This window comes from Pleurodeles waltl, chromosome 9 (genome assembly GCF_031143425.1).
Source record: "Pleurodeles waltl isolate 20211129_DDA chromosome 9, aPleWal1.hap1.20221129, whole genome shotgun sequence".
Taxonomy (NCBI): domain Eukaryota; kingdom Metazoa; phylum Chordata; class Amphibia; order Caudata; family Salamandridae; genus Pleurodeles; species Pleurodeles waltl.
This window is the reverse complement of record NC_090448.1, coordinates 240,222,262-240,366,440: the sequence shown is the minus strand read 5'-3', so window position 1 is coordinate 240,366,440 and position 144,179 is coordinate 240,222,262. Positions and strand designations below refer to the sequence as shown.

The 144,179-nt window shown below is 43.8% G+C and overlaps 1 protein-coding gene across 1 annotated transcript; it reads left to right on the top strand.

Annotated features, from left to right (window-relative positions):
- The first annotated feature begins 45,368 nt into the window (after positions 1–45,368).
- Positions 45,369–141,845, top strand: LOC138259127 (haloacid dehalogenase-like hydrolase domain-containing 5). Its single transcript, XM_069206636.1, has 8 exons — positions 45,369–45,795; positions 64,773–64,982; positions 84,300–84,412; positions 87,047–87,140; positions 120,597–120,630; positions 128,384–128,558; positions 129,376–129,564; positions 137,771–141,845. The coding sequence occupies exons 1-8, from the start codon at positions 45,706–45,708 to the stop codon at positions 138,177–138,179; spliced, it is 1,314 nt and encodes a 437-aa protein (XP_069062737.1). The 5' UTR covers positions 45,369–45,705; the 3' UTR covers positions 138,180–141,845.
- The last annotated feature ends 2,334 nt before the right edge of the window (positions 141,846–144,179 follow it).

Here is a 144,179-nt window from a genome sequence, read left to right as displayed (position 1 = left end):
TTTTTTTCCTCCTCTGTAGCTTTTCCGCTAGTAATTGTGGCCCCTCTTTCCTTGCAGATACTACTGGAAAAGTGGGGGATCCAACTGGATTCTGAATCCGGCAGCTATTCTTTAGCCGGAACCAGGCCGGCCCCAGCAATTCGTCCCGATAATGTCCCATTGCAGTGTGAATACGACTGGACCACAAACGGCGCCAGCGCACACGCAGTGTGTGCATCGCTGCGCCTGCCCACCTTTATGGACAATCACCTGCTTGTGCCAGAGGTGTGTCTGACCGGTAGCTACTGAGCCCGTAAAGCACAGCTCGAACCTATAAAAACAGCATACAGCTTCACAGGTTGTTAAGAAAGAGACATCTACGCGTTTTTCAGGCTATTCTGTGGATCAGCATTTGTATCCCAGGCAGTGGTCGAAGTGTGCTGGTCAGAGGGGCACGACGTGCTCTTACTTTTTTAATTTCACGTTCCCCTTCTTTTTATGAAAAGCCAACCGTCCTGGGACGTAAACTCCGATCGTGAAAATGCTCCAGCTTAAGTTTCATTCCGGGAGTTTCCTGTCCTGTGAGACCGAGGGAGGGCAGGCAGCTTGACAACAAACAGGCCTTCTTGCCAAGGTGCCTCCTCTCCTGAAAGAAATGCAAATGCACACAATGGGTTAATCTGCAAGTGTGAAGGGGGCTTGGAAGCCAGTACTGGTTTAATTGATCCGACCAATCACATGAAGCTTTGTAATGACAAAGATTTATTCTTTTATACTGGTAGTGAAACGGGGTTACCAGCTGAGCCCTGCAGTGTATGCTTTTCAGAGCAGTTACATAAAAATAAGGCCGATATTTATACTTTTTTAGAGCCGCATTTGCGCTGCTTTTTGACGCAAAGGTGGTGCAAAATTACAAAATACAATTGTATTTTATAAGTTTGCGCCGCTTTTGCATCAAAAAATGATGCAAATGCGGCGCTAAAAAAGTATAAATATGGACCTAAATCTCTAGGTACAATCTGGGTATTGCTAAAACCTATATTTTGGAAGCACCATTTTATCTGAAACCTTTTTGCACATTTGGTAGCAGTCTGTCTTATACTGTGTGTACGCAAGTTTAACAAAAAGACATACTCGTTCTCAGTGCTTTCCATCACAGGCTGAGCCCTCGTAGCATTAACAATACACAAGCCACACTTCTCCATTGCACCAACCAACATTTTATTCTGTGGCTATTTGGTTACGCACAGACCTCTCATAGTACTCTTACCACTTATTAACTTAACTTTTTAAAATGTATTTTTCATTTAAGCCATGAGTTATTTTATGTGAAGCTACCTGAAGGAGAATATTAATTTTTTTTTGCCACCCCTTTGACCTCGCCCCACACTCACTGACCCCGCCCCATTGCATGCAGCATCACAGTCCCCATACTTTTGTTAGTGCACTTTAATGGCTGCTCTCGGGTATTCTCATCTGTGAGTATGTAAGCTGTATCTCCCTATGTGTGTTAACATACTCATAATAGCTACATAAGTAGCACACAATCATTTTTTTGTCACTTAATAATACGTTTTTGCCACTAACTAATGGAATCAATTTGATCAATCTTTAAATAGCAAAAGGATGAGCTCAAATCTGCAGGTTTTGAAAACGTACGCTAAAACTTACAGGGTACATGGAGTTGTCCAAAGCAGTTGCATTACTCATTCAGTTTGTTTTTACCACGAATGCAAATTGTGACCTGCAGGTAACACTGGATCTCTTCAACAAGATCATTAACCTTCTGAGTTATCTTAAATAACTGTGGTGTACGCATTATATGCTGTTGTCTGAAGAAGCACATTAACACTGTGTGCTATTTTTTTATTGTGACCAGATATGGCACACATAACTCTCGTGGTTAATGCACCTGCTGGAGAGAGAGATAATCACTATTATAACCCTGCATCTTGCTGGATATACCTTGATCTATACAGGTGCCTTAACTCCAGTGTTGTCAGTGGGCAGATCCCGCTACTGCCCTCACAGTTAACAAAGAAAAAAAAGACTTAATAAGATTAGTCCCTACTGGAATCTCTTTTTGTGCCCTCTTTGGCTCGCCTAGAATAAAACTCTAGAATCCGCCACTCCCACAGCTCTCAAGTTTTGCTGGTCCAGCTATGAGTAACATCCATTCTAGATTTTCTCTTTGCACTGTGAGACTTGCAGTTCTGATTTTATAATAGGATAATAAGGACTACAATTTCCACAATGCACAGCAACATTTGAACTCACATCTGGACTTGGGAAACTTGAGAACACTGTATCATATCCAGTAGTCACTAACAAAAAAATAAAAATCTGAGTCACAGACTTTGAGGTGGTACTTGATTGACCTGATGGGAAAGAAGGAAGTCCAGGATAACAAGCAGGAGCAGGATCAACTGGGGGACCGGGAGGAATAAGACCAAAAAGCCCAGGATCAAGAGGGTCAGGGTCTCGATGACCAAAACCAGGAAGGCCAAAAACAAAAAACAGAACCCAGAGGACAAGGACCAGGGAGCCGGGACAGGGAGAATGAGGTGGACCAGATCAGAGGGACCCGAACCACAGGCCGAAGTACGCTAAGTAGCATCCTTAGGAGGATTACGGCTAAGAGGACCAGGAACAGTAAAAGGAGCAGGACCAGGGTGAGGAAAACCACAATCCAGACAAGATCATGACCACAGGCACTGGGAGGACTAGGACTAGGAGGACTTGCAGGAACAAGACTAGGAGGATTAAGAGGACTAGCAAAACCAAGACTAGGAGGATTAAGAGGTCTAGGGCCAGGACGAGAAGGACTAAGACCACAGGGCCCAAGACCAGAAAGACCTTGAGGAAAGGAGAATAAGGACAATGTACCAGGGTTAGAAGGACCAAAACCAGGAATAGGAGGACCAGAATACAGAAGAACAATTGGACAAGAAAGTGGTGGCCTAGATCAAGAGAAACATGAGGCAAAGAATAAGAGGGCTGAGATCAGGGTGAAGAGGAGCAGAACCAAAAGGGTTAGGTACTGGATCAGAACATTCATTGAGGAAGACCAACATCAAAAGGAACATACATTTTCACTGAAATGACAGACACCTAGACTGAGGCTCACTCTCACTCACACATATCCTTGGCATTCACAGGAGCAGAAGAGGACGTCATTGGTTCTCTTACATCGCACCAAAGCATGGAATGGCCTCCCACAAGACATCAGAGCCTCCTACTCACTTCTTGAGTTTACCAAGATGCTGATGACCTGGCTCTTCAAATTACTCTGAGAGTACACTCACATGTGCACCAGCTCAAGTGCCTGGATACTCTTACTGGTGATTATTGAGCTATACAAATAGACATAACATAACATGACGTAACATAACCAAGAAGACCAGGAGGACTAGGACCTGGATGGTTGAGAATGGAAGGAGCAAGATTGAGGACCAATTGGACCATTTCAGAACCAGGAGGAGGACCCAGGAGTGGAGGATGTGAGAAAGTAGCCTCTTTCTAGCCTTGTTACCCCCACTTTTGGCCTGTTTGTGAGTGTATGTCAGGGTGTTTTCACTGTCTCACTGGGATCCTGCTGGCCAGGGCCCAGTGCTCATAGTGAAAACCCAATGTTTTAATTATGTTTGTTATGTGTCACTGGGACCCTGCTAGTCAGGACCCCAGTGCTCATAGTGTGTGACCTATATGTATGTGTTCCCTGTGTGATGCCTAACTGTCTCACTGAGGCTCTGCTAACCAGAACCTCAGTGGTTATGCTCTCTCTTTACAAATTGTCACTAACAGGCTAGTGACCCATTTCACCAATTCAGATTGGCATACTGGAACACCTTTATAATTCCCTAGTATATGGTACTGAGGTACCCAGGGTATTGGGGTTGCAGGAGATCCCTATGGGCTGCAGCATTTCTTTTGCCACCCATAGGGAGCTCTGACAATTCTTACACAGGCCTGCCACTGCAGCCTGAGTGAAATAACATCCACGTTATTTCACAGCCATTTACCACTGCACTTAAGTAACTTATAAGTCACCTATATGTCTAACCTTTACCTGGTAAAAGTTGGGTGCTAAGTTACTTAGTGTGTGGGCACCCTGGCACTAGCCAAGGTGCCCCCACATTGTTCAGGGCAAATTCCCCAGACTTTGTGAGTGCGGGGACACCATTACACGCGTGCCTATACATATGTCACGACATATGTATAGAGTCACAATGGTAACTCCGAACATGGCCATGTAACATGTCTAAGATCATAGAATTGTCACCCCAATGCCATTCTGGCATTGGGGAGACAATTCCATGATCCCCCGAGTCTCTAGCACAGACCCGGGTCCTGCCAAACTACCTTTCCCGGGGTTTCACTGCAGCTGTTGCTGCTGCCAACCCCTCAGACAGGTTTCTGCCCTCCTGGGTCCAGCCAGGCTTGGCCCAGGAAGGCAGAACAAAGGACTTCCTCAGAGAGAGAGTTTTACACCCTCTCCCTTTGGAAAAAGGTGTCAGTGCTGGGGAGATGTAGCCTCCCCCAGCCTCTGGCTGGAAATGCTTTCATGGGCACAGATGGTGCCCATTTCTGCATAAGCCAGTCTACACCAGTTCAGGGATCCCCCAGCTCTGCTCTGGCGCAAAACTGGAAAAGGAAAGGGGAGTGACCACTCCCCTGACCTGCACCTCCCCTGGGAGGTGCCCAGAGCTCCTCCAGTGTGCTCCAGACCTCTGCCATCTTGGAAACAGAGGTGCTGCTGGCACACTGGACTGCTCTGAGTGGCCAGTGCCAGCAGGTGACGTCAGAGACTCCTTCTGATAGGCTCCTCCAGGTGTTGCTAGCCTATCCTCTCTCCTAGGTAGCCAAACCTCCTTTTCTGGCTATTTAGGGTCTCTGCTTTGGGGAATTCTTCAGATAACGAATGCAAGAGCTCATCAAAGTTCCTCTGCATCTCTCTCTTCACCTTCTGCCAAGGAATCGACCGCTGACTGCTCTGGAAGCCTGCAAAACTGCAACAAAGTAGCAAAGACGACTACTGCGACCTTGTAACGCTGATCCGGCCGCCTTCTCGACTGTTTTCCTGGTGGTGCATGCTGTGGGGGTAGTCTGCCTCCTCTCTGCAATAGAAGCTCCGAAGAAATCTCCAGTGGGTCGACGGAATCTTCCCCCTGCAACCGCAGGCACCAAAAGACTGCATCACCGGTCCTCTGGGTCTCCTCTCAGCACAACGAGCGAGGTCCCTGGAACTCAGCAACTCTGTCCAAGTGACTCCCACAGTCCAGTGACTCTTCAGTCCAAGTTTGGTGGAGGTAAGTCCTTGCCTCCCCACGGTAGACTGCATTGCTGGGTACCGCATGATTTGCAGCTGCTCCGGCTCCTGTCCACTCTTCCAGGATTTCCTTTGTGCACAGCCAAGCCTGGGTCCCCGGCACTCTAACCTGCAGTGCACGACCTCCTGAGTTGTCCTCTGGCGTCGTGGGACCTTCCTTTGTGACTTCGGGTGAGCTCCGGTTCACTCTTCTTTGTAGTGCTTGTTCTGGCACTTCTGCAGGTGCTGCTTGCTTCTGAGTGGGCTCTTTGTCTTGCTGGATGGCACCTCACGCAAGTGGCGACATCCTGGTCCCCCCTGGGCCACAGCAGCATCCAAAAACCCTAACCGCAACCCTTGCAGCTAGCAAGGCTTGTTTGCAGTCTTTCTGCACGGAAACACCTCTGCAAGCTTCTTCACGACGTGGGACATCCATCCTCCAAAGGGGAAGTTCCTAGTCCTCTTCGTTCTTGCAGAATCCACAGCTTCTACCATCCAGTGGCAGCTTCTTTGCACCCGCAGCTGGCATTTCCTGGGCATCTGCCCACTCCCGACTTGATCGTGACTTTTGGACTTGGTCCCCTTGTTCCACAGGTACTCTCGTCTGGAAATCCATCGTTGTTGCACTGCTGGTGTTGGTCTTCCTTGCAGAATTCCCCTATCACGACTTCTGTGCTCTCTGGGGAACTTAGGTGCACTTTGCACCCACTTTTCAGGGTCTTGGGGTGGGCTATTTTTCTAACCCTCACTGTTTTCTTACAGTCCCAGCGACCCTCTACAAGGTCACATAGGTTTGGGGTCCATTCGTGGTTCGCATTCCACTTCTAGAGTATATGGTTTGTGTTGCCCCTATCCCTATGTGCTCTCATTGCAATCTATTGTGACTGTACATTGCTTGCATTGCTTTCTATTGCTATAATTGCATAGTTTTGGTATTATGTACATATATCTTGTGTATATTTGCTATCCTCATACTGAGGGTACTCACTGAGATACGTTTGGCATATTGTCATAAAAATAAAGTACCTTTATTTTTAGTATATCTGTGTATTGTGTTTTCTTATGATATTGTGCATATGACACCAGTTGTATAGTAGGAGCTTTACACGTCTCCTAGTTCAGCCTAAGCTGCTCTGCTAAGCTACCTTTTCTATCAGCCTAAGCTGCTAGATACCTCTTCTACACTAATAAGGGATAACTGGACCTGGTGCAGAGTGTAAGTACCCCTTGGTACCACTACAAACCAGGCCAGCCTCCTACAGAGGAGAAGGGCAAGGTAAAAGAAGACAAGGAGGACCAGCGGGACTAGGAACATGAGAGTTAGGAGGATCAAGTGAATCGGGGCCAAGAGGCTCAAAACCAGGATGACCAAAAGGACCAGGAGAGCGTGGATCAAGGGACCAGGGAGATGAAGACAATGAAGAATCAGGGCCAAGATGGACATGTCAAGGAAGATAAGAATTAAAGGGACTTATGATGTGAGGCCAGCATCAGGAGTAACATCACCAGGAGGATTAGTACGAAAAAAAAGGAGGAGCAAGAGGACCAAGTGCCAGACCAGGGTTCGGAGGGCTGTGAACAAGTCCAGCATCTAGGGGAGGACTATGACTAGGGAACCTAGGACCAGGGCAACAGGAAAGAGGTACCATTGGAACCATTACTAGGAGGGGAAGAAGGACCGAGATCAGGAGAATCAAGAGGACTAGAACCAGGATCAGAAGGACCAAAACCAGAAATACCAAAACAACTAGAAGAATAAATAACAGTGTGGTAGGACCAGAAAAACAAAAACAATAGAACTAGGGCTATGGGAACAGGACAAGGAGGAATATGAAAAGGCCGTGACCAGGGAGGAGCATGAGGAAGAAAGTCAAGAGGAAGATGAAGTGGAAGAGGCATACAGGACCAGAAGGAGGACAAGAATCAGGGAGAGGGACGCCAAGAGGATGATGATAAAGAGGAGGACTATGAGGAGGCATCCACCGTGATTCTAGACTACATTTATGAAGGCATACCTCTTATAAATTATTTTTAGTTACTCCAATAGGCCCAAGTCTTTTTCAGACCACTTAAAGCACTGCTTAACCCCCTCAAACAAATTGCAGTCTATTTGTGACCAAATAAGTTAACTAGAACAGATTTACAATCATAGGTTTCCTAGTTGCCAGTTAGTCTATGGAGAGAGTTGTCAAATACAACACATAGAGGGCCTGATTCCGACCCTGGCGGTAAAAACCGCCAGGGCCGTGGTCCGCGGGAGCACCGCCAACAGGCTGGCGGTGCTCCTTTGGGCATTCTGACCGCGGCGGTACAGCCGCGGCCTGAAACGGAAAGTCGGCGGTGTACCGCCGACTTTCCGCTGCCCAGGGGATGGGGATTCTGACCCCCATACCGCCATGGATGGCGGTATGGGGTGTCGTGGGGCCCCTGGGGGCCCCTGCAGTGCCCATGCCAATGGCATGGGCACTCGTAAGAGAGCCCCACTTTGAATTTCAGTGTCTGCTTTGCAGACACTGAAATTCGCGACGGGTGCTACTGCACCCGTCGCACCCCTTCCACTCCGCCGGCTCCATTCGGAGCCGGCTTCCTCGTGGAAGGGTGTTTCCCGCTGGGCTGGCGGGCGGCCTTTTGGCGGTCGCCCGCCAGCCCAGCGGGAAACCCAGAATAACCGCGGCGGTCTTTTGACCGCGCAGCGGTATTCTGGCATTCCCAGCCAGGCCGGCGGCATCCGCCGCCGGCCGGGGTCAGAATGACCCCCAGAGTGATTGTCATTTGCTTCTCCCCTCATGACATTGCCCTTAATGACTTTGCCCTATTTCTAATTCACCCGATTCATGAGACCCAAGAATACATGTTTTCCAAGTCCCTCACTGCCTGTATTTTGAGGCAGTGTTTCTGAGCCTGCGTGTCTTGCCTCCAACACAGTTCAATTTTTGTGTTGGGAGATACCAGACTAAGGGCCATATTTATACTTTTTGACGCAAAACTGCGCTAACGCAGTTTTGCGTCAAAAAAATTAGCGCCGGCTAACGCCATTCTGAAGCACCATGCGGGCGCCGTATTTATTCAATGACGTTAGCCGGCGTTAGCCGCCGGCGCTGCCTGGTGTGCGTGAAAAAAAATGACGTACACCAGGCAGCGCCGGCGTAGGGGAATATGGTCCTTGGGCGCCCAAAAATGGGGCAAGTCAGGCTGAGGCAAAATTATCGCCTCAACCTGATTTGCGCCATTTTTTTCGACTCCCAACCCCCATTGAAATGACTCCTGTCTTAGCAAAGACAGGAGTCATGCCCCCTTGCCCAATGGCCATGCCCAGGGGACTTCTGTCCCCTGGGCATAGTCATTGGGCATAGTGGCATGTAGGGGGGCACAAATCAGGCCCCCCTATGCCACAAAAAAATAAAATAAAAAAAACTTACCTGAACTTACCTTAATGGATGGGTCCCTCCAGCCTTGGGCGTCCTCCTGGGGTGGGCAAGGGTGACAGGAGGGGTCCCTGGGGGCATGGGAGGACACCTCTGGGCTCCTTCCGAGCCCACAGGTCCCTTAACGCCTGCCCTGACCAGGCGCTAAAAAACGGCGCAAAAGCGGCTGGACGTCATTTTTTTTGAACCGCCCACTCCTGGGCGTGAATTTTGCCCGGGAGTGTAAATACGGCGCACATGCCTCGGAGTCAATTTTTTAGACGGGAACGCCTACCTTGCATATCATTAACGCAAAGTAGGTGTCCACGTTAAAAAATGACGCAAACTCCATGGACTTTGGCGCTAGACACGTCTAACGCCAAAGTATAAATATGGAGTTAGTTTTGCGTCGGAATTGCGTAAAAAAAAACGACGCAATTCCGGCGCAAACAGAGTATAAATATGCCCCTTAGGGTCTTATTTATAATTTAGTGGATGGGATTCTATGTTATAAAAAGGCTCCAAATGATTCAAAACGCTGCAGCACGAGTATAGCTAAGGATGCAGAGAAGGAGTTCTGCACGCTTGGCCTTAGCTGGTTTACATTTGCTACAAATTGAGAAAAGAGTTTAAAGTCTTATGTATTGTTCATAGGCTGAATTACTCAAAGGACACTCATACTCTTCAGCATATCATCACTCCACATGTATCCCCGAGCATTAAGGTCAAATGGTCTCTCTCTTTTGGAGGTTCCCAGAATTAAGAGAGAGAGAGAGAAGGAGGTTGATCATTTGCATACTGCGCATCCAAACTTTGGAACTGTCTCCCAGTCCAGATGAGAGCGAATTGCAATTTTTTAAGTTTTAGGAAACAATTGAAGACAAATCTTTTTGCATAATTCTGACAACAGCTGTTTTCAATTGCTTTATCTGTCAGCACGGGGAAACCCATTGTTAGGTCGCTTTTCACACTTTATAAGATGAAATAACATAACATTCTCTGCCAAAACATGTAATATGGTACTTGTAGTACTATGGACAGGATTTCCACCACATTTATGATGGAATATCCTGTTCACCAAATTCTAAATAATTCTAAATCTGGCCCTAAGTCACCCTGGTGTTCCAAGTGGAATTCATGGCTTTGCAATTGGTTGAGTGAGAGAGGAATGGGAGTCATATGCTTCAGCAAAAGAGTTTAGTGCTTTTACCAGACATTAGGTGTCTTCAAGGAGTTTGAGTGAGGCAGCAAATTGCCTGCTTGGATCAAGATTCCAATTACTATGTCTGATCTTTTGTGTATGCAGTGAAAGGCCCCTCCCTGCGCTGTTCTCTTTTTTTGTTTCTTTTTGTTCAAGTTGTCTCTCTTGTTTACTTCACTTCCTCTCCTGTGTTGAAGTCTCTTGACTGAGTGGTTCTCTCCCACCCTCCACCCCTCAGTGCTCTCTCTCGTCTGTGTGTTTCTCCACGCTGTCCTATGCTCCGTCTTGCTCTCCCACTTGTTCACAGTGTCCTCTTCTAGTGTGCTTCCACTTTGTCTTCTGTGTGCTGCTTTCCCCCTCTTCTACCCGCAATCCCTTGTTACTCTTCTCCGCCAACACCCACAGTGCTTTTCTTTTCAATAAGCACTTTTGTGCTAAAAATACCTTAAATGTTTTTATTTACCAATCCTTGGGTTTCCATCTTGGGCCCTAACAAATAAAGCAAATTACATGAGTGCTATCGCTCCTTTTGTTTATATATTTGTTTTTTGACAGTGCTGCAGAATGTTCCAGTGCTATGCAGCACATCCAAAAGCAGTTAACAAAGACAATAGACCCCAAAGGCTAGGCCTATTGGCTTTGCATCACAATTCAACAACTCCAACATCTTTTACAGATCTCCATGAAATAGTAACACCTTCTCTGAAAAAGCCACTGACCTCATCACCAACACTCATGTATACCTCACAAACGTCAACCTACCAGGTGACCCCTCCACCAAGGAAATGGAGACCTTACCTTGTAACATCCTCAATACCCCCTAGCACAACCATCTAATACCACACATCGTATGCAACACCCTTGTCCACATTTTCTGCCTCATATTGAACACCTACTGCTTCTCCATCTTCAACTGGACTGAACAGATATCTATGCTACACCATTCTTAATCAAAATCCTATCATCTAGCCACCATTGCTAAGCCACGCTTGCCAAGCAGGAGTAGCAATTTTTCAACGTCTTTTCCATCAATTAATTCATACAACTTTCGATCATGCTCACCACCTCCATCAAACTCACTGAAAACAAACAAGCTCTCTTACATGTCCACAAAAATACAACTCAAGCGAATGCCAACTCCACTGAATCCCTGAGAGAACAAACCTTAAACTGCTGCTTTCTGATACAACCAAGAACTTTGCAACAGCATGTGTACCATCTGCAAACAAGAAGAAGAAAAGCACACAACACATTGCAAAAATGAGTAAACTGAACTGAATAATTTCAGGTTAAAATGTATAATGTTCATCTAAACTGCCATAATTAGGTAGTATTCAGTCACCATCATAGAAGACACTAATGAGCGAAATGTGTTCCCCTTCTGGAACAACCCATTAGATACTGACAGTCACCAAACATACGACCATGACCCATGCATACTCCCATGAAACACACCCAGACGTACAATCCTTAAAAACACTCCTAATCACAGACCTCACAACAATCTTCAACAACCTCAAAACCATCACCTACAAAGAAGGCATCCTCCCCTCAACGGTCCTGATACCCACTACTCGAGAAGTACTCCTACCTCTAATCAACAAATTCAGTGTGCTCATCCTACTTGATGTCTCAGCTGCCTTCAACATAGTGGACCACAAGGTACTCACCAACAATCTCAAAACACACTTGAGCTCAAATGTATTTACACTTTGTGCTGGGTTTGTATTAGTTTTGTAAGCTTCAGCCAAATTTCACCCATTCAGAAAAACCTACCTTGACTCCTTGTCCAAGCCTGTATTGTCTTGAAAACATTTTGCATTACATGCAGAGCAGTACTTAAGATCAAACTTGCCCACCCACCCACTAGCCTGCCAGAAATTTAAGACTAGATCTGAACAACTAGAGAAAATATTTGGAGCATGAGTTCAACCATTAGGATGTAGGATTTGTTATTATCTTCCCATTGTAAATAGTGTTAGCCTTTTAGACCTAAATATACCTCTCTTCAAGGATGACCTCTTTCACCGCTAAGCACCACCTACCTCCTGAACCACTCAAATAACTAGAGTCCCTCTCCCAATCTTTTGCTGTACAGAATCTCAAATTAACTTAAATCCCTGTGCCCTTCATCCATTGTCTCTTTGCTCTTCATTCATTGTCCATGTGTGCGATTCTTGGCTGTTGCCCTTATTGTTACCTTTCTGTTGTCCTTCCTTTATATAGTACTGTACTGCTTAGATTTAGATGAGCTTGAGCTAAATGAGTACCTAGGCCAGACAACTTTGATTTTGTGTCTGAAGATTGATGGGATGCAGAAGCTGGAGAGACATAAAGCAGGGCTGGTGAAGTGGACAGGACATGGCTGGTGAGAAAGGAACCTTACAAATGGAGTGATCTTCCCCAAAATCTATTTCACATTATGATCTAGGTGTAGTATGTTTTACCTGTGTGCTTCTGATGCAGAAAATGTCTGCGTGTGAAGTGTGGTAAATTAATTCACTCTAGCTTTGTATGGGTGACTTTTTTAGTGCATCTAAAAAAAAATCCCCGATTAGGTACTATGGCTTTTCCTCTATGGTGGCATCTTATCCCTGATAAGCAAGGTCAGACTAGTAAAGAAAATAGGTCTGGGCAGCAAAATAAATGTGGCCCCTATTTGTGAAATATAAATGCCCCATGTCTGTGAATTGGGGCAGTTTGAACTTGTGAAGTTTTGCAAGGCATGGAAAACTGCATGGATTTAAGCTTGCTGCACTCGATGTTTGTTTTAATATCAGGGAACTATATTCCAAGAAGGAGGGAGTGAGAAGTGATACAGACTTTGCTCACCTTCCCCAACATCTAACCATTTTGACATCTAACATTTTGACATTTAACCATGCTTCATCATAGAGTCCTTGTACATATAACTAGTGTATCTGGATGGCTCAAAGTATATAGCCAAGAGAGTGCTTTGGTTATTGGGTGGGATCCTAGATTTGAAATAGTCTATAGTGTCCTGAGCATTAATTTTATTTTCAAAGGGCACCTTCCCTGGCTACCAAGGTTGAGTCTGTCCAGATACAGCATGTATTTTGGATTTTTTTCTGTCTGAAAATCCTTTTAATACCATAGGGTGATCCCCTTGGGCCTGTTTGAAAAGATAGGCTAAATACAGTAAAGGTTTCTTCCTTTTGTTTTTGTATGGTTAACATCAAGGAAGTCAAAAGTAAAAACCACCCCAGCAGACCATAAAACAGGCCCCCTCACAGCCAAAAGATGGGCCCACACACCGATATTTCAGACCAGTTGTAATGCTTTTAGTGACCCAAACGTCAGCAGAAGGATTCATGATTAACAGCTTAATGTAGAAAATCTGCACTGAAATGTATTTTAAAAGTGCTCATGTTTTCATTTGTGGTGGTAACCATTGTTCCTACCAGATTTAACAATATAGAAATAAGATTTAAATGATGTCAAGGTATATTTCAGATTCTTTATTAATTGCTGGTGTTAAAACGAATTTTGATCTTTAATGTTTGATGTGTGATTTATGAGTTTAGACACGTGCATAAAAATAAATGCACATATTTAGCGTGGTGCCTTAACAAGTTTGCTATTCATAATGAAATGTTTTATAGTTTCTGATGATATATTATTAATGCTGAATTTACAAGTTTGCATATTATGTGTTTCATTAACAAATATACTAATGCATTATATTTCTTGTGTTAGCATATCTAGGCCTGGAGAACAGAATTTTCGAGTTTAAATAGACATGCACATAAATATACATGCACTTTTCTGTCATATTTAACGTGAAGCCTTAAAACGTTTGCAGTTCATAATGTAATGTTTTATTCTTTCTGATGACATATTAATGTTCAATTTACAAGTTTGCATATTACGTGTGTTTCATTAACAAATATATTAATGCATTATATTTCTTGTGTTAACATAAATAGGCCTGCAGAAATAGTATTTGCAGTCATGCAAGAGTGAGGAATCATTGTTCTCTTTAACATGAACTTTTCCTCTAGGTTCTGTTCTCGTGAAATGCTTTGCAAGTAGTAATAGGCTGTTTATTCAATTCCACAGAGACTCATAGTTAAATGACCTTGGCTCTGGAACATTTATGCCTGTGGACATAATGTGATATAAATTGTTTCAATTAATGCAGATTCACATGGGACTGAGATAAGTCCATTGTGCACCCTGAGAATAAACTGGATTGATACAAGTGAAAGTAAATTGTAATTGACTGTTTGGATTTACACGGAAAGAGGAGACATTCCCAGACCAAACCTGAGAAAATATTGGATTGTTGAAACCGGACATTTGATTGAATTTTGATTGAGTGTTGCCTCTTTTGCGTGATGTGTGGCCACTGAACTGACAAATCAGATCTAATTGTGTTCTTTACTATGGGGATGGACTTTGCAAGTTTTAGTCAGTCTTTCCTTGGCTCCTGACCCTGCTGTTCCCTGGCTAGCTTGTGTTCTGCACTTCCCTGATGGTTCTTCTAACAGACTTTGCTGCTGATATGATGCTTTGTTGATGAGGAGTCCTTGAATGCTGACCATAGGAGAGGTATATCTCCCTGCTGATTGTCATTTACTTTGACATGTTTTCCTTTTCCTAGAACAGAAGATAGCTTACTGACACTCACTCTTTTTATTTTTTTAATTAGTAATCTATAGTCGTAGGTATATTTTTCCAAATTATTTTTGTCTTCTTTTGTATTTTGCCCGCATGTGTTAGTCCGTCCCCACACATGCATTCCCTAACTTAGTTAGCTGTAGGGACAACCTGTGTCCAACCCAAATTTAAATAATCTATTTAACTGAGCTTGACTTAAGTTGATACAGTCTGGTTTGAGATATGTTTCCGTGTTACTAATCATTTACCTAATTATATGTATTGTTCTTCTTGGATGCTTAATTTGTTGATGCTAATTAGATTAAACTTGTTTGTTGATTTATCTTTATAATTTGTTTTTATGCACAGTTTTCATGACATTAGCTTTGTGGTTATAAACTAAAGCATTGAATTTTTTCATTGAATGGAGAATCCTTCTGTGGCTACATTGGTCAGCTGTTTAAATTGTTTGGGTGATGTTAAAATACATTTGTGTATGGTTCACCGCACTATTTCAGGGTCAAAAGGTCAGTCGACCTAGATGAAGCGTTTCTTTCCTAGGGAGGATAAAAAATGGGTTAACACTTTAGTAGCAGAGGAATGGTCCTGTCCCATACGAACAGGAACAACATTTTAGGTTAATGTTAGGGAATTAGGATTCACAGTTTGGTAACAGAGTGATGGTTATGTCCCATAAGAGGGGTAACCATATCTTAGTTCAGTATTAGGCATGTTATTGCCCAGTCCAAAATGTGCCCATCCTGTAGTTTGTTTGAGAAGTTGATGAAATTCTAGCGCTGTGCCTACAAGTGTTGTGTTGTGTGAGTATAAATAGGGATTTGCGCATGCAATGTTTTTTGCTTGAAGATTGCGGTGAAGTGTGATGTTGTGAAGTGTTTTGAGGAGTCATCATGCTCATACTGATTGTGACGCTTTGTGCTGAAAAACTGTTAGCGGTTGTTATTGTTGTTGACCGGTCCATCGATAACGCACAAGTATAGGGGACACTTGGTTAACTTAATGCCTGCAGTGAGGTACTGGTTGAGGCACTATTGACAGTGCCTTTAGCTTTCCTTGAGTGTGTGGGAGTTGTTGGCTGGTATTAGGCGAGTCTCAAAAGCCTCGGGACGATCCGTATCAACCAGGGTGAGAATTGCTGGTCATGTTTTACTCATTGTGTAATTGCAAAAGCCACAGTCAGAAGTGTATGCCATACAGCTTTAAAAGCATTTGAGCCCTACCCGTAGTGTGCAGGCAGGTTTTTTATCTTGCTCGCAATATTTTGCCCTTTGTGTATGTGTGAGCGACTGTGTGAGAGACAATTTCGAAGTTACTGCAGCTGCTGAGTGAAGATAGTGTGATGTAATTTGTACCGATCTGCGATAGGTCGGTTAGTGAGAAAGCAGCGCTCATATTGGCTTTTGGTTGAGAACGGATTGCAAAAAGGATTGTGGGATTGAATTTACTTCCTGGTTTCATTGAAATCATTGTCATTATTTGAAATTGTGCAAAAATGAACATTTTCAAGGCCTTAAGAAATGCACTGAGAGAAGATGTGTTTAATCCAGTTAGAGACGGTGAACAGGTAGCACCAGTGGGAACACCAGCTTACAAAGTATCAGAAATGAAAGGAGTTTCAGTATGCATATGGGTTAAACAATGGTGTAAGATCAATGAGAAAGAAGGCTCATTAGGTTTTCATCGTTACAGAACCTTTAATTTGGGAATTTTAGAAACATTGAGGAGAATATTGTGTGAGTTAAAGCCTCCTCCAAGACCCACACAATTTGAAGCCCTTGATATTTGGGAGCTTGGTGCTAGACAGAAAGAAACTGCAACATCTGAGAGTAGAATGAAGAAAGCAGTTAAGACATTAGCAGAAGCTAGATCATATGCTGAACAGAAAATGTGGAGAGCCGAGATATTAGATGAGTGAGAATGTTTCCAGCTATCACAGAGGAAGGTGATGGGAGTACAAACCTTAAAAACAGAAAGAAGCAGCCAGCTAAATCAGAACAAACAGCAGATGAGAATAAAAAGACAGCCACATATGAAAGTGACTCAGAAGATGAATTCATAAATCCGCTTTTGATGAATCGTCCCCAACCGTATCATTCAGTTGAGGAAGCAGTGCAGAATACAGCCCCACATGTGCCAAGTGCTCCAGCTACCCAGACCCCAATTCAGAGAGTTACAAGTGCACTTGCAAATTCAGTGGCACAAGTGCCCCTGGTTTATCCACCAGTTCTGACTGTTAATACAACACAGTATACTACAACCCAAGTTATGAATCAGAGAGGGCCAAGTCCTCATGTGAATCAGATGGTGTCTACACCTAAAATGACTACACCTGTGCAGAATTTTAAATCAGAATCAGATTATGCCTATGTACACACAAGTGCAGACTGTGTCAAGTGTTAGCCTGAGGACAGTCTTTCAGTACTGTTTTAAAAGGTCAAAGTGCCAGAATGACAATTCTGCAGAATCAGAAAAAAATTGACAGGACCTGATGCATTAACAGTTCCTGTGACTATACGTCCAGTTGTTCCATTGTATGCTTCAGTTAACCCTGGAAGTAATGTCCAGTCCATGAATCTTTCAGCAGGGATGTCACCAGTTGCTATGCAGAGATCAGTATATTCAAACAAATTGGAGATGGAGAGAATAGCTTCTTGTGTACCAACTTTGACCTCTAAATGAATTGCAGAACCAATCCAGATGGTAAATCAAGCAGGACCCGTTTTTGATATGAGATGTCATCAGGGAACTCCACTTCCTTACATGCCCACACCAGATCAGATTACGAGTGTACTTTGCAGTACCTCACAAAATATGTCACAGAGAGATAATATTTGTTTTCTAGGTTTTTCAACACAGCAGTTGACTGAGTGGTTAGATAACTTTAGCCCAAAGGAGCAAAATGTGCAACAAATGATAATGTTAGAACAGAAGACACACCAGAAAAGGGCAGAACAGTGAAAGTGTCCAGATTAACATTAGAATTACAGAATTAATTATGGAAACACTTGAGATGGAGTGATTGGAAACATACACAGAAGACAATTGCAATTCATGTGCAAAGATGTTACACAACATGCAGGTCTGGCTTATGAAAAGTTAGCAGAATTAGCTGGGAAATATTAAATGGATTTAGGAAAATCCAAACCCTTAAGAAGAAGTTACAGATTAAAATTCAGTACCAAAGACATAGCAAACGTAAGATCACCCAGAATGAGAATGCACATAGAGGATTTAATTACATACATAAAAAAATCGGGTGCATTAGATTTATAGGCAGGTGGGCAAAGAAAAGAGATCAAAAGAAAGCGAAGAATAATTTGTCTCTGACTAGAGCAGATCAAGATGATGATAATGTAAGAATGTTGCCAATGAGGGAAATTCCAGGAGGAGGTCATCATGTACATGTCCAGTGGAGCAGAAGTTACATATTGTCATTCACAATTGATTACCCGAGATTGAGAGAGAAGCTGGTAGAGTGGCACAAGCAGACAGAAAGGTTTGTGCAGCTTTCAAAATGCCTGTGCAAAGATTTGAATACATTGTTTGACATTGTGGTACCAGTTGATTTGTGGGTTGAGTGCAAGAGGAGTGCTGATTGGCCAGATTGTGAACTGCCGATATCCAGTAGCAGGTGTGCCATCTGAAGAGGTGATGAAAGGGTATTATAAAGTGATTGAATTCCTGAAGAATGTTTCCCCAAAAGATGTTGATTGGCAGAAGATTGACAAGACAGCACAGGAAACAAAGGAGTCAGTTCATGCATATTATCAAAGATTGTTGCAAGCTTCAAACAGCACAGTGGTTCTGAAACCAATGAGCCGAAAGACATGAGTCCTTTTGTGTTTAGGTTTGTGCAAGGATTGAAACCCGGGATCAGCACAATGGTTTAGCAGCATTTGATGTGTTGGCATAACAAGGCCATTGACGAGGTATTACAGTACACAAGGTATTGCAGTGATGAAATTGAGTTGAAGCAAAAAAAGCTGAATGAGAAATTAATGGTGATGAAAAATAATCTGCGCAGGCAGGAAATCGGAGCCCGCAGATGATGGTGAAAGCTAGTGGAATGCAAGGTGTACAACAACAGCTTAGAAACATGCCTCAGCTTAGAGGTAGAAGACGCAGTATTCAGATAGATCGGAGTGGTAATGTGATTGATCTGCAGTCAATGAAGAAAATGCAGCCTGTGAGAAAGTAGCCTCTTTCTAGCCTTTATACCCCCACTTTTGGCCTGTTTGTGAGTGTATGTCAGGGTGTTTTCACTGTCTCACTGGGATCCTGCTAGCCAGGGCCCAGTGCTCATAGTGAAAACCCTATGTTTTCAGTATGCTTGTTATGTGTCACTGGGACCCTGCTAGTCAGGACCCCAGTGCTCATAAGTTTGTGACCTATAGGTATGTGTTCCCTGTGTGATGCCTAACTGTCTCACTGAGGCTCTGCTAACCAGAACCTCAGTGGTTATGCTCTCTCTTTACAAATTGTCACTAACAGGCTAGTGACCAATTTCACCAATTTAAATTGGCACACTGGAACACCCTTATAATTCCCTAGTATATGGTACTGAGGTACCCAGGGTATTGGGGTTCCAGGAGATCCCTATGGGCTGCAGCATTTCTTTTGCCACCCATAGGGAGCCCTGACAATTCTTACACAGGCCTGCCACTGCAGCCTGAGTGAAATAACGTCCACGTTATTTCACAGCCATTTACCACTGCACTTAAGTAACTTATAAGTCACCTATATGTCTAACCTTTACCTGGTAAAGGTAGGGTGCTAAGTTACTTAGTGTGTGGGCACCCTGGCACTAGCCAAGGTGCCCCCACATGGTTCAGGGCTAATTCCCCGGACTTTGTGAGTGCGGGGACACCATTACATGCGTGCACTACATATAGGTCACTACCTATATGTAGCTTCACAATGGTAACTCCGAATATGGCCATGTAACATGTTTATGATCATGGAATTGCCCCCTCTATGCCATCCTGGCATAGTTGGCACAATCCCATGATCCCACAGGTCTGTATCTCAGACCTGGGTAATGCCAAACTACCTTTCCCAGGGTTTCACTGCAGTTGCTGCTGCTGCCAACTCCTCAGACAGGTTTCTGCCCTCCTGGGGTCCAGCCAGGCTTGGCCCAGGAAGGCAGAACAAAGGACTTCCTCAGAGAGAGGGTGTTACACCCTCTCCCTTTGGAAAATGGTGTTAGGGCTGGGGAGGAGTAGCCTCCCCCAGCCTCTGGAAATGCTTTCATGGGCACAGATGGTGCCCATTTCTGCATAAGCCAGTCTACACCGGTTCAGGGACCCCTCAGCCCTGCTCTGGCGTGAAACTGGACAAAGGAAAGGGGAGTGACCACTCCCCTGACCTGCACCTCCCCTGGGAGGTGCCCAGAGCTCCTCCAGTGTGCTCCAGACCTCTGCCATCTTGGAAACAGAGGTGCTGCTGGCACACTGGACTGCTCTGAGTGGCCAGGGCCAGCAGGTGACGTCAGAGACTCCTTCTGATAGGCTCCTTCAGGTGTTGCTAGCCTATCTTCTCTCCTAAGTAGCCAACCCCTCTTTTCTGGCTATTTAGGGTCTCTGCTTTGGGGATTTCCTTAGATAACGAATGCAAGAGCTCATCCGAGTTCCTCTGCATCTCTCTCTTCACCTTCTGCCAAGGAATCGACTGCTGACCGCGCTGGAAGCCTGCAAAACTGCAACAAAGTAGCAAAGATGACTACTGCAACTCTGTAACGCTGATCCTGCCGCCTTCTCGACTGCTTTCCTGGTGGTGCATGCTGTGGGGGTAGTCTGCCTCCTCTCTGCACTAGAAGCTCCGAAGAAATCTCCTGTGGGTCGACGGAATCGTCCCCCTGCAACCGCAGGCACCAAAGAACTGCATCACCGGTACCCTGGGTCTCCTCTCAGCACGACGAGCGAGGTCCCTTGAATCCAGCAACTCTGTCCAAGTGACTCTTCAGTCCAAGTTTGGTGGAGGTAAGTCCTTGCCTCCCCATGCCAGACTGCATTGCTGGGAACCGCGACTTTTGCAGCTACTCCGGCCTCCGTGCACTTCCGGCGGAAATCCTTTGTGCACAGTCCAGCCTGGGTCCACGGCACTCTAACCTGCATTGCACGACCTCCTAAGTTGTCCTCCGGCGGCGTGGGACTCCTTTGTGCAACTTTGGGTGAGCACCGTTTCACTCTACTTCGTAGTGCCTGTTCTGGCACTTCTGCGGGTGCTGCCTGCTTCTGAGAGGGCTCCTTGTCTTGCTCGACGCCCCCTCTGTCCCTAGACGCAATTGGTGACATCCTGGTCCCTCCTGGGCCACAGCAGCATCCAAAAACCCTAACCGCACGATTTGCAGCTAGCAAGGCTTGTTGGCGGTCTTTCTTCAGGAAAATACTTCTGCACGACTCTCCACGGCGTGGGGGATCCATCCTCCAAAGGGGAAGTCTCTAGCCCTTGTCGCTCCTGCAGAACCTTCAGCTTCTACTGTCCAGTAGCAGCTTCTTTGCATCCATAGCTGGCATTTCCTGGGCATCTGCCCATCTCCGACTTGCTTGTGACTTTTGGACTTTGTCCCCTTGTTCCACAGGTACCCTCAACTGGAAATCCATCGTTGTTGCATTGCTGGTTTGTGTCTTTCCTGCAGAATTCCCATATCACGACTTCTATGTCCTTTGGGGAACTTTAGTGCACTTTGCACTCACTTTTCAGGGTCTTGGGGTGGGTTATTTTTCTAACCCTCACTGTTTTCTTACAGTCCCAGCGACCCTCTACAAGGTCACATAGGTTTGGGGTCCATTCGTGGTTCGCATTCCACTTTTGGAGTATATGGTTTGTGTTGCCCCTATCCCTATGTGTCCCCATTGCATCCTATTGTAACTATACATTGTTTGCACTGTTTTCTAATACTATTACTGCATATTTTGGTATTGTGTACATATATCTTGTGTATATTTGCTATCCTCATACTGAGGGTACTCACTGAGATACTTTTGGCATATTGTCATAAAAATAAAGTACCTTTATTTTTAGTATATCTGTGTATTGTGTTTTCTTATGATATTGTGCATATGACACTAGTGGTACTGTAGGAGCTTCACTTGTCTCCTAGTTCAGCCTAAGCTGCTCTGCTAAGCTACCATTATTTATCAGCCTAAGCTGCTAGACACCCTATACACTAATAAGGGATAACTGGGCCTGGTGCAAGGGGTAAGTACCCCTTGGTACTCACTCCAAGCCAGTCCAGCCTCCTACACAGCCATGTCATACTTGTGACAACTTTAGAAACTGGAGACGGGAGTGTCCTTATAATAATGTGAATAATTTGGTGAAGAAGGTGGTGTTGCTCAGACTGTTAGCAGTAATCAAGTTCAAATTCACAGAATCCAAAGACCCAAAATCCAAAATATAGCTGTTCATACAGGATTACAGCATATGCAGGTCCTACAACAGAAGCAGGTTACCCAACAGATACAGAGCCCACAACAAATGCAGATCCCATAACTCCTAATGACAGAGCAGCAAGTGATGGTTCCTCAGCAAAACATTAATCAGAGAGCAAATGCAAATGTAAAGCAGTTGGTTACACAATTTCCTTTGATTGATTTGAGTGATGAGGAGTTTTCAGAAACATTTAATAGTCATAGTTCTGATGATGAGGATTGTATGTTAGGAGCATCCTTAGAGGTAGATTAACATGGTCCCTATGTAAATGCCAGCTTTATGGGACGCGATGTTTCATTTCAGGTCAACACTGGAGCTACACCTTCCATTGTCAGAATCACAGAAGTATCCAATGTGCCCTTGTCAGGAAAAAAATTCAGGTCTAGGAGTGGCAAATTAGCAGTTAACTAACCTAATTTCTAAACCCATCCCAGTCAAAAAAATGGGACATTTGAGGATCAGCACCAATTTGTGGTTTGCGATTCAAGTCCTGTGAGCTTGTTAGGTCTTGATCTATTGTGTAAGCTAAATTGTTCTATTAGCTGCACTCACAATCGGAATAGCCATTCAGACAAACAGTGATGAAGAAATGCCATGCAAAACTGAAAAACTGTACCCTCTCATTTCATTGTTCCTAATGATGAAAGTTAATGATTTGCCCGAGGAGTGGCAAGGGACATTTATGGCAAAACTTTTGGATTTTTCAGGAATGGAGATAGGACTCATTTGAGGAACTGAGTCACTTAAAGTCATAGCTAAGCCAAATGCAGTGTATCTGAGGATACCGCCTTTTAACATGACTCCAGAAGTAATTACTGGAATAACTCTCATAATTGAAAATGTAATTGAACAAGGTGTTCTAAAAGAGATCCTAGGAATCCCATGTAATTCCCCTATTTTAGGATCACGGAAGCCCAATGTAAAATACCATATAGTTCAGAATTTGAGAAAAGTGAATGAGATTGTCGTTCCATGCTTTCCTGTGGTACTGAATCCAGCAGTGATTTTGTTCAGATTCCTTGTGCAGCAGAAATGGTTTACGGTCACTGATCTGTGCCAAGCATTTTTTTTCATTACACTCCATGAGGATAGACAATTTTTATTCGCTTTTAAATTCTGAAGTTATGTTTTTTTAATGGTGTCCTACGCCTCAAGGGTCTATGGAGTACACATCAATTTTTAATCAGATTTTGAAAAAGAATTTGGAGACCCTTAAAATGTCTTTTCATTCAGTTTTGGTGCAGTACATTGATGGTTTGATGGTTGCATCAAACATATGTGAAGCCTGTAGGAGAGATACAATTGCCCCGTTAAACCACTTAGGAGAAAACGGACATAGAGTTTCCCCAGCAAAGTTGCAGTATTGTCAAAATGAGGTAAAAGTTTAGGTCACCATATAGAGAAGGGTGCAAGGAAGGTGAACGAAGAGAGAATTTCAGTAATCATGTAGATAAACCCACCAGTAATGCAGGGATAAGTCAGGATGTTGTTGGGAATGGTTGGCTACTGCCACCAATGGATTCTACATTTTTCCCTTTTGTCCAAGCCTCTACTGAAATCAACACACAAGGATGTGTCTGATCTGGTATCATTTGATGATGCATGCATGAAAGCTTTCTCTGAGCTGAGAGCAAGCCTGTGCCGAACCCCAGCTCTGGAAATGCCTGATTACAACAAACGTTTTCCTTTGTTTTGTTGCAAAAGAGATGGCACATCTTTAAATGAGGAACGGAGCCATGGAAGCAGCACCAGTGAGACAAATCAAAATGTCTTTATGACAGCAATTGATACTTGGGAAGAAGTCAAAAGATTGCAGGAAGAACTCACAGAAGAAAAATGAAGGGGTTGGAGTACAGCAGGTTGTGTTCAAAGAGATGAGGATGATGTTTGGGTTTCCAGTCAGGGAAAAGCAGTGTTGCCCAATGGTTTGTTGTCCCTGATGGCAAGGGATTACCATAGACAAGCACTCGTTGGCAGAGACACAATGATCAGAACTTTCAGACAAACATGATACAACCCCCGATTCAGACTGCTTTCAGAAGCAGTATATCACTGATGTGTAACATGTCAACAAATGAATGTAGGGAAACACACTGTGGTTAACCTGAGTCACATGGGTAGATTAGGAGGTCCTTTCAAGAGAATGCAACTTGATTTCATCAAAATGCCAGTGTGTAATAGATAGAGATATGTTTTGTTTGTGGTGTGTGTATTCTCACATTGGGTCACAGCTTACCCAACTCGCAGGAATGATAGCCTTATAGTTACAAAGCTGCTTTTTAGGGGACTGATACCTCAATTCGGCTTTCCAACTTCTATGGAATCAGACTAAGGAACGCATTTCAATAATGAGATCATAAAATTGTTGTGTGCTGCTTTATAAGCCGAGAATAAATTGCATTGTACTTACAGACCAGAAACTTTAGGATTAGTTGAGCAAATTAATGGAATGCTGAAGTCTCGACTGACAAAAGTGTGTGTATCTACAAAGTTAAAATAGCCGGTTGCATTGCCTCTTGTCCTGATGAGCATGAACAGCACACGCAACAGAAAAACAGGATTGTCCCCTCATGAAATAATTATGGGGCGTGCAGTGAGATTGCCAACTGTCCCTGCAAATGTACTTGTGAACACTACAGATGACTTAGTACTGGACTATTGCAAGGGGACTAGCTGATGTGGTTCGCTCTTTGTCTCTTCAGGTTGAAAAAGCAACTGCTCAACCACCACAAGAACTGTGCCATGACCTGAGTCCTGGAAAGTGGGTTCTGGTGAAGAAGCATGTCAGAAGGTCATGCTTAGAGCCACGCTGGAAAGGGCCATTTCCGGTTGTCTTGATGGCTACAACTGCTGTAAAGTGTGCTGGTCTACCGAACTGGGTTAATGCGAGCCATACATGCAAAATTCAAAGCCCTCTTGATGATACAGTGTCTGTTCCCCTGGAGTCTGATACAGTGAGAAAAGGGGTGCAGTTTAGCCAAACTGTGAGGATTGCACAAGTGGCTATCTCAGAGCATGCAGAGTCTGGTAAAAGTCTGAGCATGTCAAAAGCAATGAAGGTGCAGGAGGGTCAAGTCAGTCAGTTGACTCCTGTTAGCTCAGAAAATGCTGAAGTCCCATTTATGCCTGAGAAAAGAATTGTGGTTGGAGACCAGTGGCCGCTAATACTCCAGACCCAGTGATAAATGTGCATCTTGTTATTGCTGAAGTAACTGAAGAATCAGAGCAAAGTGACAGTGATGTTGAAGGTCATGCAGCAAGGAGGTCAAAAAGAAAAAGAGTGCCCAGTCAAAAATATTCAGCGCCTGAATTGGCTTATTACAAAACTGATGATTGGGAGAAGAAGTGTGTTGCCTTTTGTGCTGACAATTCGAATTCAGCTGACCATTCTGGAACTTAAAATTGCTTTAGAACTGAATTTTGAAATCTCATTGTCACTTGATAAACAGAGACATTGGGGGTGATTCTGACCCCGGCGGTACTAGACCGCCGGGGCCAGGGTCGGCGGGAGCACCGCCAACAGGCTGGCGGTGCCCCGCAGGGCATTCTGACTGCGGCGGTTCAGCCGCGGTCAGAAGAGGAAAACCGGCGGTCTCCCGCCGGTTTTCGTCTGCCCTTCTGAATCCTCCATGGTGGCGCAGCTCGCTGCGCTGCCATGGGGATTCAGACACCCCATACCGGCATCCTGTTCCTGGCGGTTCGCCCGCCAGGAACAGGATGGCGGTATGGGGTGTCGTGGGGCCCCTGGGGGCCCCTGCAGTGCCCATGCCAATGGCATGGGCACTGCAGGGGCCTCCGTAAGCGGGCCCCACTTTGAATTTCACTGTCTGCATTGCAGACAGTGAAATTCGCGACGGGTGCAACTGCACCCGTCGCACCTTCCCACTCCGCCGGCTCAATTCTGAGCCGGCGTCCTCGTGGGAAGGGTTTTTGCACTGGGCTGGCGGGCGGCCTTTTGGCGGTCGCCCGCCAGCCCAGTGCAAAAGCCAAAATACCCTCAGCGGTCTTGCAACCGCGGAGCGGTATTTTGGAGGGGGGAAGTCTGGCGGGCGGCCTCCGCCGCCCGCCAGACTTAAAATGACCCCCATTATTTGCTGGAAGTGCTAATCAGTGATTACCAGATGGTTTATTACTAGAGACACTTGAACTTTTAGTAGTGACATTTGAACATTTGCAAGTAGAAAATAATCTTGATGAACTTTCTAAAAGATCGAGATCTTTGTAAATAAGTGCAACGATTTGATAAGATATAGTTTTGTTTTTTGTTTTTTGCTCACATAAAAAAAGACGCTGTAAACTAATTGAGAGCCACTTTTAAATGTTTTGGTTTTTAATTTTTGTTTTTGAGTTTGATATTTGTGGTCTAGGCAAGCAGTGAAACCTGACCAAGGTAAAAGGAGTAAATGCAGGTATGTGTGTGCATGATTAGCAACAGTATGTGTGGTTGTGAGCATTTTATTGACAGTTGGTTTGAGTCTGCCAGTGAAAGAAGAGGTTGAGAGCACAATTACACCGATGCTAGGAGACTCACATACAGAACAAGATTGCCTGTATGAGGATGAGAGACTGTTTCACATTGATGATTCTAAGGGAGATTTGTCTTCTAATGTATATTGCAGGCTATTGTATAAATACATTGAGACTATGGAGGTGCATGAATGTTATGTTTGTACACAGATCCCTTCATTAGTTCAGAGAGGAATCACTTATCACAGCTTGCCACTAACATATGGAATTTTTTTCAGTCTGTTACTAACATGGTTGTATAACCAGGAGTATTTACCATATGTCTATTCAAACTATGATCTTATGTTTTCTTTTGCGCCTATTAAGCAGCATCTGAGCAGTCTTGCTAAAGCAAAAAACATTGACATTCTGGGAGGTTTCTTTGAACCGACCATGACTTTTCAAACTGCATATGCACAAAACAAAAATGTAACCTGTATTCTTACACCAGAAGGAAAAGAGTTTATTGATCAAGTAGATGGTAGAGGAAAAGCAATGAAAACCAAAAAAGAAAAAGGAGTAGTTTTACAAGATTGGCAAAAAGATGCAGCACACATTACAGGCAGTGAAACACAAGAACACCTAGCATTTAACTACAAGAACATTATGTATCTATAGACCTAAGTTGAAGATAGACACATATTTTGTAGGTACTAGTGAATGTAGACATGTATTTTTATTTAAAAATGTTTGGTCTTGTATATAAAGTGGACAGAATCCCGCCATACCAGGTGTTTATTTTATTTGTGGGAAAAATGCCTATTACAAGCTTCTGAAAGGCCGGTATGTTACTTGTTACCTGGGAGTGGTATTTACGAAAACTTAACATGTGGACAATTTTGACAACCCAGTCTGGAAAAAGATACAGAATTCCAGAGTTAAGAGAGGAGCTATTGCAGCAGAAGTTACAGGTGATATATTTGGTGCCATCACCCCATCAGTTGTTGTGATCTTAAATATATCAAGATCAGAAAGTTGTCAACCATAATAGATAAAATGTCTACTGATTATGCTGGAGATATGCTTTTAATGGATATGGAGATGGTTGATGTGAGATCAATGATTTTACAAAATCATCTTGCGTTAGACATATTATTGACAGAGAAGTGCAGAGTCTGCAAAGATTTGCGTGTGCAACATTGCTGCACGTACATACCTAACAACAGTAAGGAGATAAGGAATTTTGGGGGTCATTCCGACCTCGGCGGTAAAAGGCGCTTACCGCCGGTCAGAAGACCGCCATAACACCGCCGCGGTCGCGGTAAACCGCCACAGTCATTCTGACCTGCAACTGGCAAACCGCCAAAAACCCGACACCAACAAAAGTCCGCCACACCAAAGGTCAGCGGGAAACTGGTGATGACCAAACCTCCACCATCACGCCAACAGAAATACGCCCATACCATTCCGACCCACAAATCCCCGCAGCGGTCTTTCAACCGCGGTATTCCATTGGTGGTACACACCGCCGCGCTCAAAATACACACTCCTTTACAAAACACTACCACATTGGACAAATCAAATCATACACACCTGAGACACATACACACACCACTCCCACACACCCAATTAAATATAAAACACACACCCACATCACCCACAAACCCTTACGACCACAATTGCGAATGAAGGACAGAGAGAGACACCACAGCATAGAGTAGACCATCACACAGAGGCAAATCACAACATCACCCACACAATTTCCACGCACAAAACACCATACACCACCACACTCACCACACTCTACAACACATACACCACCCCTCACCTCATCCACACCACCCCATGGCACCCCAAAGACACCCCAGGTTCTCTGACGCAGAACTCAGGGTCATGGTGGAGGAAATAGTTCGTGTAGAGCCCCAGCTCTTCGGGGCACAGGTGCAGCACACCACCATTGCCAGGAAGATGGAGCTATGGAACAGAATAGTGGACAGGGTCAACGCTGTGGGACAGCATCCACGCAATCGGGGCGACATCAGGAAGCGGTGGAACGACCTACGGGGGAAGGTGCGTTCCATGGTATCAAGGCACAACATCGCGGTACAGCGGACTGGCGGCGGACCCCCACCTACTCCCCCAGAATTCACAGCATGGGAGGAGGAAGTCTTGCACATCCTGCATCCTGAGGGCCTCGCAGGAGTAGGCGGAGGAATGGACTCTGGTAAAGCAAATCTCCACTACTTCATTTCCCCACCCCACCTGCATGCCAAATCATACCCCCACCCTCACCCCCACACCCATCACACCAACTCCTTGCAAATGCCTCACCATCACATCCCACCCATCCCAATACCTAGCCCTGCATGCGTCCCCAAAGCATTGACACCCATCCCCAAAGCATGCCCACTGCACACACCCACCCCCCCCACAAGCCACCGTCACAAAAGCCCCCACAAGGGAATGCCAGCACTGGGGTACACGGCCACCCACCCATTACACGAAATGCCACACACAGAAGCAATAACCATACTCTTATACCCCTGCAGGACCCGAATGCCACCACACCGCCCAGGAGGGTCCAGAGATGTCCATCCCTCCCCCAGAAGAGGCCCCCAGTGACGACAGCAGCTCTGTCTCCCTGGACCCAGATGACCAGCCCGGTCCATCGGGGACCTCGGGACAGTCGGTTCCCCACAGACAGCCACAGGCTACACCTGACCTAACCCCCTCTGGGAACACCAGCACAGCTCCCACCCAGCGGGCCCATGCCTCTGTCTCCAGGACACGTCAATCAGCGGTGTGTCCACCACTACAGGGCACCCAGGTTGACCCACCACCCCAACAACAACAGGGACCTGGGGGCAGTGGTAGTGGGCACACCGTCCAGGGGACAGAGGCCCAGGGAAACAGGGGAACTGGGAGGGCTGCTGTGCGACAGGGGGGGGGACAGGCCCAGGGAACCGACTCTCCAAGAGGCCCTCTCCTCCATCATGGGAGCATACCACCACTCCCAGGAGACGATGGCTACGGTACTGGCCAGGTTCCAGGAGATCCAGGTACTGCAGGAGGAACAGTTCATGGGGTTCAGAGAGGAACTGAGGAACATTAGTTCCGCAATTGGGACCATCGTCGTGGCCCTTAACCAGATAGTCACCACATTGCGGGACCATGTGGCACCACAAAGGGCCCCTGTCACTAGCCTGGACCAGGAACAGCCTACCACCTCCGCCGGCGCTAGTGGACAGGAGGCCCCCACACAACGACAGGCCACCAGAACCCCACCTCCTGCAGAAGAAGAACCACCCCACAAGCGGAACCTGAGATCTCACAAGAAGACAGAGTAGGATGCCAAGACCCCCGCCAGCAAACGATACCCCCTGATGTCATCCCACTGTCCCACATTGTCACCCTGTCCAACCTTGAACTGCCCCTGCTCCATCCTTCCACCGGCATATGGACAATGCACCTGTGAGACTGAGAACTGGACTCTGCCATGGACATTACTCCACCATCACCCATCACCGTTTTACAATCATGTTCCTAAATGTAGCACTTTAATTAAATCACTTATTGCACTTAAAAAATCTGGAGTCTGCTTGTATTTTGAACAAATGTATTAGACATAAAGGTGCAAAAATGTTCAGTTACATTGTGATGACAACATACCACTGTCACACAGCTGTAGTCCATGGGCAAACAAAGCAGAGGTCACGCAGTGGGACCCACAGCTCTGAAAACGGAAGGGAAAGTCACAACTCAGTTAACAGGAACTAGGGGGGAACTCTGACAGTAGAGAGGCAGGAGACTTTAAGTAAATGTACCTGTGTGCTACTGAAAATACTGATGTATCACTGTGTTCCTGTTGTCTGTGTCGTCCCCGTCGTCTTCCTCCTCTTCACTCTCCACAGGCTCCACAGCTGCTACAACACCACCATCTGGACCATCCTCCTGCAGGAAAGGCACCTGGCATCGCAAAGCCAGGTTGTGAAGCATACAGCAGGCCACGATGATATGGCACACCTTCTTTGGTGAGTACATTAGGGATCCACCTGTCATATGCAGGCACCTAAACCTGGCCTTCAGGAGGCCGAAGGTTCTTTCTATAATCCTCCTAGTTCGCCCATGGGCCTCATTGTAGCGTTCCTCTGCCCTTGTCCTGGGATTCCTCACTGGGGTAAGTAGCCACGACAGGTTGGGGTAACCAGAGTCACCTATTAGCCACACACGGTGTCTCTGTAGCTGTTCCATCACATAAGGGATGCTGCTATTTCGCATGATGTACGCGTCATGCACTGACCCAGGGAACTTGGCATTTACATGGGAGATGTACTGGTCTAGCCAAACAGACCACCTGGACATTCATCGAATGATAACTTTTTCTGTTCCTGTACACCTGCTCACTTCCACTGGGGGGAACCAAAGCCACATGGGTCCCATCAATGGCACCAATGATGTTGGGGATATGTCCAAGGGCATAGAAATCACCCTTCACTGTAGCCAAATCGCCCACCTCAGGGAAAACAATGTAGCTCCGCATGTATTTCATCAGGGCAGACAACACTCTGGACAAAACCTTAGAAAACATAGGCTGAGACATCCCAGATGATATGGCCACTGTTGTTTGGAATGATCCACTTGCCAAAAAATGGAGAACCTGCACCAGAGGGGGAATCCCTGTGGGTTGGCGAATGGGGGACATCAGGTCTGGCTCCAGCTGGGCACAGAGTTCCTGTATAGTGGCTCGGTCAAGTCTGTATGTCAGTATGACATGTCTTTCTTCCATTGTCGACAGGTCCACCAGCGGTCTGTACACGGGAGGATTCCTCCATCTCCTCGCAAGTCCCAGCGGACGGTGCCTAGGAAGGACAACATGGAGCACAGAGTCAAGCAACCCACAGGTACGTAACCACAGCTTGCACAGTACACGATTTGCTATGCATTGAATGGCTTGTATGAGTGGCAATGCAAGGCTTAGGCCTGTGTGATGCAGTAGAAATTAAGCCATGTGGGCCCTTGAAATGGCGGCTGCCTGACCTGTGAAGTGTGACAATGGGATGTGAGGTCAATGCGCTGGCGTGGCACACCGTGGCAGTAGGCGGTCGAAGACCGTGGCGCAAAGCAGCATTGGTTAACATTGAACCCTATGGGTCTCAGGAGCCAATGACGATGTGCGCCGGCGGTCGCGGTACGCACCACCGCGGTACGCACCGCCGCGGGCGTGACCGCCATTTTCTAACTGCTTAATCACTCGAGACCTGATCATCCACAGGAGAGGACCTATACTGCAAGTGCTGCTGTGACCTCAGTCTGGAAGATACAATGGCTGCTGCGACTGGGGAAAGGGCCCCTGCCTTCACTTCTGAGGAATGACTGTGTTGCGTGGGGTGGATGTAAGATGGTGGGGAGGGGAGCGAATGAGGAGTGCAACGCACGACAGATGAGAGCATGTGCCACATGGCAAGGTTGGGGAGGGGGGGCCACTCACATCGACCAAGCAGAAAAGTGATGATATTTATTTTTCCACCCTGTACATGTCACATAGGTCAGCGCCCATCAGAAGATCGACATTTGGCGTGCCATCGCCAAGGACGTCCGGGTCCTGGGGGTCCACAACAGACGGGGCACTCACTGCCGCAAGAGGTGGGAGGACATCCGCCGCGGGAGCAGAAAGACCGCCGAGGCTCTGCTGGGGATGGCCTCCCAACCTAGGAGGGGTGCCACACGGCAATTGACCCCCCTGATGTCCCGGATCCTGGCGGTGGCCTACCCCGATTTGGATGGGCGCGTGAGGACATCACAGCAGACACAAGGGGGTGAGAATCAGCACATTCTGCTATATTAGCGCACAGTGGAGGTGTCTGGGTGGGGGAGGAGGGCTGTGGCTATCTCTAGGCCAGGGCGGTTTCTGTAGGCTAGGCCCCTCCGTTTGGCATGGCCCTGTGCCCCCGCACCCCACCTCTGTAGGGTGCTAAGTACAGCTATCCATGGTCCGGGCTCACCTATGTGTGCATTTGTCGTCCATAGATTTGTAGGCCAAGTCACAATAATTGAGTAGTGTACCCCGAGTGCGCGGCGTAGTGCAGGGGGCTTCTGTGTCTGTCCTCTCCGCCAACGGTGCCGCCAATGCATGCACTCAACATGTCTTTCTTTCTTCCCCCCCCTTTTTTTTGGTTTTCCTGTTCATGTGTGCATTAGCATCATCAGGCGGAGGAGAAGTGGCATCGGTGCACAAGGGAGCTGCATCTCACATGGCCCCGGAGGGCCATGCAACCGACTCCGAGTACACCAGTGAGACGGAGGGCGAGTGGAGCTCCACAACGGGGACCCGTGGAGACGTCAGCGACACCGACACGTCCTCGGAAGGGAGCTCCCTTGTGGTGGGGGCAACATCCGTGCCCACCGCAACAACAGGTACAGCCGCCACCCAGCGCACCAGCTCCGCCCTCCCAGCAGCCCCTCAGCTTTCGCCCCGTGCCCGCTCGGCCAGAAAGCCGGGCATCTCCTTCGCCCCTGGCACCTCAGGTCCTGCCCCAGTTACCCCTGCTGCCCTCAGTGCGGAGATCATTGACCTCCTCCAGACGCTCATTGTTGGGCAGTCTACCCTTTTGAATGCCATCCAGGGGGTAGAAAGGGAGGTGCATCGGAGCAATGCATACCTGGATGGCATTCATTCGGGTCAGGCTGCCCATCAGCGATCGTTCAACGCTCTGGCCTCAGCACTGACGGCAGCAATTGTCCCTGTGTCTAGCCTCCCCCCTCCAACTTCCTCAACCCAGTCCCACTCCCCTGTTCCTCTGCCTATCCCAGACACACCTACAGACCAGCCTGCACACACCTCAACACCCAAGGGCAGCTTATCCAGACATAAGCACCACAGATCACACAAGCATTCACCCAAGCAACATCCACATGCAGACATGCCAACAGCCACTGCCTCCTCTGTGTCCCCCTCCTCCTCGTCTCCCTCCTCCCTCCCTGTGACGTCTCCACTCACACCTACATGCACACCACCATCAGCCAGTACGTCCATCACCACCACACCCACCAGAACAGTCCGCACACGTGCAGTCACCACCCCCACTGCCATTTACACGTCCCCTGTGTCCTCTCCCAGTGTGTCTGTCACCCCCTCTTCCAAACCACACAAACGCATGCAGCCACCCACCCAACAGCCATCCACCTCACGACAGCCTCCAGCACAAGCACCTGCACCCAAAGACACCAGACTTCACTCTCCTACAACCACATCCTCTTCCTCCACTCCCATACCATCTACAACTACCCGTCCCTGTCTTTCTAAATTGATTTTCCTTTCCAACCTTGATCTCTTTCCAACAACTGACCCACCCCCTCCATCTCATAAGACTCCAATCAGCACCTCAGCCACCACAAGCCCTGCACCTACTAGGACCATCGTTCAGGGCTATTGGAGTCCACCAGCTCCTAGGGCAGGGACATCGGCCAGCAGCAAGGGGACAGCCAGCCCACCCCCTGGCAAAAAAAACAAAAAAGGGAAAGGCCGGCGCAACAGGCCCGAGACGGCTGCCCCCAAGGACACCACCCTTGCACCGTCACCTGGCCCATCCACAAAGGGAGGCAAGGGCCCCAGAGTTTCTGCCAAGGAGGGCAAGGGCAGCAGGGCGGACAAGTCCGGCAGCAGGCGAGCTGCCCAGGAGGGCCCCACCAGCCCCATTTGGGGTGTGACGGAGGACACCCACGGGCCCAGGACTCCAGCACAGGAGGGCCCCGCAAGCGAAAGGTCGGATGGCGACTGAGCGGGAATTATTGGCCAGATCTGGTTCCCTAGGAACACAAGACATGCACCGCTGAACAGGGCCCCGCCAGAACAGGGCCCCGCCGAGACAAGCACCGCTGAACAGGGCCCCGCCGTGAGAGGCACCGCTGGACAGGGCCCCGCCGTGACGAGCACCGCTGAACAGGGCCCCGCCGAGACAAGCACCGCTGAACAGGGCCCCGCCGAGACAATCACCGCTGAACAGGGCCCCGCGGTGACAGGCACCGCTGAACAGGGTCCGCCGTGAGGAGCACCGCTGAACAGGGCCCCGCCGTGACGAGCACCGCTGAACAGGGCCCCGCGGTGAGAGGCACCACTGAACAGGGCCCCGCCGTGACGAGCCCCGCTGAACAGGGCTCCGCCGAGACAAGCACCGCTGAACAGGGCCCCGCCGAGACAAGCACCGCTGAACAGGGCCCCGCCGTGAGAGGCACCGCTGAACAGGGCCCCGCCGTGAGAGGCACCGCTGAACAGGGCCCCGCCGTGACGAGCACCGCTGAACAGGGCCCCGCCGAGACAAGCACCGCTGAACAGGGCCCTGCAGAGACAAGCACCGCTGAACAGGGCCCCGCCGAGACAAGCACCGCTCTGCTGGGCCCTTCATCTCAAGCACCGCTCAGCTGGGCACCGCCGTCTCTGCACCGCTCCGCTGGGCCCTTCATCTCAAGCACCGCTCCGCTGGGCCCTTCATCTCAAGCACCGCTCCGCTGGGCACCGCCGTCTCTGCACCGCTCCGCTGGGCCCTTCATCTCAAGCACTGCTCCGCTGGGCACCGCCGTCTCTGCACCGCTCCGCTGGGCCCTTCATCTCACGCACCGCTGGCCCATTGGCAGGGCCGGATCGGTGTCGGGCAGGGCTTCACGAAGCACTCTGGCCAACATGCCTCCTCCATAACCAGTGGAGTCTGTAATCCACCTGATGGACTGTGGCTTTGCACTCCCCCGGATGGTACAGTGGGCTATCCACCCACTGTGGAGACTTGGAAAACTGTGGCTTTGCACTCCCCAGGATGGTACAATGGGCAATCCACCCACTGTAGAGACTTGAGAGACTGTGGCTTTGCACTCCCCAGGATGGTACAGTGGGCATGGAGGCCCCTCGTGGATCTGGCGTCGTGGACTCATGTGGCTGAGGTGCCCCCCCTTCCCTTCCCCCTGAGGTGCCTGTGTTTTTATTATCTGATGCCCCTGCAGTGTTCTCTCCAATGGAATCGGGTCTCGTGTGTGGGCTTTGCCCATGTGTTTATGCACATTGGCCCACGAACAATGGAATGTTGCCAATATGTGCCGGACTTTTGGACTATGTATATATTGTTCATGTTGTAATATATTTATTTGATAAATTTCATATTTCACTTAGGTTCAAATATGCTTTAATATACTTCAATTTTAATGAACATTTTATTTTGTCTTTGCATTATTCCAGGGGGTTTGGGGGGTGTCACTCTGACTTGTTGCTCTGCATTGGTGTGTAGGGATTGGGGGGTGAGGGTGGGGGTGGGTGTGTCGCGTGTGTGTGTGCCCGTAACCTTTTCTCCTCCCCCCTCCCCTGTGTCGTAGGTGCAGTACTCACCGTTGTCTTCTGCGCCGGCGTTCGTGCTCCTGGTAGAGGAGCAGGAAGACAATGGCTGGAAGGATGTTTAATTCGGGTTCCATGCTGTCCAGATTCCTCGTGGAGTGTGTATAGGTGAGCGTTTTCCCGTTCGTAGTCTGTTTCCGCCGTGTTTTTATCGGCGGGGCGCCCGCCCCGGAAAAGGTGGCGGATTGGTGGGTCGTGATAGTGTGGGCGGTACATTGTCTGCCGCCTGTCTGTTGGTGGTGACCGCCGCACTGTTTGTTTGTCCCGCCGTGGCGGTCGGAGTGTTAAAGTGGCGGGCTGTGTTGGCGGTTCCCGCCAGGGTCAGAATCCCATTTTTATTACCGCCTGCCTGTTGGTGGGTTGGCCGCCGCTATAACACCGACCGCCAGGGTCAGAATGACCCCCTTTATCTCTAACATCACAAATCTGAAAAAGGACTGACAGCCACTGGGATGCAATAAGTAATGTTTTTTTAACTACTGGAAAGTGGTTTGGAAACTTGGGAAAGGCAGTAGTAAGGATGATCTTGAGACCTGTGTTGATTGTGCCTTGTGTGACTTGGTTGCACTTGGATTATTCAAACTATACAAATTGTGTAAAGAGAAAAGAACTAAGAGTAGACAGAGGAGGGAAGAGATAGAGATGGAGAAGATGATAAGTATTTATTATGCTCATCTAAACAAAATTGAGAATTACAGCAGACCTTAACAGAAAAAGACATCAAACCTTTGAGTTGTCTCATTGAAATGAGAGTGTGTCCTTCTGTGATGATGACATACATTCCTATCAGAGGAGGGACTGTTGGAGCATACATTTTGGTAATCCTTTTAGTGAACCAGAAGTCAGCAGAAGGTTTCATGATTAACCGCTTAATGTAGAAAAGTGCATTGACAATTATTTTGAAAGTGCGCATGTTTTCATTTGTGGTGGTCACCATTGTGCCTACCAGATTTAACAATGTGCTAAAGTCTAAATGATGTCAAAGTAGTAATAATAAATTAAAAGTTTATTGAGCAAAAATCCACAATTAAGATATAAATAACATGAGACAAACTTAACACATAGATAAATAACTTACAGGTTGAGATTAAGAGAGCAAACCAGATGCAAGTGCTGTTCAAGAGCCCAGCACCTACAACTTGTTCCAAACACCACACTTTAAACAACGGTACTTGTGTCACACATCTTAGTTGACAAAAGACAAATTAATACAAAGAGATATACATTCATTCTTTGGCATTATCCCACTTGAATGTGACACCGGCTTTCCAGGAACAACCCTATAACACAACACCCCTTCTTTTCTCAGTTCACAGTGCTCATTACACATGGGCATTTCACTATCCATCCAAGTAATTGCATATCACAAAGGTGAAAAAGAATAAGCCATGAACCCACTGAATAATGGCAAATTGTTTCTGTTGGAGCATTCCCACAGCCAATCCCATTTATCCACCAGGCTCATGACTCCTTAAGACAGTTTCCCCCTGTGGAATTCCAAACACTGACTGTTGTACGGCAAGACTTGTGGGTCAAAATCTTGGTTACACTGTGATTAAGAAACATTGGTTTATGACCCGGAAAATCAATGTCTTATCTATAATGGACCGTGTCAGCTTTATGGAGTCTGTGGACAGCGTGATTATTAGAAATAATTGTGACCAAGGTCCATTGATGCATCACAAGGATATTGAAAAATTCCAGTACATATAATCCAGACTACTTGTGGCCCTTGAAGTTGTTGCACGTTTATGTTCATAAAGTTCCTATGCTTTCCTTCTCACCGAGTAGACTCCCCCCACACCCAGGTTTCACTGTCAGTTGCAAAGCCAAAGGATAATATGCCACTTCTGAAGTTGGTCAAGTAGGACTCTGCCAAAGCAGCCTCAAACTGGGCATCTTCATCCAGATGGGGGTCTCATAAAGTCATCATAGTCAAACTGGTGTCTTCTGTTTAGATGGTCCATAAGATTTCTCCTTTCCATATTGTGTTCTACCCAGGGCATAGATGCTCAAATTGGGCATTCCAATGTAGCTGCTCCGTTACTGTGTTCTCGGTTGAAATGAGCCAGCAATCTTTTTGCTGTCCAAGTTGCATCGCTAGCAAACGGGGCATTCAAACAACTGACTCCTGCTCGGGGAAGGTGTGCATGAGTGAGCTTGTGACAGCTTTGTAGGAGAGCTGTATTCCTCCTGGTATTTCCAGCATGTTGTGTAATGCTGCCTCATTCTGTAATACTTCACCTGCTGCCCACAGCACTTACAGGGGCTGCAGCACTTCCTCATATCTTCATCAATGCTATATGTCAAAGTACATTTTAGACTCTTTATTAATTGTTGGTATTGAAACAAATTTTGTTCTTTTATGTTTAATATGAGATTTATGAGTTTAGATGTGTGCATAAAAATAAATGTACTTCTCTGTCATGTTTAACGTGATGCTTTAACAAGGTTGCTATTGATAATTAAATGTTTTTATCGTTTTATCTTTTCTGATATATTATTAATGCTGAATTTACAAGTTTGCATAATATGTGTTTCATTAACAAATATACTAATGCATAATATTTCTTGTGTTAGCATAAGTGGGCCTGCAGAACAGAACTTGGATTTGCAGTCATGTAAAAGTGATGAATCATTGTTCTCTATAACGTGAAATTTTACTCTAGGTTCTCTTCTCATGAAATGCTTTGCAAGTATTAATAGGCTCTTTGTTCAGTTATACAGAGACTTCTAGTTAAATGACCTTGGTTCCAGAACATTTAGGCCTGTGATATAAATTGTTTCAACTAACAAAGAGTCACATGGGACTGAGACAAGTCCACTGTACACCATGGGAAGAAATTGGATTGATACAAGTAAAAGTAAATCTTAATTGACTGTTTGGATTCACATGGAAAAAAGAGACAATCTCAGACCAAACCTGAAAAAATTCCAGATTGATGCAACCTGACATTTCTATTGCATTTTGATTGGATGATGCCTCTTTTGCCTGATGTGAGGCCACTTACCTGACAAATCAGAACTAATTGTGTGCTTTACTATATGGATGGACTTTGTCAATTTTAATCAGTCTTTCCTTGGCTATTGACCCAGCTGTTTGTCTGTGCAGCTTGTGTTCTGCACTTCCCTGATGGTGCTTCTTCCTAATGGACTTTACTGCTGAACTGATGCTTTGCTGAGGAAGAATCCTTGAATGCTGACCATAGGAGAGGTATATCTCCCTGCTGATTGTCGTTTTCTTTTAAAAAAATTTATTTTAATAGAATATAAGATAGCATGCTGACACTCACTGTTTTTATTGTTTTAGTTAGTAATCTATAGTCCTAGATATATTTTTTCAAATTATTTGTCTTCTTTTGTATTTTGCCCACACATGTTAGTCCATCCCCACACATGCATGTCCTAACTTGGTTAGCTGTATGGACAACCTGTATCCAGCCCAAGTTTGCCTGATCTGTTTAATTGAGCTTGACTAATGTTGATACAGTCTGATTTGAGATATAGTATAGTTCTGTGTTACCAATCATTTCTTTAATGACATTCAATGTCCTTGAATGCTTAATTGTGTTGATGCTAATTACATTAAACTTGTTTCGCCGTTTTGGGCAACCAATGTTGTTGATTTATCTTTATAATGTAGATTTTCCTATTAATTTATGAAGGAAAGTCTTAATTTTATTAAAGACACGGAGGCGAGTATTATGCCATTTCTTTTCTTTTAATTTAAACTTCAGCTGCAGTCAAGAAGGAAAACTACAGAACCCATAAGGTGAAATGACAGTAGCCAATGGGAAACGATGTGTAGTCTTACATAATGCACCAATCACCAACGAGCAGTCCCAATAATACCTATCTTGACTGACAACAGGCCTCTTTTCTTGTGTGAGACTAATAAGTAACAAATAACGGAATAATAGTACAACAAATACATATTGCCATGAGTACGGGTAAAAGTTATTGTAGAACCAGTAGAAGTCCAGAAACAAAATTCAAAAGGATCTGAGGATCTGAAAGATGGGTGTTCCAGAGAGTAGTTGAGGCCAATACTCCTGTAAGGCATCGCTTATATGTGGGATCTCTAAGAAGAGGTCTGCTGCGTCGTTGAAGGTGCTGTTAGGGAGGGAACAAAAAAAGTTTTACGAATTTGTACTCGCCTCCGTGTCTTTAATCAAACTAAGACTTTCCTTCATAAATTACTAGGAAAATCTACATTTTATGACAAGACCGGTAGCTCCTATTATGCTATTTTAAAGCGAATCAATAACATTCAATGAAGCATGTTGTACTGGCTTACAATAAAACACTCTGAATACATTATCATTAGACCAGTCAGCCGATCTGAGAATGTCCTCAAGACGAGAGCCGGCCCAGAAAGCTTTAGAAGCCATAGCTCCTCTAGCTGAGTGGGCACCAAAGGCAGAGGTATCTATACTTGCAAGAGACATCATCCAACGGACCCAACGAGCCAGGGTGGGAGAGGACACAGGATTAAAAGGTTTCCTGAAGGAAATGAGGCGTTGGGACACAGAGGTATTTCTGAAATCGTCTGTCTGTTGTTCATAAACTTTCAAACACTGTCCTACACATAATTTGGTGTGATCAGGGAAAAAAGGGTAGAAAACTGATGAAAGATTAGTTTTAGTACGTCTATACACATTAAAAAGTACACCTGCTGCGGTAAAATGACAAGCAGTAATATCTAGCGCTCTAACATCAGATAATCGTTTGAAAGAAACAAGGCATAATAACATGGTAAGTTTAACAGATAATTGTTTCAAGGAAACCTTGAATTGTCTGGCCAGGAGACAAAAACGTTTAAAACAGCATTTACATCCCACAAAGAACTATATTTAGGTTTAGGAGGATTAGAACATTTTACTCCCTTTAAGAGACGGCAAACCAACGGATGTTCTCCAACCGTTGATGTAAGCGTGAGAAGATGAAATTGCAGATCTGTACAAGTTAATGGTATGAAAGAACTTACCTTTACTGGCTTCTGCCGCCAAAAAATTGACGATAAAAGTTATATCTGTTGCAAAGGAATCAATGTGTTTTCCCACACACCAGCTATGCCAGAGAGACCAAGCTGATCTGTATGCTTTTTTCGTTCCTGGAGCCTGGGGAAGATCGATGAAGTTTGAAGCTTCTGTCGAAATAGTCCCAAGAGATTGGGATTCCCTGATATTTTCCAGGCCGAAAGGGTGAGGAGATTCTCTAGTATCAGACTGTGGGAGAGACCGAGGGGGTTGATCAAGAGATCTTGAAAGGAGGGAATTAGAAAATTAGCATCTATTGAAAGTTCCAGGAGAATGGGGAACGACAACTGGGAATGCCCGAATGGAACTATGAGAACTAACATAGCCTGTTGGCGTCTCACATGTGCTAACAACCTGGAGATCATAGTGAAAGTAGGGAAGGCATAATTGAGGGAGGTTGACCAATCTTGAGAAAAAGCATCGAAGGCTAGTGCTAATGGATCCGGGCGCCAACTGAAGAACTATGGAAGTTGTGAATCGAGATGGGACGCAAAAAGATCTATGTGAAAGGGGACCCATTTCTGATGAATAGTTTTGAAAACCTCGGGGTGGAGCTTACAATCGCTGGCTGTCTCGGAAATGGCGAGAATGCCAATCCACTACTGAATTGAGATTGCCCGGTAAGTACTCTGCTTCGACTGAAATTCTGTTTTGAAGACAAAACTCCCAGAACCCTTTCGCCAATTCCGCTAAAGGTTTGGATTTTGTGCCCCCCAGATGGTTGATGTAAAGAACTGCTGAAATGTTATCCATTCTTAGAAGAACCAAACAACAAACTCTGTCCCTTGCAAGACTTTTGATTGCAAAGGAGCCGGGAAGCATCTGTAAACAGCTGATGTGCAACCTTGACTCCTCTAGTGACCATGTACCTCCAGTCGAGATTGGACCACAACGGGCTCCCCAGCTCAGCAGACTTGTATCTGATTCTAATACAAGATCTGGGGCTGATGCGAAAGTAGTCCTGTCGTTCCAGGCATCTAAATGGTCTATCCACCACTGGAGCTCTGATCGAGATTCCTGGTCTAGTATGATGGTATCCGAATAAGCGAGCCTTTTTTGGAGATGAAGACTTTTTAACCTTTGCAGGGCCCGATAATGTAACGGACCTAGAAAAATGGCTTGGATCGATGAGGAGAGGAGGCCTACTATTCCTGCTTAGGTTCTAAGAGACAGAAGAGAATTGTGTAAAGTAAGAAGGATTTCTGATTTGATGGATTTTATTTTTGCTGACGGAAGGAGAAGAGTGGCTGTAGCGGAATCCACTAGTAAACCTAAAAACTCAATTTTTTTTAACCGGAACTAAGGAAGACTTTTCGTAGTTGATAATAAAACCGAGATCTGAGAGAAGAGCGCAAGCTAGATGGACGTGAGCAAGTAGGGACGTACGATTCTGGTTCATGATAAGGATATCGTACAAGTAAATGATCAGTCTGATCCCTCGAGCTCTGAGAAAGGCTACTACCGCTTTCATTAGTTTTGTGAAACACCATAGGGCGGAAGACAGACCGAAAGGTAGGGAAGAAAAATGAAATGTCTGGTTGAGCCATTGGAATGGAAGAAACTTCAGAGAATCTGGATGCATAGGGACCGTGAAGTACACATCCTGGAGATCTAGCCGCACAATCCAATCTCCTTGAAGTAAAGAATCCCTGAGATGTAGAAAAGTTTCCATCTTGAAGTGGCAATATACAACAAACTGGTTGAACTGTTTTAGATTGATAACGGGGTGGATCTTTTTGTTCTTCTTTTGGACTAGAAAGACTGAGCTGACGAAACCCGAAGGGTCGAGAGAACAAGAGACAATTGCCTGTTTTTGCAGAAGAGATTGAATTTCCAAAGAGATTAAGTTTGTCATTTGAACAGAAAACTGAGGAGGATGAGGGAAGATCAATTGAAAAGGCTCTGAGAAGAGCTCAATAACATATCCCTGAACCGTGCTTATAACCCAAGGATCTGCTGTGAGATCTTGCCATTTTGGAAGGAACAGAGAAAGACGACCCCCTACAAAAGGAAGAGAAGAAAGATGACTTACCGGGTTACGAGGAGAACCTGGAACTGTGATTGCCTTTGTTTCTGAAACCCCTGTTACTTTGAGGGTAAAATTGCAGTCTGTACTCCTACTATGAGTTGTTTTTGTAGGAGCCCCGGGAACCGTGCTTGTTATAGGGACGGACGGCAAAGCGGTTACTGCCTCTGCCGGCCCTGGAGAAAACCTGAGAGGAGAACATCTTTTTTAGTGATTGTTGTGCCTTGTCAAGTGAAGCAAACGTTGCAATGTATTTACTAAGCTCTTTGATGAAAGAGTCGCCAAAGAGTAAACCTTCAGCCTTAATGCCAGGGTCTGAGACGGTGAGGTTTACCAACTTGGGGTCAAGCTTCAACAGGAGTCCCTTCCTGCATTCGTGGGTAATAGCCGAGTTAGCATTCCCTAGTAGACATAAGGCCCGTTGAACCCACAAAGATAAATCAATGGGGTCAACCACAGTATGTTCAAAAGCTTATCTTGGCAAGTGGACCAAGCCTTATCTACCCCCTAGCGAGGGTCTTTACCGAACTTGGTAAAGAAAGTTATCAGGAAAGAATCAACAATAGGCGTTACCGATATTTCTGAAGGTAAAGCTGGACGAGGACACTCAGACTTAAGTTTTGCTCTTAATTGTTTGTCCAAAGGAGTACGTAACCTAGAAGTTACGTATTTCGCCACATGGTCCGCAGGAAACCATTCACTAGAATGCGGATGTTGAATGTCATTTGGGTCAAACATTGGAACCCCTTCTGCATCCGGGACTTTGCATGACTCTGATAACTTGTTTTTCAATTTTGGCTCATTTGGGAGGAAGAGGGGAGAAGAATTCTCCATTGTCTTTTTCGGAATTATCCGAGTCAGTGTGATGGTCATGCATTTCATCATCTGTGTCAAGTATCTTAGAGATAATAATGGGGGAGGAAATGTGTTTGGATTTGGCCACACATTTTTTTGATGGTCTAGATAATATTCCCTCCCTTACGGGAGGTCTTTGAGGAGCCACGTCCTCTGTCCTGTGTGAGGAACTCTCACCACTCAGTAGCGTCATTTTAGAATTTTTTTAAGAGCCAGGACGCTTTCTGCTATCCCCCGCAGACTGGGCCAGCATGGTTTTAGAAACCAACTTGACAACAGAATTCTCCAAATGTTTTGATAATTTTTCCCATGAAGCTGAAACAGCTTGTTCAACTGATAATTGGATGAAATCATTCAAATTATCCTTAATAACCTCTTCCTCCTTCTCATTTAAAACATGGGAAACAGGGGAGCTGTACATTGTGACAGAAAACGATATGCCAGAGGGTTTGCAAGAAACAATGGTGAGGAAGGGGTTAACCTCCTCACAGAAAGTCAAAGTGAAGGCTAGGCTCTGCCTATGGGCGGGGAATCACCAGGGGCAGAGCTGAAGATCTCTGAGGAAATGCAGAGTTCCCAGCAGGAGACTTCAAGCGGATGCAGCGGGAGAAGGCCAAAGGTAAATAAAAGTGACGGCAACTTGAGCAGGACTTGCCGGTATTTGTTTCCCCTCAACAGCCGGTTAAAATGGCGACCGCGCGTTGAGGGAAAAAAACGGCAAAACTATGCAGAGGGCGCGCGACAATGAGCGCAAGGAAGCAATGCGGCTACAATCCGACTCAAATATCAATAAACGTGCAATATACAACGCGCGCGAAAAAATAAACACATTACTGCTTTAGCGTTTTAACAAATACAAATGTGAAAGCAAAAAGAAATAATACTTATCTTGACTGTGAGCAGCAAGAAAAGAGGGCTGTTCTCAGTCAAGATAGGTATTATTGGCACTGCTCATTGGTGATTGGTGCATTATGTAAGACTACATGTCGTTTCCCATTGGCTACTGTCATTTCGCCTTATGGGTTCTGTAGTTTTTCTTCTTGACTGCAGCTGCTGTTTAAATTAAAAGAAAAGAAATGGAATAATAGGAGCCTCCGGTCTTGTCATATAATGTGATTTTGCACACAGTCTTCATGACATTAGGTTTGTAGTTTTAAAATAAAGCTTTGAAACTTTTCATTGATTGGAGCCTCCTTCCCTGGCTACATTGGTCATGGTGTTTAAATTGTTTGGGTAACGTTAATGTAAATTTGTGTATGGTTCTCCACACTCTTTCATGTTACTCCAGCCTTTCTAGTGGAAAAGAAAGCTGCATGTAATTTTGTGTGCTCTGCCATACCTTTGCCATATATCAACTTTGTTAACTATTCGTGTCCTCTGCCCTATAGTTGTAACTGTCTATTGTGGTAACTCTTGTATACATACACTGATGTAAAGGTCCCAGTTCAACTATAATAAACATAACCCGACATAACCCTGTGTCCTCTAAAGCCTCTGATGCCTTCGGGTGCCATATAAAACTGCAAAAACAAATAATACAATGAATAATAATCGTTTGGTGAAGTAATTTTGTGAGTGCTGTGGAGATGAGCTTTCCCTCCAGTCAACCATGTGCCTGATTTTAACCCCCGGATGCAGAAGACTGATTGTGGAGGCGGCACATGGTAACCCTGGAATGCGAGGAGCCAGCTGCTGCTGTGCATTGCGCTGGTAGGCGGGGCTAGCAGGGGCACGGCGCCGGCTTCGTCCTTTTATTGGAGGAGGTGGGTGGGTTATATATGCGGGCAGCGGCTCATCCGAGCACAGTGGGACCTCCCTCGAACCCAAAGGGAGGGTTCGTATTGGGGTAGAGGTCTGCGCTCACCCCAGTCGTGTAGGCGCTTGAACCAGTTTAGGGACCTCCCCCTGGAACATCTGCATCCTCGGTGACTGCGCGGATCCGGAAGAGGAGGGCGGCGGGCGCCCGGACGGGGATCGGCGAACGGCGGCTGCTGCCATGAGAGCCCTGTGTCCGGCGTTGAGGCGCATCTTGTGCCGGGGAGCCCGAGGATGCGGCACGGCTGCTGAGCAGGAGCGGGGCGGCACGGTGAGCGGGCTGGGGGAGGTCCGGGGAACGGGAAGGCCAGCACAGTGCTCTCAACCAGCAAAACAAAGGCGGGCGGAAGGGGTCTCGCTCTCGACTGCTCAGACTTGTTTATGTGCTTCACTGTCCCCTGCAGGAGCACCCAGTGTAGTGTGGAAAACATTTTCTTGAGTACCTTTTTATTGTTAAATACATTATTTTACAAGCACTGTACATGTTACATTTTAACATCGAAAAAGATTTTCTCAGAGCCAAACTGCGTAAGGCAGTACCCATAATATGTTAACTTGTTATATTTCTTAACACAAAAGAGCTTAAAATAATCAGACTGTAAAACGTTAATGTAGCGACTGTTTCCGGTGCCTTACAACGTAAGCTTTGCTATAGAGACAGTAGTGCATTTCGTATATTTCCGTATCAAAACATCTGGAACCATTCATGCCAGGATTCTGCAGCAAAATGGTGGAAAGTGGTGGTTATTTTTGCTCGTGGGTTGCATTTGGATTTCAGGGTGGAGCAAGCTGAAGTGGGTGAGAACTTTCACCATTTTGTGTGTAGGGGGTGGGGGGGGGGGGCTTGAGCATATGCAGTGTTCCTCCTAAATTGTGACTGGTTTGGTGTTTATTCAGAGTGTGGTAGGTGTCTATATGTCCAATTCTAAATATTGGAAATTTGAACACGTCACTTTCATTACACCAGAAAAGCGTATAGGAAACCTCTCGCTTGACAAAAAGGAAGTGAGGTTGGGTCAGTGGCTAAAAGAAAGCAGTCTCGTTTCCATCCCTGTGAACTAAACCAGTATCGCGCTAGTTGTTTCTATTATTCGATGCCAGTTGGTAGAGGTGGAGGTGAATTCCTTAAGTACACCAACACAAGTAGTGGCAGTCACCCGTCACCTGCGTTCCGTGCTGCACCTTCCGAGGGTAAACAGGTAGCCTTATATGGATTTTCCAACCTTTTAGCAGTTCTAAATCCATTCTGTCAGAGGCGTTTCATGGCCCTCTTCAAACAACATTATCATTATTTCGTAAGGTTCTGAAATTCAGGATTCTGTATGCTGATATGCCCCGACGAATATTTCACTTTTCAGCTACAAGCCCCTCCACACACACACACACACTTCCCCCCCCCCCCAGCCACATGCCCAGGGAATTCCCTCGTTGTCAGGAAAACACCTCTCTTGGCAGCAAACTTATCAATACCGTTGTGTAGCAACGGTGATACGAACGGCGTTTCCATGAATGACTCATTTTCACGCTTTTCAAAACGTCATTCGAAGTGCTCCCCAGTTTGGGTAGTTTCAGCAATCATTTTGCAGCCCCAAAGGCTCAAGCTAGGTCCAAACATAAGTTTTTCTTCAAAAAAACACTCTGGTGGTAGAGTAGCATAAAGTTACTGTATCACATTTAAAAAAAAATCCATTACAATATCCCTTATGTTAACCAAGACATAAGGCATCCTTTAGAATGTATCACTCTTCAGCAGATAAAATTTAATCGATTGCCTTTACACACTCATTGATTTGAATCTTTTGTAAGTTATATCCAAGTATAATGTCAATTTCCAGATAAAGGCATTTACTTGTATTTGAAAACAATGTGCAGTGTCGTCCTTTACAGAACAGTGATAGCTTCCTGAAGGTGTGTAATGTCCCCTGCATGATGTACAATCACGCCTCCTGCCCTGTGTGCCCAATCATACCTGTGATCCCTGAGTTTTGGTCATGCCACACACTATCATGTGCACATATTGACCTAGGCCCGGTCTTTTGTCACTGATGGTTTCTGAACGTGGAGGGGAGCACAACTTACAGTGACGGGGCAACCATCTCTGTTGCAGGTTTTGTGCATGACGAGCAGGGGTGGCAGCATACCTGCAAAATGTGTTGTTAGTTCGGAGCCAATTCGGAAAATTTAAGTGACCCAAGAGGTGCCCTGGGGCGAAGAACTGAGTTTATCACCTCAAGGCACAGTGTGCCTAAGATGGTTCCTGGCACTCGCTACGCTGAAGAAGCGCCATCTGGAGGCGTATGCTTGGTGCACTCAAGAATAAGCTCCTAGTACACTGGAGTCTTGGAGTGAGCTGCGTCTTGAATCAAGTACCCATCAGAGTGAGCCGGGGTCTGCAGCCGCTGCTCAGAAGCGGGCACACTGTCAGAAGCCTCCGCTTCTGCCGCAACCCCCCAAGCGGCCTGCTGTGCTGCTGACCACTGCGCTGCTCCTGAAAGGACTGCTGTGCGCCACCTTGTAGCTCCTGTTGCTGGTGAGATCCCACTGCCACAGCAGGGCCAAATGTGGCTCTGCGCTGCTTTTCCGAATTTGGTTAGAGTCTTAATGGAATTTGGCCCGAGAGACTGAGTGCTAAGGGTAGATCAGAGGTGGAGTTAGGTATGAGATGTACCCACGAATCTATCTTGAATGCTGAACTTGAGGTGGGGGGGGGGGGGGCAGCCCAGAGACTAGGTGACCCATGAGAGATAGGTGTAGTGGCCCCTAGAATACATAACCCCCACCGGCAACCTGGACTCTGTGCATAATTGATTGTGTAGTGGTTTTGTGTGTTTTATGTATAATAAACTACGTGTCTTTTCTAGAAACAGTTGCTGGACATTGATGCTACGGCGTCGCTGGTGGGGGTGGTGTTGGTTCTTCAGCCTGAGTAACCTACCTGAGAGGCCTGTGATTGCTTGGCCGTTACCACTGAGAGTCCCGTGCAGAAAGGGTTGTACTTAGCCCAGTTTGCAGAGCGATTGTAGGTCTGACCTCAGGAGGGCAGTGTTAAAAGGCCTCAACCCCCAGGTTTTGGCCATGTAACAGCATGTATACCCCGTGGTCTCATGAGAAAAGGCCTGACAGAAGCAAGAATGTTTGCTTTTAATTTCCATTTCTGTGGGCTGTTTGTCTGTTTTTAAGTGCAAGCTTTCTGCGCCCCAAACAGGAGTCATGTTCATCTAATAGGTGCCCGGCATGTCAAAGGTGACATATATATATATATATATATATTTTTTTTTTTTTGGGGGGGTGACATGTATTTGCCAAAGGTTATACTATGTGTAGTGTTTAAATCTTGTAATGGAATTCTGCTTTGGTCAATCTGTTTTTGCTTACTCAAATTAAACCCACCCATTTCACACCCGCAGATTCCGGGTGTTGCTTGAAGCATGCACTTGGTTGCATGAATGCACAGATCTGCCGTGATTTATGCGTTGTCCCAGAGCAGCCGGGGATGCTGGGGGCTACTGTCAAGAGGTTGCTTAGTTACTCGAGCAGTTTAAAAAAAGACCAGGTTAACAGAGTTCAGGTCTTCAGTTTACTGCCAAGAATCCTGCATCTAGACCGGAAGGCAAAACGAAAAAAACCAGCACAACGGAGTGGGAACATGCGGGATTCAGTCTTGTGGTAAGATGTGGACTTTAGTAACTCCAGTCATGGTCCGTACTTATCTAGATTTGGTGCTTATTAACAGCTATAATAATAACAACAACAAAAACTGTTGTATTGAAGACATGAGGGTCTGCGCGCGCTCTGATCTGGAGGGATCCAGTACCCCACATTTATATTTTTTTACATCGTACAATCTTTTCTTGATACAGTTTCGTCACTATACAAGATGCTGGAGGAAGGTTGCTGTTTTAAACGAAGGCTTGCACAACTCAAGGCTCTGAATCAAATCGGCTCCAGGTGCCTTCAGCCTCGTGGGTATATATAATATTTGGAAGAGGCGAGCTCTGTATTTTTTTTCTGAAGGAGGCCTTCCTTTTTGGGCAGTGTGCCAGTGTTCCCAGAAAGCTAATTTCACAGCTGGCATTTTAAACACTGCGAAGTACCTGCAACAGCCTGCCCATGGGGTGCGGCCTAGGTTTTGGTTGGATGAACGCAGGGGGGGGGGGGGTGTCCAGGTCTGAGAAATGTCACTTTGTTGCCGAATTATTTCTCACAACTATGGGGGCCTTATTTAGCGCTAGGCGGATGGGATAACCTGTCAAAACTTGGCGACTATCCCATCCACCATATTACACGTACCATAGGCAAGATGCACTTCTAACACGCCCGACTGCACACCCGCACGTTTGTGATAAAGTATCCCGTCTGCCGAACTCTAACCAAAGATGCAGCGGAACCCTTAAACCCAAAGGACAGCACACAGGCATTATTATTGGCTACGTGGGATTGCCGAGTGCTTTGATCTTGGAGATGACTGTAAAACTGAGGTGTGTCTTTAGTTAGTGGAATGATTGCTACCTGCTGGACAGCTTGCTTGCTGTGGGAGTTATTTGGAGGTGGCAATTAGTCCCCTCTGATGCTTCTTGCAGCTGTCTGAATTGTTTATATAGGATTGGCTAATCCTTCCTGTGGCCAGGTTGACGGAACCAATTCATGAGTCGCACCCACACTACAGATAATTTAGCTGAAACAGCAAGAAATGGGTTGTTTTTCTCTGAAACTTAATCCTCCAGAGTGGCGTGAAGTTATCAGAACTCTGCCATCACCAGTGCTTAATTTGTAAATTAACAAGTGCTGGGGCTCAAGGCGTTGCTCGGGGGGCCACTTGAGCTTGCACTACCATCTGGAACTGCCATTGCTGCCACATACCAACATGTGAAATGTGAAAATTTCACTCATTCAAATGTGAAAATTTGGACGTCACCAAAGCAGTAAGAATTGCCTGGATGTGCCATTTAATTGTTAAACCTGATGTGCTCCCCTCAAAATTAGACAGATGGCGCTATTGTGGTGGACTATCATAAGGAGGTGTTACCAATCAAGTGCTGGTGACAAATACCGTCACAACTCTAAGTACTGGTCGGTGCTGCAGGGTTATGCGTAATGGCAGAAATCCGGCTCATACTAATCTTTTTAACACGATGTTTGGCACATTAGAATTTTATTACCATTCTTGTAGTCTCTGAGCACTTCAGGAGCAGATACAAATGTTAGGTGGTGAACAGACGAGTGCGATGCGTAACAACAAGAACCAATAACCATTTGAGAAGATAACGACAAAGATCGGAATGAGATAATGCTCTTGGAATTAATCCCAGAGGTTGAAATAAGATGGGTTTGGGCATCTAACTACTAATCAGAAGTAGGGCTTGGAGGAGACGAGTGAGTTCTTTGAAGTCTTTTGCATCTGTGGACTTTAGTTAGGTTCAAGTTTTGGATGCTGTGGGAGAGAGTTCCATAGAGGGTGTCCTTGCACATCACTGGTCCTACCTCTTAACTTATAGTGGTATGACTGAAAGCATGATCAGCTGTGAATCCAACATAAGCCCTGGGAGATCGAAGAAAGAGATTAATAAATTGCCCAAGAAGTTCTGAGCTCTGTGGATGAGGCTTTGAAATTCAAAATTTGTTCTTTCACTGAGAGACAGTGGAGGGACCGAGGTTTGATGAGATGTGATCAAGGCTATTCGGAGTAAACAGAGGATGAGTATCTCAGGACCCATTGAAGTTAAGAGATTATTTTTCAAGGAGTCAGCGTGAAGGCTGTTGCAATTAGAAATATGGTAAATCACACCTGCAAGGATGATGAAAGTTGTGGAAGTATACCTTGCAGGAGCAGGTGCTGGAAGGCAGGTTTGGATACAGGTTTGCCGACACCCAGTCGATAGTTTAGCCAGTTCTAAAGAGTTAGTTCAGATCCTGGCTCTTGACTCGTAGAAATGATGGAGAGCCGCATCAGGCAAAGGTTATACCAGTAAATTGAAAATTACAGGAGAGAAAAAATGAAAAATTGATCCACAGGGATGTGAGTGGTCGAGAGACTCTGCAGTATTTGCTGGGTACTCGTTACTGCAGTTCTTCAAAATGTTATAAAGCATTGAATCCTCAATAAATGAAATCATTTTGATATTACTATTCTAGACAAATCCTAGCTTACCTGGAACCCTAGTGCTATCCCATGTTTGAGGATCATCTTATCCTATCAGAATCCATGCTGCTATTGCATCCACCCAGCAGACCATTGTGGAATCCGCATATTGTGTGTGGTCTGGGTTTCTGTGATGCTCACGAGAATATATTGAGATGTAAATTACCATGGGTTGCATAGCTTGTGAGAAGGACCTAGTCAAACTCTGTAGCTGGATATACATAAAAGAACAAACAGCCGGTTTTTAACTTTAAGTATGCTATTGCGTTTCAGTTTACAATCGGCATTTACTGTAAAGGCCGGAACCTGCCCACCTCGGATGTGCTACAAGACTGTTTCACCTGCACAAGGCGAATTCTAAAACTTGCATTTATATTATGGATTCTGATGGTGATTGACTTTAGCATTTGCATTTCTGAAAACGTCTTAACTGCTGGGGAAAAGAATGGTATTGTTCCGGATGTGGTAGGTGGCCTGCAGTGATGCTGGCACCTGTGGTCGGCTGATCTCTTGGTGGTGTTCAACACTGTTGTCGAGTAGTAGATTCTTGTCTTTTTACTGCCATGAGCGGAGTGGGTGACTACCCTAGAGTGAGTGGATGGTGTGGTTTTAATATGTGTATTTGAAAATGTGAACAAAAATAGATTGCTTGCCCTTTTACTGCTTGTAAAGCTTGCCTGAGAACGGATTCTGAGTGTGTCACCGCCTGTGGGGTAAGCTACGTAAGAAACATACAGTCTCTTAGCGCTGTAAGGATATTTTCACATTTTTATCCAAATTGGGCGCTGGTCAGGTCAGGGCGGAAGAGTTCTTTGTATGAAGCGTCGTGTCAGAACAGATGGAGCTGGAAGGCGGTGGTATTTGCAGGCCCTCCAGAGGCTGAATATTTGGCAGTCATTTCCCGTGTGCTCATATTTTCGTCCCCGCCCCCATTACAACCCTATAATGCAGTAATTTGTGTGGAATATTGTGGAACACCACGGACCGGCAGCACCCATGGTTTGCTCTTCTGCTTTGAAAGCCAAAGCTATCTATTCTTGGGCGTTTACCCTTAAAGGTAGCGATAAATGATTTTAAATATAAAGGTCTCCTGTCTTTAAATTCTAGCCGGGCCACTGGTTTTTTCTTTTGGTATTTTTGGGCATCCTTCTGATAGCTCGTAGACTAATGCAGCACTTACACGAGCCTGTGTTTAGCTATTAGTTCATAAAATAGAATGGTGATGCACCTACTCAGCCTCTCTTCCTTGTGGAGTCGATAGAATTACATGGTTGAGGTGGGAAACAGAAACAAATCATCGGCTGCAAGACACCGTTCAGCGGCGACCGTGTGCTTAAGAAGGATCGGCTGTGTTGTGGCGAAAGGGCTTGTGTCCGGTGGCCTCTGTTACTCTGGGAAGGGCAGGGACTTCTAGGTTGTGGGGGATGTCCTCTCGGTCAGACATGAAGCTCTTAATCCCATTCCTCTCTTCGCCTCCTACTTGGAACTAGACGAGTGTCTTTCTGGGAGGTGCTGTCACTGAGGGCACCGTTGTCCTTGGAGAGGGGGGAGCTGATCGTCTTCGTCGTTTGACAGGAGGTGGGGCCTAATGCTGACCTCCACAGAGTTGACCTCTGCAGTGTAGTGAGGTGAACGATACTTGACCTCGGCTCCACTGCTTAATTACTATTGATTGTGGTCTCTTTTTTTTATTTTTATTATTCATGCACGCGCCGTTGTCGTACCTGTTCCAAAGTAACGCAGCAATAGACTGAGGGCCTCATTACGAGTTTGTGGAGAGGAGATTACTCTGTCCCAGATGTGACGGATATCCCATCCGCCGTGTAACAAGTTCTATAGGGTATAATGGAACTTGTAATAGGGCGGACGGAATATCCGTCAGATTTGGGACAGAGTAATCGCCCCGCCACGGTCGTAATCAGACCCTCAATGTTATAATGAATGATGATCTAAAGAAAACCTCTCCTAGCTTTAAAAAAAACGAATTATCTTAAGCATGTATCTGAAAAGACCTGAACCTGGTTGCAGAAAAAACATAATTCTCCGACCTAAATATCCTTAATTGAAATTTGCAAATGTATGTTGAATTCCAGCCTGCTTTTTGTTAAATAGATAAAAGTAACTGTAATAGCAATGAACAGGGGTGTGTGGTGTCTAATGAAATGATGGGCTTCTGGGAAGCAACGTGCTTAGATGATTATCTCAAAGCACTCTTTGGTACCGTTGACGTATTTGTCGTGCTTCATTCACAAACGATGTTTTGTGTGCCAAACATACAAGCTATTTTTGAGTTTGTTTCATAACATGTCTGTTCTGGCAGAACACACATCAAAAGAGCATCTGGCTCGTCCCTTCCAATTAAGCTTGATAATGGGTGCAATCTGCTGTAGAACATTGAGAATGTCTGCAAATAAAGCCCAGCGGCGCATCTAGAGTGGCCATTTCCCTCCTGCCCGTAACAACCCACAGTGCATGGTCTTCGGATTTACATTAACAGTGCTACTGTTTGCCTGTGGCTTTTTTTTAGCTTTTTTTTTTTTTTTTTCTCCTGAACTTGCAGTGAATGATCATTCCGTTAATCATCTTTACTAGCCTGGAAAAAAAACAATTCTGATACCACTCCCGAGTCAACCTTCACCTCAAGTGCTAATTCTAGGAGTAGTCTTGTAAAATGTTTGCCACACAAGATATTTATCCCCTTCGGAAGACCCATCAGCCTCGCGACTGATCTTTTCATCCATGGTTAAAAATTTTGAGTTGTTCCTTCAGTTATTGAATGCTTCATTTAGTAACCAATAATCTTGATTACGCCCAAGTTCGAGTCTTGCTTGTGAAAGTCCTTACTGGGTGAAATAGACCTCTGAACTGAAATGGTTATACTATAGCTTTTTGAAATGGGGGGAAAAAACCAATAACGTCCAGCTTCCTTTTCCTTTTACTAACATAAGTAGTAGAAGTCGCCACTATAGCTTCCTGTAAATACCAAGCAAAAATATCCCACAACAACCTTTCTGATTTCCTCTCCCCATGAAGACCTGAACTGGCACTAATTTAATGAAAAGTAACAAGAGCATATCCTTCTCATCTGTCTTCTGTCTAGTCCTTACTTGGTTCTATAGTACCCAAGAAGGAGGCAGACAGAAACCATGCGCATAGTTAGATCTTGCTCAAACACACAATATTTACTCTTGTCTTTAACAATATATTTAGACATTGTGATGAACTGTTCCAGAACCTTCTCACCAAAAACAGCTGACGCCACATCTGCCTGCAAGTGATAATGTGGCATTAGTGCAGGCGTTTGGTGTTGGAGCTTAAATAGGTGCTACACAAATATCTTTATGGAAGCTTCCTTAATCAAGGCCCAAGAAGCTGCCATACCTCTCGATGACCTCACCTGGACTGAACCTGGTAGCATCATGTCAGAGTTTCCATATGCCCGGGTAATCGTTTGCTTTACCCATCTACTCAAAGTAGGCAACAACAGCTGCAACCCCTGGACTGACAAACCAAACTTGTTGGTGCCCTCGATTTTTGTCATTATTCAGGAGATGATACAGACTGTTCCTGTGTGTGTAGAGCATTTAGAAGTACCAAATCAGTTAAAGTCGAAAACACAATACAATAAAAATCCAACTCCACTTTATAAAAGTAGAGAATATTTAAATAAATAAAATGACAAAAATACAAGTGAAATTGGAGATATGAGGGTTTTTTTTTTTTTTTTTTTTTTTTTTTTTTAAGCTTGAAATAAATTTTAGTGCCATGAAGAGCCAACAATGGGCAACTGGTCGTGCTAGACTAGGACAAAGGTGAAGTTCAGACCTATTGCGATGAAGCACAGGTCAGATTTAAGGCACAGACGGGTCCCAGTCAGTTACCTTCAGGCTTAGAAATTGAAAAGGTAGAGTCTTCAGCATGGCAAAATAGGACAGATCAGAAAACGAGGATGTTAACAGTATGTTGATGATGAAAAGCAAGGTCGTGGTGAAGCTGTTGATGAAAGTGGAAAAGGCTCTGAGAGGGAAAAGTCTAGAGTTTGGGCCCAGGAAGCCGTCGACATCTATAGGATGCTGGTCAGCATTGGACCTGGGGAAAATGTTTACCCTCTGACTTGGGGTCTGATTTAGTTCTCGGCGGATAATGGGATTGTAATACAGTGGACAGGATATGCAGCACGTTTGTAACACAATATTCCCCTCTGCCAAAATCTAAATCAGCCACTTTGTTCACAGCCTGAATGACCAAATTTACTAACTGAAAGAAAGCCAACTGTTTTAAGCTCAACACCAACAAGGCAGAAGTAGTGGTCTTCTGCAAGAGCACATTGTCATGGGACTCCAACTGATTGCTGGCCAAACCTAAACCTTCAGCATGCACCCATGCTAGAAACGTCTGAATCATCAACCGCAAATTGGGCATGACAGCACAACTCAGTCCTGTCACTGCTTCCTGCTTCCCTGGCTCCCAAGCAATACCAGGAAAAAACTTCACTCATGCCGTAGTCAGCAGCAACTTGGAGTACAGGAACACACTTTGTGCTGTGGATCACCAAGCAACTCATCAGAAGACTGCAAACCATCCAGAACTTGGCAGCCAGGCTCATCCTTAGCCTTTCACACAGAGCTTTCATCACACCACACCTCCAGGAGCACAGCTAGCTCCTAAAACATAAATATGCTCATTGCAAACTCCTCACACATCCATTCAAGGCACTACATAACTTTGCCCCCACCTACCTGACCAGTCTCACCTCCTTCAATTAACCCTCCCAGACAATTCTTTTCCCCAAGTCTCCTACTCACAGCTATACCATGCTTAAACAGAACAATATTAAGAGGATGAGCATTAGTTACATCACTCCTAAAATGTGAACTGACCTCCAACTTCACATCAGAGCAGGCTCAGCTCTTGAATTCTCCAAACAAAAGCTGCAAGTGGCAACTATTGATGTCCATCAAATGGATAATTGGAAAAGGCTTGGTTCAGTGATCCTAGAAAAATTAGGCAAGACTAAGAGGTTTACTACTGCCATAAAGATTAAACTAAGATGGGTACCAACAAACTATATGACATGTGATGTCTCATGTAGTGTTAGACATTATTTATCTAAGAATTTCTGAGATATGTGATCACAGGTGATAACAGAACCTGTTGACGCAACATTTGTTTTTTTTACCCATAGTACTGGTACCCAAGAAATCTAGTCAATTGTCTGTGTGTAGACCTTGGAAGTCTGAAGGTTGCAAGTTGGGTTGAGAAGTTCCCCTCGATTGAGGATTTGATAACCAGGATGGACTAGGAAGTTGGTTTCAGAAATAGAACTTGGTGAGGGGTAGCTTATCGGGTGGAAAATTCTGCAGATTGTTTTTAGCCAATTGTCTGTAATGATCGCTTTCCAGTGAATAATGTCAAATGTTAGTGAACACTTCGTCAGTGGCTGAATTCCAGAATGACATAGTAATATTTTCTAGTACTTAAAGTAAGCATGAAAAACAATTTAAATTGTTTTAATGGTGACAGAGGAGAAAGTCATCACATTAAGAACTGACAACGGTGTCATTAAAATAAGAGAAATTGAGTATTTGGATCATGTTCGAACTTGAGAAGGTTTAAAAACAAAGCTTAGTAGAAAGACTTCTTAAGACATAATCACCTGAGAATAAGGAACAGGTGCTTTCTTTTCTTGCCACATGCTTATTTTATTTTAAATTTATGAATAAAGAAACAAAAGAACATTTTAGGGTATTGCTGAAAAAAGAAGCAGTTTATAGTTGATGTGACCCATAACACCCTGTTGTGATCTAATCAAAATAGACGTTTTGAGTGCATATGCTATGCAACCTTTGTGGAAGGATGGATAAGCTGTATAGTTGATGATGGCGCTTATGGTCACCAAGATTACCCTTAGAAGTCAAAGAGTTATGAATATGACTGGGAAAATGAAGTGGAAGAGTGCCCTAATACTAGTATGGGCAGTTCAATGGTATGCAGAAACAAAGGTGCGCGGTAGTGGTAAGGTGGATGAAGATGATACGTTTACAAAATATATATATATATTTGAATGTATCCTTGGTTGTCTGGTGAAAGAAAATAAATTTTGGCTGGATACAGTTGCAAACTGACTCCAAAATAGGTGATGAATCGTCTCTTAAGATCATGTGTTGGTTTGTGGAGTCAAATTGATTTCTCAAACTTATCAGGAGGAAAAATTTAGAAATTGCTAATGCTACCATGCTGTTATTCACAAAAAAATGAATGAGAAGTGAGTTTGGGTTGCTCTGTTGAAGGCGAAGTAGAAGGGTTGGCGTGGTAGTGTGTATAATGTTGCACCAGCAATAAGTGTTTGGTTACTGAAGTGCTTCATGAAAAGGCATCAGATTCTACTCAGATTTTGGTACACAATAGTTGTGAATTTTGTAGGACAATAAGGTGCAGTTTGTTGTGAACAACATGAAGTTTTTCTTAAAAATGCAGGATTGTGCATATAAGACCAGTTCTCTATCATCGCCTGAATAATGGCAAAATTGAGCATGCCAACATGGTTTTAGTTGTGAACGTTCAGCGAATACGCAGGGGCATAGTGGGTGTCATGAAAGTAGTCGAGATTTAATCTGGTCAGAGTTCCACCCTGCATATTGTGACTGGAGTTTCACCTTTTGAAATGATGCGAGGTAGGAAAGCTTTATCAGATTTATGTCCTGCCTGGATGGCCTCATAAGAAGTTGTCAAACCTTTATGAAGGAGGGCAGTGGGATCATATAAACAAGGTCAACAGTTGGGAATTGAAAGCGAGATGTTATCAAGAAATCGTGTTAAATATAGGATTTGGTACTTCTTGGGATTCCTGGGTTGGTGAGAAAGGGTTTCTCCAAGTTCTGTGAGCCAGTGCATACTCAAGGAATCGGAGGTCATTCTGTAAGGGTGCCTGGGGGTGGTTGGCAGAATCTTTCTAGAGTGGCACTTTGAACAACAGGTCTAACCATATATAAGTGCTTAGAAAAGTGAATGCAGGGTTGAGAGAGAATTCTCTGTCCTCTAGTGGTTCAGACCTCTCAATAGAGGAAAAGTATTCTCCGATACTTATGAGTTCAATGGGCTTCAGAGAAAAGGAGGCAATACAAGGAGGGGTGACCAAGTGCAACATATTGTGCACTGTAAGCGCCTATCTGTAGGCCCCACTCCTCCACTTTTTAAATCTTTTACAGTGAAGCACAATTCCTAGCTCTTAAATCGGCCACTATCCACCCAGGAAACTATACCCTTCTCCTGCATGACCTGTCTAAATCCCATGCAACATGAGTGAAGCCTACTCCTGCCCTCACCACTACTTTACTCATCATTTCCTGTCTCACTTACAAGATCACTCATCTCGACAATCAACAAAGTGCTTTAATCAGTCCCAGATCTCTTGCAAAATCATGTTGTTGTTACTTTTATCATGGAATCTTGGCTGGATCCCCGATATTCACCATGCCTTACCCCTGGAATACAATATGGTCTGCAGGAACTGCCTGCATAAGAAGGGTGAGGATTAACAAACACTCTGAATGTTCAACTTCTTGAGGTTATCTTTTCTGAACTTGAAATTGTATGCTTATCCATTTCTACTTTTCAGTCCGCCTCCTGTAAAAAATCAAATTTCATTTCTGCTTTACTTAAGCTTACTAACCCATTCCCTGACCTCGAATGCACTTTTCTTCATGATGTCAACATCGATGTTGACTCACCAAGTGACCTTGACATTTTATCACTACTTGAAGACTTTCTCAGCGTTGACTTGTCCCAGTATGTGTCCAGTCCTACTCACACTAAAGGCCAGGCTCTTGATTTACTATTTGCTTCTCCCGAAAAAAGTACAACTACACTTGCCTGCTACTGATTTGGTCTGATCACTATGTAGTTATCTTTTCCTCCCTCCAGTTCATAGTTTATTCCCTAGTGACAAACCACTCCACATTATCTCAGACCATGGGTTAATGTGTTAACAGGGAAAGCTATAACCTAATTTCCCCCCCACCATCTCAGTTTTACGTTGTCACATCCTTAATAGTTGGCTGTCAATTTTCCCAGATACTGACATTTGCCAGTGCCCTACATTTGCAATTGGGATCTATCAAGGTGTTGTGACCCATCTCGGAGTTCCACTCTGTTTTTCCGGTATTCTTGGTATTGCATTTCGCAGGCTCCACCCAACCTCTTTGCCACTCTACCTGCACACCTTCTTTGACGAAGTGAAATGTTCCATTCTCCTCGTTAATGAGCAGCAATGCCTTCTTTGTCAGTGACATGTATTCTGTAGCCCCAGACTCCATGCTAAGGCCATGAAGAAAATAGCCTACGTTCATACCGTCATACCGAATCTTGTGCACCATTTTTCGGGGTGCCTGCATGATCCTTTTTGAGCCATTAATATGACAATTGGGGTATTGATGTCAAGAAACGAATCTATTAACGGATAGCAGTTGTCGGTTTGGTAAACCATGTAAGAAATGGCTGTCTAAAACACTGTAGGCCTATAGTGGAAGGATGCACTCATATCTGTTCTAGTCCTTTTAACATATTAGTCTCTTGGTGGTTGATAAAGGCGATCTTTAAGTCCTCCCATAGCCGCCGTGTTTGATCGTTTTTGTACACCTGCACGGCTATAGGTCATGAGAAGAGTCATCGCAGTAAATAGAACCTTGTGTGTAGAAGAGGTCTTCATTGGGCGTCTGTGTCCCTGTGAAACTGAACAAGTGCAGGGGGTGGGTATTAACTAAAGGTAGCACCTGCTGCCTTTGTCTTCCCAGTTGACACTGCCTTTGCTACTCTTAATTTTGTGGGTCAAGAAGGCTGTGTCATCAATAGAAAATAAAGATTTGTCTCAAAGAAACATGCCTTCTTTCTACGTTTTCCATTTATGCCTTTCCTGCAGCAGATATGCTGATGGGCCTGGAGTCGGGCCAAGAGGTCAATCCTGGATGTCTTTTGAGGATTCTGGTGCAAATTGTATGTTATCAATTTTGCTACCCCCATGATTATGGTCCATTGACGTCTTGAGTCGAAGGTGGTGTTAAAAATCAGGGCAGTTAAATAAAAACCTATGCCACGCCAACTGTTGGCGGGCAGTACAAGGCTGAACTTGCAAGTCTTAGGCGCTGACTTCTTTAAAGAAGTGAGACTGCACTGTTGATCTGCGAATATGCCAAATTCCTGCTTCAGGACTGGGATTTTCCCTGAAGAATTACAAGACTTTAGAACTGCAGTTTACCCCTACTCCTAGTTAAATAATAGTCTGTATGCGTTTTTAGTATGAAGTCGTGGCAAGGAGCCCGATTGTCATTCTAGGAACAGGCCAACTTGGGAGGGATAGCTGAGGTATGTGTGGTAAAGTGGAAAGTTCATTATGGCTAATGAACCCCAAGACTGGCCCCCTATGAAAGTATGTTGTTTGGATGGCACTCAGGTGGCACTGATGGCCATAGCATTGAAAGGTGCGGCTGCTTTTCAGGAGGCCACCAACCTATTTGGGGTGGAGGAGAAGGGGAGGGAGGATAAGCTGGAATTCAAAATCTAACTCTGTGGGATTTTACAGTGGCAGCTCAGATTTAGGGAGGGGCGGTTAATTTCAGGTGACCTAATGAATAGGTGCACATTGTGTGAGCTCTAGTTAACAAACTATCTGATGTCTAGTAAATACAAATTCTCATATGCTGTCTGACAGAATTGCTGCCTGGGGGGCACTTACCCTTGGCACGACTGACTTACCCATGCCAATCGATTGTTAACACTGCAGAGCCTACAGTGTGCCAGCTGGACAGTGCCTTCCCTCAGTGTCTCTTCCCTCTCCATCTCCCCTCTCCCTCACTTTGCCCTACATTCCGAGCAAGCAGCAGATTAGCAAACAAGAAGTTGGTGGTGGGGATTGGGAACATTCCTTCTTTCCAATTAATTATGCGAGAATTGGACTACACGCCTGAAAGTACTTTGCATAGTACATTGATATATAAAACTTCCCATGCAAATCCACAACTGTTACACAAATTGTTTTTTTTCTGGAAGGCACTGCGGAGTGGCTGATGATTGCGTGCGGACAGAGTCTACTGTACCGTCCTACCTGCCTCATCAGATTGTTGCACGCTGTTTGACATAGCGAAACCTACTCTTTACTGGCTTCCTTCTCCTATCATCTCAAACATGCATCTTTCTTGAGCTGTAAATTTGTGGAGACCCCTGGAGGTTTTCCGTTTCGCTGTTATGTGTATAGATTCCCTAACTTAGAAGTCTATTCTGTGCAAGTGGGCGTCCGTTAGATAGCTGGAGGTAGCCAATTGGAGATGACCAGGGTTAATACATGCGCCCCCTGGCGGTCGTTGGGTACCACTGCTCTTGTGGCACCTGGTTGCCATGGTCAAGGAGGTAATGAAGGAAACAAAGTAATTACGACTTTGCGATCAGTTAATGTGCTGTTCCTGCTCATTCTCTTGCCCTCCATCAAACAGAGGGCTGATGGGGTACTGAGGGTAGAACATTGGGTCACTAATGTGACATCACACCCTCTTCGATCCCCAGTGATGCCACTTCTGCTAACCTTGCCATTTTGAAAAATTCACACCGAAGGACGGAACACATCTATTTGAGTGGTAGTTTCACTAGATGCCATCCGTTACTTAATGACTTGCTAAATGTGCAGTCAGAAAAGAATCTATGGAATTTACCTATAGTTCTTACATTACAGAACATTTTTGTAGAATTTGAATTATTATGTGGATTAATTACTCTAATTGTACAACACTGTTGATCCAAGCTTACTCTTTTACCATTATGTTGCTTTGATGGAAAGGCGTAATAACGCTGACGCATTTATTAAGAAGGATGGTTCCTCGTCATGTTAATAATTCAAGAAATGTTTATCTATTTACTTAACACAGAGCTCATCTGACTGGCAATGAAGTGCTTTACAAAAGTAGTAGAGACGCATATTTAGTACAACAGTGCAGTAGAAAACAAAGCAGTAGAGTTGATCACATTTGTTTAACTAATTTCAGGAACAAATGTATGAAGGGGACAGGGTGATATGTGACAGTCATTGTATTAAGCGTCACGGTAGTTTTGATGAAATGTAGGAGTTTGGGGCCATATGTACGAACACTTTTTCCCATAGAAACAGAATGGGTAAAAACCTTTGCTACATCTGGCCCTTGGTTCCTTAAAAAGAGTATGAGCAATGTTAGGGAAGACTCCTACCTACAATCCAACATCGGATGAATTTTTATCCTAAACCAAAGTTTTTAGTTTATATGGAAACTTTATCTAGTTGCTTCAGCAATCGCACTTTTTACCTAACCATTTGATTGTAGGTGCTATACCCATTCACATCAAGTGTCTGACTTGTCCCAGATAGTTGAGGGACAGCCAAGCTAAGCCTATGCTGCTTTCCACACTGATCAGAGCATTGTGCACATGTGTGAAGGAAAGTGTGTGTCCTTGACTATGCGGGTGGGCCTGGCCAGTAGTCTACGATCAGCCCTAGGGATTCTGGATACAGTAAAACTCGATTGTCACAGCTGCAATACAAATGTGAAAGTCCACCCATTGAAGAGCTATAAAACACGACTCTTTTTAATATTGTAAAACTATACGGTAAAAACTGAGGTCCTACGGTAAAAAAATCAAACCGATCACAATAAATATGGTAACCAGTAAACTGATGAACCATGGTTCATGGATATCAGTACCGTACACTGTTCACTTAATTGTTGTCAACACAGAAAACATTGAAAATTGACACAATCCCAATGAAGTTTTATTTCATGAAGGGAGGGCTTAAACAATTTTAACCAACAGTTGCCCATTCGCTGTCCGGACACTGTGAAATAGAGGAGTGTAATCCAGCTGCCCGCAGTAGCTGTGATGTGACCACATCATCCCATCCTCCTTCCAGCATATCCCCATCTTAGAAACCTGAATTGCATTGAAAGTTCCAGTCTGACGAAACAAACGTATTCACCCAGACCCATCTATTAACCCGTTTTTGGTTGCAGCTGATCCTTTTGAATAAAACCAGTCTTTAGTTTTCATATTGGGTGGGGGTGGAGGTGGGGTGGGGGGGTGTTGGGACGCAGGCGATTTATACGGCAAAACTCTTATCATTCAGTAATTGTACAATCAGCAAAGCACTCGAGCGCCATTTGTACCCGCATTTTTCATACATCATTTACAAAGAATATCTGTTTCATCCACTCTGCAAAAGCCCTACTGAGCGAACCCGCTGGTTCTTTTTATGCAATGTTCTGTCCTCGCTCAGAAGCATTTGCTGAGCTCCGTTGTACTCTGTTAAAAAGTTGTGATTACATTTTTTTTCAGTGCGCTTCATAGGTTAACAACGGTGCCTCTACTCGTAGCAAATACTTTATAGACGGCACATGAAGGCACTTGTGGCAGTGGAAATTTAAGCCTAAAATTAAAAATAAATACACTTCCTCAGTAACTCTACCGAGCAGTTATGCAGCCAGTGGGTTACCCTGATATCATTTTTTTAATGTCTTGCATTTCCAAGTGTGCAACAAAAGAGCCATTGTTAGCACTGTATTTCGAATAGTTGCACCTGGGTTGACGGGCCTTGTTCCTTTGTTCCCCCTTTTTTTGTTTTTTTGTTTAACACTTGATGACACTAACATGTTTGTGAAGAAGGTGTGTTAGTCTGGTTCAAATTAAACCATAGCCTCACTATCTACAAAACGGTTCAGACCTAACTTCTTTTATAATAACAACCAGTCTACTTTGCAGCTGAGGTTTCCATGTTTTCTGAGATACTCCAATGCCTCAAACACCCCTCGCCAACCCCCCCCTTTTTTTATTTATATTTTCCATAAACTATTTGACTAGTTCTAGTAGTCCTGGAACAACCTGACAGGTGGTGCCACTTGCAGTGGAAGAAGTGTATTGTAGTTGTGTTGTCGTAATAGTTGCAGATACAGGTCATAACATTCTGGTTTGTTGCACTGTTCTACGGGAAATAAGTGCTGGGCAGGTGAATTCTGCAATGAACTGCATTATTTGAGTTATTTCTATTTATTTGCAACGCAGTTTTAAAAATTCCTATTTTTCTTTCTTCCCTCCTGTAGCCAAGTGCGGAGCCCTCCTTCGGCCTCTTGTTCGACATTGATGGCGTGCTAGTTCGTGGCAAAACTCCTATCCCAGCAGCACGGAAGGCCTTTCAGAAGCTAGTGAATCCCCAGGGACACTTTCTGGTCCCTGTAGTATTTGTGACCAATGCTGGTAACTGTCTCCGCCAGTCAAAAGCAGATCAGCTCTCTCATATTCTGGGAGTGCCGGTGAGTAATCTCTGCTTGTTTAAAGACTTCTATACTGTAAAACATTCAGCGTCTAGTGTTTAAGGCGGTGCCAGGTTTGTGTTTTTTGTGTGTTGGTTTAGTACATATTTGCAAACACGGCCTTTTGTGGTCTTGGGTTTCCGTGTTTTTTCTTTCTCTGTATAGTTTTGTTTTCAGTTTCACTACTGTGAAGCTAGGGGGGTAAGAATACCACGTAGCTAGAGTGACTGTTTTGCAATAACGTATGGGGTTTTGTTGGGGAGAGAAGGTGGATTGGGTCTGTGGCTATAAAACGAGGGAAGTTGTCTGGTAGCGTGTGTGCGGCAGGTTGACCTTGGACAGGCTGGGTGACTGCTGGTGTATCTAGTGTGCGATGGAGCAGAAAGGCTAGTGGGCTGTACAGTATAGGTTAGAGGGCTGCTGCATTGCTGGATGGGTTGGCGAATAATTGACTTACAAAGATAGATTGGTTAGATGAGTGCTCTATAGAAGTGTTGGCAGTGGCATAACACAAAATGATGCCCCCTCCCCCGTTTAGATGGTGAAGAAGGGCCCTGAGTCTCCCATATCTCGCAGATATTCATTAGCCATGGGCCTATTCGGGGCCTCCTGAGTGGTTGGGAGATCCCTAAAGAGTCGTGGGGCTCTCACGTGCCGCAGTTGTCTCCATTACGCCCCTTGGTGTTGGTGGTAAGGTGCTGCATGAATCTGTTCAGAGCCATAGATGTGATTTGGGACAAGGAGGAGGTAGGAGTCGGAACATTTGGATGGCAAAGGATACATGCGGTTTAATAAGGTTATGGTTTGTTGTAGAGCGCACAGATTAAATAGAATTTCCTCTGATAATTTTTTGTACTTCTTCTGGAAGCTTGGTTGAGCATATACAGAAACTCAAATCTTTCGCGAATGCAGTATTTTCTGAACACCTGTAAACATGCATCAAACCTTTGGGTACTATGGTAGTTCAAACTCATGCACACTAACAAAATTTGCATCTGCTAAAGGTACAAGACGTGCAGGTTTTGCAGGTAGTCTTTTGAATGAGGAGCTGGTGCAATGGAATTTGGAACAGGGCCCCCAACATTTCACAATGAGTACATGCAGGGCTAAAGAGCTCTGCAGTTTAGCTTAATCCCAAAAGGTTTCACTCTGGTTGAAATCTGATCCTGGACTATATTAACTTGATTTGTTTTAATATTCTTTCAGTGATTTCAGGGCTAGCAAGTCTGAAATCAATGTAGGATACGGAGGAAATTATCTCTGTTTAGGCCCTGCGCTCTAGCACCTATGTGGCTGCAATGCCAAGGGTTGTGTGAGCTTTGACTGTGAAGTACCTTCTACCACCAAAGGTTTGCTACATAAAGAGTGGGTTTCACTGCGGTGTGGGATATATGCTACATGTGCACTTAATAGAATATGTTACTGGCACTAAATAAATTTCCTAAATTACCATAAGTGCTTAGGCTCAATTTAGTTTGCATAGGACAAAGGCAATCATCAAGCAAGTTAAAAGATGGAATTATTGATTGCCGCTGTCATGCTAACTTGAATTTAAGGGACATATTGACTGTGCCAAACTGCTGAATGACCTACTCCCTAAGAAGCTGTTATGTCCCATGGTTCAGTGAGTAGGTTGGTTGTGTAACATAAAGCAGAGAATGGTATAGTTCCCAGGTTGTCAGGTACTAGTCAATGTGATAACTATTAGGTGTCATTCTTCATCAGTTTTCTTAAGGATATGGTAATTGAGCATCAAACTACTAATTAAAAAAAGAGGAAATCTAATAAAAAAAAAACTGTTACATAGTGTACCATTCCCCCACGCATATGCAAAGACTAACCAGCACCATCTGTGGCCACAGGACCACCACATTAAGAAGGGCCTGAAAGAGCTAACCTGACAATGCACCTGTATAGCATAGCATAAATTATTGTAGGCTATAGTTTCAAGCGGAAGAGTTCCCACCCCCTTCTTGTGCTGTCATATCCTTTTGCAAACACAAACTTGTGTTCTGTTATACAATGAGATAGTGGATGTAAAGCTCTGTAGGAAAGTACCCTCTTTTTGGCATGTTACCCCCAATTTCTGCCTGATGTCAGTGTGTTTTTGGCTGTGCCACTGGGATCCTGCTAGTCAGTACCCCAGTGCTTATGGTTTATGGCCTGCTTGTCAGTGTTTTCTAAATTGTCAATGGAGTCCTGCTAATGAGAACACCAGTGCTCATGCTCTCTCTCTTTCTAAATTTGTCACTATAGTTTAGCGACTCCATATTTCACTCCAAATTGGCATACTGGAACCCCCTTATAAGTCTCTAGTATATGGAACCTAGGTACCCAGGGCGTTGGGGTTTCAGGGAATCCTTATGGGCTGCAGCATTTCTTTTGCCCCCCATAAGGAGACCATACAAACACTTCTCCGGGACTGCCATTGCAGCCTCGGTGAAATCGTACATGCATGATTCCACAGCCATTTTCACTTCACCAGGTCACTTAAATCACCTATGTCAGGTCTTCCAACCCTGAAGGCTGGGTGCAAACTACCTGTGTGTGAGGGCACCCCTGCACTAGCAGAGGTGCCCTCACGTCGTCCAGGCCCAATTTCCCGGACTTCGTGAGTGCGGGGACGCCATTTAAAGTGTGTACTACATATAGGTCAATAGGTATATGTAGCTTCACAATGGTAACTCAGAATATGGCCATGTAAGGTGTCTAACAACTGGGAATTGTACCCCAATACTGATTCCAGTATTGGTTGCACAATCCCATGCACACTGGGGGCTCCACCATGGCACCCCAGTTCTGCCATACCAGTCTTCTGAGGTTTTCACTGCAGCCCCAGCTGCTGCCACCTCACAGACAGGCTTCTGCCCTCCTGGGGATTGAGCAGCTCAATCCCAGGAAGGCAGAACAATGAATTTCCTTTAGGAGAGGGGTATAACACCCTCTCCCTTTCGAAATAGGTGTTACAGGCATGGGAGGGGTATCCTTCCAGATCCTCTGGAAATGCTTTGAAGGGCACCGATGGTGCCCTCCTTGCATAATCCAGGCTACACCAGTTCAGGGTCCCCCAGTCCCTGCTCTGGTGCGAAACTGGACAAAGGAAAGGGGAGTGACCACTCTCCTGTCCATCACCACCTCCAGGATGGTGCCCAGAGCTCCTCAAGAGTGTACCTGGGTTTTGCCATCTTGGATTCCAAGGTGGTGGGGCACCCTGGGAGCATCTGAGTGGCCAGTGCCAGCAGGTGACATCAGAGACCCCTCCTTCTAGGTGCTTACCTGGTTAGGTGACCAATCCCCCACTTCTCAGGGCTATTTAGGGTCTCTCCTCTGGGTGTTTCTTTAGCTTTGGATTGCAAGACTCCAGCAGGAATCCTCTGCATCCTCCACTTCATCTTCTGCTACAGATCAACCGCTGTCTGCTCCAGGAACTCTGCAAAACTGCAACAAAGAAGCAAAGACGACTTATGCAACTTTGTAGCTCCAGCTCCTGCACCAACTGCAACAGTTTCCAAGTCGTGCATCCTATGAGGGCTGCCCGTCTTCAGCCTGACCCAGAAGAACTGAAGGAATCTCACGTGGAGTGACGGAGTCTCTTCCCTGCTTCAGCAGGCACCTCTCTGCTGTGACGACCGGTGGCTGGGGCCCCCTTTCCAGATGACCGGTGTGGATCCAGCAACACTGGTGGTAGACTAAAGTGACTCCGGCAGTCCCACTGTCCAGCTGTCCAGCTTTGGTGGAGGTAAGGGCTTGCCTCCCTATGCAGGACAGTACCCCCGTGAACCGCATGACTTGCAGTTGCTAAAGTTTGTGTGTGACCTTCCCAGATGTTCTTCATGCACAGCACAGCTTAGGCCCCCAGCTCTCCATCTTGCGACGCACAGCTTCCTGAGTGGTTCTCTGGCGGCGTGGCAATCCTTTGTGTCGTGCTGCGTGGGCCTGGATTTACACCTCCTTTGTCCCCATGCTGTGGGACTCCTGTGCGCGCTGCCTGGTCTTCTGAGGGCTCTCTGAGTTGCTGAGAGCCCTCTCTGTCTCCCCCTCCTGGGTAACGCCAACAGGTCCCTCCTGGTCAGCGCCATTTTCGGCTAACCGTGAGTTTTGTGTGCGCCAAGGCTTGTTGGCGGAATCCAGCGTCGCAAACCAGACTGCATTCATTCATCCATTCGGTGTGGGACATCTTCTGCACCAACCAGGAACCCACATCTGTCTTCTTTGGTGCAATACTGACTTTGTCTTCTCACTGGTGGTTCCACTTTTGCACCTTCATCCGGGTTAGCAGGGGCTCTGTTCTTCCTGGACTCTTTAGTGCTTCTTGGACTTGGTCCCCTTCTTTCACAGGTCTTCAGGTCCAGGAATCCATCATTGGTGTCTTGCAGTCTCTTCTGGTTCTTGCATGATCTTCTATCACGACTTCTAGTGTGTTTTAGGAAACTTGCTGTGTTTTTATTCCTGCTTTCCTGGGCTCTGGGGTGGGGTACATTACTTACCTTTGGTGATTTCTTACACTCCCAGTGCCCCTCTACTCCCTACACTTGCCTAGGTGGGAAACCGACTTTCGCATTCAACTATTTTAGTATATGGTTTGTGTTCCCCTTAGGCCTATTGCAACCTATGGTGTTTTTCACTATTTGCACTGTTTTCCTACTGTGTACTTACCTGTTTCTGATTACTAGTGTACATATTGTGTGATTTACCTACCTCCTAAGGGAGTATAGCCTACAAAGTATTTTTGACATTGTGTGACTAAAATTAAAGTACCTTTATTTTTGTAACACTGAGTATTGTCTTTCATGTGTGTAAGTGCTGTGTGACTACAGTGGTATTGCAAGAGCTTTGCATGTCTCCCAGTTCAGCCTTGCTTGGCTGCTCTGCCTACAGCTACCTCTAGACAGCCTGGCTTCTAGACACTGACTACATTTCACAAAGAAGGGATAACTGGACCTGGTATGAGGTCTACGTTCCTTAGGTAAACATTACAACAAGGCCAGCCTCATAAAAGCCCTCTCTGGAACTGAGTTCCTAAGCGTGGACCTGAAAGGCCTGTGCTCTGTTAACTGATTATGTCAAGTTGAAGAAGTTTATTAACACTCCCCTATCTGTTTTAAACCATGGTCTGTAAAATCCCCTTCTCAGCTGTAAGTGCATTGAAGTGGCATCATGCAGCTCTGTCCGAAACCCTTTAGACTCAACCCCAGAGGCCCGAGAAGGAAATTGGACATTTGCACTTTCTAAGCTTTACAAAGGTATAGCATTGCTATATATTTAATTTGTTCTTTGTCCTTTCCCTCTGCCCAAATTTCTCTTACCCTGTATAATTTCCCTGTCCGATGGAAAAGCTTCTGTAGGTTTCTGTGCATAAAACGTTTACTTGTCAATGTTAAGTGTGTGCCACTTGTGAGCTAGTGAAGATGATGAATATAGGCAGAAGAAATGTTAATGCAGGAAGATGCCTGGTTGTAAGATGCTATAATAATAGTTACTTCCTATATGGGCCTCAGTTCTTTACAAGTGATTGGATTTTCCAATGACAATGGCCCCAACTAATTTGCTACTCTCCTCCAAATATCAGTTCTTTGACCGCATGACAGTAAGAACTTAATTGACCATTAAGAGTTTTAGCAGGCAGGCATCCGTCCTACATGAATTTCCTGACTAGATTGCATGTGTCATCTCTCCTTCCAGAAGTCACCCACCCTTCTACTGATATACCTCTAAAGAATTGGTTCACAACTTCATTGATTGTCGCCTACCTCCCACATACCTCAATTATACTCCATGCTTTAAGAGTATCTCTTAGAATTAAATTTGTTCCAGGCAGATTAACAATACTATTGCCTGTCCTAGCTGCCTGTGCCACTGGGTTAAGTGAGAAAACATGCCAGAGAAGTTGACATTGTGGCAACAATCCATGAAGCTGCAAACCAATCCATTTGGAACATATCAAAAGACAGGAGAGATATTGCGATCAGTCTGGTCTAAAAATGATGTCTAATTGATCATCCACAGTCTTAGCAGGAGGCCATCAATCATGTTCTTATTACATAGCACAATAACTTAGTTTAGTGGGCAACCTTGTTGTCAGAAATAACAAATGTATACCACATGATGATATGAGACCTGTCGTTTTGAAAAGTTGCTCAAAGGGGTGTTTTCTCTTTAGAGTCTCTAAGTTCAGTCCGACACCCGGATTAGACAATGCATGCATTTTTTTGGTTGCCAATATTTAGCAAGGAAGGCTTTCCTGAATCCTCGGTCATTGGCAATGGGTGCACATTGTTTCGGAGTATATGAAGGAGTTCCTTGAAAAAATAACATGTTTGGCATGAAAAAATATTTAATTACTGTTCAGGCCTATAGGCTCTTCCAGTGCTTGTTTAAAGTGATTTGATTTGTGTGGCTTTGTTTTTACTGTACTGCTGCATCACTACTGGGGCCCTCATTTTGCTGACCGTTTTTCGACTGTGCTCCTCTTTTAGAGTATTTTAATGCCTCATCTACTTCTTAATTCGAATTGCTAGTTTAGAAACTCGGGTGCTCCTCTTGTTTGATGCTGGGTACAACATTAAAATGCAGATTTAGTCTCAAATGTTCCCGATGGCTTGTTAGACTTCATGCCTTTTCAATTGAAATTGCAGTCTCCAAGTTTCCTTTCTCCCACGCTGCTTTGATTTTGCTGCTGCGTTAATCACCCCGGAGATGGCTATAAAAGGATCACTTCCAAGAAACTAGGAAGCACTGGATGTGCTCTTTTTGTTTTTGGCAACATCCTGATCACCTAGGGCTTTATTAGAGTGGCCTTCTAATTCTGATGGAGCCGGTAACAGATCGGTGGAATTGCTGCATATCTCTTAACTTTCACCAGGAGATTTTGCTACCCCAATCTTTGGGTGAAAATCCTTCCCACAATGAGGCATTAGCAGGAGGAGAATCTGTTTTTGAAATTACCGTTTCTCCCTCCTCAGTTCCTCCTCCTTCATCCCCATAATTCCTCATTTCCTAGTGGACCACCATGGCCTAAATCGTTATCGATTGGATTTCCTTTGTCCATTTGCCGGGCCACTTTTAATGTAGGTTTTAGTGTGCTACTAGCTGATAGGGAGAAAAAGGTCAGGTACCATGATGTCATGTATTTTCAGAGTTCCAACCTAAGTCCACGTGAACTGGATCCATTCTAGATTTTTAGTAACGTCAATGACTATGTAAAAAGGCCTTGTTTACAATTATCTTCCACGATATCCAGTCATTTGGTATGGATCTGGCCAGGATGCCTCCTTTTCCTACGTTGGACACATATTGATCAAGGAATCCGATTATGGTTTTGTTTACCTTTTTAAATTGAAAAAGGTAAATGTTTGCATTGCTGGTGAATTAATTCGACAGTTCATTTTTGATGCATTTGATTTTTAAGGCTAGTGAGTGTCCCGTCAGTTATGAGTTCTCATGTTTGTGTGTATGATATATATATTTTCACTTAAAAAAAAGGTTACAGGGAGATTATAGTTAGGTTCACATTTAAAATGTACCAAGCCATAGAAATTCACAAGTTATAGTTAGTTAGTTATCTCAAGTAACTAAAACTTGTGTCCTAAGCAATGGCACTGCAGCAGAAGCCTTAAAGCTTCCCCTGCAGTGTCAGGTGCTTTTATTATGAAAAATGTTAAAAAAAAAAAAAATGTATAAATGAATAAGGAGGGACCGATTACTTTAATTAAAAAAACACACACACACAACCCCCTTAGCTCAGCGTCAAGTCGCTAGACCTTCACACTGATTTTTGTAGGTTTGAGTCCAACTGGACGCTGGACTCATTACCACAGATAGAATATTTTTATTCTTTTTTATTATTTATATATATATATATATATATTTAAAATCCATATTTTAAATTGAACACAAATATCTCATTCTAACTATATGAGATATTAAAGCCTAAAAAAACTTTCCTTCTCACCTTCTTTGTCTCCTTCAATCAATTTCTCCCACTCGGGCACTCACGCTCCCACTCAAAGCCCCACTCCCTCCCTCATGTACCCACTCGCAGACCTGCGCACACACTGATGTATGCACTTTCACACCCAGACAGACAATCTGACAGCCACTCTCACCCTAGATACGACTTCTCACACCCAGAGAGGCCTCGGCCAACTTGCACTACGCACGGCCAAAGGCCTGGTACAGCATGGGGTTGAGTGCTTAGAGGGAGTTGGCTGCAGGGTCTGACTGCAGGTCAGGTCTTGCGGGCAACCTCCCCTGTGCATGGGTGAAGGCCATGCACGGTGCAAGTTTGGGTGTTTATAAGGGTTTGGCCTCAGGATCTTTCTGGAGACCAGGCCTGTGGCCAAGCACAGCCAAAGGCCGTGCGCGGCAGTGGTTGGATTAACGTATAGTAATGAAATTTACTATGTGATTTAAAAAAAAAAAAAAAAAAAAAAACTAGAAATTCACTGAAAAAAACAAAGGTTATAGGGACGTTATAGTTGGGGAAATAGTTTTTTTTAAAAAAAACTAGAAATTCACTGAAGAAACCAAGGGTTAGAGGGATGTTATAGCTAGGAAATAGATTTTTAAAAAACATTGAAATTCACTGGGAAAAAAACAAAGGTTATAGGGGCATTATAGTTAGGTTAAAACTTTAAACCTACAAAACCAGTAAAATTCAGCAGTTAGTTAACTGAGCTAACTATAACTTGCGCCCCCATAATGCACTGCTTATGACCTCACATATTATATCACTCCCACTGGCCCAGTGGGAAACCGCCCACAACATTGACGCCACCAAGTGCAGGGGCCCCCCATGGGGCCCCCGTTTCAGCAAACATTTTACATGGCGGTGGAGGAGAGGGGACTAGTAATCCCCAGAGCAGCGCTGCTTGCAGATGCAGGCAGGGAAACAGAGGAAACTGCTTTCACAAAGAGGGAGCTGCTGCACTGGGACTGGCTGCACTGCAGGTTTTATTTTTATTCTGCATGTTTGCAGATATGCTTGCTTATTCGCATGAAAGAGTTATGCACCAAGACTTTCAGTGGTGTGCGGGGAAAGACGATGGTGTGACCATGTACTATGTTATAAAGTACCCCCTGGCATACGTTGTGGAGTTCCATAACCTTATAAAGGAACTCTACTTCAGCTTGTTCATCTATGTGGTTGTGAGACTCCTCAATGACTTGCAAAATCCTTATAATGTATGGCAGGGGTACTTTATCCGAGGACAAGCGTAGCTGGGGCTGCTGTTTCGGGGCAAGACCAAAAAACCCACAAGTGCAGGAGGCGGAAGTTCATCACAGCGCCAGTCGGGCGCCATAAATATGCTGCTTCCCTCCTGTAGCATGGCATGAGCCTTTCGGATGCTGGTGTTTCTGGGCAGGACCCCGTGCCCCAGAGTGCCCAAGTGCAGGAGGCTAGACCAGTTGGGTGCCATAAATATGCTGCTTCCCTCCCACAGAGAAGGGTCATGTGGAGGAGAGGCTTTAACTAGTGCTGATCCTGATATGCTCTCGTCTGGCCCTGTGGCTAAGCATAAAAAAGGGTCTTAGATCCCTAAAATTCCATCTGCAAGTAAAACACAGCTGAGCACAATATCCAGACTTCAGCCCCCTGGGAAAGCATTTGTGTTTGGCTTATTAATCTACTTGATCTCACACTTTGCCCCTTACACAATTGCCTTTCTGCCATTGAGGAACATTTGATTAAACTTGATTTAAAAAAAAAAAAAAAAAAAAAAAGAGGGATGCATTCCTGGCCCAAGGAAAGAGCAGTCCTGCATGGGCATAAGCACAACAAGCCTTTCAACCTCAACTGGCTGTACATGGTCATATTGGCCAACGCTCCAAGCTTGTCACCGGGTACAACAGAGGCAACACTATAACTAAAAAAAAAACAGGGTGAAACACTGGATCTATAGCAACGTAATATGTCGTAACCTCCAGGAAGAAACCCTCCTTGTGCGTCGGGCTGGGGGGGATAGGATTCTACCCCGACAGTTCCATGGTGAATGTATAATTCTAAACTCTTCCAGGCAAATGATAGTAGAGGAAAGTCTGTTTCGAGCCAGGACTGGCACATCAAAGTAGGGAGCAATACAAGTTCTCCCACTGAGTTTCTTTTATAAATATCTGGCCACTACTACTCCCCTGCTCAGTGGAATTCCACCTCAACGCAGACCCTAATATACAGATCATCCCCTGTTTGGGCACAGATTTATGGTTCTCTCTGGCCTGGAGGATAATGACTGACAAAACAAGTGGGAGTGTGACTGTTAAGGAATCAGCCAGAAGGAGTTCCACACATGTTGGTAGTACACTCCCAAACTAAATGCTCACCCTCCTTCCTCTGACAAACTGGGGAAGTCTAGGACCTTCAACCTTACTGTCAAACCCTCTGCTGGCAGCTTGCTTGCTCAGTACTACGCAAGGTCCTATTCCAAGGGGCAGCCATGATTTAGTCTTCAGCCTAACTGTGCCTGCGATCAGAATGGAAGGCCAGGCATTACTTCCCTTTGGCCATGACCATGCTAAACAGAGGTTTTTCCACTGGAATATAGTGGGCTTGTCCTCCAAAATACATATTGAAGACTGGATTAACCTGGTTAAGCCCTGTGACATTGTTTTCTTTCAGAAGACATAGGCGCGGGGTATTTGTTTTGATGGGTACACTTGTGTTAATCTTCCTGCAACCCCCTCCATTGCAGGACGAGCAAAGAGAAGGCTAACTGCTTGGTTTAAAGTAGGCATTGGGTGCAAACTATCCCCAATATCGACAGAAAGGGAATCCACCCAGGCTTTAGGCCTAAGGCGGGGTCCTAATTTTGGTATGATAATGGTTAATATTTATAAAAATTACTTTTCTGGCCGAACTTTCATGGTTTATTTTCTGTAACAGAAAATCGAGCTATGAAGCCTGTACATTACGTGTGCTATTTAACCTAATATGGGCTGGCAACTTTAATGCAATGGTGGAGACTTTGCCTTCTATCTCACCTTGAACCTTTGCTCAAGGTTTGGATGAATCTAGTTGTAAGGACCAAGGAGCTATGGACCCGAGGGGGAGACTACTACAAGCCTTTTTGATATGCCATGATCTGAAGAGCGCTGTCTCCACTTCTGCAATCTCAATCACTCCAACATACATTTTTTTTGGGGGGGGGGGGGAGGAGATGTGGTTCAGTAATTGATTATGTCTTTGTCTCCCAGAGAATGCAGCCTCTTATTCTGGATGAGCTGGTTTTCCCCACAGTACATAGTGATTATAATCCTTTAGCTCTCTCTATTACCATTACTACAAAGGGCATGAAAACCCGCATGGGGAGTTGGCAGATACTGACCACAAAAGATGCTGGGTGCAGGTTCGTTTGGCAGTCCGCAGATATACATTTTGTAATGGGCAAGTTTATCAATGAATATAGGGATTAGGTGAACCTATGCTCATCTCGGGTGTCTGTGCCTACTGCTGCAATAACCAGCTTTTCAGATTTGTCCTTGAGAATTAAGCATATGTTGTTGAAGCCCACATAGAGTACATCAAGACACAGTAAATCATGGTTTGACATAGCCTGCAGGTCGGCCAATGTTAAGTTGCACTGGGTACTGAAGTAATCTCCCAGGGTTTAGGAGGCAATTAGAGAAGCTTACAACCTAGCCCTTAAGAAAAGGATGTCCGATCTTAGGAATAAGAAGTGGGAAAAGCTTGTAGCTATCTGCCAGTCTAAGGATACCCAGACATTCTGGAAGGCAGTCCGTGTGGGTTTCGTCCCAGGAATCTCCCCAGACAAAGTGAGTACTCATATTGGCACTTTAATTCACCAATCTAGCACCCCAAGTTCTGAGTGAGGATTGCTAGATGTCCCGTTACCCCGGAGTATTAACTTTTCTGTGAATCCCTTCTAAAAAGGCTCCAGGACCGGACGGGGTTCGCATAGACATATTCAAGGTAAACGAAGGGTTTTGGTCACCTCCACTCACTAATGTTATTAACTCTGCCTGCAAGGCTGGTGTACCGCACTCTTGGTGTAAGTCCATAATTGTCCCAGTCTTTAAAAAGGGAAATATGCATGACCCTAAGTGCTACTGTCCAGTTTCGCTTCTTAACTCTGTTACTAGAATAATTGGGCGAATTATAATGGACCGTTTGCTCCTGTGGACATCTGAGAGAAATATCCCCAGCACAATATGGATTTAGGATAGACCTTGGCACCTTTTGAACAGTGCCTAAAGCTCCATCTTGTTTCCAAATACAAGTTTGCCAAAGGCAGTTCTCTACAGATGGGGTTTATGGACGTAACAAGCACCTTTGACTGTTATTCGATCTCAAATGAGGGCCATTTGAACTTTTATGAGCCTGGAGTCGGACCTGGTCAATAGTGTACGACACTTTCATTGGGATCTAATGGTGTCTGTAAGGTTTGGGGACAATGGGGAGAGTTCTTTCACATTTCTGTTTAGGGTGTGCCTCGGGGCTGTTTCTTGCACCAATATTATTTTTGCTATACACAAATTATCTAGAGTCTGTTTTTGTGAATGTGGGGGTAGATTAACCCCTGGTCAACAAAAAATCCATACTGGCACTCTCATGCAGATGGTGCCGTGCTACTTGTTAGGACTGCTAATGGTTTACAGATGTTAATCTCCAGCTTTGTGGCCGTTATGATAAAACTCCACCTAGAAACTAATTTCCCAAACATTCATTATGGGGTGGCCCCAAAAATACAAAAAACATGCTCTACGTGGATTGGGGGAAGATCAGTTGAGAAAGTTATTCAGTCCCTTAAATGGAGGTGATATTTGATGCATGTACCTGGCCTCCTTTTGTTGGGAGCAGGATACAATTTTGTTTCGCATGCAGTTGGCTCCGTTTTCTCACTAGCTGCCTCAATAGGGAGAAAAACAATCATATCTATTCTTGACTTCTTGAGATTTGTAGAAGGAGCCCCCTACCCTGACCTATGGTTCTGGGACTACAGGGATACTAGCAGGTTAGAAGCAGAGGAAAATAGATTATGTAGGTGGGTCCTGGGGTTCACCCTTTCAACCCCTCGCTTTGTAGGGCTAGGTCTGGAATATATGGAAGGCTTACTAAACCTTTCCCCGCTGTTGCTGTGGTGCTCAATCTGGGTAAATAAAGAGGCTGGTGTAAATCACGCTATTATCTTAGTTGCCTCCCTGCTCACACGGCCCCAATATTCCCTGGTTTAAATACTTCAGGAAAACAACTGTTGCCCTAGGATGTCCGTACATCTATAAAAGCCAGAGAGTATCACAAAGAGGGACAAAGGGTGGGTCAAGGATTGCTTTTTAGCACATAGACTGGGCCAGAGGGAGGGCTGGGAAGTAATGAACCTGCTGTTAGAGAATATTGCCTCCTCCAAACTACTAAGGAGGCGGCTTCTTACCCATCTGTTGTACAGACCACATGGGGACGGATGCTATGGACCGGTTTAAGAGTAGGTTCTATGAGATGGCTCCTGTGCTTCCCACAAAGCCAGTTCCCCCCCCCCCCCTCAGATATACGTATTGTCCCATATGATGAGTCGTCCCCTCAGACATTCCTGCACGTTGTCTTTTTTTTTTTGTAAGTACTATCTTTTTCCTATTAAATGGTTTTTACTCCCTTTCCTTTGTCACTACAAGTGTAGAGTGGCCTTGAATTTCCTACAACAGCTAGAAGGTCCTCATACATAAAAAGGCAGTTGGTTCCTTTTTAAAAATGCACCTTACTCGCGCCTGCAGTCAGCTTTTAACTTCGGATTTTTAAATTTGCCAATGGTGCTTGCATATTGCTTTAAAGTGCATTTTATATGGTAAAATCAGTTGTCCTTTTAAAGTGCTGCTAATGGCTCTCCTTTATTCTTAAGCAATACGTGCTGATCATATCCGATTTTTTTTTAAATCATGTTTTACTATCAGTGTTATCACTATTTATGAGTCTATTAGTTTTTCATGCCTAATGTATTGTGCTCCCTAATAGTGTATCAGTTCAAGCAATCCCCAGATGTATCATAGAGGCAGAAATGTCATGCCAAATGCTCATTATGAGTAGTGTGGTCAGCAGTTAGACATAGCAGAGGGTAGTGCTAAGCATGTAAGGCACACACTCATGCAGTAAGTGACACACACTCTCAATATAGAAATCTGACACCAATTTCTAAAAATAACTCATTCTTTTATATAAACTTTGATCACCTGAGTCACATGAGTATTTTCAAGTTATGAATTTTTGTAGAGTTTTTAAAAGTAGATGGTGCATTTTTTCAGGATGCTGCAATGCAGCTCTATGGGGGGGGAAACAAAGATGGCAAACCAGGTAGAATACAATGACTTAAGGGGCCAATCTCCTGGACTTAAGGTGAGTATGAAACAAGGGTCAAGGCCACACCAACAGGTCACCTCCGGGAGCTCTGGTGCGTCCAGTTGCAGAGGTCTGTTACAACGTTGAGTGTCCCATTAAAGTCTATGGGGATCGGTTTGGTTACAAAGTTGCTGGCGGGATGGACTGGAAGGACAGTCCAGGGGAACCTACGGGGGTGGGAGCCTCGATCCTTGAGGCCCTTTGGCATGTGGGGACACCATCCGTCCACTCCTCAGGCTGTAGGGTGCGGGTGCAGGGGTGTCTTCTGGCATCGGGTTGGGTACTGGAGTTCCTCCCGGCTTTTAGGGGGTCCTGCAGAAACAGTCTGACCAAGCCAACAAGTGGGCTCGGGTCTTATGAGGTGGGAAGGTATGGGGACACCCTTTGTCCCTTCTCCTGGGTCCAAGGCGGACCAGTGCATATGTGTCCTAGGGCGCTGGGTCTTTGTCTCTTGGTCACTCGCGTTTGCAGGGTGAGTTTTCAGAAACAAGCTGCAGATGCCGTTGTGAAGTCTACAGTGGGAGAGCACAGGGTGGACTTTTTTTTTTTTCTGCAGGGCCCGGGACTTTTGGGGACTAAGCTGACACCATTGACCCCCTTCCACATGGGCTAGGCAATGGTGATGTCCGGTGTCGGATTTCTGGTGGTCCCAGTTCCCCCAGGTCTTTCTTGGGTGCCTGTGGATGCAGGGGAGCAGCTCCTCTACTTCAAGGAGTTCCTCCTGGTGATTGACGAAGCACTGGCAGCTCTCAAAGTTTCTTGGAGGCTGCAGGGGCAAGACAGGTCAGTTGCTCCTCGAGGATCGGGTGCAGCAGGCAGGCTTACAGGGTTGGCGCCAAGTCAGCTGTGCTCCTCGGTTCTCAGGTTCAATAGGCTTCTTGCCCACTCCTTCTTTTGTGTCGAGCAAAGATCTGAGAATCTAGTATCAGGGAGTCCCCTAGATACTCAATTTGGGGGCGTTAAGGGGAGTGAAGGGTAGTAACCAATGGGTTAATTACCCTTGGGATCCCTACACTCCTTAGATGACTACTACCTGTGGGGAGTGGGCATCACGCTATCCAGAGTTCCTAAATTCCACCACACGCTAGATGGCAGAATTTCCTAAATCATGTCCACTTCAGGCTGGTCACCTTAAGGAGTGTTCCAAGTCTGAAAGTGTGACACACCTGCTGCATAGCTAAAGTTCTGCCCCAGGGCCCATCTGCCACCTGGACAGGCAGAGTGGGTTGGCATCTTCCTATGAGGAATGCTAGATCTGTATACCAAAGGTGGTAGGCTTTTTTGAAGCTCCTGCCTTGGAATGCAGGTCACCCTGTGAGGAGGGGAGGGTAACACCCCAGCCCGGGTAAGTTTATGTGTCTGACCTCTTGAGAGCAGAGGCTCTCCCCCTGGGAGGTGAGATTCTTGTCTGTTGGTGGCAGGCTGGCCAGAACTGGTCAGTAAGCTCACCAGCAGTTGGTAGGTTTTTCAGGGGGTACCTCTAAGGTGCCCTCTGGGTTCATGTATTAGTAAATCCATCATTGAAATCAGTTAGGGTTTATTAATACCAAACATCTCTGGATGCCATCATTTAACTGTTGCTTCCCTGTACACTTACTATATCTAAGAATCAGCAAAGATAAAGTAGGGGCATCTTTACTTATGCATACATGCCCTCACTTGTAATATAATGCACTCTGCCCTAGGGCTGAAGGCGTGCTGTAGGGGTGACTTACAGATATTACAAGCAGTGTTTTAGGGGACATGCCATATTGTTTTTTTCTATTTTGGTAGAGCCTTGTCATGTACCTTGTAATGGCAGGCTGCCTAAGTTTGGTGCTGAGTCCCTCAGAGTGGCACAAGTTGTCCCGCAGCTTTGAGGGGCCCTCTTCAGGACCCATGCCCTTGGTACCAGGGGTACCACTTTCTAGGGTCTTCTAGAGGGAGTGAAGTGCCTGGTCACTTGGGAATCAAGTGACCAGGTGTCTTGTTTTAGGGAAGGAATACTGGCACTTGAGGCCTGGTTAGCAGGACCTAAGTACATTTCAGTCAAAGTTGCATCTAAAAACCAGGCAAAAAGTGAAGCGGTACTGCAACCAGAACTAAGCTCCCTACAGCCTGCTTTCATGAGATCGAATAAAGAATATTTTGATTTGATACTTTATCCTGTTTATGAAACTTACCACGCTTCCTATTCTGTAGGAATGAGCGCAACTATTTTGGCAGGTGTCCTTAGTGATGAGGAAAGAATTGCTAACTGAATTTGAAGGGGCTTTAACTTCTAGACCAGGGTAGTCCAACATAGGCCTTGTTTTTCCCATAGCAATTGACTATTTAAATGGTGTCCCTCGAGTACACTAAATATATATTAAGGGATTATTCTTAAAATCTGTCCCTGTAGTTGGTCCCAATCTGTAGACCACTCGCTCAAGACTAGAATCATTGGCTCGCACTTGAAGCTCAGTGCCCTCTGTGGCTGTTTGGTTGACCATATTCAAAGGGGTTGATGGTTTCAGAGGCCCGCCTGCTTTCTGGTGCACAGTGCACTGGTCCTCGTGCTTCATACAGTCACTGCAGCCTCACTCAAACGTCTGTGCACTTGACTTATTTGTGCTTTTTTCCCTCCCGGCTGGAAGAACAGTTTGGAGGTGTAGTATGTGTGCACTTCTGCTTGGTTTGCCGTTCATGTGAATTTTTATTTGAGTATGACAATTTAATGAAATGGGAAGAATCAGATCACTTCAGCTGATATTAACAGCACCTCCATGCACATCAAAATAAAACAAGCATTTGCAAAGCCAGTAGGTCTCACCAGTGAAAACTATTGGCTTTGGCAATGATTTGCATCTATTCTGTCCACCAAGCAAAAAAGGTGCTATGACATGGCCAGTGCTAATGTTTTTTTTCAATAACAAAAACATAGCCCTGGCTGCTTCACATAGCTTTCTGTTTTTATTATTACTTTCTGCCATGTTCTCTCTTCCCTTCCACTGAGTCCTTCTCTAACACCCTTCCTCACTCAGTCTTGCCTTGCAAACCACCACCTCAACCCACTCACCAAATAACATTGGGGGTGAGGGGAAACAGAAGACCCCAGTGGTGGGAGAGGACAGATGAGAGGAAATGGGAGAGCATATGGAAAACGAAGGGTGGTGATAGGGGCTAGGGTAACCCACAAAGGGAGGGTGGAAGAATCTAGGGGCCACAAACAGCTAGTAGAGAGAGGATGGGCAGGAGAGGCTGGGACAGGAACATGGATAATGGAAGGTGGGTGGGAGGATCTGGGTAAGGCATACAGACATCAGATGGTAGGAAGTTGGAATCAGGGAGGGACACAATGGGAGAGACGTACATGAGGGAAACAGCTGGAAAACAGGCACTCCCATAGAGTGCTTAAACAAAACAAAAAAAGTAGCTCCTGAAAAAGTGAGCACTGGAAGGACAGAGTAATGTGTCCATTCTCCTGAGGAGGGACAAACACCAGACGAGGAAGGAAAGGCTACAGAAGCTGATGAATTAGAAGCAGGCAAATGAGATCAATAATAAATCAATCAATGGTAAGCAATGGGTGGCCTTTACTAAAGCCACTGTATGGTAACAACATGTCTCACAACTGAAAGGAGACCTAAAATCGTGCATTGGCAAGGCCAATAGGCCTAGTTATGATTGCCATCTTTTTGGCTTTTTCAGTGCTTGTTTTAGCTTGCCATGGTATTTACAAAATTGTATTTTTGCAGAAACTGCTGGACCCTCATCATCTAACAAAAAATGGATACAGCCAAAAATAGGTTTTGTTCTCAAAAAAGCATGCATTGCCATAGTAATCCCCGACTAAGCAAGGAACTACATTGTGTGTGGATGTGCTGCTTGTGAAAGGGAAAAGGCTGTTGTCCAAAGTGAATTTAGCCAAAAGCTAAAGTGGGATGACCCATTGCCCAACACTGTACGCTTTAGTGGGTGGAGGAAAAATGTGAATGGCACAACAGACCAATGGATGGAGAGGGCTGGCTGAAAATGGGTATTTTACAAATAATCTTACTGAAAAAAAGTCTTAACTAAAATCAAACTATTAAAAAAAAAATATAAGTAGATTTAATCTTCTACCCAGCCGCGGCTGGTCCTTTAGGGCGGAGGGGCCACATTCCCCCACCTTTTGCCCCTCATGAAGAGTGCCTGTTACGCTGAGCAAAGGTCAGCTTGACACACTCTTCATGTTCAGCTCAGGCAGCCAGGAGCGAGACGAGTGATTTGCGCAGAGTCCTGGCTGTCTGAGCTGAACTTTGCTGGACTGAAGAGGGCACAGCTCCTATGGGCGGGACCTCCTCAGCTCAGCAAAGGTTCCTCGAGGCCCTTGCCCCTCGGTGACTAGGGGACGCGTCACCCATTGACTTCGACCTGGGCGCTTCAGGTTTAAGCCCTGAAGTGCCCAGGGCGAGCGTCAATCAGTGACACCTTGTCACAGAGTGGGGTGGGGTTAGCAGTCTCACTGACCCCATCCCACTCTGTGACGAAGTTGGGAGTGTGTGTGTGGTGAGTGAGTGTGTGTGTGTGTGTGTGTGTGTGTGTTGTGTGTTTTTTTTTATTTTTTTTTATGAATGTTTGGTGCGTGTCTGTTTGAATGTTGATGAGTGTTGTGAATGGAGGTGCGTGTGTGAATGAATGAGTGAGTGTGCTGCCCGCCCCCCCCCCCCCCCACCCTCCTTAAACTACCGGCCGCCACTGCTTCTACCCCACGGATTATCTCTTGAAGAGTTGTACAGTTCCCAGTTTGCGACAGGCCGGGGGCAGGTTGGGGAATGCACGCTTTTCCTGGCCAAAAGCATTGTGTTGCAGTAAACTGTAAACTATTCTGCTGCCGAATCGACATTCGTTATCCCAGCAGCTAGGATTAATTGGAAATATAATGATAACCAGTGGAATTAATTTTCAGGTAAAAAAAAGTTTTTACTTTTAAATGGCACTTCAGATGCAAATAACGTGTTTATTTCTACAATCAGGTCTCTCAGGACCAAGTCATGATGTCGCACAGTCCATTGCGGATGTTCAAAAGGTACCACGACAAATGTGTGCTGGTGTCCGGACAAGGCCCTCTTCTCGATATTGCCAAATAGTATCCTTTCATACTTGACAGTGCTACGAGCTGTGCTTTTTCCCATTAATGTTCTACAGCTTGTTTGTATTGCATCGATTTGGCTACGGTTTTCAGAATCCTATAACCACTTAACTTCAAACTTGATTTTATATCCACTGTTTAGAGAAAAGACATGAATATTTTGAGTTTGGCAGTTTTTTTTATACCCAATTAGGTATCAGAAGTTTTATTATTAGATTGTGTGCCGCATTTCTTTAGCTGTAACTTTTCTTGGACTTTGGCAGGGTTGATTTTATTTTTGGAATCTTGGTGTAAACGAATATAGGGAGACCTGCAGTAGCTGACTTCAAACACCATTGCCTTATCTCCTGCTATGGATATCTTTTGGATTTAGTCTTTACATACTAGTGGCCCATGTATGGACTGAGCGGGAAGTTGCTGTAGCCTTGTGGCTCCAGATAAGTATGCAGAGTTGCCATTCGTAGATGGCGCCTACTCAGTGCTATGGTGCTGCTTCTAGTGTTGATATACTGCACTCTCCCTAGGGTTTCCCATCAGCATGTTAAAGGTAATGTGTTCAGTCTGACACGAGTTAACAATGACACCATTTGTGGTTTATAGCGAGTTTCTAAGAGGTACCTAAACCTACATCCTGGATTTCTTGAACTCCAAAGACCGGCTCAAGTTTCGAGCTTTCTAAAGTTGTTGGTAGCCCATTTTTCAGACTTCATCAAAGGCCAGGGATTTGTGAAGAAATCTGGCCTGCCCATACTATTCAACACTTTCCGAATAGTATGACACACAGACGGATGGGAGAAATAGCTTAGGAGATAAACCATTCAAAATCAATCTGCACAAAGACCCCTGACCATTTCCACAGACACCCATAAAAGTGTGTGCAACTTTAATTCTACCAACAGTGTAGTTAATTGCTGTCTCGTTACTTTTCTAAGTTAGCAGCTACTGGTATGTTCCACCAAAAACTACAAAGAGCTGCTTTTTGCAAGGATACCTACAGTAAGGTTACGTAAGTGACAGTGGCTACTGGCTTGGCTTTACAAACCTTCAAACAGGGTAGCAGGGTCCTTCCACTTTAACAACCTTACAATTTGAAAATAGCATCATTAAACTGAGGCTTGAGCATACGACTCCTCCCCTGTGAAATGACTAGGTCAACTTGGAGTTGAATTAAATGTCTAGACAAGAAAGCAAATTAGCTCTTTTGGACGCTATCCTTTCAAAAAAACATAATTATATGCTTTTAGTTTTAGGGCCACTAGACATAATTGATGTATTGTCTGCTGTTATGTGTTGTGAGCCCGTTTACTCGACAAAGGCATTTAGTCATGTTATTCATAGCATATAGCAAGATTCCTCATGGGGTCGGACAGAGGAGCAGTTTGCTGCTTTTTGATCCTGACAATAATCTGCCATTGCGTGCCTTCTACTAGCAAAATGGTGGCTCATAATCGGATCAGGAGAAATTGATTCTCATAAATTGGTAAAGAGGATGTCTCCTGGTTTCACTTAAATCAACATCCTCTGTCTCTGATCTTTATCTCAAAAGCAGTTATAGTTAAGAGACTTTACTGATTTACTCTTATCCATCTGCTGTATCTGGGAAGTGGCACACTGTATTCTCTGGCCCGAGACCTGCATGCGCAGCATGAGGAGCATGTCCTCTGTCCATGACAAGTCCCTACCGTAGTGCCAGGTAAAGCTGGAGACCTCACAAGCACAATACATGCTAGTGAGGAGCGAAGGTCTGAAATTGACAATAGCAAAAGTACAGGCAACTTTACCTGCAGGATTATAGAGCACTTTAAACGTTTCACACTACTTCAAAAAAGCCAAACACTTTGTAACCTGAAATTGTGCCCCAGTTGCCTTTTAAACTGAGCATTAGTGTTGGCTGTCTACGTCCAGACAGGGACCTGTAATTGTACGGCAGAATGCGATCTGAAACTAATATTTGAAACCGGTTCACATCCATAGACGATAGAATGTCACTATTGCTGGATGAGTTGTGCCGATGATTAAAGGAGATCACAAGAAAAGGGCGGGCTGTGGGGAGAGACACTACCTGCCTCAGCAGCCTCGGGGAGCGAGGGGATTAGGAGCGAGGATTGAACACCTGTGTCTTCTTTTTAACCATTTTATCCATGAGTCAGTATCTGAATCCCAGATAGTCTCCCCTGGATTGAGAGGTGTTAAGTGACTAAGGTGCTGTCCGGAACCGTTTACAGATCTGTCACTGAAACCAGATTATATGATTATCCCTCTTTGTTGCGTGATCTCGATAAACTTCAACTGCGGGACTCCCTCTGCATCCGCAGCCTTTGTTCGCAAGCCGTAACACGCACACCAACATAAATACAAGATGATATTCTCCAAACAATTTAAACATTTTTGGTTTGTTATTGGAAAAGTTTAGCTAGAGAATGGTATAGTTTTACTCCAGCATGGCAGACGTCTTGTGGTTTTTTTTGTGACCCATCCTCACACAAGCAGCCAGCCACCTTGAGGCAATTGAACAGTATGTATCCCTAGATTTTATTTTTATTTTTCAATTTGGAGAATCACAACATTTTGATTCCAACTTGATTTGTATGAACTCTTACACTGTTGTGTATTCTTAACCGGTGTCATCAGTTTAGGGTTTTCCAAACCAGTCACTATTGATCTACTGCGTGAAACATTCCCCATGCTGGACATGGTCGACCACAACAGAAGACCTAAAATTCTGGTGAGTATTTTTTTTAAAGATGATGGATCGCCGTTTAAAAAAGTGTTGTTGCTTTTTTTCTTCTTTTTTTTTTTTTTTTTTTTTTTGCAACCGTGCATGGCAAATCGTGTTCTCACTCCTCTTCTTGCTTAAGAACACAGGTAACAGTCGTGTGAAATCTAGTCTGTCGGATTCAATGACACTTGTTTTGTTCAGAAAAGATTAACATTTTAGATCCTTAGGCGACTTTGGGGTTCTCAGTTTCATGTATTGTCCTTTCATGGTCGCAGGGTTTCTGTATACATTTTATTGCTTGTTAAAACATTGCCATCCTCTTCTTATGCTAGTGCACAGGACTGATGATAGTAGGTTATATTAAATAAAAGGGCTCCTGAAGGTTGTGTCACATTAACATCTCCACCCCATATTAAACTAGAAGTCATTTAATAGCAGGAAACTCATCAGGAGTGACCACATTGCAGAGGATGTGTTTTGCATTCTTTTTTTACTTTTTCATTGTTAACCACCACATTGTTCCTACAGTTTTTTAATGTTTGTTTTATGTGTTTTTAATAAATGTAAAGTGTACATTAGTCTTTTTTTTTTTTTTTTTTTTTTTTTTTTGTGTCTGTGTGCGTGGGTACAGCAGTTTGAGCAGACTGCAATCAGATCATGTGATCACTAGTTGTATAGTCGTTTTTAGGTCTGGCTTGACAGCATTGGTGCCTGCTTCAGCTATTGTTACCCACTGTTTAACATATATGAAGAATGGGCTGTGGCTCTGCCTGAGGAGTATTTCCCTGTCATCTCATGTTATCGGCAACATTCAAACCTCTATGGAATGCTTGCATTCCTATATAAGAGGAACAATATTACATCTCAAAAGTTATGTGACTTAGCACAATTTGCAAAGTCTTTATTTCATAGATGCATTGTATACAGAAAGTAATTGCTTTTTGGTCACAGCCTACCAGACAGTGCAGCGGTCTGGTTTGCTAAAGGCATCTTAGGGACATTCAGAAAGTTGATCTAGGAATGCATTCTGCCTGTTGCTTGTCATTGGCTTTGTGGTTTGTAAAGCACATTGTTTTGCTTTCCATTTGCTGGCTTTATTTGTTTTAGGCTGTCCAGCTTGAATGCATACCTTCTCCTGCCAAAACCTTAATTATAGTAGCCTTCCGAGTCCTCCCTTTCTGTAAACAGGCCTGTAAATCTTGTTCTTATCTTGTCGCATTTGATGTGCATTCAAAGACAGGTCAAATGTCAGGCACTGTCTTCTGATGGTGCTTGTTTACCTTTCTTTCTCTGACTTCAAAGCGAGAGGATTTATGTGACAATCTTGCTGGATACTGGGGGTAGGAAAGAGTTTATTTTCTAGCAAATGTCAACATTTAAATGAACTGTGCAAGTATTTCAGAATATATCAGAATTAGAAACACAAATGCAGCACATTTTTTATTATTTCTGAAGTGTGTTGGAAACGAACACTTCAATATGATCAAATAAATCATTACACTAGGTGATGCAGTTTCCACACATTTTCGTCTGTGCATTGTATAGTTTTATTAGTAAAACTGAATGTCTGCACAAATGTAATGGTCATTTCAATTGAACGTGTGGCGTCTGTAGTGACACTGTACACCACTCCACTCCACTCTACTACGCACCACTCCACACCACTGCACCCTGCTCTGCACCACTCCACTTTACACCACTCCACTGAACTCTGCACCACTCGGCTGTATGCCACTGCACTCTATGCTGCTTCATGGTATACCTCTCTACTCTACACTGTACTCTATGCCACTGCACTCTGTGGCACTGCACTGCACTCTACCCCACTCCAGTCTAAGCCACACCAATCTACTCTGTTCACTTCCACCGTACTCTATGCCTCTCTGCAACACTGCACTCTGTGCCAATGCACTCTACACCAGTGGTTCCCAACCTGTGGTCCAAGGCCCCCTGCTGTTCTGCGAAGCCTCTTCAGAGGGTCCGCGACAGCTTATAAAATGAAATAATATTAACCAAATAATAAAATGTATAAAAATAAAGTGGCTAAAGGCACAGTTGAAATTTTCCAAATGTACTGTAAATGGCACAGTATTGAAGATTGAAAAATTGAAGACTAAAAGTTAAAATAAGTATCCTCCGATTGATTCATAGGAGCATTGCACATGCATTAAACAGAATATAGTACGGATGATGTGCGGCTTCGTTTGAAGCTAGAAAATCTCCAATCTTCCTATTAAAAGTATTTTTTTATTTATATTTGTTTTCAAATTAAATAAAATGTTATCATTTGTGTATGTGTTTCTGTGTTTTTTTTGTTTGTTTGTTTTTTGTGTATTGTTGTTTTGCGTTTCAAATCAATAACCATGTTCAGGCCGGAGTCTCTGCCTTCCAGTAATGACTCAGCGGGTCGTCCCCAGATTTCAATAATGATTCATTGGGGACCCCTGGGTTCCAGTAAAAACGTGGGAGTCCACAGAAGGCAAAAGGTTGGGAACCACTGTTCTACACCAATGTACTTTACACTGTAACACTCAACTCTATGCCCCTGTACTCTGTGCCAGCCACTGTATGCCACTCTAATCTATTCTGCACTACTACACTCAATGCCACTGCACTCTACACCACATTCTCTGCCATTACATTCTATGCCACTCTACTCAACTGAACTCTACCCTGCACCATTGCACTCTACGCCACTTCACTCTACTTGGAAACAATGTACTCTGCCACTCTATTCTGTGCCACTGCATTCTACGTCACTTTTCTCTTAACCACTGCACTATATGCCAATGCACTCTACTCTGCATCACTGTACTCTATTCCACTGCTCTCTAAGCCACTCTACACCACTGCACTCTGACACTCTACTCTGCAATCTCCACCACTGAACTCTATGCCAGACTACTCTGCACTACTCCACTTTATGCTACTCCAGGCCATTACACTGGCACTAACCTCTCCTCTGCACCACTCTCCACCAATGCACTAGCCACTCTACTCTGCTCTGCACTCTACACCACTGCACTCTGCCACTCAACTCTGTATCACTCAACTTTGCACTCTACTGTGCCCTCTGCTCCACTGCAGTCTACTATGCACCACTCTAATCTATGCCACTGCATTCTACAACACTGCATTGTATGCTGCTGAATTCAAAGCCACTGCAGTCTGTGCCACTATATTCCCCAACACTCTACGCCAGTACACTCTACACCAGTCCACTCCACTCTGTCACTCCAGTGTATGCCACCCACGTACGCAACTCTTGAGCCCTACATGAGTGCGTTTGCCAGCTGTCTCCCTCGTGCTTCTCTTTCCCCCGCTCTGTGTTGCTGCCTGTGTGCTTCTCCCTTTGATGCGTGTGATTCTCTTCTTTGTGTTCCACACCCTCTCCCAACCTTGTTGCTCTCTCCTTGGTGTGCTTCTTTTGCCTTATACCCCCAAACAGCTACACCTAGCAACTCCTCCGTTGCTTCCTCCCACCACTGTGCCCATTCCTGTTTTTCTCAAATCCGTGTGTGTGTGTGTGTGTGTATGTATGTATGTATGTATGTATATATATATTACTTCACATATAACGCTGCACTCCCAGAGGTAAACATGGCAAGCTTCATTTATTGAAAAAGACTCCTTATGGCAGATTTTTCTAAATTATTGTCTTTAGATCCCACAACGCGTTTCAACTTTTGTCTTCATCAGGTGGTTCTGACCAATATGCACATGTTGTCCCAATTAACCTGCCTTTATATATGCAGAGGCATCATGGTACTTGAAGTATTCACCGATGAAATTCTCACACACAGATGTTGAATCCGGAGGTTTTGGAGTGATTTATTTTGAAATCGGCACAATTAGCAGTGTGGAGGGGGCCCAGTGGAAAGCTCAGAACTGTTCTAGTGAGAAAATGAACTTTGAAAAACACAGGCATTGTTGAAATATTCTGCGAATGTAATTTATGTTTTATGGCACTATGCGTGAGAATTTCATTGGTGCAATATAACACAAAGCAGTGTTAAAAGTAACATAATTGACAATGAGTCTCACGTAATTAATACTTCAAGTACCATGATGCCTCTGCATATATAAAGGCAGATTAATTGGGACAACATGTGCATATTGATCAGAACGACCTGATGAAGATGAAAGTTGAAATGCGTTGTGGGATCTAAAGACAATAATTTGGAAAAATCTGCCACAAGGAGTCTTTTTCAATAAATGAAGATTGCCATGTTTACCTCTGGGAGTGCTGCGTTATATGTGAAGTAATATTAGGGTGTTTGGTCGGAATCCCACGCTGCCACCAGCAGATTGAGTGCTCTGCTTTTAAGCCCAACACACATATATATATATATATATATATATATATATATATATATATGTATGTGTGTTCGATGGCATGTGTAGCTGCAGATACACATGCTGTGCACATCCCGCAATCTGGTGTTGGGCTCGGAGTGTTACAAGTTGTTTTTCTTCGAAGAAGTCTTTTTTTCGAGTCACAAGACCGAGGGACTCCTCCCATTTCGACTCCATTGCGCATGGGCGTCGACTCCATCTTAGATTGTTTTTTTTCCGCCATCGGGTTCGGACGTGTTCCTTTTCGCTCCGTGTTTCGGGTCGGAAAGTTAGTTAGAATCTTGGAAAAATCGTCGGTCTTGTTTGCGTTCGGTATCGGGTTAGTTACAACAGATCGACACCGAATTAAGAAGAGCTCCGGTGGCCCTTTGGGGTTTTCTTCCCTCCCCGTCGGGGCCTGGTCGGCCCGGCCACGTGTCTCTTCAAGGCTGATGGAACAGACCACATTCCGCTTCTGTCCAAAATGCCATAACAAGTATCCATATACAGATCAACATCTGGTCTGTAACTTGTGTTTGTCACCAGAACACAAGGAGGATACTTGAGAGGCCTGTCGAGCGTTTCGGTCCAGGAAAACACTCAGGGACCGAAGAGCAAGAAGACTGCAAATGGCGTCGGCGCCGACAGGACAAGAGCGTTTCGAGGAGGAGGAAGAAACATTCTCCACCCAGGAGTCGGACTCTGAGGAGATCGATCCCGATGAAACGCCGAAAACCGTGAGTAAGACGTCGAAAACAAGAACTCATGAGAAAAGCGCTAAAGCCCAGGGGACGCCACCGCCAACAGGCCATGGCTTAACCCGAAAAGTAGGTGACCGTTCATCAGCACCGAAAAAGGGCGAGCTGGTGTCGAAGTCACCCGACTCCGGTCGAGATACCGGCACACAGCAATCTCGGGCCCGAGATAGTGGCTCAGAGAAGATTCGGCACCGAAACGGGTCGGCACCGAGAGAGCACAACGCCGAAAGTAAAAAAGGTTTCGTCTGAGCCGAAAAGGTTTCGGTACCGAAATATCCGGCCTCGGAACCGAAAGCAAGTTCCTACACTGAGGAACAAGGACTGTCCACACAAATTAAGACATATAGATTTGGACAGGAATTACAGGCAATAGAGCCAGATCACACACAAAGACGGCTCTTTATTAAAAAAGAGACAGGGAAGATCAGCACTCTTCCTCCAGTCTAAATAAAACGCAAGCTTGCCGACAAAGACAAACAGCCACACGCAAAGGTGGCTAAACAAGTAACACCGCCACCATCCCCACATTACTCTCCGCAACCATCACCGGTAGCCACTCCACCAATGATGCAATCCCCAACTCATACAGGAATGAGTCAAGATGACCCTGACGCATGGGACCTTTATGACGCACCAGTGTCAGATAATAGTCCAGAATGCTATCCAGCTAAACCATCGCCACCAGAGGATAGTACAGGCTACGCACAGGTGGTGTCAAGAGCAACAGCATTTCATAATGTCAGCCTTCATTCAGAGCCCATTGAAGACGACTTTCTTTTTAATACACTGTCGTCCACACACAGCCAATATCAGAGTCTTCCTATGCTACCCGGAATGCTAAAACACTCCAAACAAGTGTTTGAGGAGCCTGTTAAAGGGAGAGCCATTACTCCAAGAGTAGATAAAAAAATATAAACCACCACCAACAGACCCAGTGTACATTACACAACAGCTAACACCAGACTCTGTTGTAGTGGGAGCAGCGTGCAAAAGAGCCAACTCTCATACTTCAGGAGATGCACCACCTCCAGATAAAGAAAGTCGAAAATTCGATGCTGCAGGCAAAAGAGTGGCGGCACAGGCAGCAAACCAGTGGCGTATTGCAAATTCGCAAGCTTTGCTAGCCAGATATGATGGGGCCCATTGGGATGAGATGCAACACCTTATTGAACATTTACCCAAGGAGTTCAAAAAAAAGAGTGCAGCAAGTAGTAGAAGAAGGACAGGGTATCTCCAATAATCCGATACAGTCAGCAATGGATGCTGCAGACACAGCTGCTAGAACTGTCAACACAGCTGTAACAATAAGGAGACATGCATGGCTGCGTACGTCAGGATTTAAACCAGAGATACAGCAAGCTGTGCTGAATATGCCATTCAACGGACAGCAGTTGTTTGGGCCGGAAGTGGACACTGCGATCGAAAAACTTAAAAAAGACACTGACACGGCCAAAGCCATGGGTGCACTCTACTCCCCACAGAGCAGAGGCACATTTCGAAAGACACAATTTCGAGGGGGGTTTCGAAGGCAAACCACAGAAGCCACAACCTCACAAACAAAGCCCACTTACCAGAGCCAGTATCAGCGGGGAGGTTTTCGGGGACAATATAGAGGGGGACAATTTCCAAGGAATAGAGGAAAGTTCCAAAGTCCCAAAACTCCTCCAAACAAGCAGTGACTTCAAGGTCACAAATCCCCAACACATAACACCTGTGGGGGGGAGACTAACCAAGTTTTACAAACATTGGGAGGAAATAACAACAGACACATGGGTCTTAGCAATTATCCAGCATGGTTATTGCATAGAATTTCTCAAGTTCCCTCCAAACATCCCACCGAAAACACACAATTTGTCAAAACAACATATAGATCTTCTAGGACTAGAAGTTCAGACATTGCTAAAAAAAGAAGCAATAGAGTTAGTACCAAAACAACAAGTAAACACAGGAGTTTACTCCCTGTACTTTCTGATACCCAAAAAAGACAAGAGTCTGAGACCTATACTAGATCTCAGAACATTAAATACCTACATCAAATCAGATCACTTTCACATGGTTACATTACAAGACGTAATCCCACTGCTCAAACAACAAGACTACATGACAACACTAGACCTAAAGGATGCATATTTCCATATACCAATACATCCTTCACACAGAAAGTACCTAAGGTTTGTATTCCAAGGGATACATTACCAATTCAAAGTGTTGCCATTCGGAATAACAACTGCACCAAGAGTTTTTACAAAATGCCTAGCAGTAGTAGCTGCACATATCAGAAGGCAGCAAATACATGTGTTCTCGTACCTAGACGATTGGTTAATCAAAACCAACACGCTAAGACGGTGTTCACAACACACAAAATATGTCATAGAAATCCTCCACAAACTAGGTTTCTCCATCAATTACACAAAGTCACACCTTCTGCCGTGTCAAACACAGCAATACTTAGGAGCAACAATCAACACTGCAAAAGGGGTTGCCACTCCAAGTCCACAAAGAGTTCACACATTTCACAATGTGATACAGACCATGTATCCAAATCAAAAGATACAAGTCAAACTGGTGATGAAACTACTAGGCATGATGTCTTCATGCATAGCCATTGTCCCAAACGCAATGTTGCACATGCGGCCCTTACAACAGTGCCTAGCATCACAATGGTCACAAGCACAGGGTCAGCTTCTAGATCTGGTGTTGATAGACCGCCAAACATACATCTCGCTTCAATGGTGGAACAGTATAAATTTAAACCAAGGGCGGCCTTTCCAAGACCCAGTGCCACAATACGTAATAACAGATGCTTCCATGATACGGTGGGGAGCACACCTCAATCAACACAGCATCCAAGGACAATGGGACATACAGCAAAAACAGTTTCACGTAAATCACTTAGAACTGTTAGCGGTATTTCTAGCGCTCAAAGCATTTCAACCCATAATAAGACACAAACACATTCTTGTCAAAACAGACAACATGACAACAATGTATTACCTAAACAAACAGGGAGGCACACACTCGACACAGTTGTGTCTCCTAACACAGAAAATATGGCATTGGGCGATTCACAACCACATTCGCCTAATAGCACAATTTATTCCAGGAATTCAGAACCAGTTAGCAGACAATCTCTCTCTGGATCACCAACAGATCCACGAATGAGAGATTCACCCCCAAATACTAAACACTTACTTCCAAATGTGGGGAACACCACAAATAGATCTATTTGCAACAAAAGACAACTCAAAATGCCAAACCTTCGCATCCAGGTACCCACACACAAGATCAGTCTCAGGGCAATGTGTTATGGATGAGCTGGTCAGGGATATTTGCTTACGCTTTTCCCCCTCTCCCACTCCTTCCATATCTAGTAAACAAATTGAGTCAAAACAAACTCAAACTCATACTAATAGCACCGACATGGGCAAGACAACCTTGGTACACAACACTACTAGACCTCTCAGTAGTACCACATGTCAAACTACCAAACAGACCAGATTTGTTAACACAACACAAACAACAGATCAGACATCCAAATCCAGCATCGCTGAATCTAGCAATTTGGCTCCTGAAATCCTAGAATTCGGACACTTAGACCTCACACAAGAATGTATGGAGGTCATAAGACAAGCTAGGAAACCTACCACTAGACACTGCTATGCAAATAAGTGGAAAAGATTTGTTTATTACTGCCATAATAATCAAATTCAACCCTTACACGCATCTGCCAAAGATATAGTAGGATACTTACTACAATTGCAAAAGTCAAAGCTAGCTTTCTCTTCAATAAAGATACATCTAACCGCAATTTCAGCCTACCTGCAAATGACGCACTCAACTTCATTATTTAGGATACCAGTCATAAAAGCATTTATGGAAGGCCTAAAAAGAATTATACCACCACGAACACCACCAGTTCCTTCATGGAACCTCAACATTGTCTTAACACGACTCATGGGTCCACCTTTTGAGCCAATGCACTCTTGTGAAATGCAATATTTAACATGGAAAGTTGCATTTTTAATTGCCATCACATCTCTAAGAAGAGTGAGTGAAATTCAAGCATTTACCATACAAGAACCATTTATTCAAATACACAAGCATAAAGTAGTTCTACAGACAAATCCAAAAGTGATCTCACCGTTCCACTTGAATCAAACGGTAGAATTACCAGTGTTCTTCCCACAGCCAGATTCTGTGGCTGAAAGAGCACTGCATACATTAGACATCAAAAGAGCACTAATGTACTACATTGACAGAACAAAACTAATTCGAAAAACAAAACAACTATTTATTGCTTTCCAAAAACCTCATACAGGGAATCCAATTTCTAAACAAGGCATTGCTAGATGGATAGTTAAGTGTATTCAAACCTGCTATCTTAAAACAAAGAGAGAGCTGTCTATTACACCAAAGGCACACTCAACCAGAAAAAAAGGTGCTACCATGGCCTTTCTAGGAAATATTCCAATGAACGAAATATGTAAGGCAGCAACATAGTCTACGCCTCATACATTTACCAAACACTACTATGTAGATGTGTTAACGGCATAACAAACCACAGTAGGTCAAGCTGTACTACGAACATTATTTCAAACAACTTCAACTCCTGCAGGCTGAACCACCGCTTTTGGGGAGATAACTGCTTAATAGTCTATGCACAGCATGTGTATCTGCAGCTACACATGCCATCGAACGGAAAATGTCACTTACCCAGTGTACATCTGTTCGTGGCATTAGTCGCTGCAGATTCACATGCGCCCACCCGCCTCCCCGGGAGCCTGTAGCCGTTTAGAAGTTGATCTTGAACATTTGTAAATTTGTAAATATATTACTTTAAACTTCATTATGTACATACGTATTCACTCCATTGCATGGGCACTATTACTAGCATACACAACTCCTACCTCACCCTCTGCGGGGAAAACAATCTAAGATGGAGTCGACGCCCATGCGCAATGGATTCGAAATGGGAGGAGTCCCTCGGTCTCGTGACTCGAAAAAAGACTTCTTCGAAGAAAAACAACTTGTAACACTCCGAGCCCAACACCAGATGGCGGGATGTGCACAGCATGTGAATCTGCAGCGACTAATGCCACGAACAGATGTACACTGGGTAAGTGACATTTTCCATATACATATATATATATATATATATATAATATAGAGAGAGAGCGATCCAGGCTGCAAATTGGGCCACCCCTTCCACTTCACAAACAAAAGTGCTCTTTCATCTTCATAGTTTAAAATGTTTTTATTTACCGATCAAACTCAGCTGGATAAGTCATGACACATTTGCACACTTACATTTATTTATTTTTCTTCTTTTGTTTTAAGCTGCCCCCACCCCCCCCGTACCAGGCCGCAAAGAGAATAACGGTTGATGTAGAAATGTAATAGTCCAAGGGCAACGGCAGTGTGTCATGGGCGCTAGTGCAAGAATGCAGGCAAAGAAGGGATTTGGTTCTTGGCTGCCATTTGAATTATCCAATACAGTAATAATAAGGGTTCCGTGGCACTGTCTAGTCTCCTGAGCCCCAGTGTCGCTCCACGCGCTGAACACATGAAGGTGCACCCTTACTCATAGTCCCTGCCCGTAGTCCTTGTTTCCCCCCTGTGTGTTTGTGTATGGTCGTAAGTAAAGAACAGGAAGGGGGGAAGAGGCTATGGGACTAGGCTCTCACAGACATATCACCAAATCATAAATATAGGTTAATATTAGAAACCCGGTGCTTGTGGAGGAGGGTCCTCCCAACTCCTCCAAAGTCTCTAGGAGAGAAACCCACAAAATACACATAGACCAAGGCACACGTGCAAATGATAGCGACTTTAGTGTCCGTATAGTATGGTGTCTTCTTCTTGTAATGCAGATTTGCAGAATACAAATGTAGTCAAAAGTCAGCAGCTTAAATCCATTCTTCAGTTTATTGATTGGTATTGTTCTCCTTGTAAGTGGTCAAGAACCAACATCCAAGAACCAACAGCCAACACGTGTTTCGTCATGCGAGAGGATAATCTCACTGACTTCCTCAGGGCTTATAAGTTTGATTTCAAAATGTATATGGTTCAAACAAAACAAAATTATTCCGATCGAGTTCTGTGTAGAAATATTTTCATAATCATCCAATAATAACCAGAATCCGTTATTATCTTAAACGTTAATTTCGAAAACGTAAACATTCCCATTGGCTAAGAAAGTCTTCAGAATGAAGCTTCCCTCAGATCCCTTTATGATCATTGTTATCTTTGAGAAAAAGGAAGTTTTGTTTCTGGAGCTTAACTAACGCTCCCTTTGCCGGCGTGTACGCAAAGACTTCGGATCATTTTGAGCAGGTATTGGTCTGGAGAGAAAAAGAAAATACCTGGTAAAGGCCCCCCTCAGTGACCCCCTCCCCCACCTTGACATACCTATAATTATGAGGACCGGCCACTAACCGTAATGAAGTGTGCATTTACTATTATAACTCCAAGTGCGCTTTGATAGTAGGGAAGGTTATAAAGCAGACTGAGGCAAATATAACTGCACTTTTAAATTTCTTTTTATGCACATGCTTGAAACTACCTAAACACACTATGGGGACGATCCTCCTAATGCACCGGTCCTCACAAGGACAGTGTTTGATATTATTTATTATTTCTCTTTCTCTCACCCCCCCCCACACACACATTGCCTGTGGAAATGTCCCTTTTGAGTACACCTGACGAATAGGGTTGGACTGGGAACCCAAAGCAGCACTGGCAATTTTGTTGGACCAGCCCTGAGTCGAGGGGGCGGTAGGCATTGCAAGTGCAAGGCACTGCTGCCTTTGTTGCTGGGGGCTGACATTGCAGCACCTCTGAAAAACTGGCCCCCAGCCTCCCGGGAAAACTCCAGATGCCCACTACTGTCAGTCAGGCCCTGCTGACAAATAAGAAGAGGAATAGAAATTCTGTGTACTATGTCCGTGATTTATAGATTCACACAGGCACAGCAATTTCATATTCAACAACACACATGGGATGTTTCCATAACTGAGTGTAGATTTGATGTACCACCAGTGTCATTTAAGATTAGATTGGCGACTGGGATGTCTGTCTTTTTAGTCCTTCTTCCTAGAGTCTTCTAAAAGTGCTAGGATGGAGAGCATCGAGCCTGACCTGAAGTGTACCGTCTCTTGCTAAGTTTTCAATGACAAGCAACAGTGGAAAGTACGTTTATGTAAATGGTCACCACATGTATACTTTGATTCTAAAAGTACCAACGTCTTGGGAATGCACTTTATCTGTGAACATACGGTCTTCTTCAATAGCCCATAAACAAATGATAGATACTCATCTACTCTTTCAGAGGCTTTCATCAGTATTTCCTATGGGGTATGGAAGACCTAATTTAATCTGGCTTTTGTTTATGGAAGAGAAGTTTATTGTGAGCATTTGTTCGTATCCTGCTTGAGGTCTTACTCATTCATTGAACCCTTTAAACTCACGATTATTTTTGAATGAGCATATGAAGGCTGTTTTAATAAAAACAGTGACCACCGTGGGAAATAAGCCTTGTTTAGCAGTTAGATGTTATAAGCAGCTTTCTCTTCTATACACCAGAAACAGTTTAAGGGATTTTTTAATTGGAATGGATTATCACTTTAGCTAGGATTAGATGTCGACCAGATGTCTTCTTGTTCCACTAATTGGTCATTGAACAAATGTTTACTAAACCCATTAATGTATAAATTGCAAAAAGACCCATTTGTCACCTTTAACAGCGCGTAACTGGTTGCTCTTTTTCTGCTGCATCAAATCATCTGCCTTTTTGCTGTCTACAGCTCGGGCACAATTTATAGAAAATAAATGATATCTGTTAATTAATGATTACATTTTGTGGTGTGCGAGAAGCAGCAGGTTGTAGAGATGTCGCGTATGTGAGCCTGAGATGTCGGATGAGGTGTTGAGTTGAAGTTAGGTAATCAGAGGGTATACCAGGAATAAAAGTATTGTTGACAGGAATGTTTATACCCTGAAATAGTTTGTAGGTAATCCAACCAATTGCTCTGAATAGGAAACCGCAGATCACTCGTAACTCCCAAGGAGGAAGCTGGAGTGAACGAGAGAGCACAAGTAAAATCTACAATGGCACTCTCCAAAATTGGCTCCCTCTTCCAGTAGGAAGTATTTTGATGGAAATTTGAGTGACTGCTGCTTCAATAGCGTCCATGTAGGATCTGCAAAAACAATGCATAGATCAATAACTGATGAGATGCGACTACTGACAAATGTAATTCACTATTGTCTGTACTTTTATACAATAGCTCTCAGTTGTGCGCCTTCTTGTTTCAGTGATGTATGCCAAAATGTCAGTGTCTACTGCGCATGCAATATCTGAGTGAGCGTTTGCAATCCCCTAATTCTGAACAGATGTAGCAGCCAGATAGATCTTATACTTCAGTGTCAAGAAACAGTTTCTGCATTAGTGCTGTGCAAGAAGGTTGGAGGGGTGGGATAAATACAGATAACAAAACGTAAAAAGAAAGAGCAGGAACTAGACGGCGAGAAATGGAACATTTATGAATGGAAGGAGTCTGAAAGAAACAGGGAAATAATTAAAGCGGGATGGAAAAGATGGCAAAGGAAAATAAAAGAAAGCAAATATGTGACAAGCAAAAACAAAGATGGGAGGAGGAAAAGGACAGAAAAAGAGAAAACATGGCTAACAACATTGACCACTCCAATTAATCTCCCATAGGCGAGACATAGAGGCTTTGCCAATGCTTTGTATTTGTGGTTCCCAAATGAAACCAATCTCAAATCAGGTGATCGTTTCTTTTTTTTGTTAATTTTTTTAGGAAAGTTTTTGTAGATTTGTTGAGTGGGCCAAAAATGTTAGCAAGGCAAACAAGTATTGAAAAAGCGGATATGTCCGCTCTAAATAGGTAAACAATTACCTTTGCCAATGATTGTTGGCACCGGCATACAAGTACATTCATCAAGATGCACACAAAGAGCCTGCCATATCAAGACTTCCATGTGTCACTGTACATGTGCATTCGCAGGTTACACACATGTACTGTGACGGGCATGCATCAAACTAATGACATCTTTGTTTAATCTAATACCTTAGCATGATGGCAAATGGTGACATTAGAACAGTAAATCCAAATGTTAGAGTATAAAAATGCATGAGGAGAGCAAAAAAGGTTGTGAATGGTCTGGCAACATTGGGCAGGAAGCATCTAAAAGCTAAGGAGCATGCATGATAGCGTGAGCACAGAGCATGAAATGCTCAAGGGTGGGACACAAACAAGAATAGGGAGGAAAATCATTGAATCAAGAGCAAACACTGAGAATGACATCAAAGCCATCCACTCATGGAGATGGGTCGGGCCCATACAAAATCCTACTTTAATTATATGCTATGTATTGGAAGTGCTATGTCGCCAACCGATCAATTTTTTTGGGAAGATGTATGCATATTTATAGAGCAGCGCTAAATTCAATAAGAAAACAAAAATAGCTTTTCAATGGAAAGTTGACCCTACCCATGGCTACACAAGTGTTGTTGCTGCCTGTTGAATGTGTATAATTTAAATAGAAAATGCACTTTCAATGTAAAGTGGAATTCTAACCATAGCTACGATGTGGTGACAGCTACTGTGTATTATGTCAAGCAAATGAGCCTTGCTTCAGCTTCTTCATTTCAGAAACATTTGAAAAAGTGGAGTCCTACAAAATATGGCAAAATGCAGCACCAGAAACTCTCATATGCAGACAAAGAGCCATATTTAGAGTTTTGCAGACGAGTCACTCCAGTCCAAATTTAATGAGTATCCTGCTGCCTCATTAAAATGCATTCTATCTCATGGTAATTGTAATAAGGTGGTCTGTCACGTTTGTGGTGGAGTACTTGTCCACTAAACTCTAAATTTAACCCTATGTCTAGAAGACCGCTGAGTGAATTGTTCTGTTTTCTGGAGAAATGTTTACATAGGAATGGTAGTGTACAAGATTGAAAACAGGCAGGGAAAAAGGACAGTAACAAGGCCTGACCGTATGGCTTGGGAACAAGTGTTTCTTTTTTTTTCTTTTCATTTGGGATGGAAGGAAAACACTCATGATATCTTCGAGGTGCTGAATGCATATGGTAATTATGTGAAAGAGAAGAACACATGAGTATGCAGTGTACTAGTGGGCGATTATGGCATGAAATCTGATCAACACAAAAACTTGTTAATGAAATTCAAGAAACACAAGAGTGCACCAGATATTGGGAGAGAGATGGTATCTGGCATTGGAGTGAGTGTAATTTTAACAACAACATTAGGATAGTAAGAAGTTCATAACTATTACACTTAAAAAAAAAAAAAGCAAATTTTGTATATTTTACACAGCTCTTGACCAGCAAAAAAGGTATTTGTGGAAGATTTTCCAACAAAAAACATTTTTGGCGCAGAATTACGCTGGCTTAAAGTAGATTTTGTTGTCCGTTTCACCCTGTAGAACTTTTTTTTTAAATGTATTTACTTTTTTTAAGAGAATATAACAACAATTGACATTTCAGCCAAGATCATTACAATAGTTCACCAGTCAAATCGTTACCATCTTGTGTAAGGATATTACCAAACTGTAACCTCAGGCTGAACACCGCTTTGATAGTAGTAGGATATATAGTAACAATAAACAGATACAGCATTTTTGTTCTTCATTTATATTCAGTCCGGGGCTCGTTGGGTTCATTAATTTTGTTGCACAAGCTAGAGCTTGGCTTGCCAAAGGCAACGATTGTATAGCTACAAAAAGAATGTGTGCCTGAGTTTTGCTAAATTTAATTACACTGTCCATTAACATAGGGTTTATGTTTATCAAACAATTAACAAACCCTGTCATTCCCTTTGTGTGCCCATCTAACGATTGGTGTGTTGGTGTCTCTCCACCAACACACCAATACCCTTCCTTTTCAATACTCTTTCCATAAACGCATGCACTACTATAAGTCTAAGAGTACCATTAAGTGGTGTGGCTCTGTAGTGCACCACATTTGTCTTCTTCTGCATCACTGGCTGGCTGTATATGTGCTTCTCCGCGTGTCTGGGCTCCATTGTTCAGTTGTTTCAGTTTTTCCAAAAGTGCTGAGGACTGTTGGGGACTGGCAAATATAAGTTGTTTGCCACCACATGTAGGGCCATATGTACGAACACATTTTCCCATTGACACAGAATGGTAAAAACCCTTTGCTACATCTGGCCCCTAATTCTCAGCCTCACCCAGGTAGAGCATTAGATATGGTATCTCTAGTTATCATTTTTTTCTTCTTCAGATGTTCATGTTTTCATTGTCTCCTGAACTGTCTGAGTAAAATCAGGCTATAGAGATATACCACAACGTTCCTACTGAAGGTCTCTTTGTTCTCTTGCAAGTTTCGGCTCTGTTTTTCTGACATGAGCTCCTGGTGGAGGCCTAGTGGCTACAGAGTGTTGTGCTCTTTCCACATTCAACAATCTGGAAAGTTATACTCTGCAAACAGTGAGCTAAGCATATTTTCTACACAGGCTTTCATTTTGCCAGAGTTGTGTGCTTCTGCCCAAAATGCGGGGCTTGTTCCTTCTTGATCTGGCTTCTAAGTCCTTACACTTCACTTTAAAGATGGAGAGTACCTTGTCCATATAGAGCCATTTCTCTTGTTATTTTCTAGCTCATCTTCCACATCTGAGTTACGCTGCTCAGCTACCTGTTAGTCAATCTTCAGTGCCATGGTGCTTGTTCTGTGGTTCGGCACTCTTTGTCTCCATATTTGTTGCATGCTTCTCAGAAGGGATTTGATGTGTGGGCTGTCTTCATTGGGTTGTTGGTCAGTTGTGTCCATCTTGCCCTGGTTGCAGTCTGGATCTGTCTATTTATGTGCACTTTTGGTTTTAAATTGCATCTTGGCCTACTTGGCATCCCATTTACCTATATTCAATGCAAGAACCTATTTATTTCTTTTTTTAAATAGAGGGGTGTAGATCACTGTTAGTGTAACATGTCCTTATATTCGTAGTGATCAGAAACATGACGTTTAACCCATTTATTAGGGCACAATCTATGCTGCCTTGACAACGGGACACTAGCCTAGCTTACTTTTGAGGACTATCAGCCTGAAAGCTGTGCCATGATCGTGATCCTGGTTGCCCACACTAGTCCGGGATCATTTGCAGGGAGGTCGCTCTTTATTTTCTTGTTCCTTTTTGTGCACCTCAAGTTTAACATCCAATGCACACACAAATGGCTGTCACTATGCCCCCCCCTTAGTTTTCACAGCATTGTCCTCCCTTTATTAGCAAAATGCCTTCCCATGGCTTACAAATTTGTGCTGCTTTTAAGGGCACAATGAATTCCAGAGGCCCTAAGATGCCGCCTCTCCAGTACCTGGCATACATCATGCCTTGCTCTTTCTTGTGTCCCACTGCACTGATGTTGACGCTGGGCACTTGTCTTTCACCCTAGGTCCACTAGGACAGGGACCTAGGGCCAAAATGCCAGCCACTCTCATCCGGCTGCCCCTTTCCAGGCCATGCAGTGGATCCCTGCACAATCCCCCATGGGACCAGGGGCACCACCCAGCACGAAAGTGGCTGGCATTTTGAGTCCTTGCGGGGCTGGCAGTTCCAGCCACCTGCTTCTACTACACAGGACTCAAGGTGGGCTATTTCAAATCAGACAAGACCTGGGGCAGTTTCATAAGCATTTCAGATAACTCATGACCCCTAAGTGTCGTAGTTCTTTGGATGATGATAAATGTTGGCCTCTAGCCGCACTTACGGACAGCTATCTTTGATACTAGCACTTTGGTGCCCCCTCTTAACCCACAGTACCATCTTTTTTTTTAAATTGAAGTTGTCCATGTTTAAAAAATAAATTAATTAGGTGAAGTAGGAGTAAAAGACTTTTTACAGTTTCGACAATTAGAGAACATCTACATGAAAGATGTACTAGCGTAATTGTTATCTTAGTGTCTTATGTCTTTTCCTATCCCTCTCCCCTTTCTCACTTGGTACATCCCCATCCCCCCCCTTCTATCGTGTGTGCCTTTAGATAGAATGTTGGTGGGATGTTGAAGTGACTGAGAGGCTCAGGGAGCAGAGGCGGGCAGGACATAGAAGGATTTTGGGCCTGATTACAACTTTGGAGGAGGTGTTAATCCGTCCCTAAAGTGACGGATATATCACCAGCTGTATTACGAGTCCATTACATCCTATGGAACTCGTAATACGGCTGGTGGTATATCCGTCACATTTGGGACGGATTAACACCTCCTCCAAAGTTGTAATCAGGCCCTTAGTCTTGGAGGTTATTATCCTTCCGTGGATAAGGAGAGCTCACAAGTCACTGGTGTCAAGTTTTAACTTCATGGCGCTTATTAGATGAAGTTCATTTTGTGGGAATCTTGAGTGACTTTTGACAGACAGAAAGGTGTACCTTGGCTACCAGAGTCACACTCCATAATGAGAGACTTGTTTGTACAGAAAAAATCTCTCACGACCGTTGCACACAGTAACTGCAAGACAATTTCTGCTTGCGCAAAGCTCCCATCAATTAAAATTGTGGGAAATAGTGTAACTGTCTTGGAGGAAAAATATTAATCCAAATACCTACTCGGTAGGCTTCAGGTTTTATAGGAAGGCACCTGTGCATGAGAGAGGGTGACGAGTGGGGACTGCAGGTAGTGAATAGGGCTCTCAAAGCGCTGTTTAGACACATTTCTGTTGCTTCCTTCACGACACATGACACCAGGGTTCACTAGGCCAGTACTAGTAGCACCATAGGGAAGTACCTGACTAACCCTAGTTAGCTAACCCTGAATGCACATGCATGGGCCTACTGGCCATGTTTATGTTCCTTACTCAATTATGAGGCAAGAGAACAGATTTGTGACTTTGCGAATAGGTGGAGGGCATACCCTAAAATTAACACCGAATGTAAAATGTAGGCGTCACTGTTCACGTCTCCCAGCAGCGTGAAGCAACACTGCCCAGAGAAGGGTTTCTGTGCACCTCCTAAGGCCGTGACCTCTACTGTCAGAGGTAGCCAGACTACTGCTGGCCTTCTCTTGAAGGACCAGAGCACGTGCGAATTGCAGAGGGATGAACACATGTAAAGGTTACGTCATTCACATACCATTTCTGGCTCAGTGCCCATTGAAGAAATGCGGAGCACGTCTACATATAGCTGTCCTGGATATTTACGTCTGAGTGGCTGAAAGTGCGTCACTCACTGACGGTCACAAGGTGAAGTGTGCTACTTATTGGTTTTGCAGTGTTTGCGTTTTCACAGTGTATTCTTCTGAGCACAGTTTACTTGAACTTTCCAGAGATATTTTATCTCGTGTTTTGTGATTATAATCAAACAGGCCTGACTTGAGCGCTGGTGGCGCCCGGCGCAGCCATCTTTTTTGGCGCCCCCCCTCACCCCTTGACCATTTCCTCGAATTCCCACACTGCCACCCGGCAAATGTGGCCCCCGTCTCACATACATTTATTTGTTTTAAAGCGCTTGTAAAGGCTAGCTTTATTTATCCACCTAGGTATCCGCAATAAATATAGTTATCTTCTTTGCAGCAGGAATATTAACCCTCTACACTACTTTATGCTGCTAGACAAAACTCCCATCTCTCTCCCTAGCAGCAGGAACAATAATCTCCAGAGGTATCTTGACATTTTAATTGCTTCCTGAAGGCTGGACGCACAAGGAGCATTTCAGCAGGTGCTTTTAAATGGTAAGTTTCTAAGTTGTTGCTAAACACAGCGCCCCCCTGAGGTCAGCGCTTCTAATTTCAGGTCAGCACCCGGTGCGGCTGCACCGCCCTAAAGCCGGCCCTTCAAAACGCACTACAAAGGCAACGCAAAAGAAAGTGTGACGTATTAAAATAATCCAATATTTCATGACAGGACAGTAATGCTATACAAATGAGATGTTTTTTAAATGGGTGTTCTGTTGCAGACGTGTAATATTTTAATTTTGGCAGCACTGCTTCCAAGACTTTAAGCGAGATTTTTCGCAAAGGTTTATTAGATTTGATTTTAAATAGCATCAAACTTTTCTTGCGGGCAATTAAAACCACTTGGTTACATTAAAAAAAAAAAAAAAAAAAATCATTAACGGCTACTGTTTGGCGAGGTGACTCAATTGAAGGATATATTTCTATTTCTTCACTAATGCGAAAACCGTGGATTGGGGCAGTTTGAAGGAGGTCAAAAGTTGAGGCCGGTATCCCTGCCAGCTTGAGGTGCCACCTGAACACATCTTTGTAGGCAGTAAAGCCTGAGCAAACGAGGCAGTTTGTAGAAGTGTACTAAGGTTGTGTATTTGGAATATTCTTAAACTCAACCTAAGGCCCTCTCTACCCCTGATATTACATTTAAAGAATATTCACAATCTCCTCACAAATTCTCAGATTCAAAGCATGAAACTGATTCAGTGAATCCCGTGAAAAAACAAGAGCATATTAAAAAAACAAAAATTGGGGCAGTAGCCGCCCTTCTAGGTCTCTTTTTCCTCTTATCCCTTTCTGGGGCCACAAGAGGGTCCCCAGCACCTTTTACCATCTTTTACATTTTTTTTCAGAATACTGGCTTCAATGCCTGGCATCCTGTGATGCAATTCAAATTTTCAGTCGTTGACAGACCATGAAATTGCTGGTATCCTATGAGGATTTGCAAATACCTTATTGGCTGAAAGTATAAAGTGCCCCTTTTCCAACGGGATTAGTTTATTTGTAAAATCTATCATTGAAGAATTTCAGGATCCGGATCCACATATTAACAATCCAGATATCTCTAAAATTATGCCTTTGAAGCATGCTCGACAATTTTTATTTTTATTTTTTATTTTTTTTATGCTAATTTCTTAAATTACTGAACAGATTTACAACAGATCAAGCAGTGGTACGCTGGTCAGTAAAGGTCTATTTTTATTACAGGTTTAGTGTGATTCTGTTCAGCAGTTCTTGCTGTAATGGAGAGCAGATGATAATATGGTTGTCAAAGTGGAAAACGTTTATTTGTATTTATTTTTTTATACCTGCCCTTCACTTTCTCCTCCCAGGTGGATCTACACAAAAGTAGATCTGCCAAAATATTTACTGTTTAATTTTGTGCAGATTTTGCCTAGCGGTGCCAATGTTTCTCATAACCTTTCCTTGTAGAGTTAGACCTAGCCATAACTATACCCTGGCTGTTTTCAGCATTTCATATTTAATGAGGTGTTTGGGTACATTTAATGCAGTACTATAAAACCCACATTTCCCAAGGACTTATGAAATATGGAACAGTTCTTCACAGGTCCCACTAGGCTCAATATATCCTCAGTGGCCGGTTGGTGATTTAAGCTTTGTCTCACTTTGCCCGCACTCACACTTGGTTTAATCACTGCAGCGAGGTCTGCTCCTCCCAGCAGCAGGATCTTGTTCTTGATCGTATTCATGAGTAGGAAGAACTTTTATCCAATAGAACACAAGATACGGACATGTGGTGATGTTCCCGGGCTCCCCAGCCTGTTTTCCAGCTGGTAGTGACTTTGGATCGGTTAATCTGAGGATTGTGTTAAAAGGTGCACGTAACTGTTGAACAGTAGAGGAACGAACTTTACGGCTTTCAACACATCTCCATGCAATCTGGACTTGTTAGCTGTAATTGGAGGCTGGATCAGGTCCACTCTAAGACAGACCCATTAGCATAAGCCCACCTTATAAGGCTTCTCAGCAGCACAACAAGGACTGCAGTTCTGTAGGCTGTTGAACGATCATGAATTGTGAAATCTGATAGTCTTTTTGAACAAGTAGCGTGGTAGTTCTACTCAGAAATTAGCCAGGCATGATTCAGTTTCTCTAGCAAACCTTAACCCAATTCAATGGCTATGGCCAGTGTGCTTTAGTTCAATGAATTCTTGGCGGTTTCTTGTGACCTCCTTTTGTAAGATTTTGCTATGGCAAGGAAGGCTGGATTATAGGGAGTAGATGGCTAACCTTTGTGGTCAGCTGTTGGTCTTCTTTACAGCATACACAACATTAAACGTAGAATTGTAGATTGGTAGCTATCAACAATGGGTTGGTTTTTCACTGAGGGGTTCCAAGTGACATCACATAGGCAGTGAGGGTCAAATTCATGTTACACAGCATGGCCTTGCCTATTTCAGCCCTCTCCGCCTAAATACAACTTTTGGCACGCACTGTCATAGCAAGTCTGTTTAGTTTAGGAGTTAAAATGATTCTTTATTGATAGTTGATTGTGTGTGCTTGGTAGGGTGAGTGGATGATTGGAATAATAAATTAATGTTTAGATGGATGAGTTGGTGGATGAATGAATGAGTGACTATGTATAAGTATAGGGTTAAAGTTTCTGATTAGTTGAATACCTAAGTGTAGAGATAGCTGCTTGGATGAATCTATTGTGTACCTGAATAGATCACTGAGTGAGTGGATGGATGCAGACTAGTGATACCAATCTTACAGGCTGTGGCCTCGCACTTCAGAAGTAATTATGCCAAAAATATCCACAATGTATATGGAATAAACTACTTCCTGCCATACCCTATAATATATTGCAAGTCCCCATGGGGTTAGGCCAGTTCCTTTTATAAAGTCATGTAACTCCGCAGTGACTTGCAATTTCTTAACAATGTATGGCATGTGGGAACTTTATTCCTTATAATACATGGTCACAATATTACCCTTCCCATAAACTGCTTAAGTCCTTGGTGTTTTACTCTTTGCTCTGTTATATAAAAGCGATAGGATGTTGCATACCTGAAGAATACAATGTAGATTTTCCTAGTAATTTATGACGGAAAGTCTTAATTTTATTAAAGATACGGAGGCGAATATTCTGCGTTCTTTTCTTACTTTATTTTAAATAGCAGCAGTCAAGAACTACAGCTCCCAAGAGGAATAGCAACAGGCTGTCCAATGGGAGCAAAAACAGGAACGAAGTTAGGCCAATCAGAAGAGGCCATCAACCATAGAGTGTACCCTTGACTGCAAGCAGCCCTCTTTTCTTGAGCGAGTTAGTCAAATGGAGTCATAAAACAGTGGGTAAATAAGACCAACAATTGCCAAAGCTAAAGAAACGGAACAAAAGTCTTGAACCACATCGATGAGCCGAGAAGTCGTTGAAGGAGGAAGATGATCCTGAGGAAATTGCTGGGAGAAATCCAGAGGTTTCTTTTTGAAGACAGAGGGGATGGAGCCAGTGGTGTTATCCGGAAGCTGGAGGCAATGCAGGAGTCGCTGGCAGGGAGACAGAAAGTACATATTAATAAAGGTACTGCGGTGGGATAATATTCGCCTGTGTCTTTAATAAAATTAAGACTTTCCGTCATAAATGACTAGGAAAATCTACATTTTATGTCAAGACCGGAGGCTCTATTATGCGAGTTTAAAGCTTGTCAATAACCAAAGAAGAGGTAGTTCTAACAGGTTTACAATAAAAAGTTTTGAAAACATTGTCGTTAGACCAATCCGCTGACCTGAGAATGTCCTCTAAACTGGACCCCAGGGCGAAGGCTTTGGAGGCCATAGCTCCCCTGGAAGAATGGGCTCCGAAAACGGAGGTATCAATCCCCGCCAGGGACATAATCCATTTAACCCAACGAGCCAAAGTTGCAGAAGACACTGGGTTGTGTGGTTTACGAAAAGAGATCAACAATTGATTGGAAGAGGACGTTCTCAGGTCACCAGTTCTTTTTTCATATTCCTTTAAACAAAGACCTACGCACAGTTTTGGTTTGTTAGGAAAGAAAGGATAGAAGACAGAATGTAAATTAGTTTTGGTGCGTTTAGAAATATGGAACAGAACACCTGAGGGTAAAAACTGACGGGCGGACGCGTCTAAGGACTTAACATCCGACACCCTTTTGATAGAAATCAAACACAGTAACATAGTAAGCTTGGCAGAAAGCATTTTGAGCGATAGGTTCGAATTGTCCGACCAGGAAAGGAGTAAATTTAAGACAAGGGAAACATCCCAGACCTGGGAATATTTGGCAGTTGGAGGTCTCAACAGTTTCACACCTTTTAGGAGACGGCATATTAAAGGATGGCTTCCGATTGGATTGCCATCAATATTCGCGTGGTTCATGGATATCGCAGATCTATAAAGGTTTATTGTCCGATAGGATTTACCTATACCCGCCTGGGCAGCCAGAAAATTGATAATTAAATTTAAATCTGTTGAAAAGGGATTGGCACGTTTTCCCCACACACCAGCCTGACCAAAGAGACCAAGCTGATCTGTAGGCTCGTCTTGTGCGTTATTGATGAACTCTGAAGCTTCTGCCGAAATAGTGAAGGACTGTTGGGGAGACCGGAAATGTTCCAAGCCATCAGGGTTAGTGATTTGTTGAGAATGAGATTGTGGGGACGTCCGAAAGGATCCAGGAGAAGGGACGGAAACGACAGGAGAAAGATTGGAAAGTCCACCGTTAGCTCGAGGAGAGGTGGAAACCAGACTTGTGATTGCCAGAAAGGAACTACCAGAACAAGAGACGCCTTTTGACGTCTGACCTGATTCAAAACCCTGTTGATCAGAATGAAAGGAGGGAAAGCATAATTGAAGGTCCTGGACAAATCTTGGAGGAAAGCATCCGTAGCGATGGCTAGAGGGTCCAGACGCCAACTGAAGAAATGTGGCAGCTGAGTGTTGAGTCTGGATGCAAAGAGTTCTATCTACAAAGGCCCCCATTTTCTTTTGATTTGGAGAAAAACTGAACGGTGTAGTTTCCAGTCGCTTGAATCCGTGAGATGGTGCGAGTGCCAGTCTGCATTGGAATTCAAGGAACCTGGAAGATATTCGGCCAGAAGGGAAAATTTGTGGGACAGACAAAATTCCCAGAGACTCTTGGCCAGAAGTGCTAGGGGTCTGGACCTTGTGCCTCCTAAGTGGTTGATATAACGAACCGCGGAGATATTGTCCATACGGAGTAGGATGGAGCATCTTGCTCTGTTTTTTGTAAAGCTTCTGATTGTTTAGAGCTTCTTGCGGGCTCCTTTGCAATCTATGTGCAATCTGGACTCCTCTGCGGACCATATACCTCCAGTCGATATCGAACCACAGGGGGCGCCCCAGCCCGTGAGACTTGCATCTGATTCTAACACAAGATCGGGCACAGAGGGGAAGATGGCTCTGCCGTTCCAAGCCTCTAAATGGGATATCCACCATTGAATCTCCATTTGAGATTCTTGATCTAGAGACACAAGGTCGGAAAAAGCCAAACCTCGGCGGAGATGAAGGATTTTGAGATGCTGGAGGGCGCGATAGTGAAGTGGACCTGGAAAAATGGCCTGTATCGAAGAGGAGAGAAGGCCGACGACTCTTGCAAGCGCTCTGAGGGAAAGAGAGTCTTTTTGAAGTGTCAGTACCAGCTCCTTTTTGATTGCGGAGACTTTGGCACGAGGAAGGAAAAGAGAGGCCGATACGGAGTCTATCTGGAAGCCCAGAAATTCTATTTGTTGCGAAGGGATCACCACGGATTTTTCGCAATTTATAAGGAAACCGAGATCTGTGAGGAGGGTGGATGTTATCTGGAGATGGGATAGAAGGGAAGACTTGCTCTGGTGCATGATAAGGATATCGTTGAGATAGATAATAAGTCTGATGCCCAGAGAACGAAGGTAGGCCACGGCCGGTTTCAAAAGTTTTGTGAAGCACCAAGGTGCCGACGATAGACCGAAAGGAAGGGAGGAAAAGTGATAAGTTTTTGAATCCCAATGGAATTGTAAATATTTTTTGTGGGAAGGATGAATAGGAATTGTCAGATACGCGTCTTGCAAATCTAGTCTGACTAACCAATCGAATTGGAGTAAAATATCCCTGAGATGGATGATGGTTTCCATCTTGAAGTGTCGATAGACGACAAATTATTTGAATGCTTTTAGGTTGATTACCGGTCTTAGTTTTTTGTTCTTTTTGAGGACGAGAAAAATAGAGCTAAGGAAGCCGGTAGGATCTGGAGTGCAAAACTGGATGGCATTTTTGTTTAATAGGGATTGAACTTCTAAAGAAATGAGAGAGGACATTTCTAGGGAGAATTTAGGAAATGGTGGGGGATAGGACTGGTGAGGGGGATAAAGGAGTTCGATATGATATCCCTGAATAGTGGGTCTGAAGTAATTGACTTCTTTTTTTGAAGGAAAAGACGAAGACGACCTCCCACGGGAAGGCCAGAAAGTTGGCTTACCTTGGTTATTGGGAGTCCTGGAGAAGCATTGTCCACGATTGCGGAAACCCCTTGATCTTTGGGGGTAAAAGTGGGGTTTAAATTCTTGGGAATAGGATCCGAAGGAGTTAGGATAGCCTCTTGAGCCTTGATTCCGGTATGCGCGGCTGGTAAAGCTGCTCCTATCTCTACCGGCCCGGGCAAAAACCCGTTGGTTGAAGGCCTTTTTTAAAGATGGGCCTTGTCCAGGGACGAAAAGGTAGAAACGAAACGACTAAGGTCCTTAATAAATGAATTTCCAAAGAGTTTGCCATCGGCGTGGATGCCGGGATCTCGAGTAGCTAGGTTAGCCAGTTTGGGGTCCATTCTGAGGAGGAGACCCTTGCTTCTCTCATGAATAATTGCCGAGTTGGCATTGCCCAGAAGGCAAAAGGCTCTGAGTCCAGAGGGAAAGGTCCAAGGGGTCAATTGGGGAATCCTCCAATCTTGCTGATTCCGCTAAATCGAAAATTCTTGCTAAAGGACTGACAACGTCCAGAAGTTTATCCTGGCACGTGGTCCAGGCCTTGTCTACCCCCTTACGGGGATCTTTACCGAATTTGGTAAAAAACGTGATAAGTGACTCGTCAATGACCGGGGTTACAGTAATGTTAGAGTCCAACGAAGGTCTGGGACACTCCGATTTTTAATTTGGAGCACGTCTGTTTATCTAGAGGTAGACGCAAGCGGGAAGAAATATATTCACCCACGTGGTCCAACGGGAGCCACTCGGTTGAATTGGGATGATGAATCAAAGACGGATCGAACATGGGAATACCGTCTGAATCGACCACACTGGTGGAGGGACCACTAGAAGAAAGTTTGATACGTTTTGGAGGAGGAGAAGATGGGGAAAACGTATGATCAGGATTATCAGATTGGGATAAATCGTCCATGTCCTCATAATCTGTGTCCACATTTTTTGAGATAACTATCTTTTTTGGCGCAGGAATGTTTTTCGTTTTTGACTTACATTTCAAAAATGACGCCGGTTTTTTGGCGGTATTCCCCTCCTTCATAGGAGGCCTGGGAGGAACCAAGTCCTCATTCTGGTGTGAGGCAAGCTCACTTTCTGATTGTGCGCCTTTTACCTGATTTAAAAGTAGTTATTTTTTGTTTTCTGCTTTCCCCCGCAGAATGGGCCTTAGAATTGGACACCATAGACATAACCGAATTCTCAATGTTTTTATACATTTTTTCCATTGATGCTTTTAATGCATGCTTTACTGAAGATTGAATAAAATTATTTAAATCCTGTTTGAAAGATTCCTCCTCCTCCTCCGAATCTGGTCTCAGAGGTGAACTATCAAGTTCCATTGTGAAAATATAAAGGAGCAATAACCCAGAAGGAGAAATGGAACTGTGAGGCAGGAAGGGGTTAACGAGAGCAACACGCTCTCAGGACAGAGCCCGGCTCCTCCCCGAGGGCGGGGACGGAAGGGAGAGCCGTTCAGGAGTTGGTGAGTTGAGCCGGCACAGGCGGAGCGAAGAGGACTGGCTTTCCGGGAAAGCGTCCCGAGCAAAGAAAAACGATTTGTGAAGATGAGGAGAGCTCCGTTTGTCAGACGCGCGAAGGCTCAGAAGCGCGCTGTCAGAAAACGGAGTACGGACAAATAGAACGCGTGACGGTTGGCGCACGAGCTGGGCATAACGGTACACGGAGGTGTGGGGGAAAGGGGGGGGGGCACCCCGTGGGACGCAGCAAGCACAAATATCAGTATAGTGATAAAGTAGTAAGGAAATAATAAACTAGACAACACTACCATGTCAAACTGCATTAAATAAACAGAAAGACCGAAAGAGTATACTTATCTTGACTGCGAGCAGCAAGAAAAGAGGGCTGCTTGCAGTCAAGGGTACACTCTATGGTTGATGGCCTCTTCTGATTGGCCTAACTTCGTTCCTGTTTTTGCTCCCATTGGACAGCCTGTTGCTATTCCTCTTGGGAGCTGTAGTTCTTGACTGCTGCTATTTAAAATAAAGTAAGAAAAGAACGCATAATAGAGCCTCCGGTCTTGACATAAAATTAGATTCCGTAGGGCACAATTAAACACACCAAAATCGTTAGTATTTATTGCATAAAGCTATTTGAATCTGTTTAATATAAGCCGCATTTAAGAAGAATTGCTGTTGCTCAGAATGGGCGGAAACATGCAGATCTACAGCATGCAAAAACATGATGACTCTAATATCTTGTTTCTTCTGATCATTGTTAATTGAGAAATACAGATCAAAAGAAGGAAAGGCCAGTTTTCATTTTCGTTTTTTAAGCTATAGCTCTAATTATGTTCTGTGACCTGCCTATTTTCTCGGCAGCTGCCAAGAAGCATTCTGGCATCACATTTCAACTGTAATAAGGACATCTGAGAAGGGCTGTTAAACAGGGGTTGAAGGCATGCATATGTCACATATTAATATTTTTTTAATATTATGGTGGTGTAATCATTTACTGCATTAGGCTAGTGCACACATTATACCGGAGTGAGCACAGCCCTACCACGATTAGCCATTATGCATCAAAATTCACCACCGCTATCCATCTTCCAATTTGGTGGAGAACTATAATTAAACACCAGTTTAATACATAGCATTAAGAAACAGCACCCAAGTCCTCTACAGTACAACCACTTCAAAATCAATATTAACATTGTTTGCACCTGTAACTATGTGCCATAATTCATTTTTAAAACCATTCAACCGCAAGAATGACCTATTTGATTTCCATATCGTCTATTGATTATCTGAAGTTTTCAGTGTGGAAGAAACCAGAATACTGTGTTGCTCCTACGGCAGTTGCCTTATCAAGAGGGAAAAAAAGAATGATGGTGCTAAGGGTAACTCACTGATCCAATCAGAAGTACAGTACTCCCCTGGGTCCTCCTAGAAGAACAAAGATCTTCACTAGGCCAATGCTAACGTTTTCTGTAAAGTAGCGAAGGCTACTGCTATTCGGTCAATGCTCCCAATCAACTATCTCCGGTAAGAGCCAGGACGGTTTTGCACAAAAGCAGTACCAGCGTTATGTAGCTTTTTGGCAAAGCCAATACAAATGTCAAGTCTCAAAATTCGTATTGAAAGAAACAATGCCTTATTTTGGATATCAGAACAGATTTAGCATGCCGGGACAATGCCCTGCCTCATCCGCCAAGACTGTAATTCATTTTCGTAACAGAACATGGAGAGAAACTTCCTATGTTTACTCTTAAGATCTAACAATTAATAGGCTGTTATTGGTTTGACGTCAGCACATGTGAAATGTGACCATATGGAGTGCAGTCGGCACAAAAACACATTTAATGCGTCAAAAGTGTTCATATGGAGAGTATTAAGTGGAAATGGACTGTGGCTGCCTGGGGCCATACTCAAGGACACACTTGAATGCTGCTTAACTTGCTCAGATAGAAAGAAGACATAAAATGAGCTAGCCCCACCAAATAAGAACTAGAGAGCTCAGTGACTACAGAGAATAAAGGTACACACACTCATTCCCATTGCCCATGTGTTTGCATGGCACATGCTATCGTACGCCCATTTATTTGGAACCTACTGTTAAAGATATAGAAGTTTTGCGCCTTTGAGGATACCCACCAGCTGATATTCAGCTAAGTAAAAACAGTATTCACTCCGTATGGGAGGTAAACGATTATAACTGAACGGGGAAATACAGTAGAATGTGAGAAACACAGCTGGTAGCGGGAAGGAGATTTAAAAGGTCGAAGTTGAAACACGAATGAGCTATGAGTCTGCTCTCCTGTAACTGCTGAAAATAGGAACGTTATTACCTGGTTACATTACACTAACTCTGAGATAGAAATGAACCTCCTGAGCAGAGATAGCTTAAACTCGACATGTTTTTTAAAACTGTTCATAGTTGGGTCTGCAAAGTACTTGGAGTGCACAATTCTCTGACTGGCAAGGCATCTTGCCATGCGGCATGGGTGTGAAGAGGGTGCTCATCCAGCATTGGCAGCTGAGTGAGTTTGGGTTTTTCACTTGATTCCCGGAGCATGTTGCTGGATGCACGGAACTTGGTGATATGTCGTGGTTTGGCTTTTATGTCCTGCCACTTTTTTGGTGTAGTGCATCCTTGCTCGCTGCTTGCTGTAGATATTTTGTTGTTCTTTGTGGTTTTGACTCCAGTGGGACTGGGGTGGTGGTTTGCTCCTGTGTTTTAATTGAATTAATATGGCATTTCTTAAACCTGATGAATTGCTTTAAGAATGGGTAGCCCTCGCCCTGCTTGGGTCTAGTTGAATGGATGAGTGTGTTATAGTGAAGGCTTTGCTATGCCTACATGCCAGTCAGGGTTCTCTTACTGAGGTAGATAAAAGTAGCAAACCATTCCAGCTCCAATTGGCTACTTATTCCTATACAAGACTCCTCTTTTAAGTGAAAAATACATTAGCACTTTGAGCTGAACTGAATTTCTCAATTTCCTTGCATTTGAAGCCACTGAGGGGAGAGGGTGTTGGTAAGCATCTGTCCCACACACAGATATCTTCCACTCAGCATAAAGCTAAAAGTCCAAGAATATGTTGCCACAAATGCAAATGGCAGGATGCAATTGAAAGTGCAACAAGAGCACATCTGTACACCTTGGATCCAGGGCATCGACAATGCGATCCTAATCGAGGTACCCAAATAGAGAGAAAATAATGGCATCGGCAATGCCCCACTCCACCTGTACAGGATGGAGGCAAGGAAGTGTGGCCTCAGGCAACAGGTAGTTTTCTTCACACAATGGCAAAGTAAACAGCAACAAACAGGAAGCATGAAATGTGGATGAAGCTCATTGCACTCCCACCCACCCAAAAGATCACAACTCAAAAGTCACACACTTACACAAAGATTCCAGTTCCAGTGCTTTTGTCTTATAAAAACAAACACTTTGATGGTGGTGCTCACCATGAAAAGTTTTCCATTCATGTTAGGTGGGGCAACTCTTGATGCTTCCCTTGAGTAGTTGGAGCCTTGATAGCTTAGTGTTTTGGAACTTTTCATCCAGTTTTCCTGTTCATGCTAATGGATGCATAGAGCTTCTACCGCAGCAGCAATCTGCAGAAGCCACTGTCAGAAAAAACAAACCGGGAAACACCAGTAATGAGGGGCTTATGACAGTTCAGGCTAGGTGGCCAGCTTCCAATAGCACCGCAATTTGTAATAGGCTACCTTAGCACTCTGAGAACCTGGGAACTTTTCAGGACTTCTCTAATTAATCCCAGGAACTTCATTTTAGCTTTTGCATATTAAAAAACTACAGTAGTGATTAAAATACAGAACAGACCTTTACTCTGTAGTTAAAATATAAGGATCAAGTGCCCGGTAGCAGTCTGTGGGCAGCTACCACACTCTTGCAAATAAATTTGAAAACAAACATTGGCAAAATAATTTTTTTTAAAAACAAAATCGCAATCTGGTAACATGTTTGAAGCTGCCAGGCATTTACACAAAAATATCTAAAAGTAAAAAAAAAAAAGAAAAAAAAAAGTTAAAAATTGCCCTCCCCACACCGTCAGGCCCAAGTGGGCTAATTTTTAGGCAGGTGTGCAAAAGCAGAAAGCCCTCACTCACAATAAAGTAATCCAATGCCTGCACTGGGCTAGCCCATACGTAAATGCTGTATAAGCAAAATGTGAATGACGGTTGAAAAGACCAATGGATAAAAAAGGCTGGCTTAGGGATAACTAAGTATGTTATTAATATTTGATAAAAATCAAACGTTTGCCTCTAACACCAGACCTAAAAAACTTAATCCTGGAGCCCTGTCGCACATCACACTGCCATCTGTAAACGTATCTCCTCCCATATCGTCAAAGTATAACTTTAATCCCGACACCCATCCAGCTTTTGACACCCCGTACCAAATTGGAAAAATCCTTGCTTCTTCTACCGTCTGGCACCCCATAAGCATCTTCCCTTACCCAACCCTCCAGAAGCTTTGCTCCTCATTGTAAACAAGATCCACTGCCACGCTAACAGGCTCTGAGAGCAGCTACCAGTGTGGTATCTTCTGTGAGTCAGGGTCTGTGCAGGCTGGCGTTAGCAGCAATGGCATATGAGATTCTCCTACCTCTCTCGGGTCTCCGCAGACCCAAGAGAGGCAGGAGAAAGCAGATGAGATGGAAGAGAGACGCCTGCCAATCTGACACTTCACTTGGTTCTCTGTAAACCGTGCGTTGGAACTCAGGAGGGATGAGTGTTTCCTTTTATGATGTAACAGCAGTGAAAGAATGACTTTATTTTCCATTGTACCTAAGTATTACCAATGAAAAAGCTAATTTAAAATCTGGTATTCACACTTTTGTCTCTGTATGATACCCACACATAAGGATATTATATAGTCTACAAAACGGTAGGTACGATGAATTCATTTACACTCCTAGATGACTGAATGAGGAGGCACACATGTTAACTAACTCCATTAATGTTACAATCCTAGCCACAAAAAATGTTTGTGGTGACATTCTTTGGAGACACTAATTTGTAAACCAAATGGGAGATATAGGAAAATATTTTTGTGACATCCTGGCGCCACTTATTGTTTGCTTGTTGAATGGTACCTGGATCACCTTGCGAAGACTGTAGCTAAAAAAGTTTGTGATAGGGTATTTATACAAGCCTAGTTTAAATTGAATCAAATGTCCACATTTTTAGATTAAGAACGGATCTTTTACACTTATTCAGTAAGGCTTTGGTGAGGCGATTGTTGTAGAACTTGCAGAGAGGGACATTCTGTGTCACCGTGAAGATGGACCTGTGGGGGGCCAGTATGCGCTTGTATGTTTTACATATTTCTTTTTGCACTGAGATCCAAATACACAAAATCAGCATTTGTGTTCTTTTAGACAATGTCGACCTGCCTTCTTGTGGTTTTGCTCTGCAAGTGACCCATCATCTTAATATGCCCGTCCTCCATATCTAGCAGAAGTATTTGGAGTATGAAAAAAATGGATGAGAATGAAACTTTAGTTCTTCAACTGCAATTTTATTTCTTCTGGATATTTGTAATAATTCAGAAACTAATTTAATAAGCGAACTGTACTGTGCATACTTACTGTAACTATTGGAATCTGTGTATTTGTTTGAGACCATGGACATTGATATTTTCCAAAACAAATACCAAAAGTTGTCGCCTTATGTGTGTTTTTATGAATATTTTTACTTGTGATTGCAGCCTTCTCCAGCGGTGGAACTACCAAAGATTGATGGTCAGTATTTGATTATGCTATCTATTTTCTACTGAAAGTCTGACTTTATATCTCTTTAAATGTATAGAGCTATACGATATTTGATGAAGTACTTAATTCTGTTGGGGAACTGATGGGCTATGGTAATGGAATTTAAAAACCATTAAGTACGGGAGTATTTTACAGGCAGGACTAAGAAATGAAATGTGGCTTAGAGCAAATGTACAGATTATGTGTGAAAAGATGTAGTTTGCAGCACATTTGTCACTAGTTAAGGAATTACAAAGTCGTGGGGAACGTTCCTAAAAATTTGTTCCAAATCTTTACTTTCTTTGTTGCATCTAAAGAGACATCTAATTTTTTATTCAGTCATCCAGTTGACGTTTGTCACTCCTTTGAACCATTTTGGCCAAGGTTGACTGTAAGACAAATGTCTATTGTGCTTGGGCCAAAAGATGCTTCATCACTAGTAGCTAGTCAAATTAATAAGCTGCGCTGATTTAAATCTGCTTGTGAAGCATTCATTGATGTATAGAAGCAAAAAAGACAGACTTTTTTTTTTTTTTTTTTTTTTTAATGCCTCCATCTGTCTTGCTTTTGAAGGCTGTACCCCTTCACATTGATACTGCTCCTTTTTTTTTTTGGGTGGCACGCCATGCCATACTAAAATCCATATTTCTTTAGTTCTATTCTTTTACTAGTTAACACAACTTTTTTTTATCATGTTTGAGCACCCTGAGACCATTCAGTTTTTAGTGAGCGCTTTATGCTATTGGTATTCTGTGTCCTCTCGTGTGGAACCGCCTTGCTGAGGAATGTTGTCAAATCTCAGTCCTTGTAACTTAGTGCCACTGCTTGATATATACTTTTAATGGAATGTAATAGTGTCGGTCATCTGTATCTACGGCCACTTCCTTTTCTAGTTCTGTAACACACTGCCAACTCATACCCATTATTTCTGCGTGCTGGTGTTTGTACATGTATGTTTTGGAATGTATTGTGCGTGACCTTATAGAGGAACAAGACTGAAGGCGAAGTTACTTTATAAGATCATGGAACTCAAGTCACCTCCAAAGTGACTTGAGTTCCATGACCTTATAAAGTAATTCTACCTTTGGCCTTGTTGCTCTACATGGTCATTGAACTCCGTAGTGCACTGCAGTATCCTTAAAACGTACACGAGGGGGATCTTTATCCTGCATATAATGTAAAGAGATTCAATTTCTCATGTAACATGCTATAGGATACAAAAATGAAACATTGCCATAAATATCCCATTTCTTCTGATCAATGCCCCTTTTCGAAAAATAAATCAAAAGCCTTTTACCCTGGCTTCTGAGTCTGGCAGCAGGCACTATGACACCACATCTCAACTGTAATAAGTTATTACAGCTGAGCAGCTACGTCATTTTCTTATTACGGGTGAATAGAGACATCACAATGTGACTGCATTGTAAAGGATACAGTATACCCTGCCATACATTATAAAGATATTGCAAGTCACAGAGGTGTTCCATAACTATATAGCTGAACGAAGCCGAAGGCTGGATTCCTTTCCAAGGTTATGCATCTCCAAGGTGACTTGCAATATCCGTATGTACAGCATCTAATACATGGTCACACCATCACCTTTCCCACAAACCACTTAAAACCTTGGTGCATAGCTCTTTCATATGAAAGAGAGAACATGTTGTCAAAGATTAAAAATAGAACCTCAAGTGCAAAATGAAACTCAGCAAAAAACTGTTAGATATTTGCTGCAAAAATATATTAAAAATAGTCCAATATAAGTAGGTTTTTTCCTAAAAAAAAAAAAAAAAAAAAACTAAAAAAAAAAAGCTACTGTAGCTCTGAATGTGTGGAAACATGCAGAAACATTCTAACTTTTCTACAATTACCTAAGGAGTGCACAAATAAATTTGTTCGTTTTGCTTGTCACTGTAGGCTAGATAAGTAGAGAAGAATGAAAAGTAATAACTTTTATAAAGAAATGACGGCTGAACTCAACTGTAATAATATGAGTGCAAAAGAAATTGGAGACAGATTTTGAAACGGGAAGTGCAGGATCCCATGTATTATAATGATTTTCACAAGTCACCTCTGAGTTCTGTGACTTATAAAGGAACTCTCCTTCGGCCTCATTCCTCTCTATGGTCACGGAACTCCTTGGTGACTTGCAGTTTCCTTATAATGTACAGGAAGGGGTACTTCATGCCATATACAATAGAGGATATTATATTCCTTACAACAAACACTTGGTCACACCATCACCCTTCCCACAAACTTCTTCATTCCTTGGTGTCTTGCTCTTTCATGTTAGTTGCAGATCTACAAAATTACAGTAGTTTTTGCAAAAATAAAAAATCTTTGAATCAGTTTAATGTGAATAAGATTAAAACTAATGCTGCTCTTAGCCTGTGTAAAAACATGCAGAGATTCTATCTTTCCTGTAGTGACCTATTGCATGAAAAAAATAAACATGCTGACATAAATATCTCCTTTCTGCTGATCACATTTTCCTTTTAGAAAAACGTCAGGCAAAATAAAAGCCAATTCCCATCTTCTGTGTTTAAACTGCAGATATAATTATGCTCTGTGACCGGCTTTTGACCGTGGCTGCTGTCTCTGCCAGGATTCTTTGTGATAAATGGCAGGGCTCAACTGTAATAAGTTAAAGCAGTTGAGCAGCCATGTTATTTCTTTAGTACAGGTGACTAGAGATGTCATAACTTGCCTGTAATAAAATTAAAGACAGACATTTATACAGAGCTTTCAGGGGCTCATGTTTTTTAGAGGGTCATTGCAATTCTGTTAGCCTAAGTGATGACATTGTATTAATTGACGTAATATATTCATGTAATATAAAGTTCTGAAAAGTTTCAAATAGATTAAGAGTAGTTTAGCGGATCTTCTCCCCTGTAAGAGAATATACATACAGGAGACCTGGTTGAATAAGAAATTGTTTGCCTCTTGTACTGTTTGAGAATCCTAAGACTCAGTGGCCTTCATAATTTTGTGATAGTTCATCTTCCTAGAAATAAAGCATCAAGGATACGTCTTGTATCCTCAATAACCTTGGCCCACTGGTGATTGCATCCGTTGGTATTGGTTGCTGATTGGTTATCAATACAGATTGTAGAGGCAGTGGCACTAAATAACTTGATGATGCGGAGTAGCTGGAGAAGGTGCTGTGTCCCTCTCTGTCCTCTCCCTTGAAGTGGGAATAGTACTATGGATCCTCTTAATAATCTGTATCACTGTACAGGTCTAGGCCAGTTGATTGTACCTGGTCTGAAATCCCCCATAAACTCTCTGACCATAGATTTACAGCCGTGAGGAGATTGATCTGTCTTTAACAGAAGCTGGGCAGTCACATGTAACTCTTAATGTCTCCCTCCCTGCTCCCTGGTGCAAGAATACATCCAACCAGGAAAATATGACTGACAGTCACTGACCAGAGTGAACTGGGAAAGTTTTGCCACCCCAATTAGAGAACATAACTTTTCTTCCCCACTCTTCCCATTTTACCCACCCATGGCCAAAGCCTGTCTGTTGGTGAAGGCTCTATCTTTTACAGAACATAATCCCAAAATTCATACCTTATGCATGTTTGACAGGGAACACATCTAAGTTCTTCTGATAAATGTTAGTATGTTATATAAGCTCAGTAAATAAGAATAGTGTTCCTGGTTCTGAATTGGTTTATTTCTCTCACCAGCAGGAGGGCACTGAATCCACACAGGACACCAAAGAAATTTACTACGTAGTGAAGGAAGGGGACAGTTTCTCAAGAGAGGCTGATGTAGCGATGTGCGATTAAGAAAAATTGCCTCATTCAATTAGAACTTGAGTGAATGCCAAACTGAATAATTTGATTACTATTTTGTGTGTCATACCACACCACTGACATTTCTAAATGCTGTTGGAAACCGGCATTACTGTTACCTAGTTTAATGGTGCTGAATCGACTCACCCTGTAAGGATGAAAGGATGGAGACTGTCCTGGTGGATTTTGAAGTAGTGACTACCACATCCCTACATTCTTGCCCTGTCATGTTACACTGCATCTTTGCACTACAGGGAACCTCAAATCTCAATTTATTTGTAAAGAGAGAGAGACATCTGTGTCTTAACTAGATCCTGGTGCCTGCACAGAGATCTTGAAAAATGTACTTTTGATAGCGTAGTTAAATACATTTGCCTACACTTTCCAACCATTCTGATGAGCCCCTCTAGGCCATCCTAAAAGTGTTGCAAACATGACCATTATCCTGACCACACCAATTGGGTCTTTACAGCAGTTATATCCACAATCCTTAATATGTTGTTGACACAAACATATGACTACACCTTTTCAAGAACTAATTTATCCCCCCAGATTAAAGACATTGAATCTTGTGTAGCTTATCGAGTGATGGGTATCGGTCACCCTCATTTTACTCCAGAACGCATGGAGTTTCTCTGGGTGGACAAGACTTGGGTCAGGTAAAAACGATGGGATAAATAGGACACCATTCATGTACTGCTATAGCACCTCTCCCTCACACACAATATATGCCATTTATCCATGCTCCCATGCCTTCTTCACCTACCAGAGGATTGTGATATCCCCTCAGCAAAGTACAGCTGCTGGATACCCTGACCTCATACAGGAAAGATTCAGGCTCCCCATCATAGCTTAAAACAGCAGATTTTTTTTTATACTTTGGGTAGTTTTCAAAAAAGGCCTGCAGAGACTCCTTGGAGACAACCCAGAAGCTCATCCATAAATTTGACCTAAAGTACAGATCCTACATTTTTGGTTTAATTGCACCAGCCTCCATGTTAACTGAACTGCATGTGCTGTTGCTGGACAGTCCGTACACTGAGTTTGGTAGAAATAAGGTGGTGCTCTGAGACCACAGCTATCTTACCTTTCTAAGTTAGTCTCTGAATTCTACCCATCAGAAAAGCACTACCACACTTTATACAACTACTGAATAGACCATGGTAACAATCAAGTGAGTCTCCTTTATGATGTTTAGTCATTCCTGTGAAGGAAAGCCTCTAGGAAAGCCCACATAGATGGATAGTGGTTCTGTGGTTGACACGGAAACTGCAAACTGGCACTCCCTTAAAGCACTATCCCTTAATGAAGAACCAGTCACTGCTCAATAGTTTTCCATCTTGAAGTGTAAAATTTCTATGTCACACTTGCCCCCTTCCCCTTTCCCAGTGGTGATGGTGGGGGATGGTAAGCAATAGAATTATGTGAAGGCCTAACAAATAATCTGAGGATGGTGACAACACAGGAGCATTGTTTAGCTGATCACTGTCACAGGGACTGTCTGAAACTGACCTGACTATATATATATATATATATATATATACTACACATTTGGGTGGTTTTACTGCTAAAAATGCAGTGGAATAAAAATCCACATATCACTGGGACCTGTGAAATTTTACACAGATTTCACAGAAATGACATAATCACGACCCCAGCAAAGCTTTGTTGCTTAACTGGCAACCTCTTCAGGAAAGGCAAGGCCTGAACATTAAAATTTCGGTGAGCACTCCTTTTAGATGATCATTACAGGAAAAGCTTCAAACATCTGAGCTTAACCATTGCTCATTGTTTAACTAGTACTCCTGATGAGAAATCTAAACTTGAACTATCTCAAGGTAATTAGAGCCCATTGTTAGCTCTGTCCTGCAGGTGGCATCTTCGAAATTCTGTGAGTATAAGCACGGTCTACTGTTTAATCGTTTGAAGACCACAGCCTTAAGGTGACAAAACAGCAGTAAATGTACTCCACCCCTGCCTTGGCGTAAGTCGAGAACCACACAAGGCCACTCAGAGGTACTACTACACACTCCAATAGAAACTAATAAAGACAGGGACCTGGTATATCACCCCATAGGAAATCATTTTAAACGAATTAAATTATTTCACTTTTAAGTTGTGTGTATGCATGTATTTTAGTGTTATATTGTGCAAATTTTATAATGACATTTTATTACTTTGAAAATTATTGGTTGACTTAGTAAAAATAAATTGCATTTTTAAACTTGTATTAAAAATGTAAATATAATTTAAATTACAGCTTATTAAAATGACTAAATATTATTTAAAGTTAAGATTGCTAGGTAGGGTATCTTTATGTTTGTAAAATTAATATTTACAAACTAAATTAATATGTTTAAACAATGTCATTATTTAATAAACGTGTATTTTGATGAGGTAATATGCTTCTACATTTTATTTTATTAGCTTTAGGGTGATCATAGGAATTTTAATATAATTTATATTAATTTACTTAAATCACTTTCCTTATTGTTTCCCATAGGGAGGTCACTACAGTGGTGGTGATCTCCCACACAGTGGTGGAGATCCTCGCCAAATTGGCTGAAATATGCAGCAACGTGTGAAAAGTTACGAGCAGCAACTTTCCACTCGTAAATATGACTCCAACCGGTACTTTCAGGAGGTGGAGACATAGGTTTAAATATACAAATCAAAAATGTGAATAGTAAAAAATAGTAAGTCTGTTCCAAAGTGTAAGAGTACATTTACACATGTAGGTTTACTTAGGTGTAAATCTACCTTTGTGAATAGGAACCATTGTTTTCATGCTGATTGCACCAAAAGAAACATAATTTTAAAAAACAAGCGTGTAACTTGTCTAATATGTGCTTATATTGCCATCTCCGAATGGTCTGTAAATGTCACCAGAACCCAGTCGTCCTCCTTGTGGTTTATGTTACCAGCACACCTCAATTGCAACATATGGCCCAATTGCAAAGTTGCCACCTATGTATCATATATTTAATTACCACTTTTAAGCCTGACGTTAACTAAGACCTTTTGACATTATTAAAATCACATACATATTATACATACGTGCCTTCAACAAGCCCTCTTAATTTACTCGTCTGTTTTTGTCTTTCACATTTTTCATTCGCCCACTACAGCATTAATCACAAAGAGTAGCCAAAACCAAAAGGTTAGCAGCAAATGCCAAACTTATTGGCGTTGCCAGTGCGCATTTAAATAGTTGCCCAGACTCATCAGTTTATGACAAGGTTATCCACAGCATTTCAGTTTGTAACCGTTTTTAAGTTCCAGGCGTAGTTTCACAGAACAGTGGTGTGCCATGTCAAATTTCACTCTTGTTTTAGCAATCTGGTCATTTGTAGGTAGAGTAACAAGGAGATGGTTTGCGGCTCAACAGTAAACCATGCTGTTTTGTAAATAATGGTTTCTGTGGTATTGGGATGATGTTGTATTTTGGGGTGACGGTAGGGGGTTGTATGGGCGAGTTTGTTTGCTGATAAGTACGTTATTTATTTAAATGATGACAGTGCAAAACAAATTGATTAGCAGTTTTGAATCTACGAAAGCATGGTGCGCTTCAACATATCATAAATACTTTGTGTACTTTGTACACTGTCTGGGCTTATGCTATGTTGCTATATTGAAATATCTTTGGGGGGGAAAAAAAGAGTGACCAAATGGCTCGGTCACCTGGACACCACTTTTTCATTCCTTGAATTTGCTTTTTCATAGCAATGCCTTCTAGGAGTTGTAGTCTTGGTTCATTTTAATTGGGATAATTGGACCAACACACCTGATAACAATGATATGTAAAAACAAAGTCCAGGAATGGAAAAGTGGTGACCCGGTGACATGTCACCATCTGCTCAGCGTAGACACAGTTCACCTTGAGTAACATGCACACCTGTTTGACATAGAACGTTCTGAACTAATTAGTCTTTCATTCCACGTTTCTAGCCGTTATCCTTTTTGGTGAGCCGATCCGATGGGAAACCAATCTTCAGCTTATAATTGATGTTCTCTTGACAAGTGGTCGACCTGGAGACCCGCATCAGCAATTCATTTACCCACACATACCTCTGCTTGCCTGTAACATGGATCTCATGTGGATGGCTGAAGCACAGTCCCCCAGGTAGGTAATATTGTGACATGACGGCTTCCCAAGTTAGCTTTCCTTTCAGAGCCAATGATATTAAATGATAATGAGGATGCACATCTTGCCAGATTAAATACATGTGGACTATTGCATGAAATAGCCAGACTTCTAGTCTATATATAAATTTGGTTAAAAAAAACAAAGGTTACAGGGACGTTATAGTTAGGCTCGCATTTTTAACTATAACAGGTGAATTTTTATGGTTTTGCACGTTTGTTATCTCAAGTAACTATAACTCGTGCCCTAAGGTAACTATAACTCGTGCCCCCACCATGCACTGCTAATTACCCTACAAATGATGGCACCCATGACATATTTGATAACATCATTGATAATGTCACTGTAACATCTGCATTAAAATGATTGATCATATAACTGTCTTACAAAAGGCAAAGCCTCCATGAAGTGAATATTTCACTAATGGAATATGGCTACCCTACCTCATCTTGACTGCCACAGTTTCCTCCAATCGGTATTCCCATTTATACAATAGATTAGTAGGCGTGTAGCTTCTGAGGCTTGCACTATACCTCTGCTCTCCCAATGCTCCTGGCTTCCCTTTCTCACATTCCTCTTTCATTATGTTGTCTCTTTGATCAACATGGATCTTTGCTAGTAACTCAAAACTTCATCAACCAGCCACAATATTTACTTGTGAGGACCAGTACTCATAGTATTTAGTGTACCGATTACTCGGTGCCCCAGTTCTACCGTTCATACCTGCATAACTGTCACGACCTGTGTTTAAGCTTGACTAAAAGTGTAATTTTTTTTTTGTTTTTTTTCTCTCCAGGTTTGGCCATGGCACATTTATGGTGTGTCTGGAAAACATTTACAAAAAGATCACTGGAAAGGACCTGAAGTACGAAGCCTTAATGGGTAAACCCAGCGAACTCACCTACCACTATGCAGAGTACTTGGTCCGGTCACTGGCAACTAAGAGACAATGGAAGAAGCCAGTTCAGACACTTTATGCCATTGGGTGAGAATTCCACAAGAAACATATATTTGTACTTTGCACTAATCTCAGATCAATGCCTATTTATGTGTGTTGTTTATTTGATGATCCAGTGCATATCTGTCCACTACTTTTTAGTCCGCTTTGTTCCCAGTGTCCTTTGCTTGTTTACCCATTGTAGGTAAAAAAGCTACTCCTGCTCAGGGATGGGACACAGAGTGTCTTGGAGGGCCTCCCCTATGGGAAGCAGCCCCCTGGTAGAGGTAAATGGATGCCACAGGCTCCACTCTTCCACCCCTCTTTCCCCCACGGCAATCTAGGCTCACGTGTACTGGTAGGAATTCATCATACGGGTTCTGAAACAACACAGTAGGTCATGGGGACAGACTGTAAGTAGGTTCACCAATACTTGGTCTACTGGTTGATTAGGGAATGGTCTGCAATTGAATCCCTGCATAGACACCTACCTGGTACTGCAGCCCCTGCATTCACAGAGTACCTCACTGAGCTATCACCTGCCAATTCTCCAGTTCATCGGGACATTGTTGGGACCCTGACTGGGGAGAACTGCAGTTGCACTTCTTGCCCTAATAAAACCCGGTCCTCAAGTAGATCAAGGTCATTTCAAATACGCCCGACCATTCCCCTGGTCGTAAGCTGGTGAGCCTGAAAGTAAACATTTTAAATTATAAATAAAATAATCCCCCTCAAGTGACTAACTACATGGGTCCCTAGCAGTGCCATTAGAGCAGAAACATACGATATAACGTCTAAAAATGAGGGTCCAGACATGTAAGATCTGATCATTGATGACCTCGAAATAAAAATCCACACTGGAAAAGATTTCACTGTAGGGCCAAAAAGCATTTTCAAATAGACATCAAGTCTATTGTTTTGGAAAGATGGCGTAGCATTGAAGAGATTACGAGCACAGGGGTTTAAATGTTTCTTCTCCCACTGAAGTGAAAGCTGTTGTCAGGCTGGGCTCTGATTTCTTTGAGGAATGGCAATGCTTTCAGATTGGCCCTCACACACCAGTGTTGGAAACTGTTCATTGTTTATTCCTGCTGTGACGATAATTACAAGTTCGATGGCATCTGTCGCTGTAGATACGCATGTTTTGCAATAGCTCGCCATCTGGTGTTGGGCCGGAGTGTTACAAGTTGTTTTTCTTCGAAGAAGTCTTTCGAGTCACGGGACAGAGTGACTCCTCCTTTTGTCTCCATTGCGCATGGGCGTCGACTCCATCTTCGATTGTTTTTTTTCCGCCATCGGGTTCGGACGTGTTCCTGTCGCTCCGAGTTTCGGAACGGAAAAATAGCTAATTTCAGAAGATTTTCGTCGGTATTGTTGCGTTCGGGATCGGCGTAGTTAGATTCAACACCGCATCGAAGATCGAAGAGCTCCGGTGCCCTTCGGGGTAGTTTTTCGATCCCCCGTCGGGGCCTGGTCGGCCCGACCGCGGGCAGAAGAACGCCGATGAACCGTTCCGTTTCTGTCCCAAATGCCACAATAAATACCCCTATACAGACCAACACTTGGTCTGCAACCTGTGCCTGTCACCTGAGCACAGCGAAGACACCTGCGAGGCCTGTCGTGCGTTCCGGTCCCGAAAAACTCTCCGAGACCGTCGAGCCAGAAGACTTCAGATGGCGTCCGCGCCGACAGCCCACCGGGAGTTCGAGGAACAAGAGGAGGGATCCTTTTCGATCCAAGAATCGGACTCCGAAGGATTCGACGATACACAAACCGTGAGTAGGACGTCGAAAACCACTCAAAAGAAGATTTACAAGGCCCAGGGGACGCCACTGCCATCAGGCCATGGCTCGACCCATAAATTCGGTGACCGACCGTCGGCACCGAAAAAGGCCCAAACAGTGCCGAGATCGTCCGACTCCGGTCGAGACACCGGCACGCAGCCTTCTCGGGACCGAGAAAGTGCTGGAGACAAGCATCGACACCGAGATACCGGTGTAGACACGGCTCGACGCCGAGACAGCGGCACCGAAGAAGATCGACGCCGAGAGGTTTCGGCCCCAAAAAAGAAAAAAGTCACCTCGGAGCCGAAAAAAGATGCAGACAGGGTTTCGGTGCCGAAACAAACTGCAACCGACCCAGTTTCAGGCTCTTATACAGAAGAGCACTCGCTAACCTCCCAAATGCAAAAGCATAGGTTTGAGGAAGAACTACACTCAACGGATGTAGACCATACGCAAAAGCGTATTTTCATACAGCAGGGGACAGGAAAAATAAGCACCCTTCCCCCTATTAGAAGAAAGAGAAGATTGGAGTTCCAAACTGAACAAACACCACAAACAAAAGTGGTGAAAAAAGGTACCCCACCACCCTCTCCTCCACCTGTGATTAACGTCTCACCAGCACAAACTCCATCACATTCCCCAGCTCACACCACCATGAGCCAGGGTGACCAAGATCAAGACGCATGGGACTTATACGACGCCCCAGTGTCAGATAACAGTCCGGAGGCATACCCTACGAAGCCATCTCCACCAGAGGACAGCACTGCGTATTCTCAAGTGGTGGCTAGAGCAGCACAATTTCACAATGTGAGCCTCCACTCAGAACAGGTCGAGGATGACTTTTTATTCAACACACTCTCCTCCACCCACAGCTCCTACCAAAGCCTGCCTATGCTCCCTGGTATGCTCCGGCACGCAAAAGAAATCTTTAAGGAGACGGTCAAAAGTAGGGCAATCACACCAAGAGTGGAAAAAAAGTATAAGGCGCCTCCTACAGACCCGGCTTTCATCACTACACAGCTGCCACCAGACTCTGTCGTTGTAGGAGCAGCTAGGAAAAGGGCCAACTCCCACACATCTGGAGATGTACCACCCCCAGATAAAGAAAGCCGCAAGTTCGATGCAGCTGGTAAGAGTCGCAGCACAAGCTGCAAACCAGTGGCGCATCGCTAACTCCCAGGCACTACTTGCGCGCTATGACAGAGCCCATTGGGATGAGATGCAACATCTCATTGACCATCTGCCCAAGGACCTACAAAATAGGGCAAAACAAGTGGTTGAGGAGGGACAGACAATTTCCAACAACCAAATCCGCTCCTCCATGGACGCTGCAGATACAGCTGCACGGACAATTAATACATCTGTAACTATCAGAAGGCATGCATGGCTCCGAACGTCTGGATTTAAACCAGAGATTCAGCAAGCAGTTCTCAATATGCCTTTTAACGAAAAAGAACTGTTCGGTCCAGAAGTGGACACAGCGATTGAGAAACTCAAAAAGGACACGGACACTGCTAAAGCCATGGGCGCACTCTACTCCCCGCAGAGCAGAGGGAATTACAGCACATTCCGTAAAACACCCTTTAGAGGGGGGTTTCGGGGTCAAAGCACACAAGCCAGCACCTCACAGGCAACACCGTCCAGTTACCAGGGACAGTACAGAGGAGGTTTTCGGGGACAATATAGAGGAGGGCAATTCCCTAGAAATAGAGGAAAATTTCAAAGCCCCAAAACCCCTACTACTAAGCAGTGACTCACACGTCACTCACCCCCTCCACACAACACCAGTGGGGGGAAGAATAGGTCATTATTACAAAGCATGGGAGGAAATCACTACAGACACTTGGGTTCTAGCAATTATCCAACATGGTTATTGCATAGAATTTCTACAATTCCCTCCAAACATACCACCAAAAGCACAAAATTTGACAAAACATCATTCCAATCTCCTGGAGATAGAAGTGCAGGCACTACTGCAAAAGAATGCAATCGAATTAGTGCCAAACACACAAATAAACACAGGAGTTTACTCACTGTACTTCCTGATACCAAAGAAGGACAAAACGCTGAGACCAATCCTAGACCTCAGAATAGTGAACACATTCATCAAATCAGACCACTTTCACATGGTCACACTACAAGAAGTATTACCATTGCTAAAACTACACGACTACATGTCAACTTTAGACCTCAAGGACGCGTATTTCCATATACCAATACACCCAGCGCACAGGAAATACCTAAGGTTTGTATTCAAAGGAATATATTACCAATTCAAGGTACTGCCTTTCGGATTAACAACCGCACCAAGAGTCTTTACCAAATGTCTAGCGGTAGTCGCTGCACACATCAGAAGGCAGCAAATACATGTGTTCCCATATCTAGACGACTGGCTAATCAAGGCCCATTCGTTAATAGAGTGCTCAAATCACACAAATCAGATCATACAAACCCTCTTCAACCTAGGGTTCACCGTCAACTTCACAAAATCCAACATTCTGCCGTGCAAGGTACAACAATACCTAGGAGCCATAATAGACACAACAAAAGGAGTAGCCACTCCAAGTCCCCAAAGAATTCAAAATTTCAACACCATCATACAACGCATGTATCCAACACAAAAGATACAAGCAAAGATGGTATTACAACTCCTAGGCATGATGTCTTCATGCATAGCCATTGTCCCAAACGCAAGACTGCACATGAGGCCCTTACAACAGTGCCTAGCATCACAGTGGTCTCAAGCACAGGGTCATCTTCTAGATCTGGTGTTAATAGACCGCCAAACTTACCTCTCGCTTCTGTGGTGGAACAACATAAATTTAAACAAAGGGCGGCCTTTCCAAGACCCAGTGCCACAATACGTAATAACAACAGATGCTTCCATGACAGGGTGGGGAGCACACCTCGATCACCACAGCATACAAGGACAATGGAACGTACATCAAACAAGACTGCATATAAATCACCTAGAACTTCTAGCAGTTTTTCAAGCACTAAAAGCTTTCCAACCAATAATAGTTCACAAATACATTCTCGTCAAGACAGACAACATGACAACAATGTATTATCTAAGCAAGCAAGGGGGGACACACTCCACGCAGTTAAGCCTGCTAGCACAAAAAATTTGGCGTTGGGCAATTCACAACCAAATTCGCCTAATAGCACAATTTATACCAGGGATCCAAAATCAACTCGCAGACAACCTCTCTCGAGATCACCAACAGGTCCACGAATGGGAAATTCACCCACAAATTCTGAACACCTATTTCAAACTCTGGGGAACACCTCAAATAGACTTGTTTGCGACGAAGGAGAACGCAAAATGCCAAAACTTCGCATCCAGATACCCACACAAACAGTCCCTAGGCAATGCCCTATGGATGAACTGGTCAGGGATATTTGCTTACGCTTTTCCTCCTCTCCCTCTCCTTCCTTACCTGGTAAACAAACTCAGTCAAAACAAACTCAAACTCATATTGATAGCACCAACTTGGGCAAGGCAACCCTGATACACAACGCTGCTAGACCTATCAGTAGTACCCTACATCAAATTGCCCAACAGGCCAGATCTGTTGACACAACACAACCAAAAGATCAGACACCCAGATCCAGCATCGCTGAATCTAGCAATCTGGCTCCTGAGATCCTAGAATTCGGGCACTTACAACTTACCCAAGAATGTATGGAAGTCATAAAGCAAGCCAGAAGGCCATCCACCAGGCACTGCTATGCAAGTAAATGGAAGAGGTTTGTTTGCTACTGCCATATTAATCAAATACAACCTTTACACACAACTCCAGAACATGTAGTGGGCTACTTGCTTCACTTACAAAAATCTAACCTGGCTTTCTCTTCCATTAAAATACACCTTGCAGCAATATCTGCATACCTGCAGACTACCTATTCAACTTCCCTATATAAGATACCAGTCATTAAAGCATTCATGGAGGGCCTTAGGAGAATTATACCACTAAGAACACCACCTGTTCCTTCATGGAACCTAAATGTTGTCCTAACTAGACTTATGGGTCCAGCTTTTGAACCCATGCACTCCTGCGAAATACAGTTCCTAACCTGGAAGGTTGCATTTCTCATCGCCATTACTTCCCTAAGAAGAGTAAGCGAGATTCAGGCGTTTACAATACAAGAACCTTTTATACAACTACACAAGAATAAGGTCGTCCTAAGGACTAATCCTAAATTTTTGCCAAAGGTTATTTCACCGTTCCATCTAAATCAAACAGTGGAACTTCCAGTGTTCTTTCCACAGCCAGATACCGTAGCTGAAAGGGCACTACATACATTAGATGTCAAAAGAGCATTAATGTATTACATTGACAGAACAAAGAACATCAGAAAGACTAAACAACTATTTATTGCATTTCAAAAACCTCATGCAGGAAACCCAATATCAAAACAAGGTATAGCCAGATGGATAGTTAAATGCATCCAAATCTGCTACCTTAAAGCTAAACGACAGCTGCCCATTACACCAAGGGCACACTCAACCAGAAAGAAGGGTGCTACCATGGCCTTTCTAGGAAACATCCCAATGCAAGAAATATGTAAGGCAGCCACATGGTCTACGCCTCACACATTCACCAAGCACTACTGTGTAGATGTGTTATCCGCACAACAAGCCACAGTAGGTCAAGCCGTATTAAGAACATTATTTCAAACTACTTCCACTCCTACAGGCTGAGCCACCGCTTTTGGGGAGATAACTGCTTACTAGTCTATGCAAAACATGCGTATCTACAGCGACAGATGCCATCGAACTGAAAATGTCACTTACCCAGTGTACATCTGTTCGTGGCATCAGTCGCTGTAGATTCGCATGTGCCCACCCGCCTCCCCAGGAGCCTGTAGCAGTTTGGAAGTTACCTTCAACTATTTGTATATGTATCATCTCAACCTTAAATAGGTACATACTTAGTCACTCCATTGCATGGGCACTATTACTACAATTCAACTCCTACCTCACCCTCTGCGGGGAAAAACAATCGAAGATGGAGTCGACGCCCATGCGCAATGGAGACAAAAGGAGGAGTCACTCGGTCCCGTGACTCGAAAGACTTCTTCGAAGAAAAACAACTTGTAACACTCCGGCCCAACACCAGATGGCGAGCTATTGCAAAACATGCGAATCTACAGCGACTGATGCCACGAACAGATGTACACTGGGTAAGTGACATTTTCATACCACAATGCTGCTGTTAACTTTTTATGTTGATCGAATTTTCCCCCTCCCTTTGTTGATATTTATAGTTGAATCATGAACGTTTGTACTTCTCTAAGTGGGAAACAAATCCATGTGCCCTTCATACCTTAACACCACCAAATATGGCACACGTCCTGTCCCTTGTGGGCTTTTTATTTACACTGCCTTTTACGCTCTTGACTAGCTGAAATATAGCCTCAGCTGGCCAAGATTATATGGAAAAGTTGCACATTGGCTACCATAAGGAGGGTTTCTCCTGAAAGACCATTTGAAGGTTTATATGATCAGAGTTTTGGGAATGTTTGGATGTGTACATTTGGTATATTTAATCCTTGGCCACCTTAAATTACGATCTTCTCTTTCGTCACCAGAGCTACTGTTCAGTTTATACTAGTATTTCCCAGGATTGTGGCAGACGTTGTATTGAAGTCAGCGTCCAGGTAGCTAGGGAGAAAAGTACATGCATTGTTTTCTTTTTAGACATGTTCCAGGATTGTCCACGTGGCAGCGTTGTATTGGATGGTGAAATCAGCCCTGTACTATTACTAGATAAAGCTGTGTAAGTGGTGGGAATGCACGATATTTTAAAATTTATCTAGAGGCGTTTTAACCCCCCCCCCCCAAAAGGATATTTCTTTCAACTCGTACTGTTGGCTGGTTGATATATTCTTCTGCATCCTATGGAATACTCTGTTTGTCAAAAGTATAGCGAAACATCACATATTAATTTATCTTCGATGCATTGCAAATAGAAAACAATTTTTTTTCATGCAGCAATTTATTTAAAAGGTCGCCAAACCATTCATTTAGCAGAACTTTATCTGTGTTTTTGCTCTTAGAGCCAGAGGGTTTAGGCGGAATTAAGAAGCGAAATCAATAAATATTCCAATATTTAAATGCATGCACGTTGTCGACGGCACTACATGTCCTCTGTTCCTTACCGCTGCCTCCAGGTGTTTGTTTGGAAAAAAAAAAAACCTGCACTGCCGTCATGACCCCAAAGCAGTCACCAACTGTGAAAGACTAGCAGAAAATCTTAAACAACGTGTAATATCGTAATTAACTCAAACCTTGATATTACTATCAGTAGATTATCCCATATTTCTGTGTTCCATTCCTAAACCTTTGGTCAATGCTGTTTGCAGCCTTTGTATTTGTCTTTTGCTAAAATTAGTTATTTGCTGTTGTTCATCACAAAATTGAACTGTATTTTCTTTATAAAGGTAGTGCTTTGTTTTTATCACAGGGACAATCTAATGACTGACATCTATGGCGCGAACCTGTATAACCGATACCTTGAAGAGAAGAACTCCAGAAAAGGCACCCAGGCACGCATCCAGGCTGCAGCTGGCACAAGAGCTTCCACTGTGTCTCAAGATGTGGAATCCAGCAATGGCTGGGAAAGTGAACTCTCCTCTTCCACTGCCACCAGCTGTAGGTCAGTACTAGTGTGTACTGGAATCTACAATCCCCACACAGAGGTGCCATGCGATACTAGCGAGTGCATCACTGAGACCGTGTTTCATGGACACAGGGATTTCAGGTTCGATCCTGGATTGGTGGAACCTGACCATATTGTGCAAGATGTTGATGCTGCTGTGGAGTTGATCTTCCAGCTTGAGAACTTTGCACCGAAACTCAACAGGACTTCTTAGGAATGGGAAGGCTGAGCACATATAGCTTCTTTTAGATCTATTTAATTGAATTTGAACTTCACCCAAATAGGTTCTACCCTTTTTAATCCCTTCGTTCTTAACAGCACTTTACTTCCAGGTAACCCTTTTTTTTTTTAAATAAGGAAAATTATTTAAACAATCCCTAGAATATATTCGATTTTATTATTCTTTTGTAGCTGGTGGTCCTTTTTAACTGTAATATAATGATGTCCTTAAGTTACCACTGTCTTAATGTCCGCTCATTATGTTTTTTGTGGCTGGTAAGTGGAAGCTTTTTTCTGTAGGATGTCCAGTGCTTTCTTTTTAATGTTTGTGTTTTACTTGGGTTCTGACATGTTTTATTTTGTTCTAACCTAAATAGGGTGTGTGTGTGTGTGTGTGTAGACATTGGGAACAATTAAAATTTTAAAAGCAGAACTCAACCAGAACCACAGCACTGGCTGTCAGAAGTAAATAGTCTGATTTTTTTTTTTGATGCCTCAAGTACAATTTTCCTAACCCTAACACCAATGTCCCTTCCAATCCCTTCCATCTAAAAAATCAATTCAATTTATAAAAAGCAACAGAATCCGTGTCTGAGCTCACCTTCAGAATTTATTTCAATGTAAAAGCATGGGATTACAGAACAAACTGAAAATCGACTAGCATTTGAGTAAACGTATGTGAGAAGAGATTTCCAATAGTTTTAGAAACGTGCTGCACAGACACCTGTCATCACGTAAATGACGGCCTTTAAGAGTTACAGTCACTTATCTGTGTACTCTTTCCAGCTGCTTTCATTGTAGTTTTTAAATTCTTGACATTTTCCTCTTATTGGTTGAACGTTTACCTTTTGCAAAATGTTGAGCTACCAAGGAGCCACATGTATTTTTTGTTTCACAGTGGTTGTGAAGCATTTGGGGTACCTGAACAAGATAGCTTTATGAGCTAAATGTTTACAAAAAACAGAGACCGAATGGGTTAATCAACTGAACACGTGCTTTGTGATTTGATCAACTGAATAGGGACTTGCCTAAACTGGTTTCCTTGGCTTTAGACTCTTGTAAGATGTCTTACACTGCCTAAAATGAATGGTCCTTTAGAAACTTTATCTACCTCTAAAAGGGTAAATGCATAAGCGACGTGACTGAGATTTGAACTTGGGATTCACAGACTATGGATAAAAACTGACCACCTGATCTTGACCAACTAAACTAGTATACTGTATTGGTGAAACGTGTTATAGAAGCAATTTTGACAGCACCTCGAGTGCCTTGTGTAAAAGGATCTAATGTACATATGTACTGAAAGCATAGTTCATATACAGACTGTGGTTTCACATATTCAGTTTTCGTAAATCCCTATTGGATGTTACAAAGTGTCCAGTGGGCTTCCAGAATGGTACACCTACCTGAGGCTGGCTTCATTTCGCCTTGTTATGCCCTCTTTGCAGCACACATACAAAGACAAATACGCCTCCATGATTAGTGTTCGTGCAGGAAGGCATGCTTTCCATCACAAAAACTATCCTGCCCACAACACAGGCACCCTAGTGTTGGCCCTAAGCTGCCACAACTGCGCCAGTGCAAGGAGAGAGCCGAAGCGTGCGATACCTTTGTAAATATGGTGCATTTCCGCTCTCTCTCTGTCACGCAACGCAGCACAAGTTCCCGTGCTGCGCTGCATTGCATGAAACGTAAGTAAATCCGGGCTCTATTAACTAGGAAGAAAGGTTGTTGACCACTTTGTTCTGAGTGTAACACATGGATGCAAGACACTTGCGTTTTTTTATTTGTTCTAGTTCCATTCTTTTTAAATGGTATTATAAATGGGACTTAAATCTAAAGGTAGCAGGAAAAGTGGTATTTGTCTCTTAACTCCAACAATATGCTTGACTTGCCAAACTCCCGTCTTGGGTCCTCCTGTCCAACACAAAAACGATAGTAAAGTTCCTATATTGTCCTGAAAAGGAAAAAAAAACTCTTGTATCTTCCCTGTGCCTAATTTGGATTTGCCAGAGGAGACAACAAGACCTACCAGCATAGGTCATTTGCTGAAGCGTTCATTGATGAGAGCCTTTGCCTCATTTTGAGATGATTGTTTGGCAGATGAAGCAAGGTGACATTGTGCTATATCAATTGACTTTTTTTTTTTTTTTTGCTTGTTCACTATTGTTTTGGTATAAAACTTAGGAGGTGGCTTGCACTCGTATGATACATTGTAAATCAGCAGTACCACAAGAGGAGGCATATCGCTGATCTGATAAAAGACTGCATGGCATATCTCTAGTCTGAGAACGCTTGAACCATATCGCTTCTCTGATAATGCTTCAGGTAATAGTAGCACTTGAGAATTTCCCTGGTCTCTTTTGCAACCACAAACGTAAGCAAGGCAAAATGCACTGGGGGTCAATGAAACACTCCCCCTTTTCAGGTTATTAGTGTGTTCAAGATGGTTGCACTATAGAATATCTCCAATTTCCACATATTCCCTTATATTACAATATCAGCTCCAGAAAGTCTACACTATGGTTGCCACCTGCTTTTGAAGTGTGATGACAAACTAGCATTATGAAAGTGTTTTGTATAAGTGAGCATTTGTATATTGAAATATATACCGGGCCTTCAGTCTTGCAATTTTACGTCAGTGTCACGTTATGCGCAATTTGATAATTTATTGACTGCTGTGAGCAAGAATTATTTTGTATGTTTTGAGATCAGTTATGTTACACATTGACCTTTAAATGCAGATGACTGCTAAATGGGTAAATATTGTTCACCATTTGACTTGAAACTCCGTTTTACTTTCTCACCAGTTTCATCCTGTAACTATTCCATTTTTGCGATGATGAGTGTATTTTTTATTTTTGCTTTTAATTGTATGACTTAAGGTTTGAATGGTGCACGGCTTTTCATTGTAGTAGTGTTTTAAGTTACAAGTCTGTTACAGTTTTTGTGCTTGTGTGTGTAGACCTATAAAAGCCTTCTGAAAATATTTTAATCCGGACCCTTCCTAAATCTCATTTTTTAATTGGAATTGCTTTGAGTATTTTTACTTGTAGAACATTCACGTTCATACAAATAAACCAAACCATGGCAGCTGTTGTCAAAATGCAAAACGTGGTTGTCTTCTTCAATATGTAAACCTTACAAGTCTTAAATGTGTTTGAGCTGGAGAGGTCAGAACCCTGTTTGAAGCAAATAGACACGCTTTCATATTCGTTTGTATTTTGTTTTTAAAGTATGTTGCGCCCATTAAATCAGGGTTGTCCAAGGAATGTCATGAAAGGATCGATGCATTATCTGCTTGTTGTTTAACCTTCTTTTTTTGTATATTTCAACATTTTTGGCAATACTTCTACAGATCTCCAATCTTGCTAGTTCGTACAGTAAGGCGCTTATTTGTATTTCACTCTGAGGGTTAAAGAATGATTTTGTTTCTGGGTGCTGACTTCGGCGTGAGTGAGCTCACTCCTATTTTTTTCCCTGACAAATAGGGACGTGATACTTGTAATCTCCTCAGTTGGGGAGGTTGATGACCGGAGTACATATATTTTACTTTTGCTGCTGCAGAAAGTGTTCTAAAATGTTTCTTACAGTGGCCAGTAAATTGAACGCGAGGCATCATGGTTTCAAAATGTTGCTCGTTATAAAAATAAATACATTTAAAAAAACAAAAAAAACTGAAGAACTGTGAACAAAGACGTGTGCAACAGAAACCCTGCTGAAACTTTTGTCTTAACCACCTGTGCTGCTTTGGGTGGGAGCTGTTCTCAGCCCAGTGTCCTTGCTCTTCTCTGTCTGGCCCCGACGCCATTGTGGGCCACACTGCTTCTAGGTAACTTCCTGTTTGGGGTAAACCTGGACTCCTGCACCTCCTTCACGTGACCAGACAGGTTACTTGGGATGTTCTCCTGTTCACTGTGGCTTTACTGCTTGCAGTAGGAGGCAAAGAGGCCAAATTGCTCTTCTCCTTGACTCATTCATGCGTTTCTCCGTGCTCTTCTCTGTTTTATTTGGTCACTACTGGGGACCATGGTAACTGCAGGCAGCTGCATTGGGAGCTATACCGAAAGACCTGTTTCTTCTGTCCTTCAGTGTTCTTGCTGCAGCAGGTGATTGCTGCCCTTCCCTGGAGGGCTGATGGTTGACCATTAGTCCCATGAGACTGCAGGTTGCCAGGTCACAAGCTCCATCGACTGTTTTCTAAATGTGGGTGGGACTTATACAACAAGGCAAAGAGTGGGTTCTGATACACTTCTATTGTGCTGCCTTGCGGGTCCTGGTCTCTTTGTTTCCTCCCTGACTGTGGTCCCTCTGTTCCTCAGTGCTTTGGGGAACAGTGGTCTAGCTTCCATCTCGGTTTACAGGTAAATGGTCGGGCTTATGCAATAAAACAAAGATCAGGCCTGCCAGGCACAGCCCTTGCCATTCCAAGGGTTGGCCATTCGTACCTCTTGATGCCCAGAGGAAGCTGGGCAGGACATTCTATTTTGGCAGAAGAACGGCAATATTTATTTATGTTCACCAAAATGTTTTAATTATTGCTTTGTTTTACACCATGCAGACCATCTGACTAGATTTTCCGTATTAATAATTTTATGTAACAACCACGCATAAAGCAACAGCACTTTCACCACTCGCGACTATTTTTTTCAAAGAAGAAACATAGGGTGACCTGTATAGTAGTTCTAGGACTTTTAAGCGTTGGAATAAAAGTAAAGAACAATCCCTGGATGTGCCCTGTTGGGGGGCGGGGAACAAACCTGGTGGTGTAATCGAACTTTATAGTAAGATCCAGAGTTTGTTTCTCAAATTAAAATAATGGCACATAAATACCGTCAAGTGGAATTAAATACTGCGCATATTTTTACAGCCTAGGATACATTCAAAACATATTTAGAAGTCCTCATGGGTATTTCCGCTAGGAAAAACGGCCAGAATTTAGCACAACAAAAAACTGTTAAATTATCACATGACAAACTGAATTGGTAACAAAATTAGAACTGCAGTATCAGCCTACACAATATGGTGATGTGAGAAAGCATTGCCAAAAATAATATAATTTCATAGAAGTTATAAAAATGTGTTAATTGCTAATCATATGTTAATATTTCTTTCATAAGATTCATATGCTAAATCCTTTCCGAAAATGTCTTTCTTTTTCCCAAACAAACACATACAAACTGTTGCAGCACTGATTCATTGGTGCCATCACTTTCCTCATTATTCTGTTTTGGTGTTGAGAGAGAACGTGGCCCAGTGGGTACATGATGGGCTGTGCTGGAAAATCTACCCCCGGGTGACATCCGTCTTACAAATTTGAGTGGAGTGGCAATTCCTACAAAAATGCAAACAGCAACGCATTGCCAAAAATGAGTGCCAAACAAGATGTGGTTTATCAAGAAAAAAAAGAAAATTTCACTCATTAAGGGTGGACTGGCATAAGGCAAAATACATTTGTACCAGTGGGCATTTCAGCTAAAGAAGATGAGGGTCTTAGTAAGATGTCTGAATTGATGTGTGTCAATTAATGGAAAAATATAAACTAAGAAACCACAATTGGAGGAAACTAAATCATAAAAAATCAATTTTAAGGAAAGACAATTTTAAGGGAAGATCCAATATCACACCATTGGGTGTGGTGAAGGTTTTTTTTTTTTTTTTGGTTTTAGGAATAGGTGATGTTTAGGAGCGAAGAGGGTTTTTAAGAATCAGGAATGGGTGGAGTGTAAGGGGTGGTGAAGGCTCTTTTGGAGATCAGGCATAAGTGGGGTTTAGGATGGTGAGAGGCTTTAGCGTTCCATGGGTGGCATGTAGATGTCCTGAGGCGTTTTATGTTTTGCGGATGGGTGGAGCTTAAGACTGGTATTTTCAAGGTTCAGTGATCAGTAGAATGTTGTTGAAGGGGTTTTAGTGTTTGGGAATGGATGGGGTTTAGAGTTGATTTTGTTGTTTGTTTTAAAGAGTTCAGGGTTGCAGGAGTTTAGGAGTGTGAGAG

Bases quoted from the DNA above. Each gene is read 5' to 3' on its own strand.
- LOC138259127 (XM_069206636.1), top strand. From the start codon at position 45,706: ATGAGAGCCCTGTGTCCGGCGTTGAGGCGCATCTTGTGCCGGGGAGCC. The intron at 84,413-87,046 runs GTATCCTTTCAT...CGGTGTCATCAG, and splicing joins CTTCTCGATATTGCCAAATA to TTTAGGGTTTTCCAAACCAG. The intron at 120,631-128,383 runs GTCAGTATTTGA...CCACGTTTCTAG, and splicing joins GGAACTACCAAAGATTGATG to CCGTTATCCTTTTTGGTGAG.